We start from the raw sequence: 136,539 nt of genomic DNA on the forward strand, positions 1-136,539 counted from the left end.
TTTGTTTAGATCAGATCCCATGAGTGAAGGTAGCCAAGCGTTGGTCAAGTTGGCAATACCTTCATGGCAACTTACACACAGAAAGTAACAAGCTTTCAGATTTAGCAAAAATGTCCATCAGTCTTTTATTTCCTGTTTACACAATTCATTATTCAGTTTATTGATGACTCACACAGTATAAAAGCACTTTTTATAGCCAGGCATGGAGTAGATCATGTTGTTCATGCAAAACCTTTCAGTAAAACGTTACATTTATTTCAAATTAATGTTCCCTAAACTTAGATTTTAACCTTTTTGTTCATATTTTGTGTACTGTACTATTGTCTGGATAACTGAATTTAATGTTTTAGGGACCATTGCAATTTATTTAGACTCTACCTCTTCCTCACTCTTAGTCACTTTTTTTGGTTAAAACCTTTTTCATTTAACATTGTTATGCTCTACCTCATCCTAATTGCCATTGACTTATTTTGTGGTTTACAAGATGCTGCACTTTGTTCTGAATTTCAGTTGGTGGCTAGTGACAGGTGCATGAGGCAACACAGACATTTTTTACTTGTGTATTTTAGTTGACTTAAAGGAGAACTAAACCTACCCACTAATAAAACCTCTACCCAGTACCCTACATATTCCCCCCCGCAGGGGTGATAACACCTATAAGTGCCCCTAATCCTTTACTCGCCTATAGGTGCAGAGTAGGGATGTGCGGGCCGGCCCGATACCCACGAGTTGGGTGGGTTTGGGCCAACCTCGCACCCCCATTTGCAGGTGGCGGGTGGGTCCAGGTTGAGCTCTTCTATTGCTCACCCCACCCACCACCTTACACTGCCGGCTTCTGACTTCCTTTTTGTAGGACTTATAGCCCTTCCCCTTTTATGACATCATCGACGGGTCTATAAATGGAAGTCGGAAATTGGGGTCTGGCGGGTGCAGGGAGGCCAGGTGCTGGTCGGGTTTTATACAAATCACACATTACTAGTGCAGAGTAAGTCCAGCTTCTGATGAAGTGACCGTTGTAGTCACGAAACGCGTTGAGCCATGCACTCCCCTGCTCTGCTCATCCGAATTTCTGTGTTTTTAATCAAGTTTAAACAATAAAAGTAGATTTTATACAGTTCTTTCATATAGTGTCTCTATCCAAAGAAGAATCCGGGTCATGCACCTTCAGTATAGAGTCTGCTAGCGACATCTTCCGGCTCTTCGGATTTCTTCGGGAAGTAAACACAGTATTGGCGCATGCGCAGTTGGAGCAGTCTTCCGGTTCGTAGCAACTGCGCATGCGCCAAAAGTGCCAAAAGGAAGGAAGAGGACCCAAAAAAATCCAAAGAGCCAGAAGATGGCGCTCATGAGCTCCACTTAGCTTACTCTGCACCTATAGGCGAGTAAAGGATTAGGGGCACTTATAGATGTTATCACCTCTGCGGGGGGAAGCGGGGGCACTATGTAGGGTACTGGGTAGGGGTTTTATTAGTGGGGGGTTGAGTTCTCCTTTAAATGGATTTTATCTAAATGTATTTCCATACTATTAACTCAAACTTACAGTTACTCAGGGTTTATAAAGCTGCAGTTAATACATTCTGTAGCCATATCAGTCCAAGTCTAAGAAGCTGACCAGGCTCCCTTTCTTTGCTTTCATAGCATAAGGATTGAAACTGTTCAAGGTGTTTGACATCCAGAACTGAATGCCATCTGTGAATCCAGTCTGAAGCAATAGTTTCATAAGGGTCACAAACTCTTTGGTGGTGGTAATATGTCAAAGGTTCTCCAGAGGGGAAAATCCACACTTCCCAGGACTTTCTAACAAGCAAATAGAAAGCTTTGGAATTCCCTTCTGGGAAATTCCACTTTCATCATCTTGTTTTCTTTTTGAAGTGAGACTGGTTCAGCACCCTTACAGCACTGACACCATAAAGAGAAGCATTTGAAATACTGTTATCCGGAATGCTCGGACCTGGGGTTTTCCGGATAACAGATCTTTCCGTAATTTGCCTCTTCATACCTTAAGTCTACATACCTTAAGTAAATAAACCCAATAGGCTGGTTTTGCTTCCAATAAGGATTAATTATATCTTAGTTGGGATCAAGTACAAGATACTGTTTTATTATAACAGAGAAAAAGGAAATCAGTTTTAAAAATTTGGGATTATTGAATAAAATGGAGTCTATGTAAGACGGCCTTTACATAATTTGGAGCTTTCTGGATAATGGATCCGAAATAATTTAAAATTTTTAATAATAATTTCCTTTTTCTCTGTAATAATAAAACAGTATCTTGTACTTGATCCCAACTAAGATATAATTAATCCTTATTGGAAGCAAAATCAGCCTATTGGGCGATTTTCAAGTAGCTAAGGTATGAAGATCCAAATTACGGAAAGATCAGATTATCTGCAAAACCCCCTTCCAGACCATTCTGGATAACAGGTCCCATAACTGTACTGGATTTTTCAAGAAAACCTTTTGATATTCTACTTTTTTTTTTTAAATAAATCTGAAACATTTTATTCTTGATATTGTTCCTCCTTATTTTGTAATCATTTAAGTTTTTTGTTGTTGTTGTTATAAAGCGAATTGTACCCCCTCTTTTAGGAGTTATCGTTGGTAGTAGCATTCAATAAAAATTCTCTTAGGGGTTATTTATCAAAATGTTCATGATTTATTGCTGAGATTGCTGCTACATAATCTCACTATAAACTGTATTTGTTGTTGCATGTTTTTTTCTTTTTTTTAATAAAGATTTGAATCTGAAATTTGAATTTAAATGTGTACTTGCATTATTTAACACATTTTACATTCCCAAAGTGGGAAATGAAATCCGAATATGGGTGTGGGTTATACTCTCTGGATCGCTTGGGGAATTTCTATAATGAGGATCCTTGTGCCTTAAAAGATTTTAAAAAATTATTATTTTACAATCAGCACAGATTTATGCTAGTTAAAAGTTGCCACCAAGTACAGGTATAGGAGCTGTTATCCAGAAGACTCTGAATTACGGGAAGACCATCCTCCATAGACTCCATTAATAAATCACATTTCTAAAAATGATTTCCTTTTTCTCTGTTACAATAAAACAGTACTTTGTACCTGAACCCAACTAAGATGTAACTGATATTATTGGAGAAAATCCTATTGGGTTTATTTAGGGGCAGATTTATAAAGGGTTGAATTTCGAGTTCATGGCAGTTATTTAAAACTCCCATAAATTCGAATTCGACCAATTACAATTTTTTTTTAAAAATTAGAATTTTCGAAACTCGGGCGAATGGGATTGACTCGAATGTGAAAAAAACTTGAATGTCAGTAAGGCAGCAAACAACTCCCAATTGATCTCAGGACATTCCCCAATAGGCTAAAACAGCAATTCAGCAGGTTTAAGGTGGCAAAAAGTCAAATTTAAGTTCTTAAAGGGCCAGTGTATCATTAATTTTGAAAATCAAATTTGAATTTTTAAAAATAACTCCAATCTAATTTTAACAACTAGTCGAATTTGACAGTTTTGGCCATAAAAAAACTCCCCATGGCTACACATCAGCTTGTTTATATAAACTATAGCAGTACTTGAATGGCTGCCCCCATGGCTACACAGCAGCTTGTTTATATAAACTATAGTAGTACTTATCTGTTTTCTACTGTGTATCCTTGTGCTTGAATGGCTGCCCCCATGGCTACACAGCAGCTTGTTTGTATAAACTATAGTAGTACTTATCTGTTATCTACTGTGTATCCTGTGCTTGAATGGCTGCCCTTATGGTTACACAGCAGCTTGTTTATTTAAACTATAGTAGTACTTATCTGTTATATACTGTGTATCCTTTTGCTTGAATGGCTGCCCCCATGGCTACACAGCAGCTTGTTTATATAAACTATAGTAGTACTTATCTGTTTTCTACTGTGTATCCTGTGCTTGAATGGCTGCCTCCATGGCTACACAGCAGCTTGTTTATATAAACTATAGTAGTACTTATCTGTTATCTACTGTGTATCCTTGTGCTTGAATGGCTGCCCCCATGGCTACACAGCAGCTTGTTTATATAAACTATAGTAGTACTTATCTGTTTTCTACTGTGTATCCTGTGCTTGAATGGCTGCCCTTATGGTTACACAGCAGCTTGTTTATTTAAACTATAGTAGTACTTATCTGTTATATACTGTGTATCCTGTGCTTGAATGGCTGCCCCCATGGCTACACAGCAGCTTGTTTATATAAACTATAGTAGTCCTTCTGAAGCAAATACACCAGTTTTACCAGTGCATGCTAACAGTATATTTTATGTTAATTACTTTAAAATGCTTTTTGGTGTCACTGCTCCTTTAAAACCTCTATCCATTCCCAGTATCTCTCTGTATCGACCTTTACATTACAACTGTATTTTCTTTATGGTAAAAGTTGTCTTGATATCCATCTGATCATACTCAGGTTGGGCAGGTTATTCATAAAATGTAAAACAGTCCAGCAACCTACTAACTGCTAATTTTTTGTACAGGTATAGGATACAGTATCTGGAAATCTGTTATCCAGAAAGCTCCAAATTACGGAAAGGCTGTCTCCCATAGGCTCCATTTTATCCAAATAATCCAAATTGTTTTTAAAAAAATTATTTTTTCTCTGTAATAATAAAACAGTAGCTTGTACTTGATCCCAACTAAGATATAATTAATCCTTATTGGAGGCAAAACCAGCCTTTTGGGTTTATTTAATGTTTACATGATTTTCTAGTAGACTTAAGGTATGAAGATCCAAATTACAGAAAGATCTGTTATCTGAAAAGCCCCAGGTCCCAAGGTATGAAGATCCAAATTACTATAGGTTATCCAGAAACCCCAGCATTCTGGATAACAGGTCCCATACCTGTAAGAGCAAATGAGGGTTATGCAAACGCACTATGAGAAGTCAGGCTCTGTATGGACATAAACACACACCATTTTTGTAAAACCATTTTATTCAGAGTTCAAAAAGCAAAAATAACAAATACATCTGACACACATTTTGGGCTTGTTACATCTACATTTGGTCAAGCTTCTTGCCAACTACTTCTCATACATCTGCTACGTATTGAATGCAATGCAAAGCAAAATGCTAAGCCCAGTCCATAAATACATCCACAGAGGAAAATTTAATCTGTCATACATCCTATAATCCTATATTTAACTATAAAGTAGACTAACGGCAAAATAGGGAGTCTACACAGTGGCGTAACTAGATATTACTGGGCCCCACAGCAAATTATTTCTCAGGCTCCCAAAATGTTTAGGGGTTGACTTGTTTTACCAGTATTTATTCAAATTGTATATGATATAGGGCCTCAGGGGGCAGGATATGGTCCTTCAAGGAATATTTATGGTCCTCAGATTTGTCTCCACTTGACCTTGGCATTTAAGTATAATATAAGTATAATCATATCGTATATAGGGTATATTGGATATTTCACCCACTATGTAGAAAAAGCTGGACCAGTGGCGTAACTACCTGCACCCGTTTAGGCCCACCAGAGAAGTAAGAACTATGCAGCTTCCTTCGTACACACTCTCCGCCGGTAAAAGAATTTGTGTCTGGAATGGGTGGGGGGCTTGGTTGCACATCCTACGCCCGGGCCCAGTCTGGGTTAGTTACGTTACTGAGCCGGACAACACTGCTCTCAGCAATGGGCCAAACCCAACTTACTCAAACAGGCGCCTGAGGAAAGATTTCTTGACTGCTGAAAGTCTATTGATTGTTGTTCTTTTGCGAACGGATTTCAATGAAGTCTTTTTTACAGGCGGGGTCTTCTCTGGTGTTTGCACCCCCCTCGCTACCTCAACATGTTCATTGCAGAAGTACTTGATGTTGTTTTGAGACAGGTATTTGAGCATGGTCTCTGATAGATCCATGCACTGCGAATGCACCCAGTGGCCGCCATCTTTGGAGCAGAAGATCATGGATGGCTTGTTGAGCTCCGTGGAATAGAAAGGCTCCCAGGTGTTTCTATCCATATCACAGTCAGGGCAACACTTGATCCAGTATCCAGTTACTGATTCATCGTCTTCATCGTCTTCATTGTAAGTATCCTCGTCAAAAATGTTCCCGTCTCTGTTGAATGTAAATTCTTCAGAGTCTTCGAGAGGCATGGAATCTTCTTGTTCCTCCGTCGATCCCTGGCTACACGTCTGCAGCGCTGGATCATTATCTCCAAAATTTAGTACGTAAAAGAAAAAACTGCAGTCCGTGCTTTGATGCTTATTGTCTACTGGGATGCCAAATAAAACTGCCCCTTTTCCCATATCAGCACCAAACCAGGTCTTGCTGTGTTTAATTTCCCCGGTCCAGTCTGGGGTCTCTATTTCTTGAATGTCAATGGTTTCATCATCCAGAAAAACTCCATTGCATATAAGTCTTTTCTGGCTATCAGACTCGTATCCCCCCACAATGACAAACTCATCGGGGCTGGTCTGAGTTACTATGGAGCTAGAGAAAGATATCTTGCTGTTTATGACTGTGCAAGATACAGCCGGGCTTCCAAGCGGCAGATCCACTTTTATCTTGTAGACATTGGGAGGCCTAAAATTGTTCCCCAACGAATGACCCCCAAAAATGTAGACTGTATCATTTCTTGCTAAAGAAACATGGAAGGAAAGTCCATCCTGAAGCTCTCGAAGGTTAAAGCTGGTAGAACACCCAAATTGGAGATCAATAAGGTAAACCAATGGTTCACAATCAATGACGTTGTTCCAGTTTTCAGTGGTTCTTTGATTTAACGGCATATAGGACCTTCCACCGAACATCACAACCGCATTCTTGCCCCTGCTAAAAACTACATTCATAGAATGACCATACCTAGCTTCAGGGACGTCTCCTGCTAGATCCTTTTCTGAGCAACAGAGTGAAAATCTCTTATTGACTGGAAATGCCATGGTCATAATGTATAGTTTATGAGAGATCTCATTATTTGGGGTCTTTCCTCCATGTATGAGGTATTGTGTGATCTCCCCACCTTGACTGGCTGAGAAGCTGCACACAGCTGGATGCCTAAGTGGAGGGAGATAGCAGGAGTCATTGGTAAATGTGGCAGGCCGGAGCTTTAAATCATTGTTTTTGAGATCCAACAGGAAAACCCCAGTAGGGCAGGAACGTTTAGGCCAGCCTTTCTGCCCTAAGTAAAAGACATGGCTGCTAAAATGAAGCAAAGAGAACCCAGGCTGGATCAGTGATGTGTTACTCCCAGGCGTTACTATCCGGAGGGTCATCACAGCAACTGTGTAGGTCTGCAAAAAGAAAGAAAAAAGTCATAAGATGCTACATTATTTGCCAACACAGTCTAAACTATTAATAACAGTGAACTGGGCTATTAAGTATGATATAATGGTTGTTGAGTTATTAGGCTTTTTATTCAGCAGCTCTCCCGTTTGCAATTTCAGGTTGTTAGAGTTCAAATTACCCTAGCAACCATGTACTGATTAGAATAAGAGAATGGAATATAAATAGGAGAGGCCTGAATATAAAGATGAGGAATTAAAAGTAACAAAAAGGGGCAAATTAAAGAAGGGTGGAATTGAAGATTTGAATTTTCGATTTTTTTTTATGGTTCAAACTGTTAAATTAGACTAGGGAATTATTCAAGCTTGATTCGAAATTTTTTAAAAATTCAAATTGATTTTTGAGATTGATCATATTCGAATTTGACTTTTTAAGATGGGGTCAGTGACCTCCCATTTGAGTCAGAAGAAGGCAAATAATTAAAAAATGATAAAAAAAAAAAAATGAAGGCCAAATGAAAAGTTGCCTGAAATGAGCCAGTCTATAACATACTAAAAGTTAAGTTAATGTAAAGGCGAATCACCTCTTTAATGCTAATGTAACACTCCCTGGTATGTCTAGCCACAAATAAGCAGCAGTGGCTGATGATTCCTTTCTGTAAAAGAAATATATTTAATTCTTTTTTTTTTTGTAACTTATGTTTTATTAGCAAGTTTTTCAGTAAATAAAGCACTTAGTGGTACATACAAACAGCAAAGTAATGCATATGTCACAGGTTAGTGCAAAACAACATAAAAAAAAAGAAAGTAAAAAGGAGCTCCGATAGGAGCAAAAGACATTGTAGTGCAACAGGCATTTGCATAGGTTAAATGGAAGGCAGGCATAATCTTGGGCTATGATAAACTACATACATATTGGGGAACAAAAAGAGCAATGAGGAGGTGGGCTCAGGCGTGGAGATAGAGCCAGTTATAAGACCAAAGGGACATGGGTATATTTAATTCTTTTAATCAGAAACCTCATAGTTTTCCACATAGCCATTGGAATCTGGGGGCCATGGCTTGGTCTTCCAAATTTGTGCCCCTGGTTCAGATTTTTCAGTGTGGAAGGGCGGTAATGAGTTAAAGCTGCATCAGCATTAGTAAGCATGGATTAGTAAGCATTTCAGAGTCAAGGAGTAGTGATGGGCAAATAAATTCGCCAGACATGAATTTCTGGTAAATTTCTGCGTTTCGTCGCAAGCAAATTAACTGCAGTGCTGGATCATTATCTCCAAAATTTAGTACGTAAAAGAAAGCGAAACTGCGGCGACAATTCACTGGTGGAAAATCAGCTAAATCAAAAAAAAAATTGGCGTGCGTCAAAATTGTCACGAGCATAAAAATTGTTGCACGTCTGAATTATTCGGACGCCCGTTGACTTTAATGCATTTGGACTAAATAGTCGTGCGTATATGGGATTTTCGAAGGGAGAGGCGTAGGCATGTGCTGGGATTCCCTGGCATTTCTGGTACACAGACGCCCAAACAGACCCCCATCTGCCCAATAGTATTTTTCTGAGCCAGGCCAGTAAAACTCCCCTTAAAGAGGTTGTTCACCTTTGAGTTAACTTCTTTGTATGATGTAGAAGAAAGCGATGTTCCAATATAATTTGCAATTGGTTTTCATTTTTTATTATTTGTGGGTTTTGAGTTATTTCGATTTTTATTCAGCAGCTCTCCAGTTTGCAATTTCAGCAATCTAGTAGCAACCATGCACTGATTTGAATAAGAGACTGGAATATGAATAGGAGAGGCCTGAATAGAAAGATGAGTAATAAAAAGTAGCAATAACAATACATTTGTAGCCTTACAGAGCATTTGTTTTTTTAGATGGGGTCAGTGACCCCCCATTTGAAAGCTGGAAAGAGTCAGAAGGCAATGGCAAATACAGTAATTAAAAAAACTATAAAAAAAAATAAATAATGAAGACCAGCTGAAAGGTTGTTTAGAATTAGCCACTCTATAACATACTAAAAATTAACTTAAAGTGATACTGACACTAAAAATTTGAGTTCAGAATATTAATCTAAATGAAAAGTTACCTATAGGTCAAGTTGAGTTTTTTTTCTGCTTTTGTATGTAATTGTTACTTGAAGTTCCTAAACCTGGCTGTTTTGTCAACCTGATTGTCCCTTCTTAACCTGCCAGTTTCTAATGCTAACAGACTATTGCTGCACAAATATGGCAGCCCCCTCATAGGGAAAAAAGGGGGTAAGAAAGGTAACGTAAAAATGTCAGGCAAATACTTTTATGGCAAAATTATAACTAGCATTCAACGACAATCTTAAGATAGATATAATTATGATAGGTATTATTTCCTGGTGTCAGTATCTCTTTAAAGGTGGACCACCCCTCTAATGCAGCTGGTGATGCCCCAGACTCACCCAACTCTGTATTTCAGGTAATTTTCACAGTGACAGGCAGATCACTATGGGGCAGATTTGTTGAATTTTGAAGTTAAAAATACTTTGAAATTTGACCATCGAATTGAAATACTTCGACTCGAATATCGAACGATTAAATCCTTCGAAACGAACGAAGGATTCGAAAAAAAACTTAGAAAACTGCTCTAGAAGGTCCCCATAGGCTAACATAGCACTTTGCCAGGTTTAATTTGGCGAAGTATTGAAGTCGAAGTTTTTTTAAAGAGACAGTACTTCGATTATAGAATGGTTGGATATTCAAACTATTTTACTTCGAATCAAATTCAAAGTCGTAGTAGCCTATTCGATGGTCGAAGTATCCAAAAAATTTCTTTGGAATTCAACGTTTTTTTACTTAGAAAATTACCTCAAATTCACTTCAACCCTTGATAAATCTGCCCCTCTATGTGCAACAGACTCTTGCTGAATTGTCCTATTCTCTGCACCGGTGTAAAACGTACTTTCACATATATTCATTTATTTTTTAGACTTTTTTCCACTCCACTAATTGTGCTATTTTTGGGCTACTTTTGAAGTGCCTCTTGGCTAGTTTTGGGCTGGTTCTGAAAATTAGACCTGGCAACCCTGCTGTCGGTAGGTGGCTTACCTGCTGACCTACCTAGTTGCTTTCAGGGGTTGCCCAGTTCCTTAGAACATAAAATCTATGGGCTGATGTTACAAGAGAACCTTAAAATGCTGTTTGTAATAAGTCATCTTCCCTTGGGAATGGAGTTCAGACGGATTTCTATAATAGACACCACAGCCCTGTCTGCCGTCACATTGAAAAAGGACTTGGAATTTTCCTTGTTGTGCATTGAATCCTCAATATACAGGGACAAGGTTAGTGACTTTGGAGGCTTTGGTCTTTAGTAGGGAGCCTGCTAACTTCCTCATGCCCATCTGGTTGCCAGGATGATTGTCCTTAGAAACCTGCTTCCTCTTGGTTGGGGGGGGGGTTGGTTTCTTTGTTTCACTAATTAATGTCAGTAAATCTACAAACCCTGGCATTATCCGGCCAATCAGATGTATAACTGAGAATATTTGACCCCATTTAAAGGGACAGTAGCATCAAAATGGGTTTTATATACACTCAAAGGACCAGTGATTTTTTTGTCCTATACAGATATATCAAGTAAAATTGCTGCCACGTTCAGTAATTTGTTTATCTCTTGCCCAAACAAATCCCCAACCTAATCCATTGCATTTAATGGAGCCTTAGATGAGACATATTCACAGCCTGCCCTCCAAAGGGAGGAATATCATTCATGGCTCTGATAAACACATATAAGAAAAGTCCTTCCTTGTTCCAATATGACAGTTGCTGGACAGACAGATAGAACATATACAGGTATGGGATCCGAAAAACCCGTTATCCGGAAAACTCCATATAACAAAAATGCTGTCTTCCACAGACTCCATTTTATCCAAATAATCTAGATTTTTAAAAATGATTCCCCTTTTCTGTGTAATAATAAAACAGTAGCTTGTACTTGATCCCAACTAAGATATAATTAATCCTTATTGGAGATAGGCAAAACCAGCCTATTGGGTTTATTTAATGTTTACATGATTTTCTAGTAGACTTAAGGTGTGAAGATCCAAACTACAGAAAGATCTGTTATCTGAAAAGCCCCAGGTCCCAAGCATTCTGGATAACAGGTCCCATACCTGTTTATATATACAGTATATAATATATATATATCCATCCAGAAAAGATCAGTACTCTCAGGTCTTAAAACTACAGTTGTATTGTTAAAACAGTTTAGGACCAATGTTTTGGCCTACTCTACAATTCTAATATATACTTGTAGGAAAATGTTAATAAATTAAGCTGTAATGTATGAGCGTGACATACCTGGTATCTCTGTAGGACCCTGTTTGAAGTCTGTTCTTCCCTCTGTGCTCTATGAGAAATGGTGAGACCAGGAAGCAGCCCCAGTGCCTGGGTGCAGATGTGTTACTGCCTGCACTGATGTGGCTAACGGCCTGTGACTGCTTAACTCACAAGCTCATCTTGCCATGACTTGCTTAACCCTTTCACTCATACATTTCGGGACAGTTGTTAGGGTTGCGGAGAGAAGACATTTTCAATGGAGCCACAGACTGAAACTGGGTGAAAAAGTAGCAAAATTACACATAGGGGGTTATTTATTAAAATTTCGGAAAATATCTTCTATAAACTATTCCGGCCAAATCCACACAGGTTTTTCCCCCCTTATTTATCAATACATTTCTCCAAAAATTTCCTGTGCAGAAAAAAACTTGCATCATACAAATTTTTCAGATTATCCTCCTAAAAACTAAGATTTTTTTCTGATTTTTGACCGAAAACCACAAAGTCTTCGGATTATTGCACGAAACCCAGCGCAGATCAGGATAACTTCGGGACTTCTCCCATTGACTCGGCAGGTCTGAGTTGGAGTACTTGTTTATACGGACTTTTAACACTCTATTGGTTTAATAAATTCTGAAAAAATGAAGATTTTTTTTCTCTAAAAATTCTGACTTTTTTGTATTTCAACTCAACAGTCAAAAAGTCAGCATTCCTAACTATCAATGCACTTTCTATACATTTAATTCAGTTCAACCGATAACCTGGTATTATTATCTAAAAATGCAAGTATCACAGAAACAGCAAACAAACAGTAAATTGATGCAAAAGTGCTCAAATAAGAAGCCCATGTAAAAGTAAATCAGGTCAACTTTTGGCTTTATATACCCTTAGCGATATACCTAACACAAAGAGTGACACTTTTTACTTATTATTTAAAACTGCAGAGCTGATGCCAGTCAATGTGCCTGGTTATCAATTCCATTACTATTACATATTGGGGAAGGTTATGTTTTAAAAGACAAGAAAAAGCATATAAAGGGGTTGGGAACCAGTTGGGACCCTGGTCCAAGGGAAGCATAATATTAATACAGGAATGGGGCCTGTTATCCAGAATGCTCGGGACCTAAGGGTTTCTGGATAATGGATCTTTCTGTAATTTGGATCTCCATAGCTTAAATCTACTAGAAAATCATGTAAACGTTAAAAAACCCAATAGGCTGGTTTTGCTTCCAATAAGGATTAATTATATCTTAGTTGGGATCAAGTACAAGCTACTGTTTTATTATTACACAGAAAAAGGAAATCACTTTTAGAAATCTGGATTATTTGATTATAATGGAGTCTATGGAGACGGCCTTTCCATGTAAACTAGTACACAGGTGTGTGTATGTGAATGTGTGTGTGCTTATGTAGGTTACAGAAAGGCTGCACGTGTTTAAGGAGCGTTACAATGTCCCTTCTTCCAACCCTAAGAAGGATCTGGGCCCTTACACACAGGTGTCTGTACCTGATTTGTGTGTCTTTAAACCACATGGCAACAAAGGAATGAAATGATCTAAATGTTCCTGTGGGTCTGACTCTGTAGCCCAACTCCAAACAGAACATAAACACAGAATAAGAGCAAATATAGCCAGGAAGGTAGAGGTGAATGGGAACATACCCTCGGGAGAGTAATAATGAGGGTATAAATTGCCCAGAAGTAAAAATAGGTGGGATATAGTCGTTAAAGCAGGGGGTGAGTAATAATGAAGGAGAATAAAGCCTTGATGAAATAGGTGAGCTAGAATATACCAAAAGTAGAGAGTTGAATCTGTAGTCTAATGTCTAATCTGTAGATCAGTTTTTGTACAATATTGTTCCACAGTAGACTGCCCCATGGACCCCAAAGCGAGGCACTGCTTGTATTGACCCTAGCTGCCACCAGTACAGCCCATGAAGGGATGCTGGGAGTAGTAGTGTAACAGAAGTTGAATACAAGATGTAAGTTATGGAAATTATTATTTGAGCTGACGGCCACCTACTTGATACAGATGGTGCTAAATCATCCCTTTGTATAACTTGAAAGCATGAAAACCAAAACATAAGCCACCGTTTCCTTCCCTCAACCACCTCCATTTGCATATAAACCACCAAAAAAAGTGTGGTTAGTTCACTGTGCCTGCTGCCTCCCACAGGGGATTAGGACACCGGTCTCAGCCTACAAGTGCCTAAAAGACACATATAGAGGCTCATTTACCAATATTAGTGCTAAATTGCAACAGAACAGTTACCCACAGCCTCGAATCAGTCAATTGCTTTCATTTTCGAACATGTAGTAGCCTAAGTTCTGATTGGTTGCTACTGGCAACTGCACTAGTGCAATTTAGCATCTGTGTTGGTAAATTAACCCCTATAGTCTCAAAAAATAGTATTTACCCGTAATTGCCCGCCAATTAATCTTAGACCAGGGGCCACTCTCAGTACTATTTTTCTTCCTCTCCTCACTCAACCTCTATTCTCCTAGTCTCTTTACTTTACTATAATTATTTTTCCATCTATTGATCTTCTTTGTTCTCATAGAAATAGGGAATGGCCATGAAATAGGCCTAATGTTTAGCAGCATGAGGGTCACTGACACCTGGGCCCACTGGGACTTTTCCTGGTATCCCTGTGGGCCAGTCCGACACTGAGATAGCAGAGCAGAGTGATGGTGACTTTAGGCTAAGATGGCACTTTTATATCACAGTTGTCTGAGTTTTGTGTGTTGTGCTTTCTCTCCCTCTCTCTCTCTCTCTCTGTCTCCCATATCAGCTCCTATATGTAAAGTAGAGTCCTGTGCAAAACCAGCAACCCACATTTTTACCAGTTTGGACCTGCAACCTGCTAGCCATCAAGAAACAGTAAGTGCTGTCGTTGTAAACCGGAAGTGACATTATTAGAAGTAGGTGTGGTCAGGAAAAACATTTTTAAAACACGCGTAAAGGAGTAAAACTCGATATTGATAAGACCTGCAACCCAACCCACACACTGTCAACCCGCATCTGTAACCGCACCCGAAAGTTCTATCTGCAGATTACCCTCTTTTTTTAGGGTTACCCACGGGTATCCGACCCACTGCAGGTCTCTGATGTAAAAGAAGGCAGTATGGGTTACAGTACAGCAACTATACAGTATCTGAGTTGAGAAATATATGTTGCAAGATTCAGTGGGGAAGAGAGAAGAGCCTCGTATATTGGGCAGCAAGTAGAAATGAGCAGCAAGCAATGCTTTATGCAGAATGTCTGGATAAACAGAAATGTGCTCAGCAGTTATATTATTATTATTTATAAACTCCAACCAGGCCCAGACTGGCAATCTGTGGGTTGTGGCAATCTGTGGCTGAGGGGCTGCTATAAGGTGCCATAGAAAGTCAGTATTTAGTGGGCTGTTCGGGCCTCTATGTGGGTTGATTGGGCCTCTGTGTACCTGAAATGGCAGGGCCTATTTTAATTCTCAGTCCGGACCTGACTCCAACATATTCTGTAGTGCTGAACAGAATGACCCTACATACCTTGATGTTGCTACATGTCGTGCCACCAGGGGTGAATTGATGTACAGGCTCCCCAAGGCTGCCCAGTGTAATCAGGAGTCCATCTAGAGTTTTTTAAATTATTATTTCTATTTTCTTTTCTTTTAATATTTATGTTTATTTGTGCTGCTGGGCCTGCTCAGGCAGAGATGAAGGCAGGCAAGGCTGTGGCGAACACTGAACCTGACCCAATAGAGAGAGCTTGGGTGCCCGGATCTGTATGCATCCAGCAGTAGCCAAGAAGGGGGTCTGTGAATGTAGCCCACGGGGGCCCACATTTAATAACTTTGCCACTGAGTGCTGCAGACAGGCAAAACCAGCATGGCCATACACAGGACCATACAGATGAGGGGGCCCCTGACAATTCAGGGAAGTTGGGGCGGGGGTTACTGTAATCTCCCTTGGTTCATTTACATTCATTCCCAGACAATATCAATTAAAAGGAAATGCATCACATAGGGGATTATTTATTAAAGTCTGAATGCCAAAAACTCAAAAAAATTGAATTTTCAGTGCAAAAAAAACCTTTTTTTTGTGGAAAAAGTCCTAATCTGAAAATTTGGCATCTCAGACCTACCGAGGTTGTATATACAGTAAGTCAATGGGAGAGGTCCCTATCTTTTTTGGGGGTTTCTGTGGTCTGCTCTGGAATTAGCCTGAAAATACAGCTATTTCTGACTTTTTGGCCAAAAATCCCAAAAATTCCAGCTTTGCGATAAAAACCTGAAAAAAAATCGAGAGATTCAGGAAAAAACTCATGCGATTTGGAGTTTTGCTCGTATTTATCGAGTTTGTCCAGGATCAGATTAAATTGTGCTTTTTTAATAATAAATAAGGTCCAATCGTGGATTATAGTTTGGTTGGACTTTTTTTTATATAAATACTCAGAAAAGTTTGGATTTTGATCAATAAGGCCCTACATGTACCCGTAGGACTACAGGGTGCTGTGGTGTAACTAGAAATTACTGGGCCCCATTGCAAATTATCTTTCGGGACCCCAAAATGTCTAGAGATTGAACTGTTTTACCAATATTTAATTAAAATGTATATGAATTAGGGCCCCTAAACTTCCTGGGCCCCCTGCAGCTGCAGGGTCTGCTTCCTCTGTAGTTGTGCCACTGGGTACAGTATAAGAGCCATGCTATGGGGGTTGTTTATTAAAGTTCGAATGCTGAAAACTTGAAAAATTCAAGGTTTTTTTTTACTATGAAATCTGAATGTTTGGTGAAAAAAAAACCTACATTTTTTTGTGATTTATTATACCCCGAGGATGATAAAAGACCAAATCCGAAAATACTCCAGCCACTCGGGCACTCGATTCATAGGGAGGATGGCACGGGTACCCATCCTGTACCAGGGCCCGCCGACAATTAGTTACCCCACTGCCTCTAATGTACTTGTAAAGTGTAATCATGTCCCCTCGCAACCCCAACCTTGACAGTCTACCCTCATAATTAAAGTCTTCCATCTCTCTAAACCAGGGGCATCACCGCTATGCTAAGGATATATGCAGCGCCTACATTTGTCAGCAACTTTTTTCAAGAATGAACACACAGAGTAAAATTAGAACCAAATCTGATGAGCACCTTGAGAATTCACTGAGAATTGCAACTACTTCCATTCAACCAGATATTGATACATTCGTTTCTCAAACACAATGTCAAAAATCCCAGTAGGTTTATGACGCCCTCTTTTCTTTTACTTTTACAAAATAAATCAAAAGCTAGCGTTAGTGTTAGTGTGTATTTCGAGTGTGGCCCCAGAACATTTTTCTTCTTCCAATGTGGCCCAGGGAAGCTAAAAGGTTGGACACCCCTGCTTTAACCAGTTTAGTTGCACTTAGTCTCTGCACTCTATCCAGCTCATTTATATGCCTCTTAAAGGAGAATTCAACCTTGTTTGGAAAAAACCCCATACCCCCCACCCCAGGTAGACCCCCCTCCCTCCAGGAGGTTAACTACCCCCCCCCCCGGGGAGGAGCGTCTACCTGGGGTGGGGGGTACGGGGTTTTTTCCCGAACAGGTTGAATTCTCCTTTAAGGACTGAAGTCCAAAACTGCACTGCATGCTCCAGATGAGGCCTCACCAGGGACATACTGTATAAAGAGGCAAAATTATGTTTTCATCACTTGAGTTTATGCCTTTTTTTATGCAAGACAGAACTTTATTTGCTTTAGTAGCCACAGAATGATACTGCCCAGAATTAGACCACGTGTTATCCAAAAAACCTCCTAGATCGTTCTCAGTTCAGGAAACCCACAACACACTGCCATTTAGTGTATAACTTGCATTTATATTATTTTTGCCAAAGTGCATAACCTGCATTTATCAACATTAAACCTCATTTTCCAGTTTGCTGCCAATTTTTCCAATTTAGACAAATCACTCTGCAAAGTGGCAGGATCCTGCATGGAACCTATAGTTCTGCACAATTTAGTATCATCTGCAAAAATAGAAACAGTACTTTCAATGGCCACCTCCAGGTCATTAATAAACAAGTTGAAAAGCAAGGGACCTAGTACAGAGCCCTGCGGTACTCCACTAACAACACTGGTCCAATAAGAAAATGTTCCATTTACCACCACTCTTTGTAGTCTATCTTTTAGCCAGTTCTCTATCCAGGTACAAATACTATGTTCCAGGCCAACATTCCTTAATTTAACCAGTAACCTTCTGTTCTATTGTCTCCTACCTGTATGTAACTGTACTGTGCATCTAGGCTGGTGAAATCTTGTATCTGCGGGAGACAATGGCACTATAGAAATAATAATAATCTCACTTAAAGGAGAAGGAAACCCAGTCGGCTCAAAAACCCTCCCCCCTCCCCTGTGTTGCTTCCCCTCCCTCCTCCCCCTGGCCTACCTGTCTCGCTGGGCAAATGCCCCTAAATTGTTACTTACCCTTCTGCGCAGGTCCAGTCTACGGAGTTCACCGACGCCATCTTCTTCCAATCGATCTTCTTCCTGCTTTGACCGGCATTTTGGCGCATGCGCAGTAGGAGCATTTCACTGGTACGGATCTACTGCGCCAAAAGTCACGAAGTTTTCCTTCTTCGTGACTTTTGGTGCATGCGCAGTAGATCCGTACCGGCGAAATGCTCCTACTGCGCATGCGCCTGTCAAAGCAGGAAGAAGATCGATTGGAAGAAGATGGCGTCGGTGAACTCCGTAGACTGGACCTGTGCAGAAGGGTAAGTAACAAGTTAGGGGCTTTTGCCCAGCGAGACAGGTAGGCCAAGGGGGAGGAGGGAGGGGAAGCAACACAGGGGAGGGGGGGGAGGGTTTCTTGCGCCGACTGGGTTTCCTTCTCCTTTAAGTAACCTGCAAGTACTCCAAGGAGAGTAAATAGGAATTCTCCCCAAATCTCATTCTAAGTGGCCTTCACGCTGAGCCACGCCATTCCCCCAAGCTAAAGACCCTAGTCAGCAGCACCCTATGCAACCCTAGGCAAACTCAAATAGATACATTGGTGAGACAGAATATTTTAAAAAAAATTTCTTTTAACTTTTCTTTTAATTCTTTAGGCAAACAGGTTTGGAGAGGCTTTGCTCCAAACCTGTTTGCCTAAAGAGACTGAAATAGGAATAGGAGAGGGACCGAAGAAAAGGATGAGTAATAAAAAGTAGCAATAACAATACATATTGTTGAATGCTGGAAAATGTCAGAAGAAAAAATTCAAAAACTATATAAAAGAAAAAAAGAAGGCCAATTGAAAAGTTGCTTAGAATTATCCATTCTATAACATACTAAAAGTTGACCCCTTCAGGCACTGGGTTGAACCTGAACATAGAAAGTGTCAAATCTATTTTCTTAAAGGGACATTGTATTGGCCAAGTATCGGTTAAGCAGCCCCCTTGTATAGGTCTGATGGCAAAGCATTGATTAGGACACAGGCATTAATGCAAGTGGATACAAGAATATACTCAATACATTTATTAAAACAATCACTTATATAGTTATATAATTAATATAGTTATAAAAATTATATAATTAAGCTAATTAATCTGAACATTGCACTGACCCCTGTATGGGGGTAACTGTAGCGACTCATTTGCTTCCCTTTCAGTAGTGTCTTTACTTAAGAAGATTAATTAGCAAAGCCACTGACTGATATAGAAAGCTCCAAGTCTGTCTGCCAATCTCTCATGGGATCTGCTGATCCTAAGGACCAATAACCAATAGACAAGATCCAAGTCAATAATAATTCAGTACCACTGGGGACCGTTCTGCATAGAATTCCCTTTTTATTGGGACCCAACATGACCGTTGATGTGATGTTGCCTAATATGAACTTAAAGGGGGTTTTCACCTTTAAATTATGATGTAAAAACTGATATTCTGAGACAATTTGCAATTAGTTTCTATTTTTTATCATTTGTGGTTTTTGAGTTATTTAGCTGTAGCCCTCCAGTTTGTAATTTTAGCAATCTTGTTGTTAGGGTGCAAATGACCCTAGCAACCATGCACTGATTTGAATAATAGACTGGAATATGAATAGGAAAGGGACTGAATAGAAAGAAGTAGCAAAAACAATATATTTGTAGCGTTATAGAACATTTTTTTTAGATGGGGTCGGTGACCCACATTTGAAAACTGGAGAGTCAGAAGAAGAATATATGAATAAAGAATAAAATAATAAATGTGATATTATCTAGACTGATCATCGTTGTGACGTAAACATTTTTAATGAAGACAGTTTGTTGCACCTGCAATTATTTTATTAATATTACTTTTGGGAATCATGCATTTACAATATTAGCATCACTGTCATGTCACATGATATAAGCTGCATTGTGACATCATCTAACAGAATCACCATTATGATGTCACTTGACTGAGGCATCATTATGATGTCACAATACACAACATCATGTGATCTCATAAAGACAGTTTTTTATACCCATATTTCTTAAATAAAACTTGGCATTCCAAACATATATGAACATAGGTCCATCACTGTAATGTCATCTGAAATCAGCATCACTGTAATGTCCTCTGAAATAAACATCATGGCAATGTCATAAGAAAAACATAACGTCATCTGAAATCAACAGAATGGTGATGTCATCTGCCTAGCCTTGTCACATGACAGAAGCTTCATTATGATGTCATCGTAAAGCAAGTAAAGTAAACACAGCTGCAGCTGTTTCATTTGCGAGGAGTTATAGGTAGGAGAAGGAGTGCACCTGTAACTGCTCGTATATCATTCAAATATCTAACATCTAATTATCAATCTAACAAACTCAAAACAAAGTAGAACTAAAACAATTATTAGAAAACAACAAGAATCAATAAAAAAGAATCAAGAAAAAAAAATCAAAATGGATGATGAGAGAAAGGAGAAAGAAACCAACGAGAAGACGGAGACAAGCAAGGGACTAGGCTTTATAGTCTTTCGCATCTTTGGAATACTTCAGCAAGTTGTAGAGTCAATCAACCCATATTCCTGGGTACCATCTGAGAAAGAAAGTGTTGAATCAATCGAAGTGGATATAAAGGAAGTGCAGGAGAAGAAAATCCCTCAAAGGAAGAGGAAAGCAGATGATGTTTGTGAGGATGAACCTGCTCCACAAAAGAAGAGAACCGAAGCTGGAGGCCTTTCAGCCATCGTACCTTCTAGTGCAATTGAGTGGATACAATCTAAAGTCTCAAGTTGCATTTCTCAGGCAAGTCAGTACGCCTCAAGATGGTGGGAGAGCATAAAGCCCTTCATTCCTTTGGCCAACCAGGGAACAAAGCGCCAAAGGTCAGAGGCAGAGAAATTCGAAGAGAACGTGTCGAAAAGGAGAAAAATTGAAACAAAAAAAGATGAAAAAAAGCGAAGTATCCCATGTGCTAGGAAAAGAATAATGCGTGAGATACAGGGAATCCAACAGAGGAACACTGCAAAGGAACCTGTATCAAGTAAGTTTGGGCATCGGAAGTTTATCCTGGGTATAAATGATGGCACAGATTGCTCTCAAACACAGCCTAAAAGTCAATGACCTTGTCTACCATCCCTTTACCCTATATGAACAGGGCTGTGCCTCAACTAAGAATTCATACTTTGGTTCAGAAAAGTAAGGTTCAAGCATAAGGCCACTGTTTTGCCAACCAATAAGTGTTACATGAACTATGTATTAGAATGATATACATATATTAACTATTGTATTTAACACAATGTTTTTTTTGATCCCACCAGGCAGAAGAGCAACCGCTGTTGAGACTAACCTGTCCATCAACCGATTTAAAATCTATGGAGAACTTGGGAGTGGATCTTTTGGACAAGTAAGTCATGCGGTTCCATAAATCTTTATATGGTGGGTTATTTCCATCATTGAGTCAGAAGAGGTGCTGTGATACTTTTATACTAATTAAGACATATATATTCAGGCTTCCTAGTATACCATTTCCACCATTAGTATCTATACATTCAATTAATATGGTAAGTGTAAATGCAAGGCTGTCATGAAGGTCCAGTTTGGACCCCAGTCTGAAAAATGAGATTTCACTATTACCATGAAAGGAGCTTCCCACTAAAGGGGTGGAGTGGTGGTGGGATTGGAAGCATTGCAAGGTGTACCTGTAACGTTACTCCATATTTTCTCCTTTAGGTGCTGCTGGCAAAAGACCAATTAAAAGAGAAATATGTAGCTCTGAAAAGAATAAGGAAGAATAGGTTTACACAGTCAATTGCTGATGTGAGGATTGAGCAAACTATCTTAGTAGTAGCACAGGAGTGTAGATTCCTCACTCGGCTAAATGCCATCTTCGAGACCACGGTTGGTACCATCCTATTAACAATCAGGGGCACATTTACTAAGGGTCGAATATCGAGGGTTAATAAACCCTCGAATTCGACCCTCGAAGTAAAATCCTTCGACTTCAAATATCGAAGTATTTACCGCAAATACTACGATCAATCGAACGAAAAACCGTTCGATCGGACAATTCTAAGGATTTTAATCCATCGATCGAAGGATTTTCCTTAGATCAAAAAACATTGTACCTCGGTAGGTTTAAACTACCGAAGTATGTAGTCCAAGTTTTTTTTAAAGAGACAGTACTTCGACTATCGAATGGTCAAACGATTTTTAGTTCGAATTGTTCGAATATAAGTCGAAGGTCGTAGTAGCCTATTCGATGGTCTAAGTACCCAAAAAAATACTTCGAAATTCAAAGTTTTTTTTACTTCGAAACCTTCACTCGAGCTTAGTAAATGTGCCCCTCAGTGTAATAGCAACACATGTAAGTCTATTTGTAACATAACCCTGTTTCCTTTTGCAGGACAGCATTTTCCTTGTGTTGGACTATATTTCCGGAGGAACATTAGGAGAGTTGGTGAAGAAGGGAAAAGTACTGGAGAACGACAGCATACAGTAAGTTCTAGACTGATGTACAGTAGTTATAATGTGGCTTCTGATCTATAAGGAACCACAAGAAACAGCCCAGTATAATCTGGTCTTTAGAAATCAGACTGATCAAGTTTTTCCATCTCATTCACTAGGTTTCTAGCTGCTGAAATTATTTGTGGACTGAATTTCCTCCATTCCCGTGGATTTATTCACCGGTAAGTAAAAGTTGGAGGCCATTGTTTAGTGCGTATGAATGTGCTTTCTAGGGATACTCATTATCTTTCTCATTATCCTTCTTTATAGGGACCTGAAACCTCATAATATTCTGCTGCACAACACAGGCCATGCTGAGATAGCCGATTTCGGCCTCTCTGCAGACACCCGGAGAAGCGGCGGAATGGCAGAAGGCTTCTGTGGAACCCGTGCATACATTGCACCGGAGGTAACCGACCAACATTCCTCTAAATACTATTTGTATTCATTAGCCTACGCCACAGTACCACAGTATGATTAATAATGGGTGATACTAATATATTTCTATCCTTGTCATCTCTAAATAATAGAAGGGAACTGTTGTAATATTAGCGTAGTGTATTCCATAGTTAAATGATACTTATTAATATTTAATACATAACTATTTAATATATAAACATAGTGTTAAAATCATTTCCTAATGTCTGTGATGCTTTCTAGTATTATTCATTTCTGAAATGTTGTGTACCCATTTATACAACTGCAGGTATTCCAAAAGTGCAAGTACAATAAGGCAGTGGACTATTATTCTCTTGGAATCATACTTTTCCAAATGGCTACTGGGATGGATCCTCAATATGCCTGCTATAGAAACCGATTTGGATTTCTAAAAAACGTCAGCCCTGAGCTTCAAGACCTTATTTTGAAGGTAAGTACAAAGTTTTGAGAGCAGAACAGTGGCTGTAGGTAGAAAGCCTACAGGTATAGTAGGGTAAGATGGTGCAGTGTGGATATCTCTGGGAAGGGACTGGGGTTGTGGGATAGATTTGGAAAGGATTCTGTCATTTTGATTGCTCTTCTCTCTTTCCATAGCTCCTGTGTGAAAATCCAAATGAGCGGATGAGATTTGTTGCATCTATAAGGGACCATCCTTTCTTTGCAAACATTGTCTGGTCAGCCATAGAAGCTGGCAGAATTCCGACGCCCATCAATCTAGTAAGTACAAATTCTGGTTAGGTTAATTAATAATCTGAGCTTAGTTCTCTACTGTTCTTTATGAATTTCTATACTTTTAATTGAATTTCAGTCTTCTACTGATTGAGTTTATTGTTTTTAGCATTGATCAAATCTTATATTTTTATCCCTCAGCGAAGACATTGTAATATTCAGAGCAACACAAAGAAATTCCGTTACAAAGTGAACAAGTGAAGCTTCCATGTTCTGGAAAGATGATGCTGACAAAGAATATCAAATTTGTGATCTGATTGGAGGTTTGCAGAACCCACAAAAAACTTTTGTGAAGACGTTTTCTTTTAAACCAAAAAGGAACAGCCCCATCAGGAGAAGAAGATGGCCACATAAACCCCAGACTATGTCTTCTATAGTCTGGGTCTTGGGTGGGAGGGTGGATAAATAAGGCCACAATGGGCATGGTGCCAGGAAGGAGGCCAATGGATCTATTGTCTGGACAATGAGTGCAATATAAGGATATAATTATTTATCCTGTGTATTGCACAGTGGTGGGACAACTAAAGAGAAGATCAAAGACTAAAAACGTGATATCCGACTATGCACCTGGTCCATAAGCTTTAGGATTTGAAGATTGTGGGCCTCTTTTATCTGTGAGAACTTAAATCAATAAAGTTTTTTTTTTAAATATAATGTTGTTTTGTTTTTATCATTATTATTGTTCCTATTAACAAGTATATAGAGAGTATCAAGATTTTCCACATGTCTTGCTGGATAAACATCCTCTAGTTCTGATTTCAGCTTGGGGAACAGGGTTGGTTTGGCCCGGGCCCTGCCAGGGAAGGCTTGCTGCACCGATCAACTAGTAGTTTTAGATATATGTGGGGGAAGGGTGGACATTGGGAGGAGGGCACAGTTTGTTCCAAGGAGGACCCCTGGTGTCAGAGCCCCGGTGGGTCCCCAAAGCCCCAGTCTAAGGGTGGTTGGGCTGGCCTACCAGCACACCAGCATAGATAATTCTCTTCTGCTTATCCTATTTCCACCATGGACCTATAGAGAAAAAATTGGATCTAGCATTATCTTTATCTAAGTGCTGTGAAGGCGGTCCCTGGGTTTCAAGAACTTTGGACCCAGTCCAGCACTGAACATTATGGCAATATTATGAGAAATCAACATATCGTCAGAAATCAACAAAATTGTAATTTTATCTAGCCCTGTCACAATAGAAGCTTTATTGTGATATTACCATAAACAAACATCATAAACACAATGTAGTGGATTCATTTACGAGTAGCTACTACAGGTAGGAGAAGGAGTACACATGTAACTGCTTGAACTTCATAAAAATATCTCATATCAAATGATGGATCTAAGAAGCTCAAGAAAAAGCCAACTGGATGATGAGAGAAAGAAGAAATGAATCAATGAGAAACCTGGGACAAGCAAGGGACTAGGCTTCAAAGTCTTTGTTGTCCTTGGAATGCTTCAGCAAGTTGTGACGGAGAAGGTCCCTCAAAGGAAAAGGAAAGCAGAAGACGTTTGTGTTGATGAACCTGCTCCACAAAGGAAGAGAACCGAAGCTCGAGGCCTTTTAGCCATCTTCTACTGCCATTGAGTGGATACAATCTAAAGCATCAAGTTGCATTTCTCAGGCAAGTCAGTGCGGCTCAAGATGGTGGGAGAGTGTAAAGCCCTTCATTCCTTTGCCCAACCAGAAAACAAGGACCAAAGGTCAGAAGCAGAGAAATCCAAATAGAACGGGACGAAAAGGAGAATTTTTTTTTAAAAAAAACCTGAAAAAGGCAACGTTAACCTTCTGCAGGGAAAAGAATCAGGGGTTAGATGTAAAGAATCCAACAGTATAGTGGCAGTGGGATAATATTCTCTGGGAAGGCACTGTGGCTGTGGGATAGCAGGTATAGTAGGGAGAGATGGTGCCTCTAGTAACAGTGGGATAATAGTCTCTGGGAAGGGAGTGTGGCTGTGGGATAGCAGGTATAGTAGGGAGAGATGGTGCCTATAGTAACAGTGGGATAATAGTCTCTGGGAAGGAAGTGTGACTGTGGGATAGCAGGTATAGTAGGGAGAGATGGTGCCTATAGTAACAGTGGGATAATAGTCTCTGGGAAGGAAGTGTGACTGTGGGATAGCAGGTATAGTAGGGAGAGATGGTGCCTATAGTAACAGTGGGATAATAGTCTCTGGGAAGGGAGTGTGACTGTGGGATAGCAGGTATAGTAGGGAGAGATGGTGCCTATAGTAACAGTGGGATAATAGTCTCTGGGAAGCGAGTGTGACTGTGGGATAGCAGGTATAGTAGGGAGAGATGGTGCCTATAGTAACAGTGGGATAATAGTCTCTGGGAAGGGAGTGTGGCTGTGGGATAGCAGGTATAGTAGGGAGAGATGGTGCCTATAGTAACAGTGGGATAATAGTCTCTGGGAAGGGAGTGTGACTGTGGGATAGCAGGTATAGTTGGGAGAGATGGTGTCTATAGTAACAGTGGATAATAGTATCTGGGAAGGGAGTGTGACTGTGGGATAGCAGGTAATGAAAACCAATTGCAATTTGTCTCAGAATATCACTTTCTACATCATAATTAAAGTACATTTTCAAGGTGAACAACCCTTTTAATACTTATTGGACGCAAAACAATCCTATCGGGGTTATTTAACATTTAAATTAATTTTAAGTACACTTGTTTATGAAGATCTATATTAAGGAAAGATCTCTTATCTGGAACCCACAGGTGGATAACAGGTTCCATACCTGTATACATAAATAAGCATGTCTCCTAGCATGCAGCTAAAGGGTTAAATAGCACAAGACAGACACGCAGTAATCTAATTGCTCAAGGATTACTGTTTGGTTGCAGTGAAAGGGTTAAGACTCGAGGGGGAATAGAAAGCCCAAGGGTTATAGAGGTAAGGCATGGTACAGAGCAGGTATAGGAAGGCAGGATGGCAACTCCCTGCACCCTGAAGCTGCATGCAACAGCCTAGAGCCAGTCCTGCCCTGCATGTGCAACCGACCAAATGCTCCTCATTGCAATGGATGCAACTTAACTGACCGGGCGACATAGCTCTTTAAATGCAACGAATCACCAATTTGGAGGCTGGATGAATGCAGTGGAGCAACCCAAAATATACAGGTGGTCATCTGGAATCCCCCTAAAGTGCATAATAGGGTCTTGGCACCTAGAGAGTTTATTCAGTTGGGGAGACACCCAGCCATCGTTGGGTCCTGTAGAAGTCAAAGGTCCCATTGCAAATTTGAAAATATCATGATCTGCGCTGAATTTTGGGCAAAAATCCAAAAAAGTCGTGGGTTTTGAGCGATTTCACAAAAAATTTGAGCGTTTCTGGCATTTTTCCGAACCGATTTTATCCAGTTTTTTCAATGACAAATAAGGTCAAATCCTGGATTCTAGTTCGGTCGGACTGTTTTTACATAAAAAATCAGAAAAAAACTGATTTTGATAAATAACCCCCTATGTGTTTAGTGAAGGGCTTCTGGGTGCCGTTGAGAGGCTGCATGTGGCTTTAGCATCTGTGTGGGCAAAGCCCCTGGGGAATATCAAAGACTTATTTTTTCTTGCTTTTCAGCTGATTTGGCAGCATCTGTTACTTGTATCTAGGGATGTTATTGTTTTGCTAGTTGTACACAAAATAAACGGAAAAGTGGCAGTTAGAACAGGAACTCCTAGAGTGCAAAACATCACTGCCAAGCAGCACACTACATAGGGGAGGTTTCTTATATGCACATGAAAGCTCTTTAAGAATTCTGGTGGGCACAGTTCCCTCTAGATACAGAAGTCAGAGGCAAGTTTGCACTTTAGACTATGGTTATGAGAATATATTATATCTATATAAATATTAGGGCTATCCGGGATAAGGCCTACATCCATTGCAATGTGAGACTATGGGCGTTATTTACTAAGCTCCAAATACCCGAAATTCCTCGAAATTCGAAAAATTCGTGATTTTTTGTGTTATAATAGGCTTAAAAAAAAATCACGAATTTTTCGGAATTTATTAAACCCGAGGGTTAAAAAGCCAGAATATAAAAACACGGCATCTCAAACCTGTCGAGGTTGCATAAAAGTCAATGGGAACAGTCCCATTGATTTTTAGTTGTGTCGGGGGTTTCGGGCAATTTCACAATGTTTTTGGGATTTCATATTTTTTTACAGAAAAGGTGGCAACCCTAGCTGCACCTTGCACCCAAGGGGTAAGGTAGTGTCAACCTTCAAATTATTGCATGGGAACCATAAATACAAGTTGCATGTGTGGCATATAAATAGGAGCAGTTCTGTGCTGAATTATAACTCCCAACAAATCTTCAGCTATAAGTAAACCGCTACAAGGATGAAGGGTCACAGGGTGAAACTTAAAGCAGTTATTTACTAACTCTGTTCCTACAGTAACGTTGCCTTGAGTAATGGTGATCTTCGTTCTTATTATTCTTACGTAATCTATTCCCACTATGAGCCCACACCTATGACTGTGCAGCTGAGGGCACACTACTGAACTTTGACAATCAGATATCTCCACCACAGAGATGAGAGATACTGATATGGAGGGGCCTTTCCAAAGCATCGGGGGGTGGCTTTTTTTGTGGTGGGTTGAACGGTTAACACAGGTGGAAGTAAAAGCACTGAATGTTTTGGACCATTCTTCCAGAGACACCAAGCCTTCTTTCCCTTTCATAGTGGGTCACGCCAGGCAGGTTGCAGGTTCAGGGGGACCTGCAGGTGTTTCTTTAAGTATCTGTGATAGCAAAGGCAGTTAGTGTGAGCCAATGAGAAGGTCTCTGGCAGTTTGCTATGTGGTTTCTTGCATATTGCCACAGAAGACAGCTGCAATTCTTTACTACAGCATATAGTGTTATCTCAGGCCTTAAATCAGTTACCACTGACCTTATGTTGGCATATTGATACATAGGGAACTGGCAAACAGAACATATATAAATAGAGAGAGAGAGATGCTACCCTGCAAAAAGAAGGTTTCAGAACCAATGGCTCATTTTACAGTCACATAGTGCAGTGGTAGGGGCAGATCCCTGAGCCAATCCAATTGCCATTCAGTAAAATACGTGCACAGGGTGCAGCTTGCCTTGCCACAAAGGTATGATTTACATCAGGTGCTAATTCTAGGGTTCCTCTTGCTTCTTATGCCAACAGGAGCTTCTACGTGTGCCAAATTAATTGTGCAAAGACTCTCATCATTATCCAAACTAGCGCTAGTCTCCATCATTACGCAAGTGTTATTCTGCTAGAACTTAAAAACACTACATTGTAGGTAAAATACATAATGAGACATCTAGACTGCTTGTCCTGTAGAGCTTAAAACCTTTCAGGTCTTTGTGACTGCAAGCCCTGCAACAGGAATCCACCTTTTTTGCACAGCAGTCTCTGGCATTGGGGGTTCCTCAGACCACACTCATCACTTACTGCAAGTGCAATGTCTGACAAACATACACCCTGTATAACACTGCTTGTATCTCCCATAGTCTTGCCCCATTGACAGGCTGGAAAGCCTTAAACATCTAAGGATGACAATGTAAAGGAGCCACCAACAATGGGAAAGCTGTAGAGCGCCACCAGATGGTCACAATCAGACCTGAAAGAGTTTATGCCAGTAGAATGTAACTGCTGCACTACTGGCTAAGCAGATGATCCCCCATCCCAAATAGGGCCTTTAATATATGAATATACTTTCTATGTTGAGTCAACAATACAACTGTAAAAAAAAATCAGTGTCCATTTCATGGGCAAGTTCCCTTTGATATGAGAATTTACATGTCCTCCTTAATGTTTCTATGGTATTCTGCTAGCATATTTGATACCTCAACCCAGTAATGTTTGGCATGTTCAATCTGTGGCCCTTTGGTTATTGTGCTACAACAACTCCCAGAGTCCCCTATTTTACAGTATATATTTTATGTCTATTATATATCTTCTTCATCATCAGACATCATTACTGTTATCCCACGGATACTTCAGGTTTCATATCCTGCATTTCTCTTGAACTGTCTGTAGGAAGACCCTCCAATCAGCAGATTTGTCCCTTAGAATTAAGAATTCTAAGAATTAGGGCACATATTCCTGTTTATAGGAGATGAAGTTTCAAATAAACCAAACACCTGAACCACACAGAAAAGTGTAGCCAGATCAAGCTAAATGGTGTAGGAGCGGGCAAAGAAGATACATATTGTATGGATTCTGCTCATCAACAGCAGTTTGCCAGATGGGGTTGCCAATGTCACCTCTCAACTTAAAGCAATTCAGTTGTTAAGCAGTTTAGAATACAATTAAGAACAGATCGTGCACGAGAGTTTTCCCAGTCCATCAATACCCCAGTTACAAAATTAAAGGAGCCTTCTTAAGAAGGTATAGATTAAGACTGGGCAGAGCACCCATGGAAAGCACAAGTAACCGAGAGACCCCGGGTAGATAAAAGTGTTCAGGTTGAGTATCCTGTGGATGGTTTTGTGGCCCATGCAAGAACTGCATACAAAATATGAGAGACAGTCAAGCCATATGAACACAAAATACCATATCCTGGGGTGGTACAGAATGTATTTACCCTGGGTTTGTCTACAACAATGACCAGCATCAACTCTACCAACACACCCATCAATGACTTGAGCTTTGTAGATGCAACAGTCCCTTCAGCCCTCTATTAACCAAGAGGCAAAACAGTTACCAGCTCCACAGCCAAATGCTTCGGCTCTCCCATGTTTATTCAACACTCTCCCTGAAACATTCCAGCCTCTAGGCCCGGCCTCTAGGGTTGCCACCTGGCCGGTATTTTACTGGCCTGGCCGGTAAAAATTATGGTTGACCCCAATGATATTAACAGGGAAAAAAGATAAATATATAGGAAGGTCGGTATTTTTTTCCAGAAAAGGTGGCAACCCTACCCTTGCCGTGGTCGGATTGGGGGGCACGAGGGGTCCACCGGTTCTGCTGTCCCAGGGCCCCCCACCGAAACTGCACGTGTGCGGTTTTTGACGTACATGTGCGTCAAAACCGCGCATGCACTTTTTTTTGCCGCGGCCCAGAAGGGAGGTCTCGGGAAGGACAGCAGGATTATTATCCAGGGAGCGGATCTGGGCCGGCGAAGCTCACAAGAGCCGGCCGGCCCAGTATGTTTTAATGTCAAGATATACAAAGAGTATACCACCTATAGTTTGTATAATCTTTTTTTCAGCCGCTAACTCTGCCAGGCTGAGGAATGGTGTGCTAGTAACAATGGGCAGGCACACAGTTTGCCACATTTTCCAAAGGCGATACTGCTCTTTGGCTCTGAAATGCTTACTAATCCAAACGCTGATGCAGCTTTAACTCATTACTGCCCTTCCACACTGAAAAACCAGAACCAGGGGTACAAATTTGGAAGACCAAGCCATGGCCCCCAGATTCCAATATCTATGTAGAAAATGATGATGTTTCTGATTAATAGAATTAAATATATGTCTTTTACAGAAAGGAATTGTCAGCCCGTTGCTTATTTGTGGATAGACATACCAGGGAGTGTTACATTAGCATTATAGAGGTGATTTGCCTTTACATTAACTTTTAGTATGTTATAGAATGGCTTATTTCAAGCAACTTTAAATTCATTTGAGTTTTTTAAAACTTCCTTAAATTAGACTGAATTCGAAATTCAATTTAGGGAAATTTATTAATAAAATCGGTTTGTCAAAAATTTAACAACCCAAAAGCTTGAATAGAATTTGATTCAAATTCGATCAAACTCGGTTTGGAGAAAAAACTTGAATATCAAGAATAAATCCAGCATGTGCCGGGATATTCAACCTCCATCATCCTCTAAAGATTTTTCTGCAAGTGACTACGCTGACCAACCTTGATTTTGCTGATTTGTCAGCAGATTTTCCCTGATTTCGCTGGAAGCTGCATGCACCAATTTCATTGAAGACACTTGTTAACCTCAAGTGCCATTTTCCTGCATGTTTTCAGTTTTCTAACAGCTTCAGTTTTCATACTTTACAAAAGTATTGAATATGCAATAAATGCAAACTGTATGACATATTCTCAGCTTATTCATTTAATATTTCATTTATTCAACTAGGGATGCACCCAATCAAAGATTCAATTCGGGATTTGGACAGGATTCGGCCTTTCTCAGCAGGATTCGGATTCAGCCTAATCCTTCGGCCAGTCGAACCGAATCTGAATCCTAATTTGCATATCCAAATCGTGTGACTTTTTGTCACAAAAGAAGGAAGTAAAAAATGCATATGCAAATTAGGATTCGGTTCGGAATCTTTCAGGAAGGATTCAGGGGGTCGGACGAATACAAAATAGTGGATTCGGTGCATCCCTATTTACAATAGGGTTGCCACCTGTTCGGTTTTGACCTGAATAGTTCAGTTTTTATAAGGCCTGTTTGGGGCTCAAATTTCTATTCGGTTTTCAGCCTTATAAAACCCGAACAATAATCTGGCCAATACATGAAAAACATTTCAATACTAAGATACTCACCTCAACATGGCTGAGTTACTATCGAGTGCAGTTAATTTCTTATTATTACAGATAAAAAAAAAAAAGCAAATCAATTAAAAATAAGATTTTTTCTTTATATAAATTAGCATTTCTGTATTTCAGAGCTTTCTGGATAACTGATATCTGTATAATGGGACTCATACCTGTAATTAAAGATTTGGCCTTACTCATATGTTTGCCACCTTTTAATAAAAGTTCTACCGGTTGGTGGAGGGGCGGGAACAAAAGGGCGGGTCGTGACGTTAAAGGGGGCGGGGCGGCAAAAGGGACAGAGCCACGGCGTGTGATTGGCTGGGACGGATCGTGACATCAAAGGGGGGGGGGGGCAGGGGTGAGTTTGGGGCCAGGCCATGGGCTTTTGTTAGGTGTATTACAAATTTACCAGCAGCTACATTGCAATACCGGCCCCGGCAGGTGTTTTACCGGCCAGGCCGGTATAATACCGGCTGGGTGGCAACCCTACTTACTCATCAAGCAAAATATAGCTAGAGATAGGGTTGCCATGTGTGGTTTAGAACTAGGCATCAACACTTTAAAACATTGCGAAAACTGGATAGAAATCAAAACAGTTGCACCCAAGTGATGCAAAGCCTCACCCTGGTGTCATAAACTCCACCAGCATCATTGTGCCCACCTCTGATGTCATCATGCCTGTTATTACATCACTGCCCCACCCAAAATCATACCTCCCAACATTTTGGAAATTAAAAGAGGGACAAAAAGTTTAGCCGCGCGTAGCGCGCCAAATTTTTTTTGACCACGCCCATTTTGTGGCCACACCCCCTAGTTACATAAATAGGGGCTATGTTTTTCTGGTTAAGGTGGTTTAATCATCACTCTACTTTTGGCATTTCATGGATTATAGGAAGTGTAGTTCTATTGTAGCTGGAAGTCTGGCCTGGGGCAAGTCTCATTTTTTGTCTAGGTGGTGCCCAAACTGGGCCTAGCAAACTACAGAGAGAATGCTGGGTTTTCGAGTTTCATGACAACTGAAGGACCAATTTATGGAAATCCAGGTGCCACTGGTAGCGTGTACAAGGAACCTTTGTACTAGTTTGTATGCTCCACCTTTGTCCCTACTTTCCCAGCACCTGGAACACATCCCTGAACTTAAAAGAATGAGGGGGGCACGTGTGAGTGCGAGGCAGAGACACTTACCGGAGCCGAGTAAGAGGAGTCACAGGACAGCGAGGGAATCCATAGCGGAACAGCAGCACGATGCCAGTAAGTGCTAAGCTCCGGGTGTATCTAGTCCTAAAGACACGCCCACACCTCCTTGCGCTATCGCCTCGCCCGACGTCTCTTGCTCTGTATCGGTTCCCCCTACTCGTTATCAAGTGGCAGGTGCGGGTTCAGAAGCCGTCAACACTTCCCCTACTCGCACTCGCCAGCGATCTCTCTCTCTCCGTCTCTTACCCGGCTCTACCCACCGTGCGGCAGGTGAATCGTGATGTCACTTCCTTATACCCTAGTGCTGAGGGATGGAGATACAGGGATGCGGGACTTTGAGTCCACTAATCCGGGACAGCGGGACAGACAGACAAAAACGGGACTGTCCCGCGGAAAACGGGACGGTTGGGTAGGGTATGCAAAATGCTATCTGCCCCGCCCCCAGTGTCCGGGTTCAGCCAAGGTGGTAGGGTTGCCAGTAAAAATTATGGTTGATCCCAATGTTATTAATAGGAAAAAAAGATAAATATATAGGAAGGCTGGTATTTCTTTCCAGAAAAGGTGGCAACCCTAATTTACAACCATATCTAGAGTATGTGATATTGCTATTTCTCGGTTGCTTTACTCGGTCTAAATTACCCATAACGGTACCTACCGCCTCCAGATGTATCTACTGCCTAAACAGAGCTCTACCTGCTCTACTATGATTAATTGAGCCTTAACCACAGATATGGGATACGTTATCCAGAAAGCTCCCTAGACTCTATGGTACGTGTGACGTCGCAGTCAAGTGCGCTTGTTGGTTTTGATGCGACTTCCGCTTTGGCAGCCTATGCGTTCCAGGGTGGAATGGAGTTACGGGCGTGAGGCAGCTGGAGGGGGCGGCCCGGGAGCTGCTGATGCCAGTGGGGGCCAAGGTGAGTCCTAATTGTCACCTACCTAATTGGGGAGGGACTTTTTTTTTTTTTTTACTTATACCATCAGCGACTTTTGACGTGTTGCTGTTGGACTACAACACCCAGAATTCATAGCTACGTATGACGCGCCCCCTCCCTTCAGATTTAGTTCCTAATAATCAAAATCCCCAGTTGTGTGTGGGGCAGCAGGAGGGCCCTTGTTTTAGTCACTTTATGCCTCAGGGTGGCCTTGGTGATAAATGAAGTGAGTAGTGAGTATCACACTGCTTGTACAGGAGCTTTCAGTCGCTTCCTCAGTCACAGGTAACTGTGTGGTACAGATCTAAGGGGTGCTTGACCTGAGGGCCCAGTCATTCAGAACATCCTTTCTGCTATTGGAATAAACCAATACAATGATCCTGCCTGAACTGTCTCATGTATGTGACTTTATTTGTCTCATATATGTGACTTTATCTGTCTCATATATGTGACTTTATCTGTCTCATATATGTGACTTTACACACTTTTTGTATCCATCCCATTATATTTTCACCCATGCGACACCATTCAACTTGTAGGAAGATCTCTGTCGATCTGACACATCCAACCACATCTCCCGTGTAGTTTAGCCCTTTCAGTGTCACTTTATTGCATATTATATACAGTATATACAGGGGAAGCAATCTCCCTCACTGCTCCTAAAGCCATCTGCTCCCTGTCCCACTGAGTATAGATAGTGCCAATCTGATCACTGATTTCCCAGCATGCATTGCAGAATCTCTATACTATCTGTTGTCTCTATTTTGGTTTGAAGCCTGTGCTTCCTATCAGCTGATTAACTGTTTTCCTGCCTTTCGCCAGCAGAACCGAATCTGGGGTGGAGGGGGCCAGTATGTGTGCCTCGGTCAAGTACAGCACAAGGGGTCCAGTCCTCATCCCCAGGATGAAGTCCAAGCACCGTGTCTACTACATTGCTCTCTTCTCTGTGGTCCTGCTGGGCCTTATTGCCACTGGGATGTTTCAGTTCTGGCCGCACACTATCGAGCCTTCCAGCGACTGGACCGCAGACAAGCGAAGTGTCCATGGTGTGCCATCGGTCAAGCTCTCACTGGACAGCCCTCTCCCAGAGAGGGGAGACTTAAGATGCAGGATGCACACATGCTTTGATGTATACCGCTGCGGATACAATCCTAAGAACAAGGTGAAGGTGTACATCTACCCGCTGAAGAAATACACAGATGAGTACAGCGTTTCGGTGGGGGGCACCATCTCCCGTGAGTACAACCAGCTTCTGAGTGCCGTGTCCCAGAGCGACTTCTACACAGAAGATGTGAGCAAGGCCTGTCTCTTTCTGCCCTCCATCAATGTTCTCAACCAAGATAGTCTGCGCATTAAAGAGACTGCACAAGCGCTGGCACAGCTACCCAGGTATTTGAACATGCCACTATAACAGACTTGTGCCTCAATTTATAGTCCTGTTCTGTTTTCCTAAGGCATGCATGACCACATCCAGGCAACTACAGGTGGCAATACACGGTTAGATTAAAAGGGATACTGTCACGGGAAAAAGTTTTTTTTATAAACACATCAGTTAAGTGCTGCTCCAGCAGAATTTTGCACTAAAATCTGTTTACTGAACCAAATCTAAATCCTAATTTGCATGCAAATTAGGGGAGGCAAAATTAAAGGTGGGATAAAACTTTTTTTTACGAAAAGTCACCTGATTTCCATTCTCACCCCTAATTTAAATATGCAAATTTGGTTCGACCAGATACAAGTATTTGGCCCAATTAGTGAGGGAGTTTGATAGGATATTATCAGAGTAGTTCTGAGCAGCAGAAAACTAAGAACCCTCCCGTCACAAACCATGAAAATTGCCCAATTGCAGGGACAGGGTAATTGCAAGCCCTGTCTCTGTTTTGTATTTCTGGGTGATTCCCTTTGGTTTGTCATGTCTAATATTACTTCAGGCTCAGAACCTATTTCAAACCAGACTCTATGCACATTTATTAGTGTGTTGTTGACCTTTTTGCATGTCGTGATTGTGACGTCACACCTGAATTCACATAGTGAAAAACAAAAAAGTCTGTAATGTGCATGTAGCCTTTGCCTTGAAGGAAGAACCGAGTGACGCTTGAGAGTTTGGAAAAAATGTTGCCGTGTCAACGACATGGAATATCTTCATCCTTTTCATTCTGCACATGGAATCTTGTACCTAATCCTGCAGCTGGGTGGAATGAATAAGTAGCAATACTAAAGTTTCCAGAGGCGAGGGTGCATGCAGGAATAAATGGCTTCTGGGTGACTACAAAACATTGTTTGCAGATTAATCACAAAACCACTGGAGAATAAGCTAAAGATAATTGTTTCTATGGGAATGTCACATTTATTTTAGATGTAGTAATAAACTGCAAGGATGAAGAGTTTGTGCATATGTGTGTGTGCTACAATGTTTAACCCTGCTTCGGACTCTGCAAGATTCCCAGTATAGGGATATTTAACATAACGCTTAGGTTAATGTCACACTAGACTAATTCTCAGCCTGCGGATAAACACAGGTTGAGAATCAGCCCCTGCGGTACGGTTAGACTTAAATTGCAGTTGCCTGACATGAGTCTGTCTTAAAGGAACAGTTCAGTGTAAAAATAAAAACTGGGTAAATACTGTAGATGGGCTGTGCAAAATAAAAAATGTTTCTAATATAGTTAGGCAAAAATGTAATGTATAAAGGCTGGAGTGACTGAATGTGTAACATAATAGCCAGAACACTACTTCCTGCTTTTCAGCTCTCTAACTCTGAGTTAAGGTCCCCATAGACGCAAAGATTTTTCTTTGGTAAACAAATGATTTTAGTACAATCCAACCAATCCGTAAAATTTTAGTAAGGTTAGTGAGAATCGAATAATCGTGCATCGATTATTCGTCCGACATTTGTCAGAAAATTGATTGGCCAGGTTAAAAAATTTTCATCGGTCACAGTGAAATCTATCTATGTTTGCAGGGCCAAGCAGACCGCTACCCTCAGTTTTCCTGGCTTCAACTAGACAATATTGCTTGAAATGGTCTTTTTAGTTGATGGACAAATCATACATTTAAATGATCGTTTCAAGATAATCTTGGTCTCATGATAAGGAAAAGATCTTTTAAAAATCTTTACATCTATGGCCAGCTTAGTCAGTGACTTGAAGGGGGGCACATGGGACATAACTGTGTGCTTTTGAATCTGAGCTGAATGCTGAGGATCAAGTGCAAACTGAACAGTCACTGAACGGTTGCTGCCTGGTAACCAATCAGTGGAATCCAAGAGAACTGAAAAGTCGGATGTAGTGTCCAGTCACTCCAGCCTTTATACATTACATTTTGGCTAACTAACTATAATAGAAACATTTTTTATTGTGCACAGCCTTTACCCAGTTTTTTATTTTTATACTGAACAATTCCTTTAAAATGTTAGGGCTTGACCCTGTATTACAGCCCAGGAGCAAGTAAAGTTAATCAAGCTCTGTTGAACTAAACTAGTTTTGCAGCAAACCCGTAGTAATGCCTCTAGAATGCCTTCATTACCCTTTATACTTTTCTCATGTTTTACCAGGTGGGACAGAGGGACCAACCACTTACTATTTAACATGCTTCCTGGTGGACCCCCGGATTATAACACTGCTCTTGATGTCCCCCGAGACAGGTAAGTGCATGAAAAAAATCCATCCCTGATATTTATATCTCTGGTGAGAATGCATGCCCCTTGGAAATTAACTCCTGCACCCCCAGAAGCATGGGCAGGCATCACAGCCAACTTGTTGTGGTGCATCAAGATTTGCCACTAGATGGCAACAGTGTTCTACATTCAGTTCCCAAAATCAGCATAGTACATATACGCAAGTGCACTAAACTCAGTCGAGAACTATCGCGAAAAATAACATTTTATATAAGCTTCATCATACTGAAATAAACTTTCTAAATACAATCAATTATTAATAATTATTATTATATACAATTCATTCTGTCTTCATGCAGCAGTTGGGTGTCATTGACAGTTAAATCCAATATATCTTATGGTAGGGGGGCTTAATTTCCTAGCAACGCATTAGAGCTCATTCAAATAACTGATATCCAGTGCAAACAAAATCTAACAAAATAGCTGCCTTTTGCACAAATTCTGCATGTAGAGAGACACAATGTCTGGTGATTTTAATAGAGTGAGCTCTAATACATCTTCTAGGCAAAAGGAGCCCCCCTATAAGATATATTGCATCTAACTGTCAATGACTATCTGACACCCAACTCTTGCAGGAAGAGAGAATGAACAGAAACAGATGCTGAAAGAGGAATAGTGAAGATAAACTTAAAGTTGGGGGTTACTGGGCCTTTAAAAGTTGCCATGCTGGTCCCTTCTTCACTGTGCTGTGTAGCTGACCCATTCTCTGTACTCAAAGCTGCTATTGTAAATGCTACTATGCTGACACATGCTCCTTCTGCACAGTATTCCGGGATTTTTCCCTTTTTATAAGTCAGAGCTTTTTGTATTTCAGTGGAAGCCTCAAGGGGATAAATGTCTTCAACTTATTTGGACAAATTAAAGGAACAGTAACACCAAAAAATGAAAGTGTTTTTTTAAAGGAATGAAAATATCATGTTCTTTTGCACTTCACTGGTAAAACTGATCTGTTTGCTTCAGAAACACTACTGTAGTTCATCTAAACAAGCTGCTGTGTAGCAATGGTGGAAATTGAAAAAAGGCTATATGTCCCAGGTTAAATAGTGAATAACAGATAACACCATTATATTCTATATAACTTATATGTTATCTACTGTGTATCCTGTGCTTGAATGGCTGCCCCATGGCTACACAACAGCTTGTTTATATAAACTATAGTAGTACTTATCTGTTATTTACTGTGTATCCTGTGCTTGAATGGCTGCCCCCATGACTACACAGCAGCTTGTTTATATAAACTATAGTAGTACTTATATGTTATCTACTGTGTATCCTGTGCTTGAATGGCTGCCCCATGGCTACACAACAGCTTGTTTATATAAACTATAGTAGTACTTATCTGTTATCTACTGTGTATCCTGTGCTTGAATGGCTGCCCCCATGACTACACAGCAGCTTGTTTATATAAACTATAGTAGTACTTATCCGTTATCTACCGTGTATCCTGTGCTTGAACGGCTGCCCCCATGGCTACACAGCAGCTTGTTTATATAAACTATAGTAGTACTTATCTGTTATCTACTGTGTATCCTGTGCTTGAACGGCTGCCCCCATGGCTACACAGCAGCTTGTTTATATAAATTATAGAAGTGATTCTGAAGCAGCGGTTTTACCAGTGTAGGGCAACGCCACATTATACATTACATGTTACTGTTCTTTTAAAGGAGAATTACCCCCCCCCCTTAGTGCATTTACAATATCTTTACTGTCTTTCAACTGTATGTGCCCTGCCCCATGCCAAATCAATGCAGGTGGTCCTACCCCTGAGGCTAATGAAAGATAACTGAGTAATGAAGAATATTAGGGTTGTACTATACAGACAGACCTGTGTTATAACATGGTAGCTACCAACTAAGTAACCTATTCTTTGTTCTTCATAGCTTGTCCTCTGTTTGCCCCAGGCCGTAATTGCAGCAATTATGTGTAATGAGATGAGCATTCAGGTGCTGACAGGGACAGAATTAGCACTATCTGTGCTTGTGTGACCTATCTTTGTAGCGATAATATGGATTTATTGGTAGCCTGCACAAAAGATGGAGCTAGAGATTGGGTTCATGGGTTGCTATTGTTTCTTACATGTGACTTTACAATAACCCGTGAGATGTCAAGGGCTTATTCCTGCTGCATATATCCCTGTATAATTTTTATATTGATGGCTGATAATAACACAGTAGGAGGTTTATGGGAGGTAATGTATAATCTGGGTTTCCCTGTGAACAGTCTGTCATTTTTTTTCTTTATTTCTCCGTCAGAGCCTTGTTAGCTGGAGGAGGATTTTCCACGTGGACCTACCGGCAGGGTTATGACGTCAGTATTCCAGTGTACAGCACTCTGTCTGCAGAGGTGAAACTGGCAGAGAAAGCAACCGGGTGTGTACCCAGAGTATTTTATTACTGCTGATGTGTGTGATTAGGGCTGTGCGTGACAGATCATTGCCTTTCCTTAGTTTAAGGCTCTTGCCTTATGTTCCTATTTCCAGCCCCCGCACCCACTTCCTCCTGTCCTCCCAGACTTCTTTGCACCCAGAGTTCCGCTCAGAACTAGAAGCCATCCGGGCAGAAAATGGAGAGTCGGTGCTGATCTTGGAAAAGTGCAGCAATTATTCTGATGGTGCCATGTTGCTCCGCAAGCGCTGCTATAAGAACATGATGTATGACTACCCGCAGATCCTTCAGGTAAAACTGGATTTTATCTTGCTGATTATTAGGGATGCACTGAATCCACTATTTGGGATTCGGCTGAATCCCCGAATCCTTCGTGAAAGATTCGGCCGAATACCGAACCGAATCCTAATTTGCATATGCAAATTAGGGGAGGGAAAGGAAAAGGGGGCCATAAATATTTTACTTCCTTGTTTTGTGATAAACTCGTGTGATTTCCCTTCCTGTCCCTAATTTGCATATGCAAATTCTGATTCGGTTCTGCCAGGCGCAAGGATTCATGCTGAAAAATTCAGAATCCCGAACCGAATCCTGGATATCGATGTTGCCCTGATATAACTCTATATTTCTAGTCCATAGTCACTGTAGTCAATCGATACAATGGCACTTGCATTGTTCTTTCAGCCACTTTGTTTAGCCTAAAAGGACTGAACTGTGTTCCAGAGTTCTAAACTGTGTCCTTTTATTTGTAGGAATCCACGTTCTGTATAGTGCTGCGAGGGGCTCGGCTAGGGCAAGGGGTTCTCAGTGACGTCTTGCAGGCTGGTTGTGTGCCAGTTATTATCGCAGATTCCTATGTGCTTCCCTTCTCTGAGGTCCTGGATTGGAAAAGGTAAAAACTCATTTCAGTATTGAAATCTTCAGTAGCCTTGTTCGATAAAAGCCTGTTTTATGCATATTTACCCATATTTACCCATATCCTTTGCTCCATTTTGCAAGAATTTAATCAGATTTCTCCTTCCAGTGCAAACAGAGATTATGAATGCTTTAGGGCTATTCCACACGGGGAGATAGCCTTGCGTTTGCGGTCGCGGCGACAAAGCGCCGCGCCAGTCGCCGCGACCGGCGCAGGCGACAGTTTTGTATGGGCGCCTATGTAAAAACGCCTGTGCTAACCACACGAGGCGATGCGCTTTTCAACAGTCGCCTGAAAATGCCTCGCCAGGCTTTTTCAGGCGACTGTTGAAAAGCGCATCGCCTCGTGTGGTTAGCACAGGCGTTTTTACATAGGCGCCCATACAAAACTGTCGCCTGCGCCGGTCGCGGCGACTGGCGCGGCGCTTTGTCGCCGCGACCGCAAACGCAGGGCTATCTCCCCGTGTGGACTAGCCCTAAAACTCCTCATTCCATACTCCACATTATCAGGGCCTGAATATACACCTTTCACCCTATTATAGACTTGCATGTCTCTATTAGTTTTCTTCAGTCCATCTAGTGAATTCAGAAACACCCTGACCAATTTTCCACTCACGTGACAGTGTTCTGTCTGAATCAGTCTCTTCTCCCTTAGCCGTTAGGGGGCTTTCCTAGTGCTGAATTAATACATGCTGCATGTTTTGCACGTGAAGAGCTTTTTGGCTCCTTTTAGCCTGTCTCACCCTAACCAGGCTTCACTTCTCCACAAGTCCTATCCAATCAGATGTTCCAATAGCTTTCACTGATGAGATCTAACAAGATGGAAACAGGCTGTCTGCAAGTTTGGATATATGACTCTGAACTATTAGGCTGTATGCGTTCTATAAAACCAGCAGTTCTGGATGCATAGTTGGCCAAAGGGACATAAAGGAGTGATTTACATGTCTCCACCCACAATGTTTTATGTGAAAGTTAAACTCATTTTTGGTATTAAGGCAGTGCTATGTATATGGCAAGAGGCAAGTAAATACCTGTTTTCAGAAGGCCTTACACTGCATGTCTTGCATGTTAAGGGCTTTTTGGCTCCTTTTAGCCCATCTCGCCCTAACCAGGCTAGGTTCTTTGCTCCATTTCTAATAGGGATGCACTTGCACACACGGCTTTTTTTCCCTCCCCCTCACTGATATGCAAATTAGGGTTCTGTTTGGTATTCGGCCGAATCTTTAACAAAGGATTCGGGGGTTAGGCCAAATCCAAAATAGTGGATTCAGTGCAGCTCTAATTTCTAATACCAAAGTCTTTTTTTTTTTGTCTAGAGCATCGGTGGTGATACCCGAAGAGAAGATGTTTGAGATGTACAGCATTCTACAGGGCATTTCTCAGCGGCAAGTGGAAGAGATGCAGCGTCAGGTAATATGTCTGGCTCATGAAGACTATGCATGTTGGCTTGTTTGCCTCTTCTGTGTCCGTGACCGTAAAACCATGTGGTTGTTTAGGTTTAGATTGTATGCTGTTGCGGGCAGGGACCCCATAATCTAGTGTCTGTCTTCCATTATTATAAACGCATATACAGGGCCACCATCAGGGGGACAATTGTCCTGGGCCCGATGGCTTCTGTATGTTAAGGGGGGCCCAAACATTCTTCGTTCCCTGGATTAGCCGGGCCCCCCTTGAACTACCGAAATAGGAGCCAAGTTGCGCTGAAGTAGGAGGGCCCTGGCAGCTGAGGTTTTTTTTTTTTAATTTGGGGGCCCTGGCCGTAATTGTTTTTTTGTTTTTTTTGGGAGGAGGGTTGGCCACCAAGTGTTTTTTTTACATTAATGTGTATGTGTTAATGAATTTGCATGATGACTTGCACTGCCCATTAGTTGCCAGTAGGTGTCTCCCTTGTATTGACGTTGATGCATTGATTAATTAACGACTGCAACTTTTAGCTTCAGCATATTTTACCAATCTCGTTCAAGAGAAATGATCCGGTTTTTCTAATCTTACATGGTTTTGATTTTCAGAGCGCTGCGGAGCTTATTTTTCGCTTTCAGTTTTTATAAAATAGTTTTTTTCCCCCTTATTGTTTTGGGAAATGACATGCCTTCTCTTTCTGTACTAGCAGAAATTGCAGGATAAATTAGACCATTTTTTTGCCCTCCCTGTAGAGACATCTGCTATAAAACCAGGGCCTATTGTTAATTTCCACTGTGGTGGTGAGTTTGCAGGTCACATTGGTAACTAAAAAGTTAGCTTTTAATTTTCTTTTTCCAATGCACTAATTTTCCTTATGGAACACAATGTTTACTGGGCTCATAAAAAGGGACAATAATGAGAAATAGACTTTAAGTTGGGTTTTTTTATTCACAAATTCCTTTTTAAACACACACAGTAATGAGCATGTTTTGTGTACCAAATGGTATATTTTCCCTATATCTGAGTTGGTCAGCACTGTCTAAAATTATATTTTTTGTAGAGCTTGCCCATCAGGGTGGAAAGGGGGGTCTTTTCCATTTTCTTGGAGAGTATCTGCTAAAAGCTATGGCAGTTGAAGTTTGACTTAAAGGAGAATTAACCCTAAAAATGAATAGGGCTAAAAATTGCATATTTTATATAATGACCTTATTGCACCAGCCTAAAGTTTCAGCTTCTCAATAACAACAATGATCCAGGACTTCAAACTTGTCACAGGGGGTCACCCTCTTGGAAATTGTCTGTGACACTCACATGCTCAGTGGGCTCTGAGCAGCTGTTGAGAAGCTAAGCTTAGGGGTCGTCGCAAATTATCAAGCAGAAAATGAGGATGGCATGTCATATAAGCTGATGCTACAGGGTTGCTAATTAAATTCTGATGCTAATTGCACTGGTTTCTGTGCTGCCATGTAGTAATTATCTGTATTAATTCTAATGAGCATTATATTTGGACATTTCTATTCTATGTGTACTGTATATTGTGAGTGGGTCCCTAAGCTCAGTAAGTGACAGCAGCACAGAGCATGTGCAGTGAATCAGCAGAAAAGAAGATGGGGAGCTACTGGGGCATCTTTGGAGACACAGATCTTTACTGCTAAAGGGTTGTGGTTGCCTTGGGCTGGTACAGAAGCACAAAACATAATGTACAACATTTCTAGCCTACTTTAGTTTAACTTTCCTTCTCCTTTAATTTGCCACTTGCAGTACCGCTTGTCTCCTGTTTCCAGAAGTAGCTCATCTGCATAGGACACAATGGAATAGCACCACAAGTCATGGGAAACACAATTTCCCGCACTGTTTTCAAACTATAAATATTAATGAATACAATTTAGATTTAAGAGGGAATCCCTTGCAGTACACAATGGGTCTCATTTATAAACCGTGGGCCAATGTGCACCAGGGCAGTAACCCATAGCAATCAATGATTTGCTTATTTTTCAGCCAGCTGCAAGTTAGACAATGAAAGCAATTGTCTGGTTGTTATGGGTTACTGCCCAGGTGCAAAATTGCCCAGTGTTTAAAATTGACCCCCAGTGTGTTTGCTGGGGGGCCTTTGAGACACATTCAATGCATGAGGTGGGCCAGGTTTCTGCTTCAGGTAAGGGCAGTGCATGAGCAAGTGAAACCCTATCCCTGGAGAAAGTGGCAGTTTAGCAGCATGTGTGGATCAAGGGGCCCGGAGAGGTGTAAACAGTTCAGTGATTTATCTCCATCATGTCTTCTGCTCACAGTTCTTATTCCGGCCAGTGGCTTTTGCTTGAGTAACCTCTCACCTCTGTAAGGCTCTGAAGTGCAGCGCAGACAGGCCAACTCTCCTTTAACTTCACCAGAACTCCCCCTTTCTGCTTCATTTGTTTGTTTCTTTTTTTATTCCAGGGGACCCTCTTTTCCCGGCATGGTCCCTAGAGAATAAGACTCTCATCCTACCCCCTGCTATGCTGGATATTTCTGCCGGCAAGTCTAATGGAAAATATGCATCCTGAGATCTGAAAAAAATAAGGGAGGATGGACTTAATGGAAAGAAAGATGGAGCCTGCACAGTAAGGACTCGGGATGTCCTGTAGCTCCAAAAACTTGTATAGTGTTTATTTTTTTCCTCGGGTGACCCACATTAAAGGAGAACTAAACCCATACCTCCCAACTTTTTTTAAATAAAAGGAGGGACAAAAAAGTTGGCGCGCGTAGCACGGCGTAAATGTTTTTTTGACCACGCCCATTTTTTGTATCCACGCACCATAATTATCATCTTCATTTTACAAAACTTGGCAGGTTATGAAAGTTTAAACATATTTCTGTGTTTTTTTTCCAGTTATTACAGTTTTGCTAATGAAGGTGAATTGCTCTTTAAGCTGTGAGTCTAACTTCTCCCAAGGGACCTGTTATCTTATATTGTTACACTTACTTATTTGCTTATCTCAAAATTGTTACAAAAGTATCTTATCTGAACAGAGACTTTCCAAGATGGTGACCCCCTGTGACAAGTTTGAAGTCCTGGATCATTGCTGCTATTGAGAAGCTGAAACTTCAGGCTGGTGCAATAGGTTCAGTATATAAAAGATGGCATTTTTAGCCATATTAATTTTTACGGTTTAGTTCTCCTTTTTAATGGACGATGAACCTCATTTTTTGATATGTTTACGTCCTGACCAAAGAGAAGAAACGGGAATAAAAAAAAACATTGTTTTTGTTGTAATTAAAATAAATTAAAGGACAATAATGTACTTGAATGTAATTACTAGCCTTAGACCAGTAATCCCCAACCAGTAGCTCGTGAGCAACATGTTGCTCTCCAACCCCTTGGATGTTGCTAGTGTCTTCAATATAGGCAATTATTTTTGAATTCCAGGCTTGGTAGTAAGTTTTAATTGCATAAAAACTAAGTATAGTGCCAAGTAGAGCCTCCTGTAGGCTGCCAGTCCATAAAGGAGCTACTAAATAGCCAATCACAGCCCTTATTTGGCACCCCAAGGGACTTTTTTATGCTTGTGTTGCTCACCAACTCTTTTTACATTTGAATGTGGCTCGTGGGTAAAAAAGGTTGGGGATCCCTGCCTTAGACCAAACTCTTTATTATTTTAAGACCAATCGGAATTCTCTGCAATTCCTTTCTACGGTGGAAGCCCATATATAGGGCTGCTGGCAGTGCTTCTCTTTCAGCTGCCCCTTCATCTTTATTGCACCGTCCAGCTTTCTCGCACATGCGTAAGGCTTGCAGAGAGCAGATTGAGTTGTGAGGATGGGGGGGGGGTGAGACAATAAATCGCATGATATACAATGGCATTTTTTGCTTGGAGTGGGGTTAAAGGAGCTCTTGTTTAAAGGGACGTGCCAGTGATTACTGAGAGTCCGTACAGTCGTTAGCAGGACTTTCACCAGGGGATTGGATTTAATAAGTAGGAAAGAAACCACTAAATTCCCTTAGATCTCTCTGTAGTATTTATTATTTGCCTGTACAGAGCAGTGACCCGTGCTTCTCCCTCTGCACTGAGCGATGGGTACAAAAAAAGGGGGAACAAAATTAAAAGCAGGAACATTGTGACCAATGAGGGGGGCTGGATCATCCCATTGGGGAAGGGGGACCCAACCGTATTTATCGCAGGCCCCAGGCCGAGGGAAATAACCCGTCTGAGTTATGGTACGACTCGATGTAAAATGTCAGCTCTGATTTGCCACTGAATATTTAAAGTGCGCAGCCCCCTTCATTTAAAACCCAAACCTTGCAAACCTGGAACTGGTCGAGCCAAATTAGGAGCTGCCTAACGAGGCAGGTTTGGGGAGTGATGGATGACTGGTGGCGCAGGGCCAAAACCGCAGAACATTTAAAGGGCTACACAGCTTGGTTTTGCTTTAATCGACTCGGACAAGCCAGAAACACGGGGACTCGCTGATAGATGCCCGAGATTCTGGTTCCTTTCTACCTTAGGGTTCCCATATGCAGCCATGGAATTTACACTCCTGTAATGGGCTGCTCTGGGTTTTTTTGGGAGCTGTGATGTCATTGGCACCTCCATAAGAGCAGCTGCTAAGCACAAGGTCAGAAGGTCAGTGTCTCCATTGTTACAGTTCTAGGTTTGTACTGTCAGGTAGAGTCCTGCGCAGAACCAAATTGCTAAACCCGGACCCGCAACCCGCATACTTATCCGCCACCCGACCCGCAAGTACCTTATCCGCAACCCGATCCGCGACCCGCTGACCATCAAGAAATAGGAAGTGCTGTCGTAAACCGGAAGTGACGTCATTAGAAGTTGGCTTGATCCAAAAAAAGGAGTAAAACAGGAAGTCGTTGTAAACCAGAAGTGACATCATTGGAAGTAGGCGTGATCAGAAAAAAAGTAAATCTCGCTATTAAGAAAACCCGTGACCCGCAAACCCGGAGAACCACCAACCAGCGTCTATACCCCCTCCTGAAACTTCTATCTGCAACCCGCAGGGTTCTGCAGGTTTTTGCGGGTACACAACCCGCTGCAGGACTCTACCGTCAGGCTACACTAGGGCAGGTACTCATGGGAATGATGGAAAATCTATTGGTCTGTATTGATTATGCTCCTCTGTAGTAGGGCAGGATACAGATCCACCACCAGGGGGGCAGAATGGAGAGCAGGGGTGAGCTGTAGCTCCCTTGGGACTTGGGAAAGTGCAATAACAATCTTTCTAATTCAGTAAGGCTTCAGTATGACTTTTATTGCACCCCCCTATATAACTGTTACGTGGTATGTGTGTATGGGCACCTCTAACCCACCTTACCCCCTCCACCCGCCTGGATTGGTTTTTAATGGGCCTTCAAGAGGAATGCATCCATCCACATTTCCTCTGTTTATTGCGGCTGGGGTCTCGTTCAGGTGGAAAGTTCCCCTGGGACCTCTCATTACAAGCATCTCCCAGACTGTAAACCCTACGACATTGCGTGACGTCCATTAGTTAAGAGAGTGAGACTGCGTCTGTAGGTTTTATTGCCCCTCACGGGGCTGACATTATGTCAAGAACTATAAAAAAAAGCTAAATGAGTTGTTTGTAAAAGTAACCTTAATTACTATAGTCTAGTGCAGAGATGGACAACTGGTGGTGGGATGACTTCTGCTCTACAACAGGCTAAATGTAAAGTCCTAGGTTAACTTCTCCTTTATGACTCCAGCAATTAAATGGCTTTAAAATCCAGGAGAATGGTCATGTTTCAGTTGCTGTTAGACACCTCTAAACCCCCCCCCCCCAATCATTTTCAGGCCTATATATCTGTTTTAGAGCCGTTCTCTTTAGCCAATGCACTATGGACCCCCCTCCTTCATATGCAATCTCCACAGGACTGTAGTTACCCCCCCCTCGAGGCTATAAATCAAAACCACTTTATTTGATTGCCTTCTGGGGCCCCCCTTTCTTGCAACTTTGTAACTCAAGAGGTTTGAGCATGAGGTCAGCATCCCTGAAGGTAGAATACTTGGCAACCCCCGGGATTTCAAGTCAAGGAATTCTGGGAAGCAAATGTTGGGTTTTGAAACTCTTGTTAAATTCAATGTTAAAATATGCAACCCTTCCTATGCTGGCATTGATTTATGGTATCTCTCTCTGTACAGACTATGATCAAACTTAGGGGGCTGTTCCTGCTGAATTGTGCTTAGTACTGAGGATTACCTATGCTGCTATAGTTTTATGGGATCTCTCTGTACAGACTATGAGCAAACTTAGGGGCTGTTCCTGCTGAATTGTGCTTAGTACAGGGGAATACCTATGCTGCTATAGTTTTATGGGATCTCTCTGTACAGACTATAAGCAAAATTAGGGGACTGTTCCTGCTGAATTGTGCTTAGTACAGAGGAATACCTATGCTGCCATAGTTTTATGGGATCTCTCTGTACAGACTATGAGCCAATTTAGGGGGCTGTTCCTTCTGAATTGTGCTTAGTACAGGGGAATACCTATGCTGCCATAGTTTTATGGGATCTCTCTGTACAGACTATGAGCCAATTTAGGGGGCTGTTCCTTCTGAATTGTGCTTAGTACAGGGGAATACCTATGCTGCCATAGTTTTATGGGATCTCTCTGTACAGACTATGAGCAAACTTAGGGGGCTGTTCCTGCTGAATTATGCTTAGTACTGAGGATTACCTATGCTGCTATAGTTTTATGGGATCTCTCTGTACAGACTATGAGCAAATTTAGGGGGCTGTTCCTGCTGAATTATGCTTAGTACAGGGAATACCTATGCTGCCATAGTTTTATGGGATCTCTCTGTACAGACTATGAGCCAATTTAGGGGGGTGTTCCTGAATTGTGCTTAGTACAGGGGAATACCTATGCTGCTATAGTTTTATGGGATCTCTCTGTACAGACTATAAGCAAAATTAGGGGACTGTTCCTGCTGAATTGTGCTTAGTACAGAGGAATACCTATGCTGCCATAGTTTTATGGGATCTCTCTGTACAGACTATGAGCCAATTTAGGGGGCTGTTCCTTCTGAATTGTGCTTAGTACAGGGGAATACCTATGCTGCCATAGTTTTATGGGATCTCTCTATACAGACTATGAGCAAACTTAGGGGGCTGTTCCTGCTGAATTGTGCTTAGGACAGGGGAATACTTATGCTGGCATTGATCTATGAGATCTCTCTGTACAGGTGACTAATAGGGGATTGCCAAAATGTCACCTGTGAGATCACATAGATCAGGGATCCCCAACCTTTAGAACCCGTGAGCAACATTTAGAAGTAAAAGGAGTTGGAGAGCAACACAAGCATAAAAAATGTTCTTGGGTGCCAAATAAGTGCTGTGATTGGCCATTTAGTAGCCCCTATGTGGATTGTTAACCTACATTGAGGCTTTGTTGGCAGTGCACCTGGTTTTTATGTAGCCAAAATTTGCCTCCGAGCCTGGAATTAAAAAATAAGCACCTGCTGTAGAGGCCATTGAGAGCAACATCCAAGGGGTTTGAGAGCAACATGTTGCTCACGAGCTACTGGTTGGGGGATCACTGACATAGAACTTGCTGCCACCCCCAGCCCTTGTTTGTCTGTGCTGTGGACTAGGGGTTAGTATGTATAATAGGCAGGGCAAGAGCTTCGTATTGGAGAAGTGGCCTTGAAAGCAGAGAAAGGTCAGACAAATAGACAAAATTAAAGGGACATGCATTACATTTGACTTATCCATATAATGTAACTAAAGACCCATGTTTAAATGCAATTTACACGGCAAGAATCCTTTAATTGGCACTAATGTGAGTAAATGAAGATTAACGCTAATGCCTTGTTTCATGCTATTTCGGTCATACCCCAGTAATACAGGGCTAATTTTGGGTGCACCCGTCACAGTTTTGTGCGTGTGACTGAATTTAGTGTTAAGGTCCTTAAATGACCCAGGTTAATACTGATATTTTGTCCCTTGTTTCGGCTCATACATGCCCAAAATTGTACCTGCTTTCCTAGTTGCTAAATCTGTGCCCTCTGCTGTTTTTTGTGTGTTCCAGGCTCGCTGGTTCTGGGAAGGCTATTTCAGTTCAATGAAATCCATCGCTTTGACCACCCTTCAGATTATTAATGACCGCATCTACCCTTACGCCGCTCGCTCCTATGAAGAGTGGAATGACCCACCTGCTGTGGTAAGGATTTCATTCAGTTTATCTTAGGGGGGGGATCATGGGGACCCACCTTAATCCGCATGGGGACCCAATATTGGGTCAAGACCATGGGTTAATGGTGTAGACTTTGTCTTATTGCCAGTATATGGGGGGGGATTGTGATTATCTCCAATCACCATTACAGACTATTCTTAATTTGTGGAATGCTACACTATGTAAACAAGCTGCTGTGTAGCCATGGTGCCAGCCATTCAAACACAGGATAGACAGTAGATAACAGATAAGTACTACAGGTATGGGACCTGTTATCCAGAATGCTCGGGACCTGGGGTTTTCCAGATAACGGATCTTTCCGTAATTTGGGTCTTCATGCCTTAAGTCTACTAGAAATTCATTTAACATTAAATAAACCCAATAGGTTGATGTTGCTTCCAATAAGGATTAATTATATTTTAGTTTGGATCAAGTACAAGCTACTGTTTTATTATTACAGAGAAAAAGGAAATCATTTTTAAAAATTTGGATTATTTGGATATAAAGGAGTCTATGGGAGACAGCCATTCCGTAATTCGGAGCTTTCTGTATATCGGGTTTCCGGATAAGGGATCCTATACCTGTACTATAGTTTATATAAACAAGCTGCTGTGTAGCCATGGGGGCAGCCATTCAAGCACAGGATACACAGTAGATAACAGATAAGTACTACTATAGTTTATATAAACAAGCTGCTGTGTAGCCATGGGGGCAGCCATTCAAGCACAGGATACACAGTAGATAACAGATAAATACTAGTATATTGTTTATATAAACAAGCTGCTGTGTAGCCATGGGGGCAGCCATTCAAGCACAGGATAGACAGTAGATAACAGATAAGTACTGCTATAGTTTATATAAACAAGCTGCTGTGTAGCTTGTTTATATAAACTATAGTAGTACTTATCTGTTATCTACTGTGTATCCTGTGCTTGAATGGCTGCCCCATGGTTACACAGCAGATTGTTTGTTTATTTAAACTATAGTAGTAGTTTTAAACATTTGACCATGAATTCTACTTGCTGATTGGTTGCTATAGGTTTCTGCCCCTGGGCAAACTACGTGCCTTTAATTACATAACCCCCATAGTGTCCTCGGTACCCACTATAAGCATCAAGGCCAATGCATGGGTACAGCCATGTGGTAGAAAAGGATGAGATGCCCTCACCTCTGAATCCATAGAGCCATAATCACAGAATCACCTCGCCCACAAGGGCTGTGAGTGTTTTAGTTCAGCAACATCTGTAGGGCGTCTGCTTAACCAAAAAATCACCCAAAGCTCAGACGTGATGAAAGCTATTTAACTATCACAGTCTTTGGCCAATCAAATGGGCATATCCACGTCCTAAAGCCAGTGAAGGGTTAATCTCACTGGGCTCATGCCCTTTAACCACAACACGATGAGAATCAAACTGAAATTCTTTCTCAGAGTATTCCGTGGAAATACATTGTGCATAATTGGAGCAAAACACAGAATAAATCAAGACTTTTCCTTTTTGTAAGGTCTGGTAAATCATAATTGAAACCACATTCGGGCCGAGGTTGGTATTTGTATGGAAAAAATAGAGAGAGGGAAGAGACAGAAGGAAACAACATAAAAATGCAGAAAACAAAACCTGTTGTGTATGTTGTGACAAATACAGTCACATGTCCTACAGGGATGAGACAAGAGAGGGAATAAAGTACCCCCTACTGTAAATGATAAGGATATTAGAAGTCACTGAGGGGTTATGTGACCATATAAAGGCACAAGGCTGCAGACTGAGTTATACAGGGAACTCTGAGTATCACTCATGTATTATAAGGGATAATGTACCCCCTACTGTAAATGATAAGGATATTAGAAGTCACTGAGGGGGTTCTGTGACCATATAAAGGCACAAGGCTGCAGGCTGAGTTATACAGGGAACTCTGAGTATCACTCATGTATTATAAGGGATAATGTACCCCCTACTGTAAATGATAAGGATATTAGAAGTCACTGAGGGGTTCTGTGACCATATAAAGGCACAAGGCTGCAGGCTGAGTTATATAGGGAACTCTGAGTATCACTCGTGTATTATAAGGGATAATGTACCCTCTACCGTAAATGATAAGGATATTAGAAGTCACTGAGGGGTTCTGTGACCACTACTGATGGGCGAATAAATTTGCCAGGCACAAATTTGCGGCAAATTTCCTTCTAATAAACATGCGAAACTGCCTCAAATTGACGGTGTCAGAAAATTATGTACGCACACCGGAAAAGTCGCTCGCATCATAACTGGATGTTCATTGACCTTAACATGGGCGTCAAAATTCTCATTTCGCAATTTTTTTGCCATTTCGCAGGAAATTCGCTAAATTTTCAGTGAAATGGGAAAAATTCGCCCATCACTAGTGACCACCAAACTGTTACTGCATTGAAATAAATATGGGGGCATAGCTACTGGAGATGTTGGAAGTCGGTATAGGAAGCCTTATAATGGCACTAAGCTGAAAGTGAATTGTTATTATATACGTCATGGAACTCTGAAGTGTATCCTGCTTTACCCATGGGTTCTAGTTACACGCTCTAGTTACACGCTCTAGTTACACACTCTAGTTACACCCAGTGTCTCATTAGACAAAGCAAAATGACTTGCCCTTTATGTGAATGGAGTTGGTTGTTGGTGCTGCCATGATGCTTGCCTCCGTGGGGGAATTCCCTGCACAAATGAACAGAATGTCAGTTCCACTGATACAGTGTCAGCACATGGCATTTTTTGTACCAGTTGAACCCCTAGCTGGAAAGTTTTCATTCCCAATGAGACATGGCAGCAAGCGCTTCCGCCTTGAGAACAAACGACAAACATTGACATTAGCCCTGTTGGATTTCACAAGCTGTTTTACACCCTGCCACTATAATAATGGGGGCTATAAATGACCCTTTACGTTGTGGTGCCGTCTGTCAGGCACAAATCCACCCCCCCCCCCAGATCTCCTCCCTCCGACCCCAGTGAGTTATTGGCTTTCACTGCTCCTGATTTCTCCTTTTGAAGAGGAGAAGGGTCAGGAGGTCTCAGACAGCAGACGCATAGGCAGGGGGTCGGCTCTGGAGAGCGCTCGCACCATAAGCTTTAAATGGCCCATTTGAAGGTTTTTCTCCTATAGGGGCACTTGGAAACATTTAGAGGCACATTTATCAAGGGTCGAATTTCGAATTCATTTGAGTTTTTAAAAAAACTCCCAAAAATTTCCATAAAATTTATTGATAAATTTAATTTAAAAATTTTTTTAAAGAAAATTTCATTTAAATTTGATTCCAATTTAAAAAGCTTGACTTGAGTTTTTTTTCTCAGAAAAAAACTCGAATGTCTGAAAGGCTGCAAACAACTCCAACTTCATCCCTTGACCTCTCCCATTGGCTTCGAGTTCTTAAAGGGGCAGAGTATTTTAAATCTCGAAAATTGAATTAGAATTTTTTTAAAAACTAGAATCGAATTTGAATAACTCAAATCTGCCCCTTAAGGTGGGCATACACAGGGAGATCCGCTCGTGTGGCGATGTTGATTGGATCACTCCCCATTATGCCCGCATTGAAGTGGGCAATATCGGGCTGATCCGATCGTGGGCCCTAGGGCCCAACAATCGGATCAGAATGGAGGCCAAATGGCTGGTCAGATCAACGAAAAGATGCATCATGAAAATCAAGGGCTAAAGCTGCCCAAACACAGGAAAATTTAATTTCAGCCTCTCCTGACCAAGTTTGTCCCTTATCTATCCCTGTATAGGCTCAGACTGACTGCCTCCCTGATAGATATCTGTTCATTATTAGTACTACATTAGTACATGAGTGCATTTCTCTTCCAATGAGCTTTCACATGCCCTTGTTAAGATCCAATCATTGATTGGGTGGGCGAGTATGATTGAACCAACTTGATTTGGCCCAGCATGCAGGTGATCAAAACAGATCTTTATGTGTATGTCCAGTCTGTAGGTCGGAGACAATTTATTAAAAAAAAAAAAAAGACAATTTCCCAATGACCCTATACCCCATTTAATTGGCCCAAGGTCCAAACCAACAGACTTTTTCCATTTTACGCTGTGACCCAAATGTCCACAGCCATCAGGCTGATATTATAGAGCCAATAGGATTCATTCTACAACAAACAAGGGAAAGTTGTGCTCACCACTAATTTTTAAACTCATTAGGCGGGGGTGCAATGAGGCTGTGACCACTAAATTCATACAGACAAATACAAGAGGTCACTCATTATCAATTTGTTTAAGACATTTTGTGCATTAAGCTGCTAAAAAGATGCCTTTCCCTTTAAAGGATAAGTAAACCTTTAAAATAAGTGAAGTAAAATTGATGAGGGTGCTATTCTAAGATATTTTGCAATGTACATTCATTATTTATTTTGTTTTTATTCCAAGATATTAAGAGATACATGTACTGTTAATACAAATTAAGTTTGTTACAACAGCACCACCTGCTGGTTGTTGTCTGACCACCAAGTAGTCAAGGAAGTTGTCAGTAGAAAGAAAGAGGCTGATCTGATGTTCTTCTGCTTAGGAAAGGTTTCTATTTTTTTCCCTAAGCAGAAGAACATCAGAGCAGTCTCTTTCTTTCTCCTGACAACTTCCTTGACTACTTAGTGGTCAGACTGGTCAGAAAACGACCAGCAGGTGGCTCTGTTGTAACAGAATTCATTGATGTTAATAATACATGTATCCTTTAATATCTTGGAATTAAAAAAAATTAAAGAGGTTGTTCACCTTTGAAATAACTTTTAGTATGAAGTAGAGAGTGATATTCTGAGATAATTTGCAATTGGTTTTAATTTTGTATTATTTGTGGTTTTTGAGTTATTTAGCAGCTCTTCAATTTGCATTTTAAGCAATCTGGTAACTAGGGCCCAAATTACTCTAGCAACCATGCATTGATTTGAATAAGAGACTGTGATATGAATAGGAGAGAGTCTGAAAAGAAGAATCAGCAATAAAAAGTGCTTTACAGGGCATTTGTTTTTAGAAGGGGACAGCAACGCCCATTTGAAAGCTGAAAAGAATCAGAAGAAAAAGACAAATAACTATAAAATTAGTTTGTTCGTTCTATCACATACTAAAAGTTACTTTAAAGGTGAACCACCCCTTCAATAATGATTGTACATTGCAAAAGTTCTTCGAAAAGCACCCTCATCAATTTTACATTCACTTATTCTTAAGGTTTACTTATCCTTTAAATATATTGCAATATATGGACAAACAATCCCTGTTTTGTTTAAAGGGTAAGGCATTTGTTGGTAGCTTAAGGTACATAATGGGTTGAGTGCAGATGACCTAATGTATTTCTCTATAAGGATTCATTCTATACAGGTCTCAATAGGCGCTGGACCATTCCAGAGGTGCTGACCTCTGGAATGGTCCATATGGCTGAAAAAGCGTATTTGATTGGCAGCCTTCAAACAGAGGAATTGTCTCCAGCACCCAAAGTCTGTAAGGCACAGGGCTGACCATTGTGTGATTCTGTTTCCGGCACACGATGGGTTAATTCAGTTTAGTTTAAGCTGAGGGACTTGTAAGGAGCAGGGCTGGGTCACATCATAAACCCGGGTGCTCTGAAGTCTGACTTGTTTACACCGTGTTCCCCTGCACGCTAATTGGTAATGGCACAGCCTACTGACTGGTTCCATATGCACAGCCTCCTGAATATGTATCCGCCATGCTGCCCGGACAATGGACGCCTTGTGTTTATAGAGCATATGTCGGCGCGATGTGCATCGTAACCCGTTATATGTTTAATCAGCGTGTTTTCATTCCTTCTGTCACCAAAGTGCCAGTCAAGTCTTAAAGGATAAGTAAACCTTTAAAACAAGTGAATGTAAAATTGACGAGGGGGCTGTTCAAAGATGTTTTGCAATTTACATTCATTATTTATTTTGTTTTTATTCCAAGATATTAAGGGTTACATGTACTGTTAATATGAACACATTTTGTTACAACAGCGTCACCTGCTGGTCAGTTTCCAACCAGTCTGACCACCAAGTAGTCAAGGAAGTTGTCAGGAGAAAGAAAGAGGCTGCTCTGATGTTCTTCTGCTTAGAAAAGGTTTGGGAAAGGTTTTTATTCATTTTCCTAAGCAGAAGAACATCAGAGCAGCCTCTTTTTTTTGTTCTGACAACGTCCTTGACTATTTGGTGGTCAGACTGGTCGGAAACGCTGTTGTAACAAAATGTGTTCATATTAACAGTACACGTGTCCCTTAACATCTTGGAATAATAACAAAATAAATAATAACTGTAAATTGCAAAACATCTTAGAATAGCCCCTCATCAATTTTACATTCACTTGTTTTAAAGGTTTACTTGTTGTAACCATTTTCATTAATATTAACAGTATCCCTTAATATCTTGGAATAAAAACAAAATAAATAATGAATGTAAATTGCAAAATATCCTAGAATAGCACTCTCATCAATTTTACATTCACTTATTTTAAAGGTGTACTTATCCTTTAATCTAGTCCAGTGTCTGCACTACCTCTGCTCAATATCACGGAGCTGCCATGGGAGTTCCACTCTGACTGTGTGAGTGCAGTTACAGGTGTGGGATCTGTTATCTGCAATGCCTGGCACCTTGTAATTAAGAGAACCCCTCTCACAGCCAGCGGGTCAGCTCTTCAGTCTGCGTCAGGTATTGTACTTGGCCTTATTGCCTGGGGGTACCTCAGTCATTCCAAAGCAACTCTGGATCATTGCACCCAAGAGTTGACTTAACCCTCAAAGCAAACAATGGCCTCAGCACTTGTAGGGTTAAAGGAAAAGTAACCCTTATCTCCTAACAACTTCCTTGACTACTTGGTAGTCAGACTGGTTGGAAACTGACCAGCAGGTGACGCTGTTGTGACAAAATGTGTTCACATTAACAGTACATGTATCTCTTAATATCTTGGGAAAAAACCCAAATAAATAATGAATATTGCAGAACATCTTAGAATAGCACCCTCATCAATTTTACATTCACTTATTTTAAAGGTTTACTTATCCTTTAAGTAGGTTGTTCATGCGAAAGGCAGGCTGCTATCAGTAAGAGCTGACTTATACTGGCTGCCCAGGATTTGGAACTGTTCAGGTGTTTCCAGCTGTTACGGCGGGGGCCATATGGAACGCTATGCATAAAGTAAACGTGCTCGAGAATTTATATATAAAATACATTTCATTAGAAAGAAACTTTGATGCACTTAAAAAAAAGTATTTTTATTCGCTTTTTAGATCCTCTTTAAATCCCTTAAGTGCCCTTGCACTAAAATAGTTCAGGGGTTCAGATGGGCAGATAGGAGGGGCCCATCCACACATGTAATCATCCAACACATAACCGGTGCACTGTGAACATGTATTATATTTATACTTCCCGTTCAGCCCGGGTGGCACCAAATCTCATGGTTTTAATCACAGATTTCTTACATTTTCATTCAGATCCTTCCAACATGACTTTGTGTCCTGAAGGCCTAGACACTGGTTCTAATTTAGTAATAATAATTATTTTGCCACTGGGGTAATGTTTAATGAAAGTGTTATTAGATATTTCATTCAGTTACTCCCCTGTACTAAGCACAATTCAGCAGGAACAGCCCCCTACATTTGCTCATAGCCTGTACAGAGAGATCCCATAAAACTATGGCAGCATATGTATTCCCCTGTACTAAGCACAATTCAGCAGGAACAGTCCCTAAGTTTGCTCATAGTCTGTACAGAGAGATCCCATAAAACTATGGCAGCATAGGCATTCCGTGTACTAAGCACAATTCAGCAGGAACAGTCTCTAAATTTGCTCATAGTCTGTACAGAGAGATCCCCTAAAACTATGGCAGCATAGGTAAGCACAATTCAGCAGGAACAGCCCCTTAAGTTTGCTCATAGTCTGTACAGAGAGATCCCATAAACTATAGCAGCATAGGTATTCCTCTGTACAAAGCACAATTCAGCAGGAACAGCCCCTAAGTTTGCTCATAGCCTGCACAGAGAGATCCTATAAAACTATGGCAGCATATGTATTCCCCTGTACTTAGCACAATTCAGCAGGAACAGTCCCTAAGTTTGCTCATAGTCTGTACAGAGAGATCCCATAAAACTATGGCAGCATAAGTATTCCCTGTACTAAGCACAATTCAGCAGGAACAGCCCCCTAAGTTTGCTCATAGCCTGTACAGAGAGATCCCATAAAACAATGGCAGCATAGGTATTCCCCTGTACTAAGCAAAATTCAGCAGGGACAGCCCCCCTAAGTTTGCTCATAGTCTGTACAGAGAGATCCCATAAAACTATAGCAGCATATGTATTCCCCTGTACTAAGCACAATTCAGCAGGAACAGTCCCTAAGTTTGCCCATAGCCTGTACAGAGAGAGCCCATAAAACTATAGCAGCATAAGTATTCCCTGTACTAAGCACAATTCAGCAGTAACAGCCCCCTAAGTTTGCTCATAGCCTGTATAGAGAGATCCCATAAAACAATGGCAGCAAAGGTATTCCCCTATAATATATGAAGCACAATTCAGCAGGGAAAGCCCCCTAAGTTTGTTCACTACTGGTGATCACTGCTGCCCCCTAAGGAGCGGAGCTTACACTACAGGAAAGTCTAATGCCAGGAGATTTGCATTGAAACAAAAGTGCCTTTAACAAGCAGTGATGCAGTTTGTGCCATTAAAGTGAGTGGGATTTAGTGTATCCATGCCCTGGGCTAAGTGACTGTGAGCCGCGCCAGTGCACTCTGTGACTTATTGTTAATTTATTCATATATTTTGCTAAAACTGCTGTTTTAAAAGTCAACAGACCTGTGTGTTTATTGATTGGTGTCCAATGGTGGTGCCCTTTTTTTCCAGGCTGGCTCATGTCCCCCTGTCTTTCCTTTCCCACTGTCTGTCCTGTGTAACTTTCAGGCTCTTATTGGGAACAGACTGTGTGTATCCTCTCGTGCCAAACCCTCTGGCTTCTCTCTTTTTGGCAGGAACCTCCTGAAAGCCTTTAAATGGGTCGCCCTCATTAGAATTCAGATCTTGTAATTCTGTAAAAAATCAATCTTTGAAACCTACTCCATTAAACCCCCCGCTTTCATTTTAACGAATACTTTTGCCCCCCCTCCCGTTTTTTTTTTTTCAAGGGAAAGAACAGCCGTCTTTTTGTTGTGAGTTATTTAATCTGTCTGTGCAACTGCCGCTCTATTTACACTATTTTCATGCCCGTTTTGTGCCATGCTTATGTATCTGATGCACATTAGACGCTTTTTAACCCCTTCCTTCTCTTCTGCAGCAATGGAGCAGCGTAAACAACCCCCTCTTCCTGCCGCTCATCCCCCCTCAGTCCCAGGGGTTCACCGCCGTGGTGCTGACATACGACCGGGTCGAAAGCTTGTTCCGTGTTATCACAGAAGTCTCCAAGGTCCCGAGTCTGTCCAAGCTGCTGGTGGTGTGGAATAATCAGAATAAGAACCCACCTGAAGGTAAGGGGAAAATCAGCCAAGGTCAGCACATCCTAACTTAGCCTTTACTTTGTCTGTAGTAGCTTCCTGACACTCATTGTCCAGTCCAAGGTACAGGTATGAAATCCGTTATCTGGAAACCCGTTATGCAGAAAGCTCCGAATTACGGAAAGGCTATCTCCCATAAACTTTATTTTATCCAAATAATCCAAATTTTAAAGAATGATTTCCTTTTTCTCTGTAATGATAAAACAGTAGCTTGTATTTGATCCCAACTAAGATATAATTAATCCTTTTTGGAAGCAAAACCAGCCTGTTGGGTTTATTTCATGTTTACATGATTTTCTAGTAGACTTAAAGGGGAACTAAAGTCTAAAATAGAATAATGCTAGAAATGCTGTATTTTGTATACTAAACATAAACATGAACTTACTCCACCAGAAGCCTTATTAAGCAAATGATTTATTGTTTCAAAGTTGGCCGCAGGGGACTGTCATTTAACTTTGTTAAACATCTTTGCAAGACCACGCACATGCTCAGTGTGGTCTGGGCTTCAGCTGAGAGGTTAAGCTTAGGGATCGTCATAAATTATCAAAACAGCACAAGTCAAATAATATCTGCCATAGAAGCCGATACAGCAAGACTGATTAATAATCAGAATATGCAGACTGCACTGGGTCTGCGGATACAAATCTTTACACAGTCGCCAGATGCTTTGTAGGGAAACAAACAAAGCTGCTCATGGTCAGGGAAGTTAGGTGGGGTGCTCCCCCCTTCTGTTTGAAATTAGTATTGTTTCCCTGCAGAGCAGTTAGGGACCGTCTGAAGTTTCCTATCTGCAGCTGTCAGAGCAAGTAAAACGAACTGAGAGTTTCACTGCATACAGTCAGGTTTATTATAAAAATGGTACATAATTTTTAATTAAAGTATATTGGAGGTAGATTTCTTTTTCAATAAAAAAAAGTAAAAATGGGATTTTATTTTTTTTTCCCTTTACATCCCCTTTAAGGTATGAAGATCCAAATTACAGAAAGATCTGTTATCCGGAAAACCACTGGTTCCGACCATTCTGGATAACGGGTCCCATACCTTTACAATATAAGGACATAGCTTAAAGGGGTGGTTCTCCTTTACAGTAACGTTTATGTTATAGAAGGGCTCAATCTAAGCAACTTTTCCATTGCTCTTCGTTTTTTCTTTTATATCGTTTTTTAATTATTTGACTTTTTCAAATGGGGTTCACTGACCCCATCTAAAAATACATGTTCTGTAACGCTACACATTTAGGGTGTTATGTATCAAAGTCACATTTTTTTCAGGTCGGATATTTTAAGGGGAATAAACAAAATTTTATTTGTAGAAAAAAGTCAAATTTTTCAAGATTAATTAAACTCCGATGGTGTTAAAAGTCAGAATAAAAAAGTACTGCGACTCAAACCTGCTGAGTTCATGTAGAAGTCAATGGCAGATGTCCCAGTTGATATCCTTATAGGCGCTGGGTTTCGTCAATAATCTGAAGATTTTGTGGTTTTCGGGCGTCAAATCCGGAAAAGTCTGAGGTTTCAGGCATTAAATCCGAAAAGCCCATTTTTTTTAGGTTGGACATTTTAAGGGGGATAAACAAGATTTTATTTGTAGAAAAAAGTAAAATTTTTCGAGATTAATTAAACTCCGATGTTAAAAGTCTGAATAAAAAAAGTACTGCGACTCAGACCTGCTGAATTTATGTAAAGTCAATGGCAGATGTCCCAGTTGATATCCTTATCGGCTCTGGGTTTCGTTAAATAATCTGAAGATTTTGTGGTTTTCAGGCGTCAAATCCGAAAAAAGTCTGAGGTTTCAGGCATTAAATCCGGAAAATTTGCACAATTCGGATTTTTTTTTTCCGAAGTTTTATCCTGCACAAGAAATTTTCATTAAAATGTATTGATAAATAAGAAGAAAAAGTCTGTGCCGATTTGGTCAGGGTAGTTTTCAGAAAATAGTGAGAACCCCCTTATTGTTATTGCTACTTTTTACTACTCATCTTTCTATTCAGGCCTCTCCAATTCATATTCCAGTCTCTTATTCCAATCAGTGCTTGGTTGCTAGGGCAATTTGCACAATAGCAACCAGATGGGTGAAATAGCAAACTGGAGAGCTGCTGACTAAAAAGCTAAATAACTCAAAAAAACACAAATAATAAAGAATGAAAACCAATTGCAAATGGTCTGAGAATATCACTCTCTACGTCATACTAAAATTTCATTTAAAGGTGGACAATACCTTTAAAGGGGAAGTAAAGTCTAAAATAGAATAATGCTAGAAATGCTGTATTTTGTATACTAAACATAAACATGAACTTACTGCACCACAAGCCTAATCAAACAAATGATTTATGCTTTCAAAGTTGGCCACAGGGGGTCACCATCTTGTAACTTTGTTAAACATCTTTGCAAGACCAAGACTGTGCACATGCTCAGTGTGGTCTGGGCTGCTTAGGGATTGTCATAAATAATCAAAACAGCACAAGTCACATAATACCTGCCAGAAGCCGATACAGCAAGACTGATTAATAATCAGAATAGGCAGACGGCACTGGGTCCTGTGTTGTCATGTAATCTGTGGATTTTATAGTTTTTGTATTGTTTAATACAAACTTTCTCCAACTCTCCAGAACCAATGGCTGCAGCAAAATAATCCTCCAAATAGAATCCCAGTTTATCTGTTAAAATCTGGCTCCATGATCTTTGTCCCTGCAGCTGGAGTTGGAAACAGTAAAGGGGATGTAAAGGCAACAATAAAATCCAATACAAATACAGTACACAGTCGCCGACTGCTCTACAGGGAAACAAACACAGCTGCTTAAGTTCTGTATGGCTGGGAAGTAAGGTAGGGGCTACTGTTCATTAGTATGATTTTTTCCCTGCAGAGCAGTTAGGGACATACCGTCAGGTTTCTTATAAAAATGGTAGACATTTTTTAATCAAAGGATATTGGAGATAGGTTTATTTTTCATTAAAGAAACTAAAATTGGGATTGTATTTTCTTGCCTTTAAATGCCCTTTAAATGTGAGCCTAGAAGTTGGCAATATGGCAGCTTCTTTCCCTTGCTTTGTAGAGTATATATGCCATTAGGGGCTATGGATCAAGGTAACTGGCAGCCCCCAGAGCAGCAGCATTATTATACATACTGTAGGTCCCCATGAACCAGTACATGAATATGTTGTAACCAGTTAGGGCAATGGCAGAAGTGTAGAGCTGAGGGGACAGTATGGACCCCTATCCTATCAGGCTTTCGCTCTTCAAAGCTGCTTCCATTTATTGACCATTAAAGGCAGGATGTTTGCGAGGAGTTAAGCCCCAGGAATGGGTTTGAAGTGAGTAATTCTCTGGCAGGGGCAGATAAGACTCTGCTTATTGCTCCGCTAGGATCATAGCTTTTTATGACTCTTTGCTGTTAACTCAAGTGATGAAATGCCTGGGCTTTAATGGAATCCCAGTCTTTATCCCTCGCACAGGAACCCCTGATGTCACCCTTCCTTCCCTCGCTTTTGGGGCCGAGTGGGTTACCTTTGTAGGGTAACGGCCGTGCAAGCAGAGCATGGATGGACTTACTGACAGATTAATGCGGCTAAGGAATCCGAGCGGCCCTGGATAAAAGGGAAAATGTTCCTCATCTGTCTACAGAAAATGCCGGCATAGAGAGTTGAATAGCATTATGAAAGATAGGGGGTAATATATAAATACAGGTACATTCTGCTTCCTTGGACTTCTTTAAAGGACCTAGAAAAGTATGTGGTTTTGTTTAGAGTCACAATTAGGAAGTTTTCATTGACCCCAAAAAGACCAGCCTTTCATTGGTACCTCTACGCTAAACCATAATGCGAAAACCAAAACCACAATCAACCTTTTTAGAATATATAAGGGGACTGTGGGAAAATCTGGTTTTAAACCAATTTGCCCTCATTTTCATTCTTTTCTTGTCCCAGATTTTACTGAATATTTAATATTAGGGATGCACCGAATCCAGGATACGGTTCGGGATTCGGCCTTTTTCAGCAGGATTCGGGTTCGGCTGAATCCTTCTGCCCAGCCGAACCAAATCCAAATCCTAATTTGCATATGCAAATTAGGACGGGGGAGGGAAATTACGTGAATTTTTGTTGCAAAACAAGGAAGTAAAAAATGTTTTCCCCTTCCAAACCCTAATTTGCATATGCAAATTAGGATTCGGTTCGGTATTCGGCCGAATCTTTCACGAAGGATTTGGGGGTTCGGCCGAATCCAAAATAGTGGTTTCGGTGCATCCCTATTTAATATAAAAAGGGCACAGATCCTATCTGATCCCCATTGGAAGCGGCAGTCCAGCCCTGCTTTATGGCTGAGATACTATCTATCTGTATAACCGAGCATTCTGTCGTAGTGGCTGCACAGATCCTATCTGATCCCCATTGGAAGCAGCAGTCCTGTCCTGCTTTATGGCACTAAGATTTTAGCTAATTGTATAACAGAGCATTCTGTCCCAGTGGATGCACAGATATCTGATCCCCATTGGAAGCAGCAGTCCTACCTTGCTTTATGGTTGAGATTCTAGCTATCTGTATAACAGAACATTCTGTCCCAGTGGCTGCACAGATCCTTTCTGATCCCCATTGGAAGCAGCAGTCCTGTCCTGCTTTACGGCATTGAGATTTTAGCTAATTGTATAACAGAGCATTCTGTCCCAGTGGCTGCACAGATATCTGATCCCCATTGGAAGCAGCAGTACTGCCCTGCTTTATGAGATTCTAGATATCTGTATAACAGAGCATTCTGTCGCAGTGGTGCAGATATACACATTGTCACTGCTTTGTTCTAGGGGAGAATCCTTTGTCCCTGATTGGGACAATTGGCAAATGTAAATATGCATTATCCCTAGTTTCTGAGAAAAGGTTATGATATTCCTATGGAAAACGTGGCAGGCCGAGTCCTTATAAATGTTAAATTGTTTTCTTTGCAGCTTCTGTTTGGCCAAAGATCCGGGTTCCATTGAAAGTCGTGAGAACCACTGAGAACAAGCTGAGCAACCGCTTCTTCCCCTACAATGAAATTGAAACCGAAGCCGTTTTGGCGATTGACGATGACATCATCATGCTGACATCAGATGAGCTTCAGTTTGGTTACGAGGTAAAGCAGCACTTTGTTGTCTCCCCAGTGTGTTTAAGTCTTAAAAAGGATGGAGCCTGCTGATGGTAACAAGGCAAACAAACCTAAGGCCGGCTGCTAATTAGAATTGACTTGAAAGATGAACCAAATTTTAGAAAAAGGGGACTTTTTGGCTTGATATTATCCCAATAATTCATTCCTTCTGCCCTCACGTACATAAAAATAAACTCCACTTTACTGGAAAGTTGGGGGAAAAAGTTCTATTTATACAGTTTCATGGGATACCGAGCAGAATGGGGCCGTGCAAGTTAGTGGGGCTTATTTATAAACACTGGGCAAATTTGGGCAGTTACCCATAGCAACCAATCAGTGATTAGATTTTTCCAGACAGCTGCAAGGAAAACAATGCAAGCAAACATCTGATTGGTTAATTAGGTTGTGAGGCAGTGGGCAGCCTGCAGGATTCCATGGAAAATGTACCATAAGGGACCTAGTGACTTTGTTCCTGCCTAGGGATCCTTCTAGGTACAAGTGTGACTGTATCATACATGGGGGCATTTGTCGAAATTGGATCCCGCTCTGTAGAGACATGTATGTAGCATGTTGCTCTCGGCGAGGTCAGGAAAGGTAAGGGCGTGCTTTGGAGTGGATGGATAGGTGTGTGCCTTTCATCACTTAGGAGTACTTCCTTAAAGGATAAGTAAACCTTCAAAATAAGTGAATGTAAAATTGAGGAGGGGGCTATTGTAAGCAATTTTGTAATTTACATTCATTATTTTTTTTGTTTTTATTCCAAGATATTAACGGATACATGTACTGTTAATATGAATGAATTTTGTTACAACAGCGCCACCTGCTGGTCAGTTTCCAACCAGTCTGACCCTCAAGTAGTCAAGGAAGTTGTCAGGAGAAAGAAAGAGTCTGCTCTAATGTTCTTCTGCTTAGGAAAAAAATCTTCTCACATCTTTCCTAAGCAGAAGAACATCAGGGCAGCCTCTTTCTTTCTCCTGACAACTTCATTGACTACTTGGTGGTCAGAAACTGACCAGCAGGTGGCGCTGTTGTAACAAAATTCATTCATATTAACAGTACATGTATCCCTTAATATCTTGGAATAAAAACAAAATTAATAGTGAATATACATTGCAAAATTTCATAGTGCCCTCCTCAATTTTACATTCACTTATTTTAAAGGTTTACTCCAGAGCAATGGCCGTAGGGAGAGCGGCGGTGGCAGTGAGCGATCATTGTTCATGCGCAAAGCTTTGTGTGAGCTGACCCTTTCTTCCAGTTCCAAGCCAGTAAATCAGCCTCATTTAATGTTGCCGGTAGCATGTTTAACATTTCGGGGTGCTGCTAATGATCACCCAGCCTGTTCTCATTTGCCTGTAGTTTTGATCCCGTTGTCAGCAGAGCCGTTATAGATGAAGTGGCCGGAATGGAGTTTGATTATATCCAGCTGTCAGTAGTGCAGTCAGGGGTTGAAGCGTCATACGTGCAGCAGTAATACGAGCCGGTCACTTCTCTCAGGGTATTGGTCAGGGTGCAGTTAACCCTTTGCTTTCCAACAACAGGGTGCTCCTGGCCTATGCCAGGCAAATGCTGCAGCACTGCAGGGTGACTGCTTTTGTTTGGTAGCAGTGAGGTGAGTACATGTAATGTTAGCGCCACAATATTCATTTATCATGCTTTTCTCAAGGAGGCTATTATTCCTTCCACTATTGCCAGCTGTGCAGACTGGGAAGTATGTGTTTGAGGTGTCTAGTATAAAAGAATAAATCCATATATCTGCAAGCCAGGGGTTAAATATAGAGTTCAGTCTTCACCTTCTTGTTCTCTCTCCTTATCAGGTATGGCGGGAGTTTCCAGACAGGTTGGTGGGATACCCAGGCCGACTGCACCTGTGGGATCATGAAATGAGCAAATGGAAATACGAATCCGAGTGGACAAATGAGGTGTCGATGGTTCTGACTGGTGCTGCTTTTTACCACAAGGTAACTTCGCTAGGGTTTGGGTAGGGTTTATGGCTCCTTTAATGGGGCAGTGCTGGCCTGTGAAAAAGTAGGTTACCATGCCAAGCAAAGACTGAAAAAAATTAGGCCGGCACAGGGAGCTTTTTGGGTACCATGGACTAGGATAAGTAAACCTTCAAAATAAGTGAATGTAAAATTGATGAGGGTACTTTTTTAAGAATTTTTGCAATGTATGAATGTATGTTCATTATTTATTTTGTTTTTTCCAAGATATTAAGGGATACATGTACTGTTAATATGAACACATATTGTTTTTACAACAGCGCCACCTGCTGGTCAGTTTCCCACCAGTCTGACCACCAAGTAGTCAAGGAAGTTGTCAGGAGAAAGAAAGAGGCTGCTCTGATGTTCTGCTTAGGAAAAAAAATAGAAATCTTTTCTGAGCAGAAGAACATCAGAGCAGCCTCTTTCTTTCTCCTGACAACTTCCTTGACTACTTGGTGGTCAGACTGGTCAGAAACTGACCAGCAGGTGGTGTTGTTGTAACATAATTCATTCATATTAACAGTACATGTATCCCTTGATATCTTGGAATAAAAACAAAATAAGGTGTTCAGAATCGCACCCTCATCAATTTTACATTCACTTATTTTAAAGGTTTACTTATACTTTTAGATCCTGCAGATCTCATTATATATAACTAATTCCTTTTCTATTTGTCCCCCAGTACTTTAACTACCTGTACAGCTACAAGATGCCCGGGGACATCAAGAACTGGGTAGACGCCCACATGAACTGCGAAGATATCGCCATGAACTTTTTAGTGGCCAACGTGACCGGGAAGGCACCTATTAAGGTAAAAGGACTCCTACCAGCCTAAGGATTCTGACTTCCGCTTCCTGAACCTCCAGATAATAGCAGCCAATCCGCATTTAGCGTCATTATTGCTTGACTGCACCTACGGCATCCTCCATAATTAAAAATCATTATTTGTTCCTAACTAATAGGGATTCTTTATAATGCAATCTGGATGGCAGCTCTCATTACCTTTCAGGACAACACTTATTAAAGGAACAGTAACATAAAAAAAGCGTTTTAGATTAATTAAATTATATAATTCAGTGCTGTTGTGTTTGCTTCAGAAACACTACTATTGTTTATATAAATAAGATGCTGTGTAGCAATGGGGGCAGCTAAAGGCTCAGGTTACAAAGCAGATAAGCTCTGTTGAACATAATGGTGTTATCTGTTATCCACTATTTAAAGGGATACTGTCATGGGAAAAAAATTTTTTTTCAAAATGAATCAGTTAATAGTGCTGCTCCAGCAGAATTCTGCACTGAAATCCATTTCTCAAAAGAGCAAACAGATTTTTTTATATTCAATTTTGAAATCTGACATGGGGCTAGACATTTTGTCAATTTCCCAGCTGCCCATAGTCATGTGACTTGTGCCTGCACTTCAGGAGAGAAATGCTTTCTGGCAGGCTGCTGTTTTTCCTTCTCAATGTAACTGAATGTGTCTCAGTGGGACATGGGTTTTTACTATTGAGTGTTGTTCTTAGATCTACCAGGCAGCTGTTATCTTGTGTTAGGGAGCTGTTATCTGGTTACTTTCCCATTGTTCTTTTGTTTGGCTGCTGCTGATGAAAGGGAGGAGGGTGATATCACTCCAACTTGCAGTACAGCAGTAAAGAGTGACTGAAGTTTATCAGAGCACAAGTCACATGACTTGGGGCAGCTGGGAAATTGACAAAATGTCTAGCCCCATGTCAGATTTCAAAATTGAATATAAAAAAATCTGTTTGCTCTTTTGAGAAATAGATTTCAGTGCAGAATTATGCTGGAGCAGCACTATTAACTGATTCATTTTGAAAAAAATTTTTTTCCCATGACAGTATCCCTTTAACCTGTGCCATATAGTCTCTTTTCAATTTCCACCATTGCTACACAGCAGCTTCTTTATATGAACTATAGTAGTGTTTCTCAAGCAAACAGATCAATTTTACCAGTGCAGGGCAACACTACATTATATTTAAAACACTTTTTTTCGGTGTTACTGTTCCTTTAATTTTTTCTTAAAAAAGAATGAAAGCCAAATTTGCTAACATACTACCTGGGGTCGGTGCTCCTCGTCTTCAAAAAGCAGAGCAGCCTGAGGTGTTGATTGTTCATGTCAATGTGTTACCCAAGGGGATTCTGGGAAACAAGAAAGGGGAGGAATAATATCAGCCTGGGAGTAAGTGTAGAATCCCTATATAGAATGGCATCTGTCTGCCCGGGAACAGCTGACTCCGGAATCTTAATTAAAAATTTCACTCCTAGGGAATGTTAATTTAAAAGTGATCTTGCAATCATCTTCCCCAATCCCCGGTATTACTGGGGTATCTTGGTGTTAGTGTGCGCTCTCTGATCCTGTGCCCTTTACACATTCATTTCCCCATGAGTCATTGACAAGGCGGAGGCATCCTTAAACGCGCAAGGCGTTGCCCGTCAGCCAGTAGCCCTGGGTTTGTGCCACCTCAGTGTGAGGGCCAGCCGTGTAAATGCCATAATGCCCCCCCCCCAAAAAAAAATCCCTGTGCGTATCTGTCGTCCCTGGGATTATCCAGTGAGAGGGCAGAAGCCCTGTAGGTGAAGCATGAAAGCTCCGCAAGAACAAATTGTGTTTACACAGAGACCTCGACGGTGTGAAAAGTCATTAAAAGGGAATTAAAGGACTTGTCATCGCCACTTTTTCCAGTGGCAAAAAAAAAGGAGAAGGGGTCGGAATGCCGATCCTTAGCGATGTTTTTATTAAGCCCCTATGGGCTTGCTTTGCTTTGCCTAACTGCAGAGTGAAAATTGGGGAGGAATAAAGGTCTGTTTTGTGTTTATTGATCAGGCTTCTTTGGTATAGTGTCCCCTGACTGCCTTCCTCCCTTGTTCTCTTCCCCCCCAAGGTGACTCCGAGAAAGAAATTTAAGTGCCCAGAATGCACGGCCATCGACGGGCTATCACTGGATCAGACCCACATGGTGGAGAGGTGAGTGGATCGGGATTGTACCATGTGTCTGGGAGAGCGTGTGCCAGTGATTGGGGTAAGGTCACCGCCAGACCTGAAGGATTTTAGGTGCTGTGCTTAAGCTGGCCATAGATGTTGAGATTTTTAAAAGATCCGATCGTCATCGTGACACCACAATTATCTCGGAACGATTGTACGATCGTATGAATTGTCCATCAACTAAAAAGACCAATTTGCCAGGAAAACAAAGGGGAGCTGCCGGCTTGGCCCTGGAAACACAGATAGATTGCACTGGGGCCGACAAAGATTTTTTAACCTGGCCGATCAATTTCGATGAGAGATGTCGACTGAAAAATCGTAAGATGTTTGATCATTCAAATACCACTAACCACACGATAATTTCGAAGGAATGGTTGGACTTCGCGAAAATCGGTCGTTCGGCAAGAGAAATCTTTGTGTCTATGGGGACCTTTACAGACATAGAATTTAATGGTCACAAGGAGAACTAAAGTTTAACTAAAGAAGTAGCTAGAACTGCTGTAAATTATGTTTTGTGCTTCTGTACCAGCCCAAGGCAACCACAGCCCTTTAGCAGTAAAGATCTGTGTCTCCAAAGATGCCCCAGTAGCTCCCCATCTTCTTTTCTGCTGATTTACTGCATATGCTCTGTGCTGCTCTCACTTACTGAGCTTAGGAACCCACTAATACAGATAATTACTACATGGCAGCTCAGAAACCATTGCAATTAGCATCAGAATTTAATAATCAGCCCTGTAGCATCAGCTTATATTACAGGGGAAGCTCATTTTCTGCTGGATAATTAGTGACGAGCCCTAAGCTTAGCTTCTCAACAGCTTCTCAGAGCCCACTGAGCATGTGAGTGTCACAGACACTTTCCAAGATGGTGACCCCCTGTGACAAGTTTGAAGTCCTGGATCATTGCTGCTATTGACAAGCTGAAACTTTAGGTTGGTGCAATAAGTTCACTATATAAAATATGGCATTTTTATCCATATTCATTTCTAGGGTTTAGTTCTCATTTAATTGGTTACTGCTCCTGGGCAAACTTAGTGCCTTTTATTACATATGGGGGTTAGTGCTTTAGGAGAGAACTTTATACCACTGATACTATGGGACATGGGCACTGGCTGGCATGTGAGTCTTAAAGTAGAAATTAACCAGTAATAAAAAAAACCCTCCCCCCTACAGTGGGTAGACCCTCCTCCCCCAGCCTACCTGCCCCCCTTAATTTGTTACTCACCCCTCCATGCAGATTCTGGCCTAGGAGTCCAGCAGCCATCTTCTTCTTCTTCTCCGGTAATCTTCGTGACTTGACGGCATTTTCGGCGAATGCGCAGTTGGCGTAAATTTCTAGCCCCAAAAAACTGCACATGCTACGAAAGTCACGAAAATGTCTGTAACATTTTCAGAAATTTGCTCGACTTTCAGGCGCATGCGCAGTGGTTCGGGACGGGAAATTTACTCCAACTGTGCATGCTCCGAAACTTACAAAAAAGACAGAAGAAAGAAGATGGCTGCCATGAACTCCGAGGCCAGATTCTGCATGGAGGGGTGAGTAAAAATTAGGGGCATTAGGCTGGGGGGGAGGAGGAAGGGGGGTCTACCCAGGGTAGGGTGGAGTATTTTTTTTTATTACAGGTTGAATTCTCCTTTAAGGCAGGGGTGCAAGCAGTGATCATCAGCGATGTAAGTAAATAACGGGTTCTATGCAAGTCCTAGAGACTTTTATCTGTGTTGGGATCACCATATGTCTAGGCTTCCGGCATTCAGGATTTATCTTCATGCTGGGCTTGATCACAGATTGCCTTCCTGATTTGGCTGTCATGCACGCTGCTCCAGGAATGGAAGGAATGTTTAGGGGAGGAATGGAAGGCAGAGCTGAGCTTACAGGAGCCTCCAAAGGTCTCTAGCTGCCTCTTAGTTAGAAAGGGGGAGATTAACTGCTTCTCTTCCAGAGAGACTTCAATCTGCCACATCACACAGCTTAATACCTGGCAGACTCTTGACCTCTATACGCTCTCCATTTTCCGGGGTAAACATGCTCTTATGGGACAGTTTTATCCGTGTTCCTTACACTAGTTTTTCATGTGTTTTAGTAATTGTATCACAACACTATTTACTTCCAACACCCATTTCAAGGTATAGAGCACAATGGTTAAACACATTGCACCTCGGGGTTTATTTTCTTCAAGGTGCATAGAGCTAGTGGGGCTCATTTAGCAACACTGGGCAAATGTTACCCATAACAACCAATCAGTGCTTGGTTTTTTTTCAGGCAGGTGCAGGTAGAACAATGCATGCAACAATCTGATTGGTTGCTATGGGTAACTGCCCATGGGCAGATCTGCCCAGTGTTTATAAATGGCCGCCAGTATGTTTTTTTTGTGTTTGCGTGGATTGTATTCTGGTTACTCAAGCTTTCCTTCCCCACTCCAAATACCTACAAGCTGGGTAACTGTTTCTCAGTAAAAGTGGCCCTAATGTGTGTCAGGGATATAAATTGTAAGTAGTGATGGGTGAATCTGTCCCATTTCAGTTCACCGAGAAATTTGTGAAACTACGAAAAAATGTGCGCAACGGCAAAAGTCGCAAAATTTTTACACGAGCAACAATTTTTACACAAGCGACTTTTTTGTCCAAATGCATTAAAGTCAATGGGCGTCAGAATTATTTTGACGATTTTACACGAGATACTTTTTTGTCGTAGCAGTTTCACGTAACAATTCGCAGGTGGCAAATTCAGAAATTGGCCGCAAATCCATGCCTGGAGAATAAATTTGCCAATCACTAGTGTACATCATACTACAGTGTACATTACATTTGTTTTAGTAACTGTATCACAACACTAGTTATTTCCAACACCCATTTCAAGGTATAGAAGGAGAAATCACAGCCTGCCAGAAAGTAGTTCCATCCTAAAGTGCAGACACAAGTCACATGACTGGGGGCAGCTGGGAAACTGACAATATGTCTAGCCCCATGTCAGATTTCAAAATTGAATATAAAAAAATCTGTTTGCTCTTTTGAGAAATGGATTTCAGTGCAGAATTCTGCTGGAGCAGCACTATTAACTGATGCGTTTTGAAAAAAAAAACAAAAAACAACATGTTTTCCCATGACAGTATCCCTTTAAACACATTGCACTTCAGGGTCCTGGGTTTCTTTTCTACCAGGGCAGGGTGCATAGAGATGGGGCTCATTTATAAACACTAGGGAATTTTGCACCTGGGCAGTGACCTATGGCAACCAATCAAATGTTTGCTTTCATTATTCAACTGGCTAGCTGCCTGTAAAAAGCCAGTCACTGATTGGTTGCTATGGGTAACTGCCCAGGTGCAAATTTGCACAGTGTTTATAAATGAGCCCCAGTATTTTTTCCATGTGCTTGCATGGATTTTATTCTGGGTACTCCAGCTTTCCTCCCCTACTTCAAATACCTACAAGCAGAGTAACTGGCTTTCCGCAAAAGTGGCAGGCATATAGATTGTAAGCTCTTCTGATACAATCTCTACATCAGTCTAGAATAAAGTATGTTGGCACCATAAAAAGGGTAATTTATTTTGGGATTTTGTGTTTGATTTAATACAGAGTAGGACCAGGTTCCCCCATATGTTTATATATTTTGGCGTATTCCCTTTACTCAGAAGTTGGAGAAGGTATTACCCGCATGATGGAGTTGTCATGTCTGTAGAGTTATGGCCTCCCCCTTAGTGCATGAGAGTAACTGTCTTCTACGCAAGGCAGCTCTCCAGTGGGGAACAAAATATACAGCGTCTGCTGGAAAGGCAGGGAGATTGATGTGTATCATCAGTGAGAACATTACGGGAACATTCTAAGTGAATTCTGGATTTACTAACTCTTTATCTGTTCGTTTCTTGCGTATCTTTTAGTATCTCTCTGTTAGGGGGCTGTTCCTGCTGGATTGTGCCTAGTACAGGGGAATACCTATGCTGCCTTAGTTTTATGGTCTCTCTCTCTGTACAGACTATGAGCAACTTAAGGTGGCAATACACGGGCGGATAAAAGCTGCAGACAGACCGAGTCGGCAGCTTATTGGGCCCCCGGACGGGCTTCCCCGATGGAGATCGGATGGATCGCGGACGCATCACTTCATTGATGCGGTCCCGCGATCCAACCGCCCTTCACTATTCATCTAGGGCCCATGATCGGATCAGCCCGATATTGCCCACTATGCTACCTTAGTTCTGTCAGATCTCTCTGTACAGGCTATGAGCAAACTTAGAGGCTGTTCCTGCTGAATTGTGCTTAGTACAGAGGAATACCTATGCTGACATAGTTTTATGGGATCTTTCTGTACAGGCTATGAGCAAACTTAGGGGGCTGTTCCTGTTGAATTGTGCTTAGTACAGGGGAATACCTATGCTGCCATAGTTTTATGGAATATCTCTGTACAGACTATGAGTAAAGTTAGGGGGCTGTTCCTTGATGGTATTTTTAGTAGTACCATTTTGACCTCGTGTAAGACAAAACTCAGTAAAGGAAAACCTTTAGTAATAGTCAGGCAATTTATTCATACATAATACAACATAACAGTTTGGATTTAGACCGTTCCAGATATATATTATATAAAAATCCTGCTTAGTGCTTAATATATGGGGATACCTATGCTTTAATGAATTTAAAGTTATAAATCTCAATTTCCTCCACTAGGCAGAGGTTAGCTGGAATCCTTGTGAACAGACATTGCTGTGTAGCCTTTAAGACATCGCTATAACCAGTGGATAACAATTGTCCCCTTTGTCTCTTGTATCCTTGCAGATCTGAATGCATCAACAAGTTTGCATCGGTTTTCGGCACCATGCCCCTGAAGGTGGTGGAGCACCGCGCCGACCCCGTGCTGTACAAGGACGACTTCCCTGAGAAGCTAAAAAGTTTCCCCAACATAGGCAGCCTGTGACCCCCCTCAGTCTGGCTGTTTCTGAGTGATCGCGTCTCCACCGCGCAGCACTACCAATCGTTACCTCTGCTCCACTTTTAGTCTTTCCATTTCACACGTTTTATTTCTGATTTTTAACACATCTCCCATAGCTGCTCTCTCCGGTTATTATTGTCGGACCTGTTACAGGGATCTGCGTACAATGGGTTTAATATTAAATACCTGCCGGCAACCAATCCGAATCCACTGACAATTCTGCTGGGCCTTTCTTAGACATGATGGCTGTGTGGCACACGTACCTGTAAATGTGCAATCGGCCAATCAAATGGTTGCCTTCACTATTAAAGTATAAGTAAACCTTTAAAATAAATGAAAAAAATAAATAAAAACCTTTCTCAAATTTTTCCTAAGCAGAAGAACATCAGAGCGGCCTCTTTCTTTCTCCTGACAACTTCCTTGACTACTTGGTGGTCAGACTGGTCGGAAACTGACCAGCAGGTGGCACTGTTGTAACAGAATTAATTAATGTTAACAGAACATATATCCCTTAATATCTTGGAATAAAAACAAAATAAATAATGAATGTACATTTACAAAATTTCATAGCGCCCTCATCAATTTTACATTCACTTATTTGAAAGGTTTACTTATCCTTTAAGACTATACTAGAATAGCAGCAACTGATTGGTTGGTAAGGGTTAGTGCACTGGGGCAACTAGGCCTCGTGTTTCCGTAAAATCGCATACCTCTACTATACAGTGACCCTTTCTGCATATTTCAGGGTCTCTCTCATACTCGTGCATTTCATTCTCTTGTATGTTGGTCATGTTTTTATTAGGGATGCACCGAATCCAGAATTCGGTTCAGGATTCAGCCAAGATTCGGCCTTTTTCAGCAGGATTCGGCCGAATTCTTCTGCCCGACCAAACCAAATCCAAATCCTAATTTGCATATGCAAATTAGGGACGGAAATCACATGACTTTTTGTCAGAAAACAAAGAACTAAAAATGATTTCACCTTCCCACCCCTAATTTGCATATGTAAATTAGGATTCAGTTTGCTATTCGGCCAAATCTTTTGAGAAGGATTCGGGGGTTCGGCCGAATCGAAAATAGTGGATTAGGTGCATCCCTAGTTTTTATGTTATGTTTTTACATTTTTTTTTTTTTAAATGTCCCTTTTACCCCTGGAGCTTTAAACTATTTAAATATTTGTTTTTTAAATTACTAGGAACCCGCCGTGGTACTAGGGTGTTACACTTCTCCTGTATACTGTACAGTGCAGCCCATTGCCTTGATAGATCCTGAAAAAAAAAAGCATTTTATCTAAAGGCAAGTACTTGTTTTATTATTATCATCATCCTTAATTTATATATCACCAACGAGTTCCCTAACACATCCTCAACAAACAGGGGAAAATCGGAGGGTCCTGCTCACAAGAGCTTACACTCTAAAGTAGTACATACTTTACTTTGCTAGACGTCTGCTGATTATGTTTAATCGTCAAAATAAAGTTTGCAGACAGGATAAGCTGACATTGTACTAGTGTGTGTATATAAGTATGTATTCCTAATTCCAGAGCCATAAGACCACACCCCCAGGTCTGCTCCACCACGCCTCCACCTTTTGACCAGGTCTAGACCAACCAGCAGAGCTGACCATCGCTTATTAGATAACTAGATAATGGAGCTTTGGTAGAACTGCTACAATGAAGCAATTTGATTGGACAGGACCCACTTGTTTTAGTTCTACATGTATTCCAATGATGGATTTATTCAATGCGGAATGTTCATACGGGTTTAAAAAGGCAGGAGATGAGCGTCACGAGTGGACTGAGGGGTGTCATTTCTGTGCAATAACATGGACGAAAACTTTATTTCTACAATGATTAGTGAAATCATTTTTTTTTTAAATTTTTATCAGATTTGTTGAAATTTTAATTCCTGTTTAATGGATGTTTTGAGAAATGTCAATAATATATTTATATATATATTGTTTAAAACACAGAAATTTTATTTTCTTCTATATATAATCCTGTATTTTATATCCTTGTATATTGGGGTCCTCATAGAATCCACCAACCAATGTCAATATAATATGTTAGTACTTTCTTTTAGCCACAGTAAAATAGTAATTGGACAATTTAAGAGAGCTATGATCTCCATGCCATCTTACTCTATAGACTTCATGCTTTCTTGCCCTACAGTCTCCATCCCATCTTTCCCTATCCACTCTATCATACCCTGCAGTCTCCATCCCATTATGCACAATGCTCTCCATTCCATCCTATACTAAGACAGGGGTCCCCTTTTTTTTACCTGTGAGCCACATTTAAATGTAAACAAAGTTGTGGAGCAACACAAACATGAAAAATGTTCCTGGGGTGACAAATGAAGGCTGTAATTGGCTATTTGGTAGCCCCTATGTGGACTTCCAGCCTACAGGAGGCTCTGATTGGCATTGAGGCCACTGGGAGCAACATACAAAGGGTTGGTGACTAACATGTTGCTCGAGAGTCATTAGTTGGGGACCAACTAGTGACTTGGAGCAACATGTTACTCTTGCTTTACTGTCTCTGTCCTATCTTGCTTCATCTTGCTTTACAGTCTCCACCCCACTTTGCCCTACTTGTCTCCATATAGCCCCATTACCTAGCCATCTTGAGCTGCTAAAACTGTTATCCCCTTTACACAGAGGAGCTTATCCTGCTGATATAGACCTGTGCAGCCAGGAGGTTGCTTTATGGTTGGTTCCTTAGCTTTTTGTCGGCTGTAGAACCCAGGGCAGTAGCCTTAGTTCAGGGATCCCCAACCTTTAGAACCCATGAGCAACATTCAGAAGTAAAAGGAGTTGGGGAGCAACACCAGCATGAAAAATGTTCCTGGGGTGCCAAATTAAGGGCTGTGATTGGCTATTTAGTAACCTCTATGTGGATTGTCTACCTACAATGAGGCTCTGTTTGGCAGTACACCTGGTTTTTAATGCAATAAAACTTGCCTCCAAGCCAGGAATTTAAAAATAATCACCTGCTTTGAGGCCACTGGGAGCAACATCCAAGGGGTTGGAGAGCAACAAGTTGCTCACGAGCTACTGGTTGGGGATCACTGCCTTAGTTGAACCCATCTAAAGTTGGGCATATGCTAATGGTTAACCAGAAACATCACAGTGATTATATTGTTCTGTGTCTTACTATCCAAAGGCAGCCAGTGTGCAAATTTCCCACAATCCTCAGTAAAGACACTACTTGGCAATGACTGTACGGAGGTTTTCAAGGGTTGGTTTGCTGACCCCTCACCGTGAAGCAACGGAGACCTTGTAGATTACAATTTGGGAATGAATAAAGACTTTGTCCCTTGTCTGTACATCCGTTTTTTGTAACTTTCTCTTTTGTTGTTTTCTCTTTTTTTTTTTATTGTAAAATGAGGTGTTCATTATATTCAGGTATAGAAGCGGTAAATGTCAACTTGTTTCTTTGCTCCTCTCAATACATTAAAGCCCTGCTTATTACACTTGGGTGCCCGAATGTTGCAAGAGTGCAACTCCTGGTATTCCAAAACGTATCAAGAGTTTCCTTGTGCTGCAGGGTTTGTAGGTGAGGGGTTCTTTAATGCCTGTTCTTTTAAAAATGAAGCTGCTGATGTTACTGGACTGGTAACCTTGATTTGTATGGGTGCATATATAATATCCTCTAAATCAGGCACCCGTAACTTTCAATTTAACACCCAAGGATCGTCTAGCATTAAGAGGTAATCCATGTGGGCCTCAGCAGAATTACAGATGAGCCACCCAGTTTTAGGGAGCTTGTGTCGGTCCCATAGAGTTCATTAAAACTGTTGCTTACATTGGTCTCATAGAGCTCGCTAAATTTTGTTCCTCTGATGGTCTCTTAAAACTCACTATAATTGGTGCCTGATTGGCTCCCATTGATCTCACTAAATTTTCTGCCTATGTTGGTCCCATAGAGTTCACTTAATTCATCAGAGCTCATCACCCAAGTTCCATGTAGTATTGGGATGCACCAAACCCACTATTTTGGGATTCGGCTGTGTCCTTTTTGGAAAATTCAACTGAATACCTCACCGAACCCACATTTACATATGCAAAATCCTTGTTTGTGTGATGAAAAGTCACGTGACTTTTGGATTCCGTTAGACCAGGCTTGAGGATTCGGCCGAATCCATCCTGCTGAAAAAGGCCAAATCCTGGCTGAAAACCACATGAATCCTGGATTCGGTGTATCCCTAGTCTAGTATAAAGAGGTCATCCATGTCGGCATTAGCAGAATTACACCTGAGCCTCACACTTTTAGTGTGCGTTGGTGCCTGTTGATCCCATAGAGTTTAATAAAATTGGTGCATATATTTGTTCTTATAGACGTCACTAAATGTGGTGCCTGCATTGACTCTATAGAGCTAAGTCTAGTGCCTGTGAGCTCACAAAATTAGGTGCCTTTGTTCGTCCCTTAGAGCTCCCTATATTTGGTGCCTGTGTTGATCCGATAGAGATCAGTTAATATGGTGCTTGCATTAGTTCTATAAAGCTCACTATGTTTGGGGCCTGCATTGATTCCATAGAAATAAGACAGGTGCCTGCATTGGTTCCATAGTGCTCACTAGATTTTGTCCTATGGTACTCACTTTTATTTGTGTTCTGCATTGGTCCAATAGAGTTCAGTATTTCTGGTGCCTTATTGATCCTATTGAGCTCACTAGATAAGGTGCCTGCATTGGTCCCATAGAGCTCACTAGATATGGTTCCTGCATTGGTCCCATAGAGCTCACTAGATATGGTTCCTGCATTGGTCCCATAGAGCTCACTAGATATGGTGCCTGTATTGGTCCCATAGAGCTCACTAGATATGGTGCCTGTATTGGTCCCATAGAGCTCACTAGATATAGTGCCTTCATTGGTCCCATAGAGCTCATTAAATCTGGTACCTTCATTGGGCCCATAGATCTCACTAGATCTGGTGCCTTCATTGGTCCAATAGAGCTCATTAAATCTAGTGCATTCATTGGTCCCAAAGAGCTCACTAGATATAGTGCCTTCATTGGTCCCATAGAGCTCATTAAATCTGATGCTTTCATTGGATCCATAGAGCTCACTAGATCTGGTGCCTTCATTTGTCCCATAGAGCTCACTAGATCTAGTGCCTTCATTGGTCCCATAGAGCACATTAAATCTGGTGCCTTCATTGGTCCCATATAGTTCATTAAATCAGTTACCTTCATTGGTTCCGTAGAGCTCACTAGATCTGGTGCTTTCATTGGATCCATAGAGCTCACTAGATCTGGTGCCTTTATTGGTCCCATAGAGCTAATTAAATCTGGTGCCTTTATTGGTCCCATAGAGCTCATTAAATCTGGTGCCTGTATTGGTCTCGTAGATTTCAATATATTTGACAATTGAGTTACACAATGGCACGGGAGTTGTCATTGTTTGAGTTGTAGTTTGAGTCCAGGGAACTCTGAGCTGAATAGATATAAATACAGATATAGATTTTGATCTATCCAATAAAGTGGAAGCTGATATTGCTTGTATGAGCGGAGGCATTCTCCTGAGACTTGTCCATGGAAGCCAAGACAATCACAATGACAGCTCCTACTCCTTTGTATAAAAGCATAACAACGACCTGTAGATACAAAACCATGGGTCATGTTTATTTAAGGACAGAATGTGGGAACCTCAGTTACATGTAAATTTCCATCATCACTAATTTCTCTTATTCAGCGTTAATATTTCCGCCAGTCATCCCCACACTCACCGTAATCAAAGCTCAGCGGTATTACGTGCGCTACCCCTTCTGCTGCCTTTCATTTGTGCTGGACCCCCTCGTTGCACTGCTCTTTCTCCATCAACACTCCGCTGGCCTCTGCTGACTGTATGAAAGGGAGGAGAGAGCTGGCAAAATATTCCCTCCTAGTATATCCCTGCACCATAATTCTGTCTCTTCCAGCCCTTTTATACCCATAACATACTCACTGGAGCAGTGTCTTTCATATTTGGCAGTGGATACAAAAAAGTTTTTTCACCCTTTGTTGTAACATATATATATATAGATATAGATATAGATATAGATATATATAGATATATAGATATATATAGATATATATAGATATATATAGATAGATATAGATAGATATAGATAGATATAGATAGATATAGATAGATATAGATATAGATATATAGATAGATATATAGATATATAGATATATAGATAGATATATAGATAGATATATAGATAGATATATATAGATAGATAGATATATATAGATAGATATATATAGATAGATATATAGATATATAGATAGATATATATATATATATATATATATATATATATATATGGTAATGCGATGGTGGCAAACATAACTCCATCTACAAGTTGTCAACCCATTATAAGCCATATTCTGGGAACTGCAGTGTTGCCCTGAATAACACAGCCTATTCTACCTACACCATATTCTGGGTACTGTGATGGTGCCCTAAAGAACTCAATCTACAAGTGGACAGTCTGTTCTACACCATATTCTGGGTACTGTGATGGTGCCCTAAAGAACTCAATCTACAAGTGGACAGTCTGTTCTACACCATATTCTGGGTACTGTGATGGTGCCCTAAAGAACTCAATCTACAAGTGGACAGTCTGTTCTACACCATATTCTGGGTACTGTGATGGTGCCCTACAAAAATCCATCTACAAGTGGACAGCCTGTTCTACACCATATTTTGAGTACTGTGATGGTGCCCTACACAACTCCTTCTACAAGTGGACAGCCTGTTCTACACCATATTTTGAGTACTGTGATGGTGCCCTACTCAACTCCTTCTACAAGTGGACAGCCTGTTCTACACCATATTCTGGGTACTGTGATGTTGCCCTACACAACTCCTTCTACAAGTGGACAGCCTGTTCTACACCATATTCTGGGTACTGTGATGGTGCCCTACACAACTACATCTACAAGTTGTCATCCTGCTCTAAACTATATTGTTTAATGTGATTATGCCCTATATTATACTATCTGCAAGTTTTCAGCCTGCTCTAAACTATATTCTGGGTACTGCAAGGGGGCCTTCTGTCGTCCTGTTATGTATTATATTCTCTGTACTGCAGCAGTGCCCTACGAAACTCCCAAGTGCAAGTTGTCAACTTGTACTAAACCATATTCTAGGAATATTGCCCCATAGAACTCCATCTGTAATTTATCAGCCTATAATAAACCATATTCTGTGTACTCGGTGCTCTACATGACTCCATGTGCAAGTTTTCAGCCTGTTCCAAACCATATCCAGGTTTATGTGATGGTGTCACACACAACTCCATCTACAAGCTGTCCTGTTTTTTTTCATGTTCTAAACCTTATCCAGGGTTCTGAGAAGGTGGCAACCATAACTCCATCTATGAGTCGTCGACCTATTATAAACCATATTCTGGGTACTGCAATGGTGGCAAACACAACTCCATGTACAAGTTGTCAACCTGCACTAAACCATATTCTGGGTACTGTGATGGTGCCCTACACAGCCCCATCTACATGTTTCCAGCCTGTTCTAAACCATATCTTGGTACTGAGATGGTGTTCTACACAGCTAAATCTACAAGATGTTGGCCTGCTCAAACCATATTCCAGTTAATTTGAGGATGTCTTATATGACTCCATCTACAGGTTTCCAGCCTGCTCTAAACTATATTCTGGGCTCTGCAACAGTGCCTTACTCAAGTTCATGCGCAAGTTGTCCACCTGTTATTTATCATATTTTGGGTACTGCAATGTTTCCCTATGAAACGCCAAAGGCAAGTTGTCAACGTGTGCTAAACCATATTCTTGTTACTGCACATTGCCCTATAGAACTCCATCTGTGAGTTATAAGCCTGTAATAAACTATATTCTAGGTACTCTATGGTGCCCTACACAACTCCATCTACAAGTTGTCAGCCTGTTCTAAACCATATTCTAGATACTCGATGGTCGTCTACATGACTCCAGGTGCAAGTTTTCAGCCTGTTCTAAAGCCAAGGTACTGTCCTACAATAATACATTAGCATTTTTCAACCCATATCTAGGGTACTGTGATGGTGCAACTCAAGAATTATATATACTTATTATATATACTTACTATATATATTATTATAAGTTGCCCCTAAGCTGTTGCATAAACTTATCGACATTTGTTACCCAAATTGTGAAACCGTTCCAACCCTATCTAGGGTACTGCGATGGTGCCCAACAAAACTTCATGTAGAGTAGAAGAAGAAGACAAGGGTAGTGCTTTGGGTCACACATTGGCACCTCAACTGTCTCAGGCTTTGCTTGTCCTTCACAGGCTACATTAAAGGGGAGTCGCCTCTGTTCGTGGCTGTGTGCTTTCCATTTAAACTTGTTTTAGGAAAAGATATTACATTTCGGGGGGGGGGGGCTTTTTATACCTCTCACACCTAGTCCTGCCCCTCTTCTTCCTTTTCTCTGGGATTCTCAGCCTCCTGTTTCTAATCTTGCTAATCCATTGTGCTCCTTGTCAGCAGCACTGAGGGCATTTTAAAGTGGTTTTTGCCAAGACTTCTCAGCCTCCCCCCTGGACCCTCTCATATCATATTTTACCAGTGACAAGTCTGGCAGAGGCCGGGAGTTGAGGGGAGAGAGGTGCTGATGGCTGCTGCATTCTTGCAGGGGAAATTCATCAAAGCTTCTATGAAACCTCAGCTGGATACACTGTCTGACTCACCGGCTCATAAGTGAAACCAAACTGATTCAGGTTGTTCAGGAACCGCCTGCCTTGCTGGGTTGACTACATTTGGCCAGTGAGGGGCCAATGTACAGACACAGGAGGGTCAGTTATCACTACATGGGGTATTTACAGTTATACTTTAAAAGGGAACTAAAGCATAACAAAGAAATGCCTGAAATGCAACACAAATGTTATGGGGTTCTGTACCAGCCTGAACACCCCAAAACCCTTTAGCAGAGAAAATCTGTACCCGTGAAGATGCCCCAGTAGCTCCCCATCTTTCATCAGCTTTTCTGCTGATTCCCAGCACACACTCTGTACAGCTGTCACTTACATGAACGTTGGGATTCCCTCTCAATATTCTAGAAAATGAAAGGGGTTGTTCATCTTTAAATTAACACGTATGATGCAGAGAGTGATATTCTGACATAACTTGCAACTGGCTTTCCTTTTTTATTATTTGTGGTTTTTGAGTTATTTTGCTTTTTATTCAGCAGCTCTGCAGTTTGCAATTTCAGCCATCTGGTTGCTGGAGTCCAAATTACCTAGCAACCATGGACTGATTTGAATGAGAGACTGGAATATGAATAGGAGAGGCCTCAGGAGAATAAAGAGTAATAAAAAGTACAAATAACAATACATTTGTAGCCTTACAGAGCATTTGTTTTTTTTAGATGGGGGTCAGTGACCCCCCTTGGAAAGCTGGAAAGAGCCAGAAGAAGGCAGATTTAAAAATAAATAAATAATGAAGGCCAATTGAAAAGTTGCTTATAATTAGCCACAATTATTCAAAGTTAACATAAAGGCGAATCAACCCCTTTAAGGTTTCCCCCTTGTAGTGTGTCAATAATTAACCTACGGTTGGGCAGTTGTAGTTTCACAAGTAAATCAGACGCGAAAAAAAATGCAAATTTCACGTTCACGCCCCTGGTCCACCCAGTTATGCTCTGGGTCCACCCAGTTATGCTCTGGGCCCACCCAATTTCAACCTCAATGGCCGCCCCCTTTACAGCCAGCTACTAATTCCACCTAATCCACCATGAAAGCTAGAAAGAAGAAGACAAATAATCCAAAAACAATGAAAAAGAAAACATTAAGGCCAATTGAATAGTTGAAACATACTGGGGCTCATTTATCAACTTTTGTCAAATTTGCCCATGGGCAGTTACCTATAGCAACCAATCAGTTTTTAGCTTTTTAAAGCCAGCTGCAAGTAAAACAATGAATGCAGCAATTTGATTGGTTGACATGGGTTACTGCCCATGGGCAAATTTGGTCAGTGTTGATGAATGAGCCCCACAGACAGTTAAACAAAAGGTGATTCACCCCTTCAGAGTCGCAGCTGCACTTCTTGTTCTGACTCCTGAAAATAACATTGAAAACTGGTGAAATACCAAGTTCCCTGGCCAGGCGGCCAAAATCAAATACATTATGAGAAGCTGCTGATCCCGTGTCTGCACAAAAGAAGAGTCTGTAGTCGTGTGTAGAAGTACCGGCACTTTAATAGCACAAATGACTGTTATACATAGCTGGCACCGGAGCGTATATACAACTTGTCCTTTAATACTGCAGTGTTACATGGTGAGTCCAACCCAAGGTTTGTTAAGCAAAAGCGATTTTTTTAAAGTCACGGAAGCAGAAAAAAAATGGATGCATGTGTTAAAGATACAAGTGATTACAGTGAGATTGTGTCTCGCTCGCTCTCCCGATGGCAAAAGAGTATTTTATTCCCTCCCCCCGACGAGGATCTTGTCTTCAGTAGTATTAAATAGGTACTGGGCTCTATATGGGACTATAGGGTATTGAATCTCCATACCTCCCAACAGTTTGGAAATAGAAAGAGGAATGCGCAGTGATTTATTGACCACACCTATTTTTGTGGCCACACCCCCTAATTACCAGGTTCATTTTACAATATTTGGCAGGTTATGAAAGTTTGAACACATTTTTGTGGTTTTATGTATTACTGTTTTGCTAATGAAGGTGAATTGCCCTTTAAGCTGCAAGTCACAGTTTCCCCAAGAGACCTGCTTATCTTAAATTGTTACAATTGTTTCTTTGCTTAACTTAAATTGTTACAAATGTATTTAAGTGCACCTGCCACATATTCTGGGCTCTCTGCCAAAAGCCGGTTACATTTTAGAAACGTTGTACGTTTTCAGTTCAGGAGATCAGTCAGGACAATTCAGTAACAAACCCGGGATTGCGGGTTGAGCTGTCAAAATCAGGACTGTCCCATGAAAAACGGGACAATGGGAGATATGAATCCCTGTGGATACAAAAGAGGCTTGACAGAGGCAACAGATATAAAATATAGGGACAGATCAACCTACGAAATAAATCAGGCCTTCTGCTCCCAAATGTAGGAAAGAAATAACTGCTAATGCCTGGGTGTCTGGGCCTGAAACATAAGATTCTTGGTTTCCAGCCTTGCTGCTTCCACTGCAGATTCTGACTCCTGAACCCCCCCAATTCTAAAAAACATTTTTAGGTTAAATATCAAAGCTTAGAAAACCTCGGCCGCCCCAGCAGACGCCGGGTGTCACTCCAGCCGGGCACTTAAGGGGAAATTTACAAGCTGGGCCCTGTCTGGTTGCACTAAAGTGCAGAAATGGTTTCCCTGGAGCGACTCCAAGTGCTTGGAACATAAGGAAATCTGTGGAGCTGATGAGAACACTTAATCCAGTGGGGAGAAACATAGCTTCCCGGTTAGCGCTGCCTAATACCTGTGGATCTTCTAGAGGAGTGTGAATGGGCCCCACCTGTCACCTGAGGCTCTGATTCATGGGGGCTGCTGTCAGCAATTATATTGGTGAGAATTCCCACCCCTGCAGCTTAGGGCTCCCCTGATTCCCCAAATGCCTTTTAAGAGCTTCATGACTCCAATGAGACTCTGCTCACCTGGGCACTCAAGTAGACTGGAGTTCCAATGCAAATTCATTCACTGCCCATTATGCCAAGACTCTGCCCACGACACACTTCTGTGGCTCTGATAGTGACCCTGTGCCCAATTTTATCCAATCCCCATAAGGCAGTGCTTAGTTCTTACAACCCAACCTGCTGTTCCCTGGCTGTTACTGAACTATAGCTTGAGGGAGTGGTGGGTACAGGGAGCTGTCGTTCAAGAACAGCACCAATGTAGTTAGTGGCACCATCTTGTCTTATTGCCCATTAGTGAGCGGGACCACGTTCGGACTGGGCCAATAGGACACCAGGAAAAAACTCCCTTCGACCCAGGATGGCTCCCTCAGAAAAAGGTCCCCTTCACCAGGAACTATGGGCAACAGCGTTCCCCTCCCTGCTGAGAAGTGGAAGTACAGTAAGGGGTGTTCAGGGGAGGGTGTTGGTTTTGGAGGAGCTGGAGCTCTCGACTAGGGTGAGTGACCCCCAAGCAGCACCAGTGGGCCCCGGACACTCCAGTCCAACGCTGAACTTGTCAGAAATTTTTCAGCTATAATGGCCATACACGGGCAGATTTAAGCTGCCGATATCAGACCTTTAGACCAATTAACAGCTTATCTACCCGTGTGTGGGGCTTCTGACGGGTCTCACCAATCGATATCAGGCCAAAAATCGCCCTGATACCGATTGGGCAGGTTTTCCTGCGATCGAGGACTGCATGGGCTAGTTGACATGGTCCTACGAGCCGTCGTCGCCCATTTCCTCCAATCCTATGACCCTAGGGTCTGCCTTTGGTGGGCATATGGGGTTACGATCCGGTCGTTTTGCAATTTCGCCAATCGTGCGGATCTTATCGTGTATGGCCACCTTCTACTTTATGCCCTGCACCCAACAAAACTCACTTCCTTATATGGGTGGGATCAGACCCCCATGGGGAGGGGTCAGAACTGTTACACAATCAGAGAGGAGGAGAAGTCCAAAACTCCACCCACCTGAACTTGCACCTGGATCTCATCTTCTTGGCCCAAACCCGCCCCACAACCATCCCATTGTAGCCCCTTCCCCTGACACCCTCTTGCCTTACTATACACACTATGCCACAAATGCAGAAATAGATAAATGCGTGGGGTACACGGGGGAGTCCATCTGCATGCCCCCAACTATAGACAGCTCACCCCCCAGACATGAAATGAATTAGAAGCCAAGAAATCCAGACACAAAGTTATAAAGCAAAGAGACACCGCAATGGAGCACAGAGAGTCTGTATCATCCCAGGGACTTGGCAGCCGTTCCTTCCCCGAGGCCTGGTTCTGTTTTTGGTGCTGCAGCGGGGGGAGTCCCATAAAGTTTGATTACACTTGGCTGCGGATCTCAATGATGGCTGATAATCCAGAATTTGTGTGAATATAGTGCTGATCTCAGAGGGGTCCACTATTCCCCTGCCCAGGGGGTGCAAGGAGCAGGAGTCTGGGGGGGGGGGTTGGGTCGGCCTCCATGATTATTAGGATTGATCATCCCTGATTACGGTTGTGCTTTATTCATCAACTCCCCCTCTGGCTGCAGTTAAATATTATAGTCCTTTTGGGTCGGCCTGTGATGCATACTGGGACTGTGCCACGGTTATGGTTGCCACCTTTGACCTCGGCAAAAACCAAACAAGAGGGGGGTGGGCGTAACGTCACTTGGCGCCAGCGTCGGGCAGATCTGTCATGTTGCCCAGGACATGGCCGCGCTGTGTTCTTTGGCTTTCATCCTGAGTGCAGCAATGCTGGAGCTTTTACGGTCTGGCTCGGGGTTCAAGTCGTAGCCATTTATACCGGGGCCCATGGTCGCGCTGCTAAACAGCCCACCCATGTGCGTCTGCCCCACGTGAGCTCCGGGGCCCGGTACACTGAGGAACTCTGAGACTCCCCCTGCCGAGTGAGGGTGAGTGTGGGGCGACATGCAGGAGGAGACGGTGTCACAGGGCACCACGCAGGCCGGCACCGGAGAACCGCCGCTGTTATTCCCGATCCAGGAGGGGTTCTGAATCTGCACAACAAGGGGAGAATAATATGAATATTAAATCACAGGACATGTATAGTGCAAAACAAAACGTTTCAGACCACTGACTCGCTTTATTGGGACTAAGAGGGCCTATCTGCTTTGTCCCAGCAGGGTTGCCAGGTCGAATTTTCAAAACCAGCCAAAGTCGGCTACAAAAGCAGCCGAGAACTAGCCAAGAGGCACGTCAAAAGTAGCCCAAAAATAGCACAATATGTGCAGTGAAAAAAATAAATGAAAATATGCCTTTTCAATTTTTTTTCATGAAGCAAAATGGGACAGATTTGCCCGTCACCAGGGGTGTTACTACAGAGAGGGGCGCAGGAGGTATAGGGGCCCCATAAGTCCCTAATATTTCAATAAATATTGGTAAAACAGCTCAACCTCTAGACATTTTGGTGCTCAGCAGATTTTTGCCCCAAAATTGTCTGAAATTGAGCAAAGTCGCCGGAAAATTCCGAAGGTAGACTGGATTACAGAGCCCAAAATTGCTACCTCACAACTTCTACACAAGTCAGTCCCATTGCATGCTGGGTATTGTAATCTTACAATAAATTGTAAAGTGTTAAACAAAAACGACATTACCCAACATGCATTGGGAGATGCAGTAGCCCAAACAGTAGCCCAAATCTGTACCTTGGCTGTACTTTTAAAACCAGCCTGGGCTTTAAATTAGTAGCCCAATTTGGCTGGAAAACCGCCAAACTGGCAACCCTGTGTCCCGGTCATGTGATCCTATCTGATAGAGTCACATGACTGGGACAAAGCAGATAGGCCCATGTGTACCAGGAAGCACCCGATTCTTCTTGTTGGCCATCTCGTCGGTACATAGACCATAAGGACCAGTGTACTGACTTGCGTATATCGCCAACACTCACCATTGTAACGTTCACAGCTCTCGAGGCCTCAATTTTATACCCTTATATTATAATCAATGCTGGGCACTTGGTTATATAATGCTTGTCAGACATGCTTGATGGGCACCTAGATCAACCCATTAAGGCTGATGTTTCAGTTCAGCCTCCCCCCCCCATAGGAAAAGGTGAAGGGAGTTTGAAAGGAAAGAATGTGGGGGGGTCGGATCTCCAGATGTGGCCTGTGGAACAAAGCGTGGGGCTAACATTCCTGCCGTCTCCTCGTAGCTCTCCTGCTTGTCAAACTGCTGACCTTTTACCTTTCTCCCTTCATCCCCCCCCCCCAGCTGCTGATGAAATGCAAACTAATGGCAGGGACCTGTCACCCCAGCTCCTGTCTTGTCAGGGTTCAGGCAGGTTGGAGTGAGGGTAGGGCAGGGTATTTGGCAGTAGGGCCCCAGGATCATATAAAGGCAGGGCGGTTAGGAGGATGCTGGGAGTTGTAGTTTAGCAACAGCTAGAGGAATGTAGATCCGGCATCATAGGCATCTTACCTGGGCATAGTTCTCCGCCCGGGTCAGGAGGGGCAACTCGTAGGCAGAGGAGAAGTGGGTGCGCACCTGCTGCATCTGTCCGAACCTCTCCCTCTTCCTCCACTTGGCTCTTCGGTTTTGGAACCAAACCTTAAAAGAAAAGATGTACAGTGAGAATACAACTCTGTGTGTAGCACTGAGCAAAAACAACTCATACACTCAGTAAGTACAACTCATTGAGTAGCACTCAGCAAATACAACTCTGTATGTAGAACTCAGCAAATACAACTCATTGAGTAGCAGTCAGCAAATACAACTCTTTGTGCGGCACTCAGCAAATACAGTAGTCGTTGGGTAGCACTCAGCAACTATAACTCATTGAGTAGCAAATACAACTCACTGAGTATCACTCAGCAAATACAACTCAGTGACAAGCACCCACACAATACATCTCAATGTGTAGCACTTAGAGGATACAACTCTTTTAGTAACACTCAGAAAACAACTCAATGAGTAGCACTTAGAGAATACAACTGAATAAGCAACACTCAAAGACCATAACTCAATGAGTCCCACTCAAAGAATACAACTCTTTTAGTAGCACTCAGAGAATACAACTCAGCAAGTAACACTCAGAGAATAAAATTCAGTGGGTCATACTCAGAAAAAATACAACTCAGTGAATAGCACTCACCGAATCCCTTGAACTAAGAGAATGGGAGAGATAAGAAAGCTTAGCTAAAGAGGAGCAGCAAAGCCACAGTATTAATTACATTTCCCTATTCCTGAAGGAGCATTCAGTGCACAATTAGCTATACCCTCTTACTGTCTCAGGGAATCAATATGGCAGCTCCCAGCTATAACTATAAACAGAAATACTTGGAGAGGAAATGTTTTACAGTGAAATAGATTTGAATAAAGGGAACAGGAATCTACATTACAGGAATTGATCCCTATCCTGGGATACACCCCAGGTCAAGCTTTCATTGCACAAACAAGCATTTCAGTTGCATCAACCGTCCCATTAATCAAGGTGGACAAGCGAGGTGATTGGATGAGAGGAGCACGTTTTTGGCGAGTGCTATAGAAGTGCATGTTATGGGGGTCACCTCGCTCTGTCAGACCCACCAAGGGGGTCATTAATCAGACATAAGGGGCTGTGTCCCAGAGCAAGGGGGTCCTCTTATGTCTCTGCTTTCAATTTGGCACGGTGGATAAGGGGTGAGAGTAGCAGAGGCTGGAGGTGCCAAGGGGGGTGACAGTCCCCGCACCCTGGAGCAAGAACCATGTGCCAGGAATGTAGGGGCTTAAAGAGAACTGTAGTGTGCCTGTCTACCCCCAAATCCCCATCCCTAATAGGATCAGTGCTCTATACAGGGAAGTGTATCTTCCCATTAGGGACATCTGGGAGCAGCGCTACATCCCTTCTCATGTGTTCAGCTCATGGGGATTCACTTACCCTTTTATTTGCCCATTAAACTTCCTTTAAATCAACAACTAGGGCCAAATGTACCTGATTTATAGTGTTTTCTTTTCCTTTAAAGGGGAAGTACACCCAAAAATAATTTTTTCACAATAAAGCAAAATGTCATTTCCTTAGATAGTTTTAGGACCCTAAGGATATATGACTGAACCCTGGTGCCCAACCCCCTGTGACCCTCTAAAATGTATTCATGCCTCTATTATACGAATCACCAAAAGGCCGGGGGGGGGGTAGAATGGCAAAACAGTGGAATTAAGAGAGGATCTATGATATTCTGAATTAATATTGCTCCGCCCAGAAGCAATTTTATTTTGGGGGGTTAAGGGGAAATGTGAGAAGACACTCCCGTGTCCTGGGAAAGCGGTGCAGCATGAGAGGGTCAGATAACTCCTTCTTGTTTTCATTACATCTTTAATTTCCTGCAGACTCTGCTCTTCCTTTCTCCCTCTCCTCCCATGGATTACAAGGGGGGGGGGGTGACTTGGGGGGAGCCCAGAAATACACAGAGATGGAAAGTAAGTGCCAGATCATCTGCATGGGGCAAGGCGGGTGCAAGAGACAAGGGCACGTAAACTCACAGCTGGTCTAATAGGAAATTCTGAGTGACAGAATCTAAACAGTGATGATGGTACGGTAGTTAGGGTTGGTTTTAGGGTAGGGCAGAAAGGGCTTTAGCTGTGGATCCCCGGCATGTGCCAGCTGCAGAACAAAAACTCCCAGCTGTTGTCATAATTGTATTGAATAAATTAGTATGAGCAACTCCTGGTACTGTTCCTGCTGAATAATGCTGGCAGATTTTTACAATGTCTCTCTCTGTACAGGCTATATGTAAACATAAGGGGCTGTTCCTGCTGAATTGTGCTTAGTACTGGGGAATACCTATGCTGCCATAGTTTTATGGTATTTCTCTATACAGATTATGAGCAAATGTAGGGGCTGTTCCTGCTGAATTGTGCTTAGTACAGGGGAATACCTATGCTGCCATAGTTTTATGGTATCTCTCTGTACAGACTATGAGCAAACTTAGGGGCTGTTCCTGCTGAATTGTGCTTAGTACAGGGGAATACCTATGCTGTTATAGTTTTATGGGATCTCTCTGTACAGACTATGAGCAAACTTAGGGGCTGTTCCTGCTGAATTGTGCTTAGCACAGGGGAATACCTAGCATAGAGTTAAATACTCAAATAACTTTTTGGTAGCCGTGACATTGGCACCACATCCTAACAAAGCAATTACCATACAGGGATGTGCATTGCCACTTTTCATTGTTAAAGACTCAGACTAAGGAAATTCTGGTGTTCCGTCCATCAGAGCTGGGCCAAGGAACATTGGCACCAAGCAAAAGGGTGTCAATTGCCGCCCATCCGTAGATTCACCAGACCATTAACCATCTTTTCTATAGTTGCACTAGGCACTTGCCTCTGCTGTTCCTGCCCCTTGTTCTGTCCTTGCAAGCCTGCACGGGGAGAGCCCTAAGTCCTGCCAAAAAGGACAGTGCTGGGGCCAGGACAGGGCAATTGGTCTTTTCGAAGACTCTGATTCACTTAAGGAATATTGCCAAAGGCCACTTAATGACCTTAATTTTTTCCCATAGACAAATACAAAGTGGAAGTAAAGATGAGAAACTGAGAATATTATCAGCTGTTTTAATCTCCTATTATGGTCCGAGGGCCATTGCAGTTTTATTTGCTAATGGAGGCTTCCTGTACCCATACAAAAACACAGATCTTGGGCTATGGTAGCTCTTATAGGAAGTACCGCCCCTGCAGTGCATATAGGAACAGAGGAAGTACCGCCCCTGAAGTGCATATATAAACAGAGGAAGTATCAGTGCATATATGGATAAATTAAGTACCACCCCTGCAGTGCACATATGAATAAATGAAGTACCACCAATGCAGTGCATATATGATTGCATATATGTACAGATTACAAGAACCAGGAGCAGTGATTGAAGAGAGGTGGCTAGGGCCATAAGTCACATTGTAGCCTATTTACTAAATTGTGCCTGCTTTGCTTTGTTCAGACTACTACAAGCTAGAAACTGAAAGCAGATATCTGATTGCTAAGGGCAAAGGCAATGATACAATTGAGCCACACATGAGGCTAGCCAACATTTCACTCATCCAACTAACTGTATGTAACTATTCTGATTGTTGAGCCAAGGCAGTTCTGGGTTGGCCAGGCACCCAATAATTTGTGAAAATACTTGTAATGGAGACGTGTTCCCATGATCATAACGTTTGATTGGAAAATGACCATAGTGCGTGCTGCCTTCCCATTTCTACTCATTCAATGAAGGCCGTCTGCTATGCACAAGTTTAGCCAATTTCCAGTTTAATACTCCGATTGTTAACACTACATTGTGGTAAACTGCTTTTCACTTTGGAATTTGCTGACTGAGGTTAGGAGGAGGTTGCTTTAACAGCCTCACCAGTCATGGGTCAATGTACATTAAGGCTGTTCACCTGGTAGCATATAGGCTGAATGTTGCCAGGTGCCCATGGCCTCCATCCATACCAAGATCTCCATAAACTTTTTAGTTTGACATCAATGTCTTATTATACTCTGGACCACCAAACTAAATTAAATAATTTCCCCATGCCATGAAAAATATTGGACAGCCCTGAACGAAGATGTTGGACATCTTCTACAGAAGCAAGAAAATGTAAAAAAAAAAAAAACACCCCGCATCCAATAACAAACAGAAACACCCAAATCGAAGATCCCTAACCCCATCACTGATTCCCAATTTTGACCAGCAGACAACATAGATACAAAACTCTTTTATCTTTGTGGCCTGTCCTATTACAAAGGAAGGTTCTGCTCATTGTTGGTTGGAAAGAACTGGCTGTACCTGCACTCTGGCCTCTGTCAGGTCAGTCCTCATGGCCAGCTGCTCCCGGGCATAGACATCTGGGTAGTGCGTCTTCTGGAAGACCTTCTCTAGCTCCTCCAGTTGGTAACTGGTGAAGGTAGTCCTGTTCCTCCTTTTTTTTCCTTTGTTGCTCTCAGAGTCGGCTTTGTCCATTGGGAGATCCCCACTGCCCCTGTCTTGAGAGCCCTTCCCTGCAGTCTCCTTGCTGGTAATGTATCCACTATCCATTCCCTGGTGGTCGCTGTTTGGGGTCAAGGAGCTCTCTTTAGCTAAAACGACAAATAAGGGAAAGGTATATTAATGTTGGCAGAAGATCTCCCAGTCTGACAGAGGGCATGTCCATTATTCCCCAAGAGGAGACTGTTCCTGTACAACTTAATAATAATTGCAGTAGAGGTTCCTGTGTAGCACACATCAGTTCTAAACCCTTGGACCAGAAAATATATTTTTGGAGTGGGGTAGAAAACCAGATTACCCAGATGAAACCCATACAAACACACTAAGAACATAGACATAGTGACCTGGCTGGAATCGAACCTAGGACCCAAAAACTGTAAGGCAGTAATGTTACTTAAACACTGAAAAAAATTAAAGGGCAACATAACTTAGGTTGCTGCTGTATACAACATACCAAGAATGAATTTTGAGACACATTTCCCCTTCAAAAATACAAAAGATTCCTTCTGTATAATATATCTGTATAATACACAACAGCCATGAATATCTTGTAAATTATATCCTTATAAACGGTGAGTTCAGATGTCATCAGTTATAAACGTTGAGTTCTGATGTCATTTCTGTCACATGACTAACTAAAATGTGTGTATTATAATAAATAAAGTACCCCCAGTTGCAAAATATGAGGATATTAGAAGTTACCTTGGAGTTCCATGACCTTTGGCCTCGTGTTTTATATGGTCATGAAACTCCTCGGTAACTTATAATATCCTTATATTTTACAAGAGGGGGTACTTTATTCACTATATAATATATAGTTACGGCCTCTTTAAACACTCAGCTCTCCCGTCTTGTCAAAACCCTCTTTTCCCCTCACCCTCCATCCTCAGCTGCTGCATTTGCAGGGGGGCCAGAGTTCACCAAAATCAAATGCTCCCACAGCTCAAGGATTTAGATCTAGAGGCTTGGAGAACTCAACTTTAAGTGACCTCAGAAAGTCATTTTATCTTCTTGCGCCTACAGCAGCACATTAGAGTATCAGCTCCTCTGGTGGCTCTGATTCATTGCAGCCACAAATGGCACACACCAAAGGGAAACCTATGATCCTGGAGAGATGCAAAAGGATTTGTGTAATCCCCCCCCCCCCCCCAGTGCTGCTGGGGCCCCACTCTTCATGGCTATTTTTCTTATCTTTCAGAGTTTACGATTTCCTTTGCAAAAAGGTGAAGCCTTGCAGGAGATATAATAAAGCTTGGGGTTTCATCTGATATATCAATTCCTGAAAGCAAGAAGATTGTTAATAATAATGAAGCAATAGAATTCTTAATGAATCAGATGCAATTTGCATGTAGGACTGGCCAGATATGGGATGACTTTGACGTAGTTGGCCAGCTTAAATATATTGCAATATATGGACAAACAATCCCTGTGTTGTTTAAAGGGTAAGGCATTTTTCAGTAGCAGTATGCACAAAATGTCTCTGTCTTAAATATATTGATAATGGGTTGAGTGCAGGAGACCTCTTGTATTTGTCTATGAAGATTGTTAACTAATTGGGCACTGACCTGCTGTTTAAGGGAATAGGGGAGTTACAACTTTTTGAACTTTTTCAGGTAGTTACTTTTTCAGGTAGTTACTGAAACTTCCTGAAAAAGCCCCCTATAGACTTAAATTGAAATTGCCTGATGAGGCTGATTACCATTCAAGTCTATAGGGGGATGTTATGAGTATGGATCCATATTTTTGGAACACTAAAGACCCCATACTGCCATGCATCTACCTCTCCTATGCAAAGACCAGAGTAAGTTGTGGCAGGATCAATATGAGCAAAAGTTATGTCCTCCTAGGGCACCATCTAAGGGCAATTGGACACTTTGTGTTACCGTGTAGCCTGAAAATTGGCCCCATTGCACCAATAGATGCACCACTACTTAAATAGTCTGAAAAAGCATCCATGTGTGGCCAGACACTGCTTTTCAGATTACCAACAAACATGGAGTTTAGAGTGGGGAAAGAGTTTTGATTACAGTGCTGAAAGGTGCAGGGGCTAAACCTGCGCCCATAGCAGCACCCCATAGGCTATTGTTATGCAGCCTAAAAAAGCATCCATGTGTGTTTCCAGGAACTGCTTTTCAGATTACCAAAAAAAATGTGAAGCCTTTGAGTAGAGAAAAAGGATACATAGTGCAGAAGAAGTGCAGGTGCTAAACCTGCACCCGTTGTGGTTCCCCATAGATTTTTATGTAATTAAATTTGCACCCCTGTTAGTGTTGGTACCTCTATAGTATTTGCTTTATAGCAGCAAATAATAAGACAGAAGAGACCAAAGGGAAAGAGATTTAATGATAAAGGGGCTATACTTATGCCTGTAGCAGTGCCCTAAGACTTTAAAGGATAACTAAACCTTTACAACAAGTGAATGTAAAATTGATGAGGGTGCTAAGAAATTTTGCAATGTATATTCATTATTTAGTTTGTTTTTATTCCAAGATATTAAGGGATACATGTACTGTTAATATGAACACATTTTGTTACAACAGCGCCACCTGCTGTCAGTTTCCGACCAGTCTGACCACCAAGTAGTCAAGGAAGTTGTCAGGAGAGAGAAAGAGGCTGCTCTGATGTTCTTCTGCTTAGGAAAGATTTGAGAAAGGTTTTTATTTTTTTTCGAAGTCGAAGAACATCAGAGCAGTTTCTTTCTTTCTCTTGACAACTTCCTTGACTACTTGGTGGTCAAACTGGTCGGAAACTGACCAGCAGGTTATATTTGTTGAGTGCTACTCAATGAGTTGTATTTGCTGAGTAACAAAATGTGTTCATATTAACAGTACATGTATCCCTTAATATCTTGGATTAAAAACAAAATAAATATTAAATAAAGAATGTACATTGCAAAATTTCTTAGAATAGCACCATTGTCAATTTTCCAATTACTTATTTTAAAGGTTTACTTATCCATTAATGTAAGTGTGTGTGTGTTCAGGCAGTGCTTTTCACGCTACAAATATTGGACCTCTAAGAAGAGGCTGTAAGGCATATCCAGATACTGGGAGCCATAATTTACACTTGGTACCTCTACAGCATTTGCTCTCCAGCTGTCAAAAAATCAGAGAAGAGAGGAGAGGAGGCCAAAGGGAAAGAACTTTAATGACAGTGCTGAAGAGATGCAGGGGCCAAACCTTAGTGATAACCTGTGCAGCAGGCTATAACTCTGCCCTTTCAGGACTTCTGTACTGATAGGGAGACTTTGAATTTAGCCCAGAGACAGACAGGCGGCTGTACAAAACAAATGGCTCCCCTCCCAGGAGTCCAAGACCATAAAGAAAATCCCAGTTAAAGAAAAAAACTGCTGTGTTATGTAGATAAAGGGAACGTGGTGACAGATCTGCATCACGGAGGGTCAGGGATAAAGAGTAGAGGGGGGCCCCAGGACCCATAATTGAAAAAGGGTAGATTGAGTAAAGAGAACACTCATTTTAAATGAAATAAGTAAAATACCAGCATTGTGGTACACACTGTTGTTGAGGTTGAACAAACACATCCATCAAGTTCACCCCTTCACTCTACTCGGAATCACTGTCCCTAAGCTCTAGGGGAGGCACGAATACTGTCGCTTTAAGAATCCTGTAAATATGGTAATGCTATTAGGGTGCCTTCCAGGGTCTGCATGTCCCCCCCATCACGTGGTTCTGTAATCAGTGCTAAATATCATAGGAAACCAAATAGCGCATATCCACATACAACTCAGGGCCAAGCTATTTACACCATCCCTGCAGGATTCTGATCATTTACATGGTACATTCCTGTGCCACAGAAACCATGTACATGTTTATAAGGGGCAAACCAAGAATTTGCTTGGGGGGGTCCCATTTTCCAAATTCTTGTAGAAAAACTCTCTGTATAAAGTGACTTTAGGGCTCATTTACTATTGAACCAACAAGGGCAATGTTGGTGTAGCTAAAAATCTTTTACTCAAATACAGGGGAATTTCTACGCATTACAACATCCATTACTAAAAAAAGGGGGCAGAGTCGTTATGACGGGTGTGAAATATAGCCTACAACTCCCAGAATCCTCCATCCTCCAGTGCTGGGCGATAGAATTCTTTTTGCCACTGCCGTATTACATTGTGAAAGCAGATTTTTCACTTCAGATATCGGAATTGGGTTACTGTACTCCTGTAACAAATCATTTTGTCAGCGAACCATTTATTCAACATAAGTATGGCTATTATCTGCTATTCACTGTATCCTTGTACTTTATAAGGAACAGATTATCAAACTGAAGAGGAGAAATAAAGTGTTTTGGTCTGAAAATTATTATACTGAGTATGGGACAGGGTTCTATACTCATTGTTCCCTTTGTGCTTCAACATTAGATCATAATAACCACATAGATAATATATATACCCAGGGCACAATGTAACAAGGAAGGACCCAATGGGGAGCTAAGAAAAAAGGTAGCGCCAAATTGCAAACTGTGTCCCAGCATAGAATTCAGTAAGTTATAGCAAACTCCTAACAGGGTTACAGATATATAGGAACATTGGGGTAACAGTCACCCTGCTATAGTTCCAGGGGTACCCAGGGTACAAATAAACACTCACCCCAAATCTCCCCCTAACTGGCCTTCAGGCTGGGCCCCCTTAACTCATAACAAGGTTAAAGGTATATAGAAACATTGGGGTAACAGTCATATAGTTGCTATAGTTCCAGGGGTACCCAGGGTACAAATAAGCACTCACCCCAAATCTCCCCCTAACTGGCCTTCAGGCTGGGCCCCCTTAACTCATAACAAGGTTAAAGGTATATAGAAACATTGGGGTAACAGTCACCCTGCTATAGTTCCAGGGGTACCCAGGGTACAAATAAGCACTCACCCCAAATCTCCCCCTAACTGGCCTTAAGGCTGGGCCCCCTTAACTCATAACAAGGTTAAAGGTATATAGAAACATTGGGGTAACAGTCACCCTGCTATAGTTCCAGGGGTACCCAGGGTACAAATAAGCACTCAACCCAAATCTCCCCCTAACTGGCCTTCAGGCTGGGCCCCCTTAACTCATAACATGGTTACAGGTATATAGAAACATTGGGGTAACAGTCACCCTGCTATAGTTCCAGGGGTACCCAGGGTACAAATAAGCACTCACCCCAAATCTCCCCCTAACTGGCCTTCAGGCTGGGCCCCCTTAACTCATAACAAGGTTAAAGGTATATAGAAACATTGGGGTAACAGTCACCCTGCTATAGTTCCAGGGGTACCCAGGGTACAAATAAGCACTCACCCCAAATCTCCCCCTAACTGGCCTTCAGGCTAGGCCCCCTTAACTCATAACATGGTTACAGATATTTAGAAACTTTGGGGTAACAGTCACCCTGCTATAGTTCCAGGGGTACAAAGAGCACAAATAAGCACAAACCCCAAATCTCCCCCTAACTGGCATTCAGGCTGGGCTTCCAGAAATGTCTAGGAGACTAAGATTCAGGTCCATCTTCTAGCTGTCTATCCCTTGGCTCTTGGTGATCCCTCTTTCTGGTTTTGGTGGCACTTCACATGCTCATTGTGCTCTAGACTGCTGTACGTGATTAATGGACATGCTCAGTGTTGTTTAGTCTTCATTTTACAGTGTTTCGGGTATGAGGCCTCCCTGATAGAGGGCTCCTGTATCTCTCCTGTTCAGCAGCCCAATACATAAAATACAATACTTCTACTGGTGGCAAGTGGGGACAGGAGGGTCTGAACTGCAGGGAGTGGATAAGGTGGACTCCAGAAATGGGACTGGATTGTCGGAATTGTAATTGGATTAAGCAGGGAGATTCGCAGCTTTGTAACACTGTGTTTATTATTAGAGCCATTTCCGTGGGTGAGGAGGTGATGATGTGGCTACTGTGTGTGTGTGTAATGTATGGTTTGTGCAAAAAAAGCCGACTCTGGAGTGGATTGCAAGTGACAGAAAAAATCCATTTTATCTGCAGGAAAAATCATGTTTTTGTTGGCACAGCAGAGGGGTTTGGGGGGCTCAAGTGCAGAGAGGCATGAAAATGATGGAAAATTGCAACAATAGTTGTGAGTCCCTCCACAAACAGTCAAGATTATTTAAAATAATGCAAAAATATTTATTAGGACATAGAACAGCCTAACGTGTTTTGTGTCAGTTACGGCACTTACTCATAGGCTCAATAATCTTGACTGTTTGTGGAGGGACTCACAATTGGAGTCAGGAAGGAATTTTTCCCCCTCTAAGGCAAATTGGAGAGGCTTCAGATGGGTTTTTTGCCTTCCTCTGGATCAACTGGCAGATAGGTAGTTAATAAAAAAAAAAAAAAAGGTTGAACTCGATGGACATGTGTCTTTTTTCAACCTTACTTACTATGTTACTATGTTACTATGTTACAACTATTGTTGCAATTTCGTGGATATGCACCTGTGGACTGGGGTGAACTTTGAATATATCCCTCCCCCCGCCCACATAAACAAATTTTTGCTTGCATGCATAACTTATTGCAAACTTTTTGATTGTGGTAGTGCACATACTGCCTCCTGGGACCTGTTCTTTCTGGGGGTTTTTTATGAAAATGGTGGGCTCATATCAGGGGGAATCCCTATTCTAGCAATTTAGGCTTCTACAGAGGCAGCACATTTATACTGCACACAATTCTCAGTATCAAAGTGGAACTGTCCTGCAATAGTACTGAACCACCGTCACCCTCTCCCAACTGAAAGTGTCAGCCAGGGACCATTGGCAGTTGGCAGCAGGTGGTGCAGAAGACAGAGAAGCTGCAGCCTTCAACACGATTCCCTCCATCAGTCGTCGTTCCCATAGCTGTTAAGCTGGCACAAGCCTGGGTGCCCTAAGGCTTTCCCAAGAAGGCACTGAAACTAGCCAAGATTAGTCTATAATTAAAGGCACATTGCCTGTGTTTATTTGTACCTGAAAACAATTAGTCATTAAGTAAAAGAATAAATAGAATCAATGCACACCTTAGCACTAAGGCTTCTGGCATGTTGCCGGTGGAGAATTACCAGGAACCTCCCCCTCCCCCGTGCCTCCTGTCAATCATTTGGATTGCCAGTGCCAGCCAAGTCCCCACCAACATATATCATGTGCATAGGTTCACTATATACTTTGGCAGCCTATGATCACAGTGGGCATGGTGCAACCATGAGGAGAGAACTAGACGGATCCAGGGAGTGTCCAGGCATAACTAGACGTGTTCAGGGTAGAACCGGGGGATGTTCTAGTTTTAGCGTCATTCGATAATACAAATGTTTGGGGGTGCACATATAAAGGGCGCTGCAGCTGTTCTATTCTTTGAGAAGGACATTCTTTGATACCACAGAGCTACATTCTGCGTTTTGGGGATGTTCCGTACTCAATAACTTAGAACCCTACAGATATACGATTGCAGTGATAGCCATCATTCCCACCCCATGATGGTCCTAGAACCATCCCTTCCACCTAAAATCGCAATTTGTGAAGTTCTTACCCAGTACTAAGAATCTGAGTGTTACATTTGCTGTCTCATCATCATCATCATGAATGACCTGAAAATCCCTCGGCTTAGATGAAAGAGCTGGGATTCCCCATTTCCACTGATTACCAGCATATGATTCTTCATTAGCTCAAACCTACAATTAATTCCTTCGTTAGAGATTTAGAGTCCGAGCTGGGCCGCGCCGGGCCCAATGCTGATGTGGACTGGTGGCTAAAGAAGGCCAAAACCTCAGGAATCTTTGCCACTTGTTTGTTTTCATGTGTAATCAGAATCCCCCCAGCCCGGCTGGATCTGCTTATCCCCTTATTGATACAACATGTGAGCCACACAACTGGATTCTGGCTCTGATACCCTCTCCCTTGCCCCCTCTCCCTCTGCAGCCAGAAGAGCTTTATATATCTCCTTGTTTTGAAGTTTTTGGAGAGAGTTGAGGCTGACAGATACCGAGGGCTGCAAACCACATGTTAAAAGGTTCCGATTTCTGCCTTGCACCCCCCGGCCTCCCCTCCCTTTTGTTCCTTTAGGGATCCAGATGTGACAGGGAAGGTTTTTCTTTTAAAGTCAATCACACATGGGAAGCAAATGGAGGGGAAATTGAGAGTCCCTGGCACCAGGGCTGAACTTTCAGATATCCAATAACTGAGGACAAGGGAGAACAGGCATTTCTGACTGTAAGAAAGAGAAGCTGATTTCCTTTGGCCTCCTTAAGGGACTGATATCCACCTTTTCATTGCTGGCGGCCTGTAACGCAATGCCAAGCGTGTGCCTGCGCTGAACACAAAGGAGCTGATCTGTCGAAAAGTCCCCTCTGGTGTGGGGGTAATGAAGGACCTTTATAGATTCTACTGGCGGAATTATATTGTATGATTTATGGGTTAAAAAAAGACAAATAAGCATTATGTTTAGATTGTAATCTCTTGTGACCAGGGCCTGTTCATCCTGTTTTATTCTGATACCCTAAATCAGGGGTGCCCAAAAGGTAGATCTGGATCTACCAGTCGACCTTTAGCTGGTGATCAGTAGATCTCAAGACACTGTCAACAAACAGCTTGTCTAGATCACCCTTCTGCTTTTCACCCTTCATTTTTCATTCATATGTTATGGTTACATAAGAAATAGTTGTTTGTTTACATTTTCTCACACATCAATATTTAAATAATATTTTCCATGGAACAGAATTCTAACAATGCTTTTATGGATGTAGATCATAATGGGACAACATCACTAAAAGTAGAACTCGCATCAGTAAAGTATAGGCTCTCCTGCTATAAACTTGCTGGTGCCATATAAATAAATGATGATGACCGGGGGTGCTGGCATCAACTTTAAGGTTCCCCAGAAGCCTGGAAGAACTTAAACCAACCGAACACGGTGCGATATAAACGACCAGTTGATTCAGTTACTTCGTTTTGAATTGCCATTGGTTTTAATGAACCTCAAGTGAGTATAGGCTTTATTTATAAACAGGGTTTATATCCCCTTTAAGTTCAGAAGGCATTTATTTACATGTCTAAACACTCCGCAGAGACGCTGAGGAGATGTCCATAAAGGAATGACTGCAGGAATATCATGCATCTCAGCGGTGCAATAAATCACTGAGGGCTGCTTTGTGATGCTATTACAGAGTGCTGTATGGGCAGACAGAACATTTATATTGCCTTGTCTTTGAAGCACGATTAATTGCTTTGCCCCCCATCCCTCCCAATGCTCAGTATTTGTTACTCAGCTTGTTAAAAGCAAATATTTTCGTTTCCTCTACGCTCTCTTGAAAAGGAAAATAAAAAAAGCACTATATTGGCACTTGGGGGGCTATTTACCTTGAAGAGTAAAGTATAAAGGAATTGCTTGTTTGCACTCATACGGAACATTCCCTCGCTGGAAATCTGAATATATATGAAAGCAAGCGCTGCCTTATTGCTTGTCCCTATTAAAGAGATTGTTCAACTTTAAATGAATCTTTAGTATGATGTAGAATGTACATCTGCATTTGGTTTTAATTTTTTATTATGTGTGGCTAAACTAGCAACCATGCACTGCAGGGGCATTACTATAGAGCAGTGATCCCCAACCAGTAGCTCATGAGCAACATGTTGCTCTCCAACGCCTTGGATGTTGCTCCCAGTGGCCTCAAAGCAGAGGCCTATTTTTGAATTCCAGGCTTGGAGGAAGTTTTAATTGCATAAAACTAAGTACAGTGCAATGTTGAGCCTCCTGTAGGCTGCCAGTCCACATAGGGGCTCCCAAATAGCCAATCACAGCCTCTATTTGGCACACGAGGGACTTTTTCAGGCTTGTGTTGCTCCCCAACTCTTTTACATTTGAATGTGGCTCATGGGTAAAAAAGGTTGGGGATCCCTGCTATAGAAGAAGTAAGCTCATTGGTCGCAAAGGGGGTGGGATGGGGAAAAGGGGGGCCCTGACCACATGGTCTACTTCCTCTACAGCCTTCAAATTACCTGCCCTGGCTCTCTTTTTCTTTATTTGACGCATTTCTGCCTGGAGAGGCCTGAAGAAAAAGATGAATAATAAAAAGTAGCAATAACTATACATTTGTAGCCTTACAGTGCGTTTGTTTTAGATGGGGTCAGTGACCCCAATGTGAAAGCTGGAAAGGGTCAGAAGAAGGCGATAATCAAAAAAAACTATAAAAAATAAATAATGAAGGCCAATTGAAAAGGTGTTTAGAATTAGCCACTCTAAAAATGATTCAAAGTTAACATAAAGGTGAACCAACCGCTTTAAAGAGAAAGAAAGGCATATTTAATCAGGGGGTGGGGTGGGCAAAAGTTAGGCACCCCCAAGTCATTTTATATATACTTACTTCACACCCGAGACGATGCTCCTATCAGTAGAAAACTGCAACGGTCCAGGGGTTCTTCCAGCAAGCACCACGGAGCAATTGGGTTCCTTCTTCTTCTTTCTTCAAATTTCCCGGGGCAGACACATGCGCAAGTAGAACAAAATAGCCGACTTCTTTGAAGAAAGAAGAAGCTGGAAGCCAATCGCTCTGCGCTCTGTAGTCCTGCAGCCGGTCTACAAAATCGAGTACCCTGCGGAATGAAGGTAGGATTTTCAGGTGCGGGAATACATGCGGGTCGGGTTGCGGGTCTCATCATAATTTCTTATCTAATGTTATATTGTCTACATTTTAGTCCTTTTAAAATTTCCCAAAACGTCTTGCTGTCCCCGCCCACTTTTGATGACGTCACTTCAGGCTTGCGGCAACATCACTTCCTTTTTGATGGTGGTCAGCGGGTTGTGGGTTGGGTTGCGGATAAGGCAGTTGCGGGTCCGGGTCAGGTAGCGGATCAAAGTGGGTAAATATGCGGATTGCCGTTCAGGTTGCGGGCTGCGGGTTAGAAATTGGTTCCCTGCAGGACTCCACTCTGTGGTGCTCGCTGGAAGAACCCCGGGCTGGTGCAGTTTTCTGCTGCCTAATTTTTGGCACCCCAAGTAAAGAGTGCCTTTCCTTCTCCTTTAAAGGATAACTAAACCTTTAAAATAAGTTAATGTAAAATTGATGAGCGTGCTATTTTAAGCACTTTTGTAATTTACATTCCTTATTTATTTTGTTTTTATGCCAAGAAATGCCAAGATATTAAAGGATTCATGTACTGTTAATGCATTTTGTTACAACAGTGCCACCTGCTGATCAGTTTCCAACCAGTCTGACCACCAAGTAGTCAAGGAAGTTGTCAGGAGAGAGGAAGAGGCTGCTCTGATGTTCTTTTGCTTAGGAATACAATTAGAAATGTTTTTCAAATCTTTCCTAAGCAGAAGAACATCAGAGCAGCCTCTTTCTTTCTCCTGACAACTTCTTTGACTACTTGGTGGTCAGACTGGTGGGAAACTGACCAGCAGGTGGCGCTGTTGTAACAAAATTCATTCATATTAACAGTACATGAATCCTTTAATATCTTAGAATAAAAACAAATTAAATAATGGATGTAAATTACAAAAGTGCTTAGAATAGCCCCATAATTCGTTTTACATTCATTCATTTTAAAGGTTTAATTATCCTTTAAGGTTAACATAAGGGTTGAGCATTCTGGGAGTGGTAGTTTTTAAAGTAAATTAGACTGAAAAAAAATTTAAATTTCCCTTTCACAACCCCCGGTCCGCCCAGTTATGCTTTGGGCCCACCCAATTTCAACATTAATGGCCGCCCCCTTTACAGGCCAGCTTCCCCTAATCCACCCCAAATCCTCCTGTGTTTATGCTAACATTGGTATTTTTTTAAAAATAAAAACTATTATTTAAGAGTTAAACAGCCAGGCTTCATAAAGGAAGCAAATCAATCTCCAAGGAAACAAGGCAAAGACTGTAATCACCTTGTCACGGGTGAGTGATGTCATCAGTCTGTGCCCAGTAAGAGTACAATGAAGTGCCTCACAGTTTCCCTACAGCCACAGTGTATAAAATGTACATGCAGCAGGCAAATGAAAAAACAACAGACGTTGTATATTTGTATTGATTTAAGGGCCCTTTGGGGTTATATATATACAGTTAGTGATGACAGGCTTTTCCACAGAGCCAACGAATCATCAGATATTGATTTCACACAAACACACATTTCTTCCCACAGAATAATAACCGTCCTTCTGGCCAAGACTCTTCAGCCCTCAAGAGGGGGGGTCTGGATTTTAGGCAGGGATCAACAGGATCCAAGGATTCTATTGTGATCCTTAAAATCATCTTCAAGTGCAGGAAGAATGAAAACGACACCGTTTGTGGAGCGTGAATATGCATTAGCGGTTGGATTCAGCCAAATCTTTTGTAAGGAATTCTGTATTCAAATAAATCAAAAAATGATGGATTTGGTGCAACCCTGGTTTTATGTAGTGCAAAGAAAGCTCCTTACAGGGGCCCCTTGCTGCTCCATCTTAAGCAGGGCCAGAACTAGGGGTATGAGGCAGAGTAGGCATGTGCCTGATTTAAAAATCGCAATTCCGTCCTGTTAAGTTACCAGGAGCAGCTTTTTGCCTCCCCAGGTAATGGCCTCATGGCAGCAATGCCCCTGAGTTTAGCTGGTAAATTAGAGGTCAAGGCCAGGGGCCCAAATTACATATTTACCGGCAATGTACCTGGAAGAGTCTAGTATCTTCCACCACCCACACCGCCTGCTGCGCCTGCCCCCCTTAATGTAGCATGCAAGCACATCCTTTGATCCAATACGGGGATCAGGACACGTGACCGCATATCATGCCACTCCTTAAAGGAGAACTAAAGCTTTAGCAGTAAAGATCTGTGTTTTCAAAGATGCCCCAGTAGCTCCCCATCTTCTTTTCTGCTGTTTCACTGCACATGCTCTGTGCTGCTGTCACTTAGGGACCCACTCACATTATAAACAACACATAGAATAGAAATGTCACAATATAAGGCTGATTAGTAATTAATACAGATAATTACTACATGGCAGCACAGAAACCAGTGCAATTAGCATCAGAATTTAATAATCAGCCATGTAGCATCAGCTTATATTACAGACCAACCTCATTTTCTGCTGGATAATAAGTGATGACCCCTAAGCTTAGCTTCTCAACAGCTGCTCAGAGCCCACTGAGCATGTGAGTGTCACAGACACTTTCCAAGATGGTGACCCCCTGTGACAAGTTTGAAGTCCTGGATCATTGCTGCTATTGAGAAGCTGAAACTTTAGGCTGGTGCAATAAGTTCAGTATATAAAACATGGCAACTTTAGCCACATTAATTTTTAGGGTTTAGTTCTCCTTTAATTTGTGCCGCCCTAGGCCTGGCCCACAATACCCTGTGGTATTATCTGTGCCTGTTTATGGAATTGAAAACTCAGAGGCTAAGGTGCTGACTCCTTTAGGGCTCTCACACACGGGCGTTTTTATGCGTTTGACAAGCGTTTAAACAAGGGTTTGCGCATACCTACCAACATTTTGGGAAAAAAAAAAGTTACCGCGCACAGTGCGTTGAATTTTTGACCACGCCCATTTTTGTGGCCACACCCCATAATTACCATGTTCATTTTACAAAATTTGGCAGGTTATGAAAGTTTGAACATATTTCTGTGGTTCTTTTCAGTTATTACAGTTTTGCTAATGAAGGTGAATTGCCCTTTAGGGTCAAGGCACACAGGCAGATTTGGTGAGATTAGTCGCCCGGCTACAAATCTCCTCTTCTTGGGGGCGACCAATCTCCCCGAACTGCCTCCCCTGCCTTCCCGCCGGCTAAAATGTAAATCGCCGGCGGGATGGCACTCGGAGCGATTCATTTCGCCTGAAGTTTCCTCGTGAGGCAATAACGAACTTGCTCCGAGTGCCATCCCGCCGGCGATTTACATTGTAGCCGGTGGGAAGGCAGGGGAGGCAGTTCGGGGAGATTAGTCGCGACTAATCTCCCCGAATCTACCTGTGTGCCCTGACCCTAAGGGTTAGTTCACACGAGGAGATTCGGATCGATTTTGTTGCCTGGCAACTAATCGCCTCTTCTTCTGGGCGACAATCTCCCAGAACAGCCTTCGCGTGTCTTCCCATCCGCTATAATGAAGAAGAGGCGATAAGTTGCCAGGCGACAAAATCTCCCTGAATCTTCTCGTGTGAACTAACCCAAAAGCTGTGGGTCTAACTTCTCCCAAGAGACCTGTTATCTTATATTGTTACAATTACTTATTTGCTTCAAATAATTGTTACCAAAAAAAATTACTCTCTGCCAAGAGCCAATTAATTTAGCAACATTGTTTCTTTTTCTGCCTGTTCAGTGCAGAGAAAATCTGGACTTTCCAGTCGAAACGAGGGACTGTGGGTTGAACTGTCAAAAGAGGGTCTGTCCCTCTAAAAACGGGACAGTTGGCGAGGTATGTTTGAGCATGGAAAAACTCATTAGTTAATTAATTCCATTATATTCTGAGTTGTGTTTTGTTCGGTTGACCATTGAGTGTGTTTGATTAGACTCAGCATGCTGCATTTTCTTGTGCTTGACGCATGTTCCGCTATCAATAGAACAGTGGGTTGCGTTTAGAATGGAATAAATGCGCTTAGCTGTTTCAAAAAATGTGTTTACATGCAATATGTGCTCAGTGTGGGTTTGAAAAATGAATAAGCAAACACCCGTGTGCAAGAGCCCTTAAACAATTAAACCGACCAAGATCTTAGATGGCAAGGAAATTGCAAACTGCTGAAAATCTGACCAGATCAAACCCAACTTCTGTACACATTGCAAGACGAAAGATCTCTTATTCTGATGAGATCCAATTCATGTGGAAAAGACAATAATAAGAAAAGAGAATGACCAACAACAATCACAGGCATGAACGTGCTACTGGGAACCCTAGAGGTCCAAACACAAGACAGGACTTTCACTATCCATGTGGACGTGGTTGGTAAGAGGTGAACTCAGCTTGAGATGGTGAATCCAGGTCCCAGCAGTATGAAAATATACAGTATATTTGTTGATAGGGAAATTGCTCATTTACCCCCTTATTTAGCATTTTATACAACAGCTTTAATACTGATGTGTGATGTGATGAATGGACTGATGGGTTCCTTACAGCCTTACAGAGACACACAAGTTCTTGGATAAATATATAGATATATAAGAGAATCATTTAGAAGAAAATATTGAGAATCTCAGATTTACTCAAAATCCATGTTAGAGGAAAACGTCTCCCCCCCCCCCAGGGTGTGTGAATAGAAAGCCTTCAAGATATGGAGAGAAATGTGTATATCGGGTTTCATGTATTTGAGAGTGGTATGTCGCCCAGCAGGAATCTCACAGATTTATGCTACAACCATAATATGTAACTGTAAAAGCAGGGGGGAAACATGAAGGAATGATTTACAAAATATCAAAACATTTGCAGCATATTTCACTAAAATGACCAAAAGCCATGAATAACCATGAATAAGCAGCGGTCCTGTACTGCTTTATGGCAGCTGAGATTCTAGCTATCTGTATAACAGATCATTCTGTCCCAGTGGCTGCACAGATCCATTCTGATCCCCATTGGAAGCAGCAGTCCTGTCCTGCTTTATGGCTGAGATTCTAGCTATCTGTATAACAGAACATTCTGTCCCAGTGGCTGCACAGATCCTATCTGATCCCCATTGGAAGCAGCATTTCTGCCCTGCTTTATGGCTGAGATTCTAACTATCTGTATAACAGAGCATTCTGTCCCAGTGTCTTTGCAGATCCTATCTGATCCCCCTTGTAAGCAGCAGTCCTGCCCTGCTTTATGGCTGAGATTCTAGTTATCTGTATAACAGAATATTCTGTCAAGGTTACACCAATCCAATCTAATCCCCGTTGCAAGAAATGATATGAAAACAAATGAAAAAGAAAAATGTTTTGGGATTATTCATCCTTTTTATTGCATTTCATTAATAACTCAACTATGCACTCAGGATGCATATCTTTTGCTGATGCATGCATATTCCAGAAACATATTTATATCAATAACAACGCTATATAACAAGTAGGCATAGAGTAGATAAGTCAGTGTCAGCCCTGGTTCTTACTAGGTTAATATAAAAGTGCGGAGATATTGAAACCTTTCTATTCAGTGTTTTTAATCCTTTAATTTCAATAATTTGTCCCGTTAGCAGTAGTTTAACATATAACAGCAGCTGCCTCATGGTCCTTGTGTAAAAATGATAATTTGCCTGGTTATTGTACTTTATTCACTTTATCTTGTAGAATCAGAACAAATAATTAATACCACACATCAAGCGTTGGGATTAAAAAATTGCAATCCCTGGAATAAAATAATTTACTGCGATGTATAATATGGGTTTACATGTATTTTAGAATAGAGACACAGTCAGACTTTTAAAGACTATTAAAGGGCGACTGTTGCATTCAAAGTGATTCTCCGCCAAAACTGGGGGCTAATAGAGTTTACACTCTAATCAACTGCTGCGATATACAAAATAATACTAAATGGTACTAAAAATGGCACGTAGGGAATGTGATCGAATCATCCAACCCCCTGACACTCACCCCATCTCCATACACAGGGGTGTTCCCCACACCTAAGCACTTGTTTAATGCAAAGCAACTTCTTAAAGTGAATCAGGACCAAAACATCCGTCTGGCAGTCATTCCTTAAAGGGGTAGCCCAGCTGCAGGGGATTTGTCTCATACAAACACTGGAGCATTCACTTAGTGGTCTGATGCAAACCAGTCGTCTTATTTAGTCTGCTTTTCGCTTTAAGATGGACAACAGATAAGGGAATCGGGTTCCATAAGGAAGAGGTACAAGCTAGATGATGACTTGCATGAATGTGGCTATAGGGGTGTTTTGTTGCAGCTGTAAATATTTATGTAACATTTTCCTGACTTTACTGAATGGAAGGTGTTTCAGATTGTGTTTTTTCAACTGGGAACTATTATAATGTCTTAAAAAATGCCTGCTTTTTTTTTGCAGGTAATCCGTAGTCCTGCCCTACTTTATGGCTGAGATTCTAGCTATATGTATAACAGCATTCTGTCCTACTGGCAGCACAGATCCTATTTGATCCCCATTAGAAGCAGCAGTTCTGCCCTGCTTTATGGCTGAGATTCTAGCTATCTGTGTATAACAGAGCATTCTGTCCCAGTGGCAACACAGATCCTATTTGATCCCCATTAGAAGCAGTAGTCCTGTACTGCTTTATGGCTGAGATTCTAGCTATATGTACAACAGAGCATTCTGTCCCAGTGGCTGCACAGATCCTATCTGATCCCCATTGGAAGCAGCAGTCCTTCCATGTTTTATGGCTGAGATTCTAGCTAACTTTATAACAAAGCATTCTGTCCTATTGGCAGCTTGGATCCTATCCGTTCCCCATTGTGAGTAGCAGTCCTGCGGTACTTTAAGGCTTTGCTTCTAGCATCTAAAACCAATTTTACATCACTTTAGTTACATAAATGATATGTAAACATACTGTACACACCATAGCCCAACAATTTAACAGTATTGTAGCAAGGAATCACTGCCACCTCAGTTTTAAATGTCTTTTTATGAAATTAATTTAGTAACAGAAATATACCCAACACTACTGACAATGTTTATAAGCGCATAAGTTTAAAAAGTTAATAAAAGTTATATTTTGGAACAAGAGGCTCCCTTTAACTATGCTTTGCTATTGAGTTGGCTTGCTAACCTACCATTCCAGTAGCTTTGCTTATTTGGCAGTTTATTTCTCCTGTTTATTTGCATTCCTGCAATAAAGAGTGGTCTGGGACTGCGAGGAGACCAACACAAAGAGCAACTATTGCCTACATGGCTATAAACACGTTGCAGGAGAACCGCAGAGATTCATCACCAGAACACAGCTGTCTACTGACTACGGGTTACTGAGATAAGGAATTGGGTTTTCAAAGCCTGTTTTGGGTTGTTACCAATTTGTTCCAAGGCTGACCACACCAACACACACACACACACACAGGGTTCATATATTTGTTCATTGTGTAAACCAGTGATTGGGTCACATGGGAACCCCATGCAGAATCATTGGATGTGGACTGTATCCATAGCCCAATAAGTTCCTTGGCTGCTGAGATTTTGTGCCTGGCCCTATCAGTGATTTGATAAGACCTATTGGAAAGTCAGTGGGGAATGACATCAGTCAAACAAAGGATGAAACTCTGATGCAAGACTAAAGTGTCTAAAACTGTACAGAAAGTACAGAAAATGGCAATAAAGTGAATAAAGGGAAATGATGATATTACAAAGAAGGGTGTACAGATTGGGGGTGATAGATAAAGATGGGCAGTAAGCTTTGCTCTTCTTTTCCTCTGTAGTGTATACAATAAAACAGAAACAAGAAATCATTTGGAATTCAATAATAAGCACCTGTCTTGAGGCCACTGGGAGCAACATCCAAGGGGTTGGTGAGTAATATGTTATATACGAGCAACGGGATGGGGATCACTGATGTAGTGAGTAATATTCTGAAACAATTTGAAATAGGTTTTAATTTTTTTAATTTGTGATTTATGAGTTATTTTTATCCAGTAGCTCTCCAGTTTGCAATATCAGCCGTCTGGTTGCTACGGTCCAAATTACCCTAGCAACTATACACTGAATGGAATATGAATAGGAGAGGCCTGAAAGATGAGCAACATCTTTCAGACCACAGAGCATTTGTTTTTTAAATGAGGTCAGTGTGACCCTCATCTGAAAGCTGGAAAGAGTCAGAAGTTAATTATAAAAGCTATACCAAATAAATAATGAAGACCAATTGAGAAGTTATTTGGAGTTGAGCGTTCTATAACATATTAAGTTAACTAAATAGTGAACACCTCATTAAAGAATAACAATGAGATTTACCTATTTTATTATTATTATTCTTTACTTATATAGCACCAATATAGTCTGCAGTGCTGTACAATAGACAGTGAATTTATATATACTGTATATTTATATATATACTTACCCAAGTGTCACCAGCACATCTGACCATCTGACCTATGTAATAGTTTCTGACTGGCACACCCTATATTAAAAACTTTTATTTTATTGCTGATACATTGCACCAAAAAAACAACTTTTGGTCCTCTCAGAGCCCTTTCTTAAGTCAAATAACAAACCTTAACTACCCATAACCATACAATTCAAATAGATTAGTGCCCCATTCACATTTAAGCGATTAACCAATCAAAACACTCTATATCTCTAACCATATCTGGTCTTTTGTGCTGTGCTGTGCTAGGGCATCTATAACATACTTTATCTATAATATAGTGTAAATACTTTATATAAATACTCTCCCAATCTAAAGTTTGTGTCAGCAACACATTTTCTCCATTAGTTACGTGTCCAATAAATATTCCCGTAATAAATATCTATGTTTAAATGTAAATATTTGATTTGTTTAAATATATGGAGTGTTTTGATTTGTTAATCGCTTAATTGTGAATCAGGCACTAATCTATTTGAATTGTAAGGTTATGGATATTTAAGGCTTGTTAGAATGACATTGTTCAGGTATGGGACCTGTTATCCAGAATGCTGGAGACATGGGGTTTACCGGATAACGGATCTTTCTGTAGTTTGGAACGTCATACCTTAAGTCTACTAGAAAATCATTTAATTATTAAATAAACCCAATAGGCTGGTTTTGCTTCCAATAAGGATTAATTATATCTTTGTTTGGATCAAGTACAAGCTACTGTTTTATTATTACAGAGAAAAAGGAAATCATTGTGAAAAATTTTGATTATTATTATGTATACAATGGAGTCTATGGGAGACGGCCTTTCTGTAATTCGGAGCATTCCATATTCTGGATAATGGGTTTCCGGATAATGGATCCCATAACTGTATTAGCTTTGAGAACGGTATCAATGTTGTTGTTTTTTTGGTGCAATGTATCAGCAATAAAAGTTTATCAAAGTTTGAGAAAGGCCTTGAGGTAGGCCGAAACGTTAGTGTAATAAATATTTTGCTTTATTGTTTTTATTTTCTTTCTTGATGTGGATTATTTGTTGATGCTGCACTCAGACATATTTTTGGTATATATATATATATATATATATATATATATATATATATATATATATATATATATATATATATATATATATATATATATATACATATATACATATACACACACACACACACACACACTCAGGTAGCGGTTTTGGCCTAATCGCTGACAGGCAGTTTCTTTTTTTATTTTGCCCCACTCCCTTATTTTTGCATAAACATCCATCTGTTGTTTATGGCCCATTTCACGGCATTAGGAAGCGTGTTCTATTCCGTCGGAAGCGTGCAGGGGGAAACACGCCCGATGTGATACTTTGGGCAAATAAATAAAATCTGCTGTAAAAAGCCGAATGCAGACTGACAGCCAAGACGGCTCATGTTCGAGAGGCTCATTACAAGCCCCATCTTTCTCTCGCTAAAATAATAACCTTATGTGGGGTTTTTTTCTTTTGCTTTTACATTTTTTTTTTCTTCTTCCCCTTTTCCCAATGAAATCCCAATTCCAAGCGCGGCAGTGGAAATTCCAGCTCTCCGTTCCTGCTGCTGAGATTTTCCTGTGAATATTTTCGCCTGTCTTTTTTTAATATAAAACTCCTGACAAAAAAATATATATATATTTTATCCCCAGATAGTAAATCTGCGCTCACATCTGTTGAGCGGAGTGGATATTCGTCCCAGATTATATAGATCTAATGTAAATTACGCGGCATATCTGAAAACAGATCACGTTCTAATGAAAATACGTTGCGGGTAACCGAGATTTCATCAGGCTCCGTGCCAAGCCAAATGGGCAAGGGGAATTATTGCTGCTGCTAACGGGGGATATATACCTTCCTGGCTTGTCCGCAACACCTCATGTAAAATACGGGTAATCCCTTTAATCCCCCCAGTATTCTATGTGCAGAAACATTAAAGTCGACTGTAATTCTCCACTTACACGTTCAGAATTTAATATGAAATAATATATGATTCCATAACCCTGTAGTTTGATTGTTTTGCTTCCCATTTACGGCTCAACCAGGCATGCAGAAACGAGGCGAAAATTAATTAAAGGGTAACTCCACCCCTAAAACTCTTCTTGGATAACGAAAGAAAATATCATTCTAAGCCACTTTCCGATTTGCCTTAATCGTTATATAGTTAGTTTTATAGTATTTATACTAACTATAGAATTTAGTAGCACAATAGCTTTTGACGTTATGCTTGTCCAAGAAAGCATGCAAGCCCCAAATAATTAAAAAGGTTTAATGGTTTTAAAGGTATTTATACGTGTAATTGCACATTGTATCTGTCTGGCTGTTTGTAGTTTCTGCCCTGTTCTGCTCTAAACAAAGGCTACAAACAATGAAATGTACAAATAAATCTGAAAATGTCAAATTAATTTAATCAACATTTTCTATAGGTTTTTGGAGTCTCCATAATTAATATACTGTGCAGAAAATAGTTGCCCATGTCTTAAATGACTGCTGTCCAATACCCAGAATCCTCCCTTTCTTGCTCAGTGCCACGGTTTATGCCACATTGATGGTAGAGGAGAATAAAAACCCTTGGTACAACTACAGGAAAAATCAATGAAAAACTAGACAACACCTCATCAGGCAGGAGACATAATATTCTTATGAGCAGTGAGAGTTGGCAAGCAGAGTTTTACATTTTGTATGTTTTTCCCCCTATTTATTTCTTCTCTTACATATAGACTGTACTCAACTGTGCCAGTGCTTATACATTGCACTGATTTAATGTCCTTGTTAATAATGACAAGCTGTATATATATATATATATATATATATATATATATATATATATATATATATATATATTGGGGGCAATGTGCTAGTCTAGTTGATAAACTAGATAAATACAGATAAATACATCTTTTATAGATGAGATAGATCAAATGCATATTTTGAACCTCTGGAGGTTCAAAACTCTGTATAGTTATAGGATCTGTTATCAGGAATGCTTGAGACCTGAGTTCTATTTAGAAGGCTAAAAAGCTAGACAGACTTGAGACTGTAAGCTCTTGTGAGCAGGGCCCTCTGATCCTATTTTATTCTGTAACCCTTGGTTGTTAAATTATTGTAAGGTCCCTGTATGTTATGAATTACTGTAAAGAACAGATTATAAAAAAATAGATAGGAATAAAGAGAGAGAGAGAGAGAGAGAGAGAGATAAATAGATAGGGAGAGACTGATAAATAGATAGATAGATGATAGATGATAGATAGATAGATAGATATAGAGAGAGTTAGATAGACAGACAGATACATGGATAGATAGATATAGAGATCGCTAAAGAGAGATAGATGATAGATTAGATAGATAGATAGATAGATAGATAGTGATAAATAGATAGATAGATAGATAGATAGATAGATAGATAGATAGATGGATGGATGGATGGATGGATGGATGGATGGATGGATGGATAGATAGATAGATAGATAGATGGATAGATAGATAGATAGATAGATGGTAGATAGTTAGATAGATAGATAGATAGATAGATAGATAGATATAGAGATACCTAGAGAGAGAGACAGAGACAGAGACAGACAGATAGATAGATAGATAGATAGATAGATAGATAGACAGACAGACAGACAGACAGACAGACAGACAGACAGATAGATAGATAGATAAACATAGATAGATATAGATATAGCTAAAGAGAGATAGATAGACAGCGCCGGATTCGCTGGGCGGGCGCCCCTAGGCCGTGTGCTCCGCGAGGTCCTAGCGCGCGCTTGCACTACCGTATGCTGGCGCAAAAGCGCCAGCGTGCGAGCGCCGAAGCACTGGGGAGCACAGGCGGCTGGGCGGCATGCCGCCCCCAAAAATGTGCCGCCCTAGGCCAGGGCCTATGGGGCCTCGCCACAAATCCGGGCCTATAGATAGATAGATAAATAGATAGATAGATAGAGAGATAGATATATAGAGAGAGAGATATAGATAGACAGACAGTGGCTTAACAAGAGTGCGCCTGGCCCCCCTTCAAAAGAAACTTCAGAGGGGCCCAGTGCACTCCGACCCCATCCTCCCGCCCACTTCCTGCCCCCGCCCACTTCCTACCTTGCCTCCGCCCACTCCCCGGCCAGACTCTGCCCACTATCTGCCCTGAGCCGATGCTCTCTGCTTTCCTGCCACAGGTAAGAGAGCGGCTGGGGGGGGGTTTTTCTTGGCTATACTTACACTACTGTAGATAGATATTAGAAGCCAGAGGCAGGCCAAGCCGACCAGGTGCCCAAGGCAACCTGGCCGGCCACCTCGCCTCCCCTGTGTGCACTCAGCAAATGTGCTAGCACCTGAGCTCTGACATTGTGAGCACACAGGGGGAACAAGCAAGTGAGCGCCGAGATCGGCAGCAAGAGTCAGTGTCGGACTGGGGGGCCCGGGGCCCACCGGGACTTTTGTCAAGGGCCCCCCTTGCTGAGCCGCACTTTACCGTGCAGTGCGCTCCTTTCCTTCTGTGCGGTGCTGGTGCGCATGCGCAGACGGTGCGGTGCTGGCGCGCATGCGCAGACGGCACGGCGCTCCGGCTTTTTTTTTTATTTTAAATAACACGATTGGGGGTCTGGCCCGGCGGGGGCCCATGACGGGTCGGGGCCCACCGGGTTTTTTCCCGGTTTCCCGCCGGGCCAGTCCGACCCTGGCAAGAGTTACAGAGCTTTGACTAGGGGTAGGCAGACCTCTTCTGCTTACCCCTAGTTCTGGCCCTGCTAGAAGAACTGGTAAATAGACAGACTCTGTCCATTGGTCCATAAAAGAATAGGAAGATCCACTCGCCAGCACATAGTTAGACAGACTGAGCAACTGAATAAAGAAAGAGTAAAATGCGGCCCTTCCCCAGCCATAGCCCTATAGCACTGCGCTGAGCAGAAAGAGACATTGTATATCTTATATTATCTGTAAGTTATTAACTGTAACACATGGCGGGAGGTGAGTCTTCATGTTCCAAATAAGAACTTTACATCTGCCCCTCTGCGTCTCTTTTTATAAGGTGCCTACAAGCCTTGGTTTCTATCCAGGGGTGTAACTACAGAGGAAGCAGACCATGCGACTGCAGGGGGGCCCAGGAGGTATAGGGGCCCTATGAGGTCCTAATTCATATACAGTTTAAATAAATATTGGTAAAACTGGTCAACCTGGGGGCCTGAAAAATAATCTGCTGTGGGGCCAGTAATATCTAGTTACGCCACTGTTTCTATCCCATTTTCAGCCTCAGCTTTCTAAGTAAAACAAATGTTTTTGGGAAGCAGAGTAACACTCCACAGAACCATGAACATCAAGGCACTGGCTATACTGCAGCTCTTCCCCTTCACTTTATGAGATCTGAAACCCTGCTGAGCTCTGCAATCTCCTCCAGGCCTCGGAGGGCAGGAAAGTGGGTCGGATACTTAGAGGGACTTGATGTTCTTTCTCACAAAACAGTCAAAAGAAAAAGTCTGTGCACAATGCGATCCTGATGCCATATTTATATGGACCATCACATATGGAAAATATCTGCTCCAGCAGCGGCGTAAAGTCGGTTCGAGAGATAGTCCGTGGCATAGGTGGTTCCTAGACCCCAAGGCCTACAGATTAATGTTTATGATCTTCAAATCCTTCCGATTGATGCCAACAATTACATTTACAGGCGTGTCATAAAGCACCAACTGATCAGCCTTTAACATGGCTAAGTATCCACATAAACTCCCTGTTGTCCTATGAGCCATAAAACTCACATAGAGAGATACTAGAAGAGACAAGCAGGTGACATATATTACATTCCGTTTATTATCCGGCACTGAGACCCTGGAACAGTTAACGGTGAGGGATACTATGTAAAAAAACGACAGTAACTCTTTTTTTTTGGTGTTTCATGGAAACTGAAGTTAAAATAAAAAAAAGGCACCAACCAAGTTCAGTCTTTGCCAAAAGAATTTTAGACCCAATCCTAACCCCAAAAGCTAGCATTCTTGCCACAAGTGTTTTAAGTATTATAAAATTTGAAAAGCCGCAAAATAAAATAAGAACTGCCCTGTCATTTAGGGGGTTATTTATTATGGTCCGAATTTTTCTGGTCGGACTTCTGAAGTGGAAAATACCTTTTTTTAGGAGGAAAAAAACCCACAAATTTTCCGGAATTTACTAAAGTCCGATCGTGTTAGGGTCAGACCACATAGGGCGTTTTGGGGAGATTTGGTCGTCTGGCGACTAATTGGCTCGTTTTTGTTGCGCCCAATCTCCCCAAATGACTTCCCTGACTCTGCGCTGGCTTAAATGAAAAAACACCGGCGCTAATCCCACGTGGCGGTTCGTTTTCCGAAAACTTAGGTTTCAGAGTGCAAAATCTAAAAAAATGTGGTATTAGTTTTTTTTTACGATTTTATTGTGACTTTTTCCCGCACAAGAAAAAATTGTCAAAATGTATTGATAAATAGGGGGGAAAAATCAGTAATAAATAATAACTGTTAATTGTTAATATTACAGGTATGGGAACTGTTATCCTGGGGTTTTCCGGATAATGGATCTTTCCGTAATTTGGATCTTCATACCTTAAGTCTACTAGAAAATCAAGTAATTATTAAATAAACCCAATAGGCTGGTTTTGCTTCCAACAAGGATTAATTATATCTTAGTTGGGATCAAGTACAAGCTACTGTTTTCTTATTACAGAGAAAAAGGAAATCATTTTTAAAAATTTGGATTATTTGGGTAATAAAGTCAAAGTCCAAGTAAACTTTATTGTCATCTCAGCAGTATACAAATATACAGTGAGACGAGACGACGTGGCTCCAGCTAGTACATAACACAATAAATATGTAAACATGAAATGTGCATGAAGTCTATGGGAGACAGCCTTTCTGTTATTTGGAGCTTTCTTGATAATGGGTTTTTCGAATAATGGATCCCATACTTATTATTAAATAGGCAGGGTCAGACTAGGCCAGCCAACCACCGGGAAAAAACACAGTGGCCCCAGCTCTCATGGCCCCACTGGCCCAGACCCACTCTCCCCAGGCTGCACTCCTTCGCTCCTTCGTGACCTTCTCCCCCGCCGGATCACATGAAAAGACGCGGAGTGAAAAGGTATACGATGGCGGGAGAAAGTAAGCGGAACAGAGGGGGCTTTGAGGTTTGGGCAGGGGGCCCCTGGGGGTGGCAGGGGCCCTGATGCGGCAGCCCGGTGGGCCCAACACCCCCTAGTCCGATGCTGTGAACAAGCCAATATTTAAAGGTATATGAATTACCATTTCAAATTTTAAATACTGATGGTATATGTGGCAGCTGCTCTTATAACACATAAATGCAAGAAATAAAGTAAGATAGCAGGAGAAACCCCCAAAAAGGCAGTTTATAGTCATACTGTAAGTCCAGTTTAGACATTTAAGCATAAAGGCATTAGTCCCTCAGCTGGCTCTTCTGCATTGCTCAAGGGGCCATATTGACTCCCACTGAAATTACCAAAATGGATTATTGATCAAGGGTGTAAATGAATACAGTTCAAATGGTATTGATAAAAAGGCAGAAAACAGAACCAATTTTACATTTATGGAACTTTTTAGATTGACCTCAGTCCTTCAGCTGGCTCATCTGCATTGCTCAGGGGCCACAGTGACTCCCACTGAGTTAATAAAACCATTTTGCTGATAAACAGTGGACGTAAAAAGTAAAATAGGCAGAATACAGTGGGTCAAGTTTGCATTTACGGAACTCCTTGGTTAGACCTCAGTTCATGAGCTGTCTCTTCTGCATTGCTCAAGGGGTTATATTGACCCCACAGAGTTACCAAAACGCATAGTTGATCAACAGCGTAAGTGAATTCACATCAAAATGAGACGGAGGGGCCGTACTGATATAAAAGGCAGAATACAGGGCCAAGGGAACTTTCTCGTCTATATATACATTATTCCTTTTATCCTGAAGCTAAATTTAAGCTTTTGTCCTAAAAGTTTTTGTTATTGGATGAACTTTCAAGCACACAATTGAGGGAGCCAGTAAATATATATGTATTGCAAATGTTAACCCCCCCCCCCAACTGTGGCGGTTACATACATACAACAAATAAACATTGTTGTGGCAATTTATTAAATATCTTATACAAGCTGGGTGCCAAAGTGATATATAGTGGCTTTGCCAAGAAACTTGACGATACCCAAATATCAGTTCAGGATCACTCATTCTTTTCACAGCTGTTGAGGGGGTTCAGGGACAGGCAAAGCATTGGAGCAGTGAGGAGTTTAATTCTCTATAACAAGTTTGGTGCACGGCTACAGCCTGAATGGTTTTAGTTATTTGTTCAATGGAGAAGAACATCAGCAAATGAAAATAAACTGCAGAACATTCTGAGAGGCTCCTGTGTATGGATCCAGGGCTCATCCGTATTTCTAGCACCAACGCTTAATGCTCAGTGGGGGCTTCTCCTGTGGTTTGTTCATCTCTAGTGCCTTTATTGACCAATAATCTAATAAAGACCAGCCCTATGTGTCTATGAAAGCTGGAAATGTAAACCGCACCTGTAATTGGAATTATAATAATCAGCCTGATATGAAAATACTTATGTTTCACTCTACGTGTGATTTAAAACTGTGTGATTTAAAAAGTATTTTTAAAAATAATAACACAGAGTAGCACATAATCCATTATATCAAGTGTAAGGGGTTCTGTGACCATATAAAGACACAAGGCTGCAGGCCGAGTTATACAGGGAACTCTGAGTATTACTCATGTATGATAAGGGATAATATACCCCCTACTGTAAATGATAAGGATATTAGAAGTCACAGCGGGGTTCTGTGACCATATAAAGGCACAAGGCTGCAGGCTGAGTTATACGGGGAACTCTGAGTATTACTCATGTATTATAAGGGATAATGTACCCCCTACTGTAAATGATAAGGATATTAGAAGCCACTGAGGGGTTCTGTGACCATATAAAGGCACAAGGCTGCAGGCTGAGTTATACAGGGAACTCTGAGTATCACTTATGTATTATAAGGGATAATGTACCCCCTACTGTAAATGATAAGGATATTAGAAGTTGCTGAGGGGTTCTGTGACCATATAAAGACACAAGGCTGCAGGCTGATTTGTACTGGAAACTCTGAATATCACTCATGTATTATAAGGGATAATGTACCCCTACTGTAAAATATATATAATTTGTATTGTGTTATTCATAGCTTTACCCATATTGATTGCAACAGATTGCTTGGCAAGTAGCTAACACATTGCTATTTTAATGGAGATTGTGTTACTGTTAGATGCTGAGTGCTCCCTAATAATAATACGACACAAGAGATATTACCCGGTGCAAAGTACATTGTACACTGACTTCATTTGTAAAGTGATGGACTCCTGCCTATTCTCCAGCCTCGCACGATCTCTATACGGCCTCGTATAATGTAATGTGACAGCTGCTGACATACACGCACTGATTATACTCTCTTTACTTTTTCAAGCTCCGGCCCATCTTGGTGACTATAAACCTTTTCAGCCAACAGACCTGAGTCACGTCCCAAAAAAGCCCAAATCACAATCCACTGATAAAACAGGACCTGATTCTAAATATTTCTAAGGGACAAAAAAGGATAAAAAGAACACAAATGTTTCCAAGTACAAAAAATAGAAAAATGATCCCACGCACAAAGGCTCACAAGCTCTATATGATCTATATTTATATGTTACAGTATAAATCTGTATCTAGAGAGATGGAAATAAAAAACACTTAATTAAATATGAAATTCATCAAAACTTTAAGGATTTCTTTATCTTGTGAATACAGGTATGGGAACTCTTATCCAGAATGCTCGAGACCGGGGGCTTTCCGGATAACAGATCTTTCTGTAATTTATATCTTCATACCTTCTACTAGAAAATCATATAAACTTTAAATAAACCCAATAGGCTGGTTTTGCCTCCAATAAGGATTAATTATATCTTAGTTGGGATCAAGTACAAGTAACTGTTTTATATTTACAGAGAAAAAGGAAATCATTTTTAAATAGGACCAAGACGGCCTTTCCGTAATTCAGAGCTTTCTGGATAACGGATCCCATACCTGTACCTGAAAGATGTATAATATTTTCACACACTTTTATACTGTATTTCCGACACTTTTTTTTTCAATTCTGGAATCAGCAATTTATTTTAAATTAAATTATTTGATTTAAAAAAAATCTTATTATCTGCTTTCCTAAAATATTTGCAGATTTTGTACAAATGGATTCATACATTTTTTTTGGTGCTAAAAAGGGAAATTCATTAAGATTCATTTTAAAATTCCCATTCCTAGCTCGGCCCATTTTTATTTTCAAAACTACACCGAATACGAATAAAGCTTTGATTTCGCACAAATTGCAGAATTTCAGTGCATCCCATCGGCAGTTTAATCTCTCTGGTTCTCTATACAGGTATGGGACCTGTTAATCAGAATGCTCGGGACCTGGGATTTTCCGGATAATGGATCTTTCCATAATTTGGATCTCCATCTACTAGAAAACCATATAAACATTAAATAAACCCAATAGGCTGGTTTTGCTTCCAATAAGGATTAATTATATCTTAGTTCAAGTACAAGCGACTGTTTTATTATTACACAGAAAAAGGAAATCATTTTTAAAAATCTGAATTATTTGATTATAATGGAGTCTATGGAAGACGGCCTTTCTGTAATTTGGAACTTTCTGGATAAATGGTTTCCAGATAACCTGTATTTCTTTTTTCAATTCTTTTTCGCCAGCTTCTCTATTAATTTCATTATCAGACGTCCATGCCCTCAATTTCTAGAAATATTTTAGTTTAAAAAAAAATTCTAATTCTTTCTGTCTTTATTTCTACCTTTTTGTGTTTTTCTGAGTCAGGCTTGGCTAGATCATTGGAGAGATGTTTGAGGCTAAGAGAGAGCTAATTCTGAATATTTTTGTTCTCTATATTTTCACAGATGTTTTTTTTTATCACAGGTTAAAGGGAATTCCAATATTATCATTATGTTCAAGAGCAGATGCATATCCAAAAAGGAGGATGAACTTTAATCTAAATTTAGAATTGTTTTATAGATAAATTCCATTCCAAAAAATGTTAATTAAAAAAAAATTCTTCATCCCAGCGTCTGATTATACTGCGATTCCTTAACAGCCACCGCTTGCATTGGAATTTTTTATTTAAACAACGCAACGATAGGGCAGCTCCTTTTTCGTGACAACGTCGATCATCAGAAAGAGGGAAAATGCTACAGGAGAGTTTCTAGATAATTAGGATTTGAATTGTATTGACAGCATCGAAAACAAAATTTGTGCAAGGGCGTCTTTCAAATAAAGGAAATTGTTGCTGTCAGTGCATGGGCCCCGCTGGTCTGTGAGTGTCTGCACATGGCGCCTGGGAGACCCGTGCAAAGGCAAACAAACATTTAAAGGGGCATTTTAGCTAAATAGTAACAGGAATAAACAGTCACCTTGTGTTTACTCAAGCATGTCACCCCTGCGGCCTCATTATGGGCCCTTCCAAAGACATTAAACTGTCACTGCCTGAGCCACAGCCGTGATATACAGCCCCTGCTTAATCCATGCTGCCTTCATATAAACCATATATAAAGTGAATAAAGTACCCCCTATTGTAAAATATAAAATATATATAAAATATAAAATGATGAGGATATTATAAGTCACAGAGGAGTTCCTTGAACATATAAAAGCACGAGATCATGGAACTATGAGGTTACTTCTAATATCCTCATATTTTCCAACAAGGGGTACTTTATTTATTATAATACACAAGTTTTAGTGAGTCATGTGACAAAAATGACTTCATTACTCACCGTTTATAACTGATGACATCACTAGTCACCGTTTACAAGGATATAATTTACAAGATGTTCATGGCTTTTGTGTATTATATATATATATATATATATATATATATATATATATATATATATATATATAGGCAACTGCAACCAGGAAAGTTTAAGACAGACAGACAGACATTGTGTTTAGGGATCCTCCCTGCTCATTGCACTGACCACAGATTAAAGAGCTGGGGGGGGATAAGCCAATTAACCAGCTAACTGCCTGCCGTGAAAGCAAGCAAATGCCATATTCAAAGAACTGATTGTTCGTGCCAAATGGGGGGTTCGGTAGGCTGGGCACCCCCTTACCTTGCTAAAGTAAAAAGAAATATTGTCACAACAATGTATTGTAAAATGCCCATGTATTAAAAATCAACAAAGCCTTCCCTGACTATATAAAAGGCACACAACATTCTTTTTTACAGGTTATGAATCCCTGAACAATGACTTCTAATATCCTTATATTTGTACAGCAGGGGGTTCATTTATAATTCATTGTAATAACAGCACTGAAAACAGATTCTGACATCGCTAAGCACTGTTTGTAAGGATATATTTTACAGAGATTCCATGGCTATTTAAATATATATACATTGGTTCAGGTATGGGATCCGTTATCCGGAAACCAGTTATCCAGAAAGCTCCAATTTAAGGAAAGGCAGTCTCCCATAGACTCCATTTTACCCAAATGATCCGAATTTTTAAAAATGATTTCCTTTTTCTAAGTAATAATAAAACAGTAGCTTGTACTTGATCCCAACTAAGATATAATTAATCCTTATTGGAGGCAAACCCAGACTATTGGGTTTATTTAATGTTTACATGATTTTCTAGTAGATTTAAGGTATGAAGATCCAAATTATGGAAATATCCATTATCCGGAAAGCCCCAGGTCCCGAACATTCTGGATAACAGGTCCCATACCTTTAATTAATATTTAGCACAATGCACTTTAATTAACCATTTATTGGTGGGTGTGAAACAATAAGGTTAAGATTTTCACTTCTTGTTTTACATCCTGACGACGGTTCCAGGTGGATCGAAACACGTTGATGTCTTTTGAAATTCAATAAATGAATCATCGGTCTCTACTTGCATGTCTTCTTCAGGATTATGAAAACCACATTCATATTCCTGAAGAAGGCTCGCTGCTCGTAAGGAGGAGCCGAAACATTGAATAAATGTTTTCGTTTTTTCACTATTGAGAAAGACCTGTGAGTGCGGTTATTGTCCTGTATTATATACAAATATTTATATATATCTGTATATCTGTGAATTATTGTCACCAGGAGCTGTAAGCTGGTACTAGTAATAGGTCCCTCCATTAGTATGGCAGAGAAAGAATAGATTATGGAATATATATATTTATAAGCTGGAGCCTATACATGGGGAAAGACGTGTGTGGTTCTCTGTTATAAAGGGAACGGCAGGAGGGATTCCACTCCCAACAGATAAGTACGTGCCAGCACTACGAGAAACCTTGAAGTCGGTTGCCAAGCGGAACCTACTATCATCATATTATGGGGCATGAAACTCCAGTGTTTGCGTATTAAATATTCATGTTATCAAATGTCTATAATCATGGATAATTTAGGGAGTAAACACAGAATGTATCTCCTATGGTTTGATTGTATCTTGTTGCTGTGAGATGAGAAGCAAAAGATTTGTTTCATTTATCCACTTTATCAGTTTACTTTTCTGTCTTCTGAGTGTCGTTTATTTTCTGTCTAGCATTCTACCTATTTGTTTATGAATATCCCTGTCAACTACGTGTTTGTCTCTTATCCTACACTTTCTTTCTTTCTTTCTTTCTCTCTCTTTTTCTTTCTTTCTTTCTTTCTTTCTTTCTTTCTTTCTTTCTTTCTTTCTTTCTTTCTTTCTTTCTTTCTTTCTTTCTTTCTCTCTCTTTTTCTTTCTTTCTTTCTTTTTCTTTCTTTCTTTCTTTCTTTCTTTCTCTCTCTCTTTATTTTTCTTTCTTTCTCTCTCTTTCTTTTTCTTTCTTTCTTTCTTTCTTTCTTTCTTTCTTTCTCTCTCTCTCTTTTTCTTTCTTTCTTTCTTTCTTTCTTTCTTTCTTTCTTTCTCTCTTTCTTTTTCTTTCTTTCTTTCTTTCTTTCTTTCTTTCTTTCTCTCTCTCTGTCTCTCTCTCTTTCTTTCTTTCATTCTTTCTCTCCCTTTCTTGTCTTCATATATTAATTATTATCAATCATATATTTTCTGTCTGCTCTCGACATGTCTTTTTCTTTCTTTCTTTCTTTCTTTCTTTCTTTCTTTCTTTCTTTCTTTCTTTCTTTCTTTCTTTCTTTCTTTCTTTCTGTCTACCTTTCTTTCTTTCTCTCTACCTTTCTTTCTTTCCTTCTTTCTTTCTTTCTTTCTGTCTTTCTCTCCCTTTCTTGTCTTAGATTCATATATTAATATTTTCTGTCTGTTCTCTATCTATCTATCTATCTATCTATCTATCTATCTATCTATCTATCTATCATCTTCTCTCTCTCTCTCTCTGTCTATCTATCTCTAATGGAGTAGCCATCTCCACAGCAGTATCATGTAGAATGAAGGAAACTGAAGAGCCTTCCAAAGTAAATTAATGTCGTTTTTTTTATTGAAGCACTACATGTTTCGGATCTCCAGGATCCTTGCACCAGAGGAAGGATCCTTGAGATATCTTTCTATCTCACTGTGTCTATATCTCTATATATCTCTATTGATCAGTCTCTATATTTAGCTAAGAGTGCAGGCAATACAATTTATTCCTTTACTTGGTGGAAAATTCAAATAAACATTTAATGAATTGCCCTACGCTCTGGATCCATTGAGTTTATTATACAACAAACTGCACTGAGTAGGTGAGTGTATCTCTATAGGAAGAGTTAGGAATCGGTCATGTTTGTCTAATTGTTTTCATTTTTAACTGAGCTTGTAACCCCCCCCCCCCAAGCACATGGATTCCATCTGTGTAACTGCCGGGGGAATCTATGAAATTGCTGGGAACAAAAAAAAATTTTTTCCAATATTATTTAATTGTTCCAGAAAGATTGTTTTCTATTTATAAGAGATCTAAGTCTCCTCTGCACTGGGAGCTCCATGCAAATAAGTGAATAATCCCTGTCTCTCCCCCCCCCCATCTCACCCCAAAGCAACGGCTCCAAGTGCGAAACGCGTAAAATAAAATGTAATCGCATTCAATTTAAGGGCAGAGTGCATGCTTCTGTAAATGTGACTGATCCCGGATAAAAGGCTGTAAAATAGATGGACTGGCAAAATTAGCACTCGGAGTAATTCCCTTTATTTGGGGGTGGGTGGGGGTGATTCTTATTAAATACAGGTATGTTACACATTGTGCCGCACAATAGGTCACTCTCCCAGAATAAATGGGTTTATTGGCAAACAGTTGTATTTCATTATTAACCTAATTCTATTATTTTTTTGGGCGGCAGTTGGAACTTTCTATTGGCTCTTCTGACAGTTTCCAAATGCACCTATAAAAATGGTTACAGAAACTCTTTCCTAAAAAAAAAAAAATCTAAATTTTTAAATAAGCTATTTCTGACTTTTTATGCTGAAGACCCCCGTTGAGACATAAATATATATATTTTTTAATTCATATTTTTCACTGAATTTTTCTTTTCAGCCAGGAGGGATAAATATGATTTTATTTAATGAATAGCAGATACAGCAGTGTGTAAATATTATAAAGGCAAAGCTGTCTATAAAACGCTGGTATGCGAGGCTGCTGCTTCCAGGGCTTGGGTGTGGGAAGATAATAACATGCACATTTTGTTTTATTTGGATAAAAAAGTACACTTTCATTCTGAAATTAAATTACAAAAAAATGGAATTTTCTATTATTAGATTTTTTTAAATGCTGGATTTTATTTATATAAAAAAATTCAATTTGAGACCCCCCCCCAGAGCTTAATTGAAAACAGAAAGCGGCGGAAGGAGGAGGAATAGATGGGAAGTTCTATGGGTGCAGCTGAATGTACTGGAGTACTACAAGGTCAGGGAATTATTGGGGTACACATAGGGTAAAAGTTGACTTACCGTAGCAGGGTATCAGGGGGTCCCCGGGGCTATCCTGTACTTTCAGGCTGTCTGATGGGGATTTGCAAGGGGTGCTCTGCATGTAGAGGTGAGACGGCTGCTGCTGGTGCTGATGGGATGGGTGATGTGCCTGGTACTTGGAGAAGGAGCCTTGCTGCTCTCCTGTGTTGCTCTGGGCACTGGAATCCAGTGATTGGCACTCTTGCTGGAAAGAGCCCCTGGACTTGTCTCCAAAGCCTTGTCCTTTACTGGCCAGGAAAACTGGGCTAAACTTATCACTGGGCTGGAATGCCCTAAAAGGAGAAGTCTGTAGCTCCCTGCCCTGCAGAGCTGGGCTATAGTAACAATCCATGGCAGGGGGATCACAATAAGACACACAGGGATCAGCATTCATTCCTAAAATAAAAGGCCCAAATGTCCTTATTTTTTTGGAGGGCACCAATGCACCGGGAGCCTTTCCCTCAATTCCCTCCCCCTCTTTCTCCAATTCACTCTGTCACTTCCCTTTCTCTGCTCTTATTTGTCTGATTCTGCTCTCTACCCCTCCGTCTCCCCTGTCTGCAAATTCTCTCTCTCTCTTCACTGTCAAGTCTCTTGTCTGTAAGCTTACACTCTACTGCCTGCTACTTTGTCTTCTGTCTATAAGTGTGCACTCTACTGCCTGCTAACTAGCCTTCTGTCTATAAGCTTGCACTTTACTGCCAGCTAACTGGTCTTTTGTCAATAAGCTTGCACTCTACTGACAGCGAACTGGTCTTCTGTCTATAAGCTTTCACTCTACTGCTTGCTAACTGGTCTTCTGTCTATAAGCTTGCACTCTACTGCCAGCTAACTGGTCTTCTGTCAATAAGCTTACACTCTACTGCCTGCTAACTGGTCTTCTGTCAATAAGCTTGCACTCTACTGCCTGCTAACTGGTCTTCTGTCAATAAGCTTTCACTCTACTGCCAGCTAACTGGCCTTCTGTCCATAAGCTTGTCTCCTAACTGTCAGCTTGAACTGTCCAATACACTTACATTCTCCATTCTGTGCAATTCTGCTCTTTCCTGCATATGGGCAATTTCTTATTTAGCTCTCCCGTGTGTAACTTGGTGCTCTCTTGCACTTGTATGTTGCTGTTTTCTGATTGAAATCCTGCTCTCTCCTGTCACTAAGCTTGCTCTATGTGCCTGCCTGCAAGCTTGTAACTGCCAGTTAAGCTGCACTTTGTTGCACGAAAGCTTGCACTCTCTTCTCCTCTCGGCAAACTTGCACTTTCTCGTGTTCCCCTCTGCTCTGTCTCTCCAAATCCCCACCCTGCAACCTTCTACTCTCTCTCCCACAGCCTCTTTCCCTCTCCAGAAGACCTCGGGCAGACTCCCAGCGCGGAGCTAAATCCTCAGCAGTAGTTCCCAGTCGGAGAGGCGCAGGATGCGCGCAGCCAGTGTTGTGATGCGCCCGGTATAGCGCGGATCCTCCTCACTCTCATTAATAGGAGGGAGGTGACACGCAGGGGCCGGGGGTGGGAGTACTCGGGCCACAGGACATTCTCTATGGACAACAAATCTATTTCAGCTCAAAAAAGAAGAAACAAACAAACACATGACATTAATGTAATTAGGGACGTGAATGCGCTTTTGTCTGCGCTGCGCTGGGAGGGACACGGGGCATTAGGTGTCGGGGGTCGGGTTTGCTTTGTTGGGGGGCTGCTTGTGCCCAGCTAGAGAAATGGGGTCGTGGTATTGTGTCCTGTCCTTATGTCCTGAGTTTTGTTGGCAGGATTATTCCTATACAGCAAATTTATTATACACAAGGATCGCTCTGAATTCTTCCATCCTCCTGCCGCCTTATCTATATCTGCAGGAATTGGGTCATTATTTGACATTGGTGGATTTTGTTTAGACGTTTCTTTCTGGGGGTGCTCATTGCTTCCTATATATACAGCTGCAGAATAGAAGGATTCAGAGGGGCCATTGCTTTGTTCAGCTGCAGGACAGTGGGGTTCTGGGGTTTCCATTCTGTATATAGAGCTGCAGGACAGTGGGATTCTGGGGATCCCATTCTGTGTATAGAGCTGCAGGATAGTGGGGTAAATGGGTTCCCATTCTGTATACAGAGCTGCAGGATAGTGGGGTTCTGGGGATCCCATTCTGTATATAGAGCTGCAGGATAGTGGGGTATATGGGTTCTCATTCTGTATACAGAGCTGCAGGATAGTGGGGTTCTAGGGTTCCCATTTTGTATATAGAGCTGAGGGATAGTGGGATTTTGGGGATCCCATTCTGTATATAGAGCTGTAGGATAGTGGGGTTCTGGGGATCTCAGTCTGTATATAAAGCTACAGGATGGTGGGGTACATGGTTTCCCCATAGAACTGCAGGATAGTGGGGTTCTGGGAAATCTGGAATATTTCTGCATTATAGTGGGAGACATGCCTATCTCAGCTTTTGGATCTGGGATTCAGACGATGGTGGCGATGTTCGATCAGCCCCCAGAATTTCAATCCATAGTGACAGAATAGTGGGGTTCTGTACAGATGTACACTAGCAGAGGTGAGGTGCCCCCATTTATTTCAGAGAGTAGGGTGTGTGTTCCCTGATCACAAGCCAAGCTCCCCTCTGTGTTTATGTTTTCCTCTTATTCATTCCCCTTTTTACAATAATAATAATAATAATAATAATAATGGTGATAATAATAGTGGTGATGATGATAATAATAATAATAACAACAACAATACCCTAGTTTTGCTAAAAAAAAATAGAGGAATTGATACATACATCTGTCCTTTCATCTCTCGCAGTTCTGCAGAACAGGAAGCTACTGCTGGCCCCCTGTCGTAAGGCTCACATCAAGCCCAGCAAGGAATTATAATGATGGAACAGTACAAGAAGACTGTTCCTACTCGGCCAGTTTAACCCTGTGCGTGACTTATTAAAGAAAGTATGACAGCTGTGAAGCTAATGTTTATTTGCAATACTAGATAGTTGTAGTACCATTAAACCATCTCACTGTGCCCTCTAGTTCTCTAACAAAGATTACATAAAGAAAACATTATTACAGATGCACAAGAATTAACCAATCAGAATGCAGCCTACGCAAACAGTGCCAAGCACCTTGGTGCTATCTAGGTGGTCAATATCGAGCTGATCCGATCGTGGGCCCTAGGGCCCATCGATAGGATCCTAACGAATGGGAACAGGCGGTCGGATCACGGGACCGCTTCAACGAACAGATGCGGCCACGATCCAACGGGATTTTTTGTCCCATCCGATCGAGATTGGGGAAGCCAGTCAGGCGGCCCCATACACGGGCCAATAAACTGCCGACTCGGTCTGTCGGCAGCTTTTATCGCCCGTGTATGTCCACCTTAAAGGTGGTGATGATTTAAGTTGCCGATTAAGGTCCTTTAGATCCTTTATCTGCCCGTGTATGGGGCCTTCCGTCAGTCCTCCCCAAAAATTGCCCAGATATTGATCGGGCAGGTTTGATTTCCCCACAATCGAGGCCCAGTCCTGTCAGCACCCATTCTCATCATTGTTATCCAATCATTTGGCCCCAGGGCTGAACAATCTGATTAACCTAATATTGTCCAGCCTTTGGTGAATATATCGGGGGACAGATCTGCTCATTTGGTGGCCTTGCCAAACGAGAGGATCTTATAGTGTATGGCCACATTAACATACAGAGACATGTCATGGAAGGACAGACTGCTGTTAGTTGTTTTGTGAGAAGCTGGGTTTAAAGAATCCAGTTTTAGGGAAACAGAATATGGAGCCAGATTGACACAGATCAGCTGGGATTTTACTGACTGGACGATTTCTTTGCATTTTAATAGAGTTATGGGTCCTGCAGAGAAGTTTTATTGTGTAATATTGCTTTAAGCACACAACGCTGATGTTGCTGGACTACAGCTCCCAGCATGCTTTAGCCATTGATAAAATCATGGTACATGCTGGGATTGGTGGCTCAGAAACATGTGGGTAAAGTCAGGTTGAGCCAATGTATCAGGTCAGCAAACAGGTTTATGATTCCTTTAGCAAGGAATCAAATCAACTGCAGAGCTTACACTCTATTTCCAGTTGTTTTTGTATTTTAATTTGCTTGGATTAAATGCAATTCTTAGCAAAGTTTTCAAAAGATATGCATTAAAAATGTCTGGTCTTGACAGCTATGGAAAGCATTATTTGTTTCTCCTTTTCTGTTCTCTGGTTCTGACTCCTGAGATAATGTAGCAGTGGTAAGTGCAACCTCCAGATCAGCTGGTTCCTGCTACATTGTTTCAGGAGTAAGAACCAGCAGAGCAGGGAATAGAAACTAGCTACTGTATAATAGAGCCAGTAGAAGTGACACAATGCCTAAAGCAGATACTCTATAAGGCTCACACCAAGGGCTCAAATATTCATATTTTTCATATTATTTCATATTTTTACATTCATTCACCTGTGCTTATATTTACCTGGAAGTGAGATATATTAAAGGGATTGTTAACCCCAAATAAAAATGTTTTACTCTTGGAAGAAAATGCCATTGTAAGCGACTTTCCAACATACGTTCGTTACACATTTGTCTGGGGTTATTTGTAAATGTAATTGCCATAGAAAGACGTATCTGCCTATCCCTGTCTGCACTGCTGGTTCTGTCTCCTGAAATAATGTAGCAACCGTCAGCCATGAACAGGTCTGTTAATCAGCTGACAACTGAAAAAGTCTCACCTCCAGTTCATGGGAAGTGGTACATTTATCCACTTGGGCCCGAACCCATGAAAAAGACAAAAAACAACTCTGACCCCCAAACTTAGAGAGGAGACTCATAAGGGGATGCACTATTGGCACTTCTGATGCCAGCCTGGTAGGGGAGACACTTTTACCTCCTTAGGCCCCACCATCTGAAATAGAAATCCTTGACCCCAGAGATGTAACCCATTTATCCATTGTGATTCTTTATAATTGCAGAACAGAAAGATCTACCTGTTTTGCCTCTATAATGAACATATACAGCCTGACACCTCCAAGAAGAGATTTATTTACTCCTTCTCATTCCCCATTGCCCCTCTGATACACCCCAGCACCCCCAATTTCCACTCTAATACACCCCAGCTCTTCAGAACTCACATTTAGCCCATCTTCCTCTCAGTCTCAGAATAGAGACATTTACCTGCTTTGCCCCTAATCTTTCAGAAGAGGCACTAGCCCCTCTGCCCCCCCCCCAGTAGAGAAGAGTTTGCAGCCGGCATCCCTTGTTATCCCTTTACTGCCTCTTAATTCTTTCCTCATTTTCTCTCTCCCCTTCTCAGGATTTAATAAAAAACAAAATCAGATGGGGGTTTCCCCTCTGCCAGAGCTGCTGTGGGACTGGGATCGGCCGACTCCTTGCCTGGAACACACACTATAGAGCCCTGTCCTGGGGGGCACCCAGAAACCTCAGGTGGGTGAGTCAATTCCGTTGCTCAACCCCAGGCCTGGGCACCCCACCTTTGAGTGTATGTGTGTTGTGTGTGTGTGTGTGTGGGGGGGGGGTGGTAGTAACATGGGGCAACCCCTGATGTGTATTTCCTATCATCAGTCTCTCTCCTTCTCTCTCTTTTGTCCCTCTCTCATATCTCTGTCATTTGTCACAGTCTCATTTCTCACTCTCCTTCTCTCTCATCCCTTCTTCTCCTTTCTCTCTTTCTCTCTCTTACCTCTCTCTCTCCAACATCTCTTTCATTTGTCACATTCTCATTTCTCACCCTCCTTCTCTCTCTCATCTCTTCCATCTTCTCCTTTCTCTCTCTTATCTCTCTCTTTCTGTCTCGTTGAAGCAGTTAAGAGTATCACCCTATAGCAATGTATCTGTCACTGGTGTTACTTATTCATCTTCTTCTTATGTCGAATAGCTTCCTGCATCATGATTATTATTATTCTTATTATTAGTATTATTATTAGTAGTAGTATTGATATTATTATTAGTATTATTATTATTATTATTATCTGCTTCAAAGAGAAAGAAAGAGAGAGATAAGAGAGAGAAAGAGAGAAAGGAGAAGATAGAAGAGATGAGAGAGAGAAGGAGGGTGAGAAATGAGAATGTGACAAATGAAAGAGATGTTGGAGAGAGAGGTAAGAGAGAGAAAGTGAGAAAGGATAATATTAATAATAATATTATTAATAATATTAATAATTATTATTCTTCGTCTTCTTCTTCTTATTGTTATATTACTATTATTATTGATACTACTACTACTACTATTACTACTATTACTAATAATAATAATAATAATAATTACTATTATTATCAGTAGTAATATATTCCCACAGTTTCAGTCTATGTACCAGACAAAAATCAATTGCTACTTTGTCACATTGTGTGCCACTCTAGTGTGTGTCTGGCCTTTGTACAGCAGCTCTTGGACTGAAATACCTTTGCGTTTGTTTCTGCCTTTATTATTAGATATGTAAGCTCTTGTGTATGAGTCCCTGTGTGTGTTATTTGTGTACACGTGCGTCTTTGTCGCATGTTTGTGCTTATTATTCCTAGGTGTTTTTATCCATCCATGTAATTTTTGTAGGTGTGTGTGTTTGTTGGAATTGTGTCAGTACAAATATATGTTCATGTGCCTGTGTGGGATTTTATACAGTAGAATCCACATTTCACATTTTTTCAGGGGCCAGAAAAAATGTTGTCAAACCCAAGAAGATGTAAAAATCAGAAAAAAATGTATTATGTGTAATATAGATTGGTGGGATGACAAACGAAAAAACGATGTAAAATGTGGGAAAACCTATGTAAAATTGTGGTTTGACTGTACTGTATGAATCTGTAATTCTATACGTGTCCATGTTTTGTATTATTGTCTATTTGTGTTGTATTCGTGTGTGTGTTGTTAGGGCAGCTGCAGGCTCTGGCTCATATATATTAACAAAACAAATTCTGCGCCACAAAAATATGTATAGAAATCGCTTGAGACTTGATTGCATTAATGGAAGGGAG

The 136,539-nt window shown here is 41.3% G+C and overlaps 5 protein-coding genes across 15 annotated transcripts; 3 read left to right on the top strand and 2 right to left on the bottom strand.

Moving 5' to 3' along the window:
• Positions 1–4,922: 4,922 nt before the first annotated feature.
• On the bottom strand, positions 4,923–34,019 carry rag2.S (recombination activating gene 2 S homeolog). 8 transcript variants are annotated; one of them, XM_041591102.1, is made up of 4 exons: positions 33,257–33,998; positions 11,550–11,803; positions 7,815–7,886; positions 4,923–7,239 (listed from the first exon to the last, which is right to left on the bottom strand). In XM_041591102.1, exon 4 carries the CDS (start codon positions 7,219–7,221, stop codon positions 5,659–5,661), a length of 1,563 nt encoding a protein of 520 aa, XP_041447036.1. In that variant the 5' UTR covers positions 7,222–7,239; positions 7,815–7,886; positions 11,550–11,803; positions 33,257–33,998; the 3' UTR covers positions 4,923–5,658.
• LOC121393436 lies at positions 20,391–22,482 on the top strand. Its single transcript, XM_041561928.1, has 4 exons — positions 20,391–20,977; positions 21,255–21,340; positions 21,667–21,877; positions 22,340–22,482. Exons 1-4 carry the CDS (start codon positions 20,395–20,397, stop codon positions 22,480–22,482), a joined length of 1,023 nt encoding a protein of 340 aa, XP_041417862.1. The 5' UTR covers positions 20,391–20,394.
• LOC108715263 (ribosomal protein S6 kinase beta-2) lies at positions 22,320–23,994 on the top strand. 2 transcript variants are annotated; one of them, XM_041560984.1, is made up of 4 exons: positions 22,320–22,431; positions 22,560–22,849; positions 23,147–23,308; positions 23,473–23,994. In XM_041560984.1, the coding sequence occupies exons 2-4, from the start codon at positions 22,661–22,663 to the stop codon at positions 23,614–23,616; spliced, it is 495 nt and encodes a 164-aa protein (XP_041416918.1). In that variant the 5' UTR covers positions 22,320–22,431; positions 22,560–22,660; the 3' UTR covers positions 23,617–23,994. The 2 variants fall into 2 exon arrangements, with proteins under 2 accessions (XP_041416918.1, XP_041416917.1); XM_041560983.1 differs by having other exon boundaries at positions 22,320–22,849.
• Positions 34,020–34,070: 51 nt separating the features above from the next.
• Positions 34,071–78,551, top strand: ext2.S (exostosin glycosyltransferase 2 S homeolog). 3 transcript variants are annotated; one of them, XR_005960816.1, is made up of 15 exons: positions 34,092–34,185; positions 35,026–35,592; positions 37,757–37,846; positions 40,132–40,248; positions 40,359–40,554; positions 41,013–41,152; positions 42,492–42,585; positions 50,587–50,718; positions 60,000–60,189; positions 65,150–65,316; positions 67,146–67,289; positions 67,996–68,124; positions 70,210–70,292; positions 75,072–76,521; positions 78,389–78,551. XR_005960816.1 is itself a non-coding variant. In XM_018259493.2 (14 exons), exons 2-14 carry the CDS (start codon positions 35,057–35,059, stop codon positions 75,208–75,210), a joined length of 2,157 nt encoding a protein of 718 aa, XP_018114982.1. In that variant the 5' UTR covers positions 34,071–34,185; positions 35,029–35,056; the 3' UTR covers positions 75,211–75,605. The 3 variants fall into 3 exon arrangements, 2 of the variants coding, with proteins under 2 accessions (XP_018114982.1, XP_018114983.1); XM_018259493.2 differs by lacking the exon at positions 78,389–78,551 and having other exon boundaries at positions 34,071–34,185; positions 35,029–35,592; positions 75,072–75,605; XM_018259494.2 differs by lacking the exons at positions 34,092–34,185; positions 78,389–78,551 and adding an exon at positions 34,340–34,488 and having other exon boundaries at positions 35,029–35,592; positions 75,072–75,605.
• A 6,852-nt stretch (positions 78,552–85,403) lies between these two features.
• On the bottom strand, positions 85,404–131,082 carry LOC108715264 (homeobox protein aristaless-like 4). Its single transcript, XM_018260275.2, has 4 exons — positions 129,592–131,082; positions 94,591–94,880; positions 90,272–90,400; positions 85,404–88,851 (listed from the first exon to the last, which is right to left on the bottom strand). The coding sequence occupies exons 1-4, from the start codon at positions 129,983–129,985 to the stop codon at positions 88,528–88,530; spliced, it is 1,137 nt and encodes a 378-aa protein (XP_018115764.1). The 5' UTR covers positions 129,986–131,082; the 3' UTR covers positions 85,404–88,527.
• Positions 131,083–136,539: the final 5,457 nt, after the last annotated feature.

Source organism: Xenopus laevis, chromosome 4S (assembly GCF_017654675.1).
Source record: "Xenopus laevis strain J_2021 chromosome 4S, Xenopus_laevis_v10.1, whole genome shotgun sequence".
NCBI classification, from domain to species: Eukaryota; Metazoa; Chordata; class Amphibia; order Anura; family Pipidae; genus Xenopus; species Xenopus laevis.

Bases quoted from the DNA above. Each gene is read 5' to 3' on its own strand.
- rag2.S (XM_018259243.2), bottom strand. From the start codon at position 7,221: ATGACCCTCCGGATAGTAACGCCTGGGAGTAACACATCACTGATCCAG.
- LOC121393436 (XM_041561928.1), top strand. From the start codon at position 20,395: ATGGATGATGAGAGAAAGGAGAAAGAAACCAACGAGAAGACGGAGACA. The intron at 20,978-21,254 runs GTAAGTTTGGGC...TGATCCCACCAG, and splicing joins TGCAAAGGAACCTGTATCAA to GCAGAAGAGCAACCGCTGTT. The intron at 21,878-22,339 runs GTCGAATATCGA...TTCCTTTTGCAG, and splicing joins CAGGGGCACATTTACTAAGG to GACAGCATTTTCCTTGTGTT.
- LOC108715263 (XM_041560983.1), top strand. From the start codon at position 22,661: ATGTGCTTTCTAGGGATACTCATTATCTTTCTCATTATCCTTCTTTAT. The intron at 22,850-23,146 runs GTAACCGACCAA...ATACAACTGCAG, and splicing joins GTGCATACATTGCACCGGAG to GTATTCCAAAAGTGCAAGTA. The intron at 23,309-23,472 runs GTAAGTACAAAG...CTCTTTCCATAG, and splicing joins TTCAAGACCTTATTTTGAAG to CTCCTGTGTGAAAATCCAAA.
- ext2.S (XM_018259493.2), top strand. From the start codon at position 35,057: ATGTGTGCCTCGGTCAAGTACAGCACAAGGGGTCCAGTCCTCATCCCC. The intron at 40,555-41,012 runs GTAAAACTGGAT...TTTTATTTGTAG, and splicing joins ACTACCCGCAGATCCTTCAG to GAATCCACGTTCTGTATAGT. The intron at 60,190-65,149 runs GTAAGGGGAAAA...TTTTCTTTGCAG, and splicing joins GAATAAGAACCCACCTGAAG to CTTCTGTTTGGCCAAAGATC.
- LOC108715264 (XM_018260275.2), bottom strand. From the start codon at position 129,985: ATGAATGCTGATCCCTGTGTGTCTTATTGTGATCCCCCTGCCATGGAT. The intron at 94,881-129,591 runs GTAAGTCAACTT...TTGTCGTTTTAG, and splicing joins CCCCCTGATACCCTGCTACG to CTAAAGAGAGCTCCTTGACC. The intron at 88,852-90,271 runs GTAAGATGCCTA...CTTGTTGTGCAG, and splicing joins GGGCGGAGAACTATGCCCAG to ATTCAGAACCCCTCCTGGAT.